This window comes from Diadema antillarum, unplaced genomic scaffold (assembly GCF_040938485.1).
Source record: "Diadema antillarum isolate AM-2024a unplaced genomic scaffold, OU_Dant_1.0 scf00000013, whole genome shotgun sequence".
Classification (NCBI taxonomy): domain Eukaryota; kingdom Metazoa; phylum Echinodermata; class Echinoidea; order Diadematoida; family Diadematidae; genus Diadema; species Diadema antillarum.
In genome coordinates this window covers 1,310,829-1,441,732 of record NW_027270902.1, presented here as the reverse complement: position 1 = coordinate 1,441,732, position 130,904 = coordinate 1,310,829, and the positions used below count along the sequence as shown (strand labels likewise).

Below are 130,904 nucleotides of genomic sequence, written 5' to 3'. Positions count from 1 at the left end.
GCAACGGAGATATAATATGTCTTGTTCACTGGTAAAAAAACAAGTGATCTGGCATTCAAAGTTCTATAGTATACCTGATTTCATCTTGAGACATACGACTGAACAAATTTGCTTTTGCGTATAGGTCATATTTTATTCTTCGTAGGCTACTTTGTAAGAATAAAGTCCTATATACTGCTTAAACAGACCTTTATATATTTTTTCATAGCTAAACCTTCTGGTGAAAGTTTCATCTGTGCTTTGTCATTTTTGTATTGTATTTTTTCATTTTTGGCATGATATTTTTTGAGAAATATGAAAATAAATTGAAATCTAATTTGAAAACTGAGTTTCTTGAAGTTAGCGTGTAACTGATAAGGAGTCAACCAATCATGGTTTTGAATCTGGTATACCAGTCTTACTGTTGATATATCATTCTGTATACTTTGATGAACGTGTAATTGAGCCATATCCCCACGCCTCCATAGACTAACCTCATATGATAGTAAACATGGTAAGTTACACAAATCTTAGGACAGGATTGGATTATGGATTAAGTAGACATATTTGCTCTTATTGTAAATTTGTCGAGAACACGGTTAGGATCCCAATATATCATATTCTTTAAGTATATGAACAAAGTATATTCGACGAAAGTTATTTGAATACCAACTTGTCTCACTGTTGGGAGTGAGTAGATAGCAGTGTGCTGTACCATAATCCAGGTAGTACCACAACAATCAAATCTCGGAGAGAATTTGTATCCTCATCACCATTCCAACTATTCTTGCAGATAAATTAACGGTATTAAAGCCACCTTTCGAAACCACAGAGACAGCTATTCTCTCCCCCTCTCGATCCTACACACACACAGTTTATCGGAGATGAACCCAAGTCATAAGATGTGCATCGAACCGGTTTATTGAGTTACTCCAAGTGTCAAAGGAGTGTGGTTATGCCTTCAAAGAGTCGCGGTACAGTACAAAAGAAAATAGTAAGTGGAATTTATATCGCTTAATAAAGCTCACTCAAGTAACTAACTTCTTTAAAGAAGTAACCACTATCTTTTCAAAGAACGATGTTAACTCTTTCTTTTTATCATCAATGAAAGCGGTGATCTCTTAGAGACATCAATGAGTATTGCTTCTACCAGGGTGTTCTTTCTCTGACTCGTTCGTGGTGGAAGAAAGGAGAAACAAATAATGACAAGAGCTGTTTACATGGCATGTGGGATGGAGGATAAATTGGACATCACTCTCTCTCTCTCTCTCTCTCTCTCTCTGTCATTTCAAGGGAATGTAGTTGTAAATAGCTAGAGACTAATATTCTACTCATGACATGTACATAAGCATTGCCATGGCATACCTAATGAGCTGAATCTTGTAAAATTTATCTTTAAACCTGTGTTCGTACACGCCGTGAATAAAACGCTCTTGGAGAAAAAAGAAGGAAACATCTCAAACAGTCTTTGCTGGTACATGAATCGAGATTTAGTCATGAATTTGTCAGTCCCAATCACGGTCTTAATGCTAAGAGAATTCGACTGTATCATACTTAAATCATTCCCATTGTAGCATGACTACATTGTAGGAGATAAACATCTTCGAATTAACTTTACAGATCATTACACAACCGAATACATTTGCTAAAAATTGTTGTTCAATGTAGCCTACGACAGCTACATCATTATACATTGCGTCTCAAAGGGTAATAGAGTGGTAAAGAAATTTAGAAAAATAACTGTGTTGGCTAATGGTGCTAAGAATAAACACAAATGGTTTTTAAAAGAAGTCACTTAAAAATTGTGTATAACATGTATTGACTGTTAATATATATGATAAAAGTATATCGGTAATATATAATTAATTGGGTGTTAAAATGTTTTAACGAGGGGCAGAACAATTTCAAAGAGTGGATTTTGATTGAACTAACAAAATCGGCTGAATTGATAGAGTAACGATCACAGCGGTTGTAGATCTTATTCAGGCTTGAGCAGTTTCTCTAGTCGTGGAAGTGTTGCGTAGCAACCGATTGATAAATTTCCCTAAATAAGTCTTATTTACGTCGATGAAGGACAATTTGTCAAACGAATGTTGCAATATAAAAGAAACTCGACGCAAAAATAATCATTTTGAATACGTATCACGTTTTCACCATTTTGGGGAAAAACAGTATTTGTTTTCAGCCTTTTTCCGTCCTTGGAATGACAGCCTACTCTATAAAAAAAAATCAATAAACTTTCAATGCAATCAGTCTTCACTTGATCCTTATTGATTTTGTCAAAGTAACTGTTATGATTCGAAGGGTTACTCAGAACTACAGTACGATGACTACAAAAGCGACTTAGAGATTTTCTGAACGATCGCTTATGGGACATGAGATATATACTCCGCTTAGTTTTAAGAGAACATTAAAAGATATCCATTTCCGTTAAAAAAAAAATGATCTAAATTCGACGATTTTGACGCAGACCTTGTAACAGTTTGATGGTCTTTTAGCGTTGACGAAAGTTTTGCTGTCGTTGTGGTATATTTGCATTTGAATGAGACACATTGTATGAATGGGATTTTGCTCGTCAGGTTTAATGGTATGGATTCCAATAATAGAGGACCAAACATGCGATTTAGTGGGTCAAAGATAAGAGACCAACTGGCCTTCGAATTTTATCACTTCATGAAAAAGCAAAGGACAATTGATTCGTCACATCATACAAAAATGTAACAGTTTGTGGTTAAAAGACTCACACGGACATCATTGATATTAAACATTTATCACCAGATCATGAAGGTAGTCGCACAAGGAAGGAAACCAGTATAAACGGGATGGGAGGGGGATGAGTACATAGGAGAGTGCGTTGTCACGGCAACCTGGAGGCAGAGGAGTTCAAGACTTAAAGTAAGATAAAATCGTTGAAACACAATCAACATTTTTTGACTAATCAATGAGCATGTGACGTTAAAATACAATTTTCAATTTGAGAATCATCAAAAAGGGGATCTTGCTGATGAGGTCTCCTCCACTCCCTCCCTCCCTCTCTCCCTTTCTATCTCTCTCTCTCTCTCTCTCGCTATGGATATATATGTATATATATTGAGTATATCCTTGTATGTGTGTGTGTGTGTGTGTGTGTGTGTGTGTGTGTGTGAAATTCAATTTAAATGAAAATACTACTCGTTGACAGCATTGTGTATGGTTGCAATAAATATATACTTGAAGTAATAGAGGAAAGATAATCATGTCATTTGGCAATGTTTGGTCCACATCAGTGCATATAAGTATAGATAAGCTTACTCAGGGTAGTTATACATCAATTGTATCAGAAAAGGGTGTCGATTGATACGGCATCATTTCCCCCCCATTTTCCATTGTTTTTTGTTGTTGTAAGGTTAATGTAAATGCTCGAGGAAGAGAAGAATAATGTTTTATCAGATATGAAAACATTTTTATCAGTACACATAGAATGACTATCTTCCAAAGGTTCTTTGAATGAAAATCTCGTCCACTGTAAATACCGTTGGGTGATTTGGGTATACGAAATAAATGAAATGAAATGAAATGAACAGAAAGAAAGATTTAAAGTAAGTCATAGACGTATCTATCAGTGGGACTTTCAGGTTTGCCTGTGTGATAATAGCCGCCCAGTAAACGATGTTAGAAATCGAAAGGAGGCGAGAGGAAGTAGAGGAAAGAGCCGGTAGAAAGGCGGTGTCCCCCGCTGGTCTAAAATGGTGCTTGAAACCAGCCGTCGGAAATTTTGGCAACATTTTTTTCCATCACAAACTAGATTAAGTCGATCATATTTTGCCCATGGCATAGCACGGCAGGGTGTCAGGGTCTTGTGTGTTTTAGCCAAGTTCTGTCCAGATTGAATCGAGTATCGAATACAAAATGAACAAAGAGCGGTCTCTGGCTATATTCCACTTAATGCAATTCTTCATATTCTGAAGGAAAGGTCGAAACAAAACAAAACAGAATTACCGAAAACATCCCACAACTTTGCATTCACAAGCTACAGACATTATGTGGACAACAAAAACTCTCGGAAGTTGTGCAGTGTATCTGGGCTAAGTTAACACAAAATATAAAACTTTTTCTAATTACTTCGCGATGTCAGCCATTAGCTGGATCGTCTGATTGCAAAACCATGCTGAACGATTTTGTGAATGTTGTGTCTGTATAAAGATTCGTTATAAAGGCAACAGATCACTTCAGCAGTAACAGGACGAAAGTCAAGAAACACGTTATATCATTTTCTTTCCATTATCAAAATCAAGAGGGCCTAAATACCCCCTTTTAAAAAATCAAATGTTGTCTATGGACAGTATATCGTGCATGTGGCGACATTGATACCTATTGTTCCCTTGTTTAAAGACGTTCCCCAATTTTCATCAATCAGACTTGCGCTGAGTAAATTGATATGCATGTAAAGTCATGTATTATTAATGCAAACAGATATGTCACACTGATTTCGTCACAAACCTGGTATACGTCAGATGCAGGACTACCACCAGAGCTGTGGCTACAGAATTCATTATTCTCCGTTCTTCCGTTTTCGTCAGGAAAATGAGCGCAAACTCCTTTATATGCCACGAAATATATCAAAATAAATGTATATTTGAAGTGACGAAGTCAGGAAAATTCATACATTTGTAAATGTTTATCCAAGTAAAGCTCCGTAATTGCGTCGACACTCAGATTTTGTAGCAGAGGAATGACAATCGAATAACCTCATGTGCATCATCTTCGTCAGACCAGGAAGGAAGGTACTCCGATAGACATTATTCGTCCGAGAAAAGTAGCGCCTTAGGGAGGTGAAGCCATTGGTGTATTCCTAAATCTTGATCTTCTCAAAGACTGATTCTCAATTTAGTGTGTTGAAAGTCACCACTAAATTACGTCCAATTGCAGATTACAGAAAGCTGTACCACTTATTCCTGAGAGCGAAGGGACAAAACAGACACTTTACAGATCTTGTCACCTGCGATAATTCCACTGAGCCTGGCTGATCCGCGGGACCTTAAAGGTTTAACGATATGGAGACGGCATTGCTGAACACACCAGGGTGGTCGCGAGAACTTGATCTTCAACTGGTCGATGGGGGCAATAAAAGGGGGTGAGATGGAAATGTGGTCAACTCTTCTTAGAAGCAGTCACTAGTCGGTAATGTTCTCAGTGTCCATGGGATAACTCTATTTCTTAATCATATTCATCACTAAGAACAATTAAAACTTTAATAACATCTCGACAGCAATACTTTGTACTTGGAAAGGACCTTGATAGTAATTATCAGGGGGACACATTATGAGAAAAGAAACAAACATAGAGAACGAAAGTTTGTCAGGCTATGCGTTTGGACCTTTCTTGCCGGTGAAAGGGTTGGTGGTATAACCGAGCTACGTCACACAACAGCTTGACCAATCAGGGAACGAACCGAACGAACTTCTTTCTTATTCATTTTTCTCGCTAATGCCTTCTCATCATGCACGAATCTTGGAGCTATTTAGGATTATACGAGCGCTCGTCAATAGTGTGTTAAGTGGGCATCGTTAATTCGCCTGGACACAAGGGGGTTTAAAGGACTCAATTTCTGGCATCCTTTCTGGCGGACCACACTGAATACTAAAGTCAATCGTTCGTGGAAAGCAGCGCCACGGGTTTCTCTTTTTTTTATCAGACATTGTAGACATTTTTTGCTTCCATTCGTTTTCTTTTTCTTTTCTTATTCGTTCCTTGGTGTTGTTGACAAGAAATAGAAGCTAGAATTTGGATACTTGGGGAAAACATAAAAATAGATTGAAATCAATCAAGGAATCTCACTACGGGGGAGGGGGGATATGGATGGGTCAAGCACTGTTCATCTTCTGATGATAATGATAATATGAATGAGTAGTATGACAAACCTAACTTCTATATCAATGCGCATAGCAAAGCGACTTCTCTTTTTTGAGCTGCCGAACTTGGAATAATAGTCCCAGCATTCAGCCTTGTCCCTGCATTTTTGTTCTGTACATGGGGAGGAAAATCCATTCCTTTACCCACGTACGCTCCTTGATTGTAATTCCACCAACCCACTCCTTCAATTTGCCGACTGGTAACTGTTTCGAGCTCGCATCCCAACGGTACTCCATCGATCACAGACCCCATGTCAACTGCCTTCGCCTTGTCCTTGTTAGTTGCCTGCCGCCGGCTCACTTTGGCAGATCGCAGCGGCACATCCCGCCAACTCCACCCGGGCCGTTTCGGGGCGGCTTGCGCCTAGCGGCAACGAAACACCCTCGTCTTTACCGAAAGCAGCACGACACCATGTCAATCTATACTTCCACTTTTTTTTTCCACAGTTACTATAAAGTTTCTCTCTTTCCATCCCTTTCTCTTTTCCTTTTTTTCTGACATATTTTGTGTCAAACTTTTCCTCTCCGTTATAACATGAAAAAAAAAAAAAAATAGATGGACCACTCTCTCTCCCTCTCTGTCCCGCATCCCCATTCCGTTCTCCATTTCTGCGGTTATTCTCATCCTGTTTCATCTGTAGGAGGGCCCAGTATAATAAATGGCTGGTGTACAATCATTCCTCAATACCAGTCACCGGTCATGCCGGTAGCATTTTCTCCCCCATCTCTCACTGCACTGCACTGGTGCATGACGAATAGGCTTTCTGATACCTGATACTTCCGCTCATCAGTCTATTATTCTCTCTTACATACATATATCTATCTTTATCTATCTATCTATCTATCTATCTATCTATCTATCTATCTATCTATCTATCTATCTATCTATCTATCTGTGGGGGCACTGTGGCATAGTGGATAAGACTCCCGACCGGAGGACCCGAGTTCGAATCCCGCCCAGTGCTTACGTCCTTGGACAAGATGTTTTTACCCACTGTGTCCCTCTCGACCCAGGTGTATAAATGGGTACCTGGGAACGCTAGGGTAATAGTAATAGCAGGGCCCTCTGGTAGAGCAGTGGCAACACTGAAGAGGCTACCCTGGGTAAATAAGACCTTATTATTATTATTATTATTAGTATATCTATCTATATATCCATCTATCTATATATCATCATTAAACACATATGAAAAGTTACGAGTATCAATGGTATACGCGATGTATGGTGTAACGGTGTAGTGGTGTACAGGTTATGTGTTTGTTTGTTTGTTTTTTTAACCATTGACGTGCATCTTGTTCTGCTCCTCAGTATTCCTCCAAAGTTTAAACTTTCACGAAAAAAGAAACCAATTTCTCTTGTGTAACGTAATTTTTAACCACACGAAGTTTCCATTCCTTGCTGATTATCTAAACGATTTAATTAGCTGCCGTAAGTCCAATCAAGGAACGGTTCTTAATCGTCAAGTAGATTGCACGTCATTAACAAATGATGATTATGATACTTTATAATTACTCGTCATCTGTAATGGCTTCGTACGGACAGTAAATGCAAGCACATGCATATGTTATTAAAAAAGTGTGGGGATAGTTTGGGAAGTATAACATGCCAAGGTAATTGGTAACATAAACGTTATTACCAAATACAGGTTAGGCCGACATCTGGCAATATGGTATCACCAGCGAAAAGTTACTAAGGTGCATACTCACACTTCTTAGTGTCATCATAAACAAATCATTATAATCATCATAAATGTAGCAAATACCTGGGATGATAAATGCACTGTTAATCCGATTGTAATCTTATACCTACTACAGAATTCGGTTATGACTGAACAAAGAGGGAAAAAAAATCAAATATAGAGGACAGAACAGAATTTTACGAAACCAAAGATTCTGTTTGAGAAGCTTTACGTTTTGTTGTATGACAACAATTCATATTTGAAATAACTAATTTCATTTCTAACGCTTTTAATGTGACTTTTTCCCAGCATTTCATCGGCTCATCACAGTTTGCCTGAAGCTAAATAGTATTCACTCTGGAGACCTTTGTCAGCTTGCCCCGCACATCCCTTCTTCCACAGCTTCGGCGTTATATGTCCAATACATCCAAGACAGAGCGACGGGTATTTACCACGACACTTAAAAGGAGCGAAGGCATTTTCCAGTTTTTGACTCGTTCTCTTCAACTTTCCCCGCGGAGAAAGAAAACCGGGACTTCCTACTTTGCGTCGAATCTCATCGCAGAGTTTTCCGCCTGATCGCTAACACATTACTCGACCGTTTACGGGGTCCACGGTCGGCGACAACCCACTTTTTGTGGCTTTGCCCCTTCCCGATCCCAATGGACTGACTACAAGTACGACCTATGTCTTGAATTGACTGGGATCACACCCCGTCATAAGTGGCCTTTGACGATAACATCGATAGAGGGTGTGATCGAGCTGACCTCACTAGCAATCTAATGCACAGACAAAAGCCTACAACTATCACATCCAAACTACCCTCACCATTAGGCCTACCACCACCATCATTATCACCACCACGCGTACACCACCTCCTCCTCGATCATGTCGATGGTCCTCGTTTGCATCGTCATCATCGTCACTGTCATCATCATCAGCATCTATTAAAATGAAGTCACCATTAAGGAAAACGAGCATTCGCAGACTACGCATATCGATCTATCGATACGTCGTCGCAATGTCTATAAAAATCTCATTCCCCCCCCCCCGAAGCACGTGCAATTCTGTTGTACTCGATATGTTTTTAAGGTGTTATGATCGTATTTTATCTATAAAATTATCACGCTAACGCGATAATTATTAGACGGAGCAGCGACGTAATGAAATCAGCCAAGTTACAACTGGTTATAGTATGAATTATCTCCTTCCATTAACATACGTAAGAAAATAGTGGTCTGAAATTGCTTTATCATCTTCTTGTGTTATGAGTTCTTATGAGTCACGTTATCAGAATGGTTTTTATCATTTGGTCTTTCGTCACTGCAACTCAAGTCGGTGTTAAACATTGTTATAAGACAGCTAATTTTTCAGTGGTCGAACGCTGTAACGAACACTCAATGAAATGAATGGTTGTAGTTATCGCAGCGATTATATGCCTTTCTTGATACAATTGAGTGATACTATATTGTCATTAAGACAAGAATTACATGCGACTACAATACACCATGAGTTGGTTTGGACTACTAGTATCAATTGACTAATATCTGCGAACTATGAGCAAACAGCTCCAGACATCTAATGCCGGGGATAAGTTACGAATGTAATACGCTATAGTCTGTGTCAAAAACATCAAAAACACCAATGATAAGTAAAATGATAGCATTGAATATAAATCCGTATCAATTACACGTTAAATTTATGTGCAGATAATGTTCATGAGACTAAAGGTGAATTCCTTTTACTCACCTGGGGGTGTTTCATAAAGCTGTTCGTAAAGTTACGAGCAACTTACAAGCGACTGTTGATCAGTTCTTGTGCTGAATTATTTAAATTCTGATAAGTATAGCACATCAGAATTGATCACCAGTCGCTCGTAAGTTGTTCGTAACTTTACGAACAGCTTTATGAAACAGGGCCCAGGGCGCACAATAATAGCGCGTCGGGACTGCTATCGATGTGTGCGCCAATATGAGCACCAGCGGTGACATGAAACATTTTCTCAATACAACCGTACAAACCATTTCTTCAGCAAACGCAAACATGTAATTTATGTCTTTTATCATTTTCATCACGACCTTTTCTACATCAAGGCATGTGAGTAGGACTACCTTTGTCAGCGACATGACAAGCTCGTTCTCACAGAGGAGACTATACAGCGCGCGAGAACAAGGGAACGGAAACAAACAAACAAACAGACAAACGCGCCCTGACAGACACATTTCCCTCACGTTTACGGCTACCGAGTGTTGAAGATCAAAAGATCGGAAGATCAAAACGCAAGAACGTGAATGTAAATCACTGGTTTTGGTCAATGTAGCAATTATGATCATTAGACATGTTAGACCTACTCTCTGTTGGCAAAGGGAAATGCCAGTCTTGTCCTGCATTGGCGAATTACTAACCATGTACAAGTGTATGTGCATACTCACAGCTGAAGTACTGCTACACAGGAAATGAAATCCCCCATCTAAAACTTTTATTTGCTTGTTTTCCTTTTTGCATAACACGAGCCAACCTAATACAAGTCTACTCTTGTAAGCCTTGACTGCACCAAGTCAGATTCACTGGGTTGAGAAGACCAAGCATTCATGACCCTCCCAATTCAAACAGCGAAATTTAAGGTAAAATATACTATACATTTGTATTTACAGTATTGGCTCATACATTACTTTACAACCATTATGTAAGTCGATCTACTCTAAAATTGCAAATGAGGCTGCCAGATGAAGATCTGTACAAATTCAGAGGAAGAAAATTGTAATCAAGAGCTAATTTTGTCAATGCAGTTGACAAAATATCTAGAAAATAATTAATAAGGAAAACATGCATTTTTACATCAGCAATTCATTACTGTCGTCAAAGTATTGAGGATATACGAAATTTTCAAGTGTGAATTGATGAGCTTCATTTTAATGTAGGCCTACCAAGAAGCATGACAGGGGAAATTCAAATGCAGGCCTAGTATTGAGTTAAATTGACACCAGCCGTTCATTATGGCGTCAGAACGTGGTATTTAAAAAGCTCTACTTTTGAGATTTTCATCGATGAAATCTCAGACTGACTGGTTATTGAATACATCAAACATGAGTAAGCCGCCCCCACCGGCCTTGCTCATCAGACGGTCGTAAACCAAACGCTCTTCCTACAGAGAAGAACTTTACTGCTCCAAGAGTGCAATGATCCTCGATGAGAAGCTATGAGTGGCTGTGCTAGCCTGCTTCTGACGTCATGAAAGTGATGAGCAAATAAAATGACGTGTTTCTACCACGTAGCGCAAACATGACGCAATAAATCAAAGGTCAGTTGATCGTTTGTTCACAGCCTCCTTGTTTCTGAGCTTGACAAGGCCACTTACGTACAATTCTTCATAAGTATCTGGCTCCTAATCTTAATTATGATTATTGGAACATGAATCTAAGACAGACGACATCCTAACCACAGGTAGAAAGAAGAACAACCCGACCCAATGTTAACGTTCACTGTTTAATCAGTTTGCTCATATACGTCATGTTCCCAGTCAATATGTACACACGAAAAACTGAAACTCAATCAGTATTGTGCACACTTTTTATAGAACAATATTGCACTGATTACTGTGGTTTGATCACAGTTGCTGTGATGTCCGAGTCTTTTCATCTTTCTGTCATACAACATGCCCTTTAAGTTCATGCCAAACAGATTGAATTTTGAGTTACAATTAATCATAAGGTCATTTATACGGCAGGAGGAAAGAGAGACGAGCACTGTGAGCCTGATTCACTTACAGGTCGTAACAGAAGGTATAAATGAATCTGGCATTCCTTGTACTGTATGTGATTCACAAGCTTCAAATATTAGAAATGTCTTACATAGTGTGCATGAACACCTGTTCTGATACAAATGAAATGAAAAATGTTCTGATACAAATGAAAATAAATAAAAATGAATGAATGAATGAAATGCACCTTGGTTTTAAGAATGGTTGGGTGAGGGTCGTGAGAGGATGGGGGCATTTCTCTCCCCCTCTTCAATAATCATAATATCTGATACCATTGGTTACCATGGCAATCTGCAGACCTCTGAAAAAAAAAAGTTATCCAAAATGACATGACACATACATTACCTCACACAGGCAGGCAAACACAGCACTTTGTCATATGAATATAGATGAAACTCAAAGTTTTCACTGATTTATTTTCTATTTATTCAAATGAAATCAATAATAGTACTGATCAAACATGGGTGTATATCAAAGGTATCTGTATCATGCATATTCTGTACAAGTTTCTATTGACTTTTCGATATGATATTCACTTGACGAAATATGTATGCAACAGGAGTAACCCATTTGCACCACTACAAAAAGGTAATGCTTATTTAGTGTAATAAAGCATGCCTTATGAGAAATCACAAACAACAGAGAACCAAAGTGATGATGTCAGTCTTTTGGTCAAGCATGGTTGGCAACCATTGTGTTTATTCAGGCTACATGAGGTTGTTTAGAACCAGTTGTCATGGCAATGAATGGCTATGATGTCACACTGTTACCCCATTCAATGATTTTAAACAGGTGTGATTAAAAACTGACAACTTTTCTTTCACAGCTGATCTATTGATGCAAATCACAAACAGGAAAACCTCCTAACAAGGTTGATATAGCGAGATACCTGACAAAATGAGGTAATTTTTCAGGTACCATTCCATTTATATTCTTTTTGTTTCCATCTCTGATATAACAAGACACTTGATATGACTAGGAAATTTCAGTGGTCCCAAACAGATTGTTATAGCAAGGTTCCCCTGTAGTTTGTACTGTCACATACTCTTGATGCGTCCGAACTGCTCTATAGTGTTTTGTTCGCAGGGTCTGTATCTATTTTTCAGTTGTGCAGTATGTTGTTCAACATTCTTTATCATAAGAGTAAAAAATGTGACATAAAGGACATAGGTTGCCTCCTGAATTAAACAGGAGACACAAGGCAAAAACAAAGGACAAGACAGACTAACATGTAAATACATCTTAGATAATAAAAGACACACTCAACAATTACAGTTACACAATCACGAACAAATTGACATTATATACAGGTATATATATATATAGATTTTTTTGGTCTGTAAGTTACATACTCTGAAGTTTAATCACTGAAAGTATATTTGCATAATTTTATATCAATATGTGTATATCCATTGAAATATATATTATAACAGCCTTCACATACAGAAGAAAAGTTAACAAGACATGAAAGTAATCACGCACTACGACCATACAGGATGTAGGTTGTTTAACATACAGCTAATAGACTGGCACTAGATATAACTCATATGTCTTGCTGCATGATTAATGTGATATAATTACTTGACTTATTCATATGCTGCATAAATATTTGATCTAACTGTTATAGAATGTGCTGCAATCACCTTCACGTAAACAATTATTGTATATCACATATGCTCACATTGCTTTGTCTGTAGTATACATCATATGAGTTGATACAGTTTAAATATTCAAACAACTTGATGCTCTCTGCTGGCAATGAGCTGATGAACCCCTTTTAGCCAAAGCCTGGATTCTTAAGTCTTTATGCACTAGACTTTAGCTTTCTGACCTTCCATGTCTCACAGGTCTAGCAAAGTAAAAACATTACCTTTCATTGCAGTATGTAAACTTAACGTGTGTATTAGAGTAACATAGATCTATCTTAGCTTGCACGAATTCACAATAATCAAACACAAGCCAACTTAAAATCTGCTTTGTGGTTTCACAACAGTAAATTTCAGTCCACAGAATTAAGGCAGTGGTAATGAACAGGTTGCATAAGTATGCGAGACAAAGGTATATCCATTCCTGATAATCACTGATGAGGCAAACTTCCTATAAAACTCATAGAGGATGATGAAAATACTTGGATTGCTGCTTTCCAACACATATATGTACTTTTGAAATAAGATATAAAAGTATACAAATCTGTCAGTATATCAATAATTGGAGACTAACCATATTTCTCTTAACAAGACTGAATTACATCTGAGGCACTGAGTGGTACTGAGTGGTGCGGGTGAAATATTCTTATTTCCTACAGGCAGACAGGCATAAAAATGTTAAACATGATTCTATAAATGCACAATTACAAAAACCGCTTCTTCAACAAGTAGTCAAGTATACAAATCAATAAAGTTTAATGATAAACATTTTTTTGGCACATCTAACGAAGACTGCTTGTTAATATGACAACTTTACGATCTGATTTATTTCTTTTCAGTGTGAAAGTATATGGTTTCACAATAACTGTGAAAATTATTTTGATTGCAATATTGAAGTCTTTGGAACATGAATATGATGAAACATTGACATTAATCTTCAAAGTGCACCTATGATACATTTGGCTTGGTATGTCTTAACTTGGTTACAGCAAAGCTTTCTTACAGTTAGAAGAGTTAAAAAAACAAGAGTTGAAGCAAAAACAAGAAAACAGGTGATTACAATAGTTCCAATGGAAGACATAACAGTTTGGAGCAGACAGATGGATCGAAGCAAAACTAAGCAGACAACATAGATCACATCCTTGGGTACAGGTATGAGGAAGCTGTGATTACAGCATGGACTTATTAAACTGCTCCTTCAGCTCTAGTCTGGCTACAACGGATAAGTGAACCTCATCAGGACCATCGGCCAGTCTGAGGGAGCGAGCCCAGGCATAGAACCCAGCCAGGGGGAAGTCATCACTCACCCCACCGCCACCATGAACCTGGATGGCACGGTCTATGACACCACAAGCCATGCGAGGCACCACAATCTTGATCATCGCAATCTGGAGCAAAGACAGCAAGGAACGCATTGCTATGAAGTAGTGTTAACTGACCTTGTGACATGATACAAGGAATATTTGTCAAAAAAAAAGGAATTAAGCTAGAATACCATAAGAATGAGAAAACTGGTAAAAAAGAGATGGATTTGGTGAAGCATCTAGAAAAGTATTCTGCATATCCACAGACTCATCAGCAACAAATTAAACAATATCAATTTTCTCTCCCACACTTGAGTGAAATAGATTTTTCTAATTCCCCCTTTATCAGCTTCACGATATCTTATTCATGTGTCAATAAAAGAGGTCCTCTTTGATGACAATAGCCTGTGCAATGCTGTGAATTCGTGCTTCTAACTCTGAGAGACTTTACTACCAGGTGCTTAGTTGTAACCTCACAAAAATTGGTCATCTAGTGCGGGACGAAATATGATTTATACTTCTCTGCTACTTTCTGCTGATCATCAGATGTGCCTCATGACAAATGAAGGCTAAAGACTCCTTAGATGGAGCTACATTGTATGTACACTTTAATAATGTAAAAGATATGACTTTTGGAAAGGAAATCTTCAGCATAAAACTGAATTAAAACTGGGAGTGTCGTCCTATTAAACAATCAAAGAGTCAAGAACTGATACCAGTTCATTAAGACATCAGATATAGATGGGGTTTCTACATCATAGGGAAGCCATGCCCTGTGTGGGCTGGGCTTGGTTCAGTGGAGACAAAGTATTCTCCTCACCTCCTTCCTGGCTCTCCGGGAGCCAAACTTGTCATGCATGTGGGCCGCCTTGAGCACCAGTAGCCTGGCCATGTCCAGCTCAATCCGACTCTCTGCTACCTGGTGCTGGATCACTTGCTGGTCACACAAACATTAAGACCAGAGTCCAGAGAGTTAACATTTGTATCCTCACTTGACAATAAATACATATTTCATGTAGAGCTATAACTATCAAGGCTTGGAACTGAATGTTATTCTTACATTTCTTGTACCATACTACAATAGGAGATTTAGGCTTCTACAAACCGTACATGACTTGCTGGCTAGCTTTTGTCTACTCCTGTGGACTTCTTCAGGCCAAGTGATTGTACCGTTTCTCTGACACTTGGCCTGAAGAAATCCACAGGAGAGGACGAAAGCTAGCCAGCAAGTCACTAAAGGTTGGTAGAAGCCTAAATCTCCTATTGTATGATCTTCCCACCCGATGAAAGTTTTCTGCATTGTACCATACTACTTCACATTTAATTGTACTTGCAGCAGTTGAATATTTACCGACACTTCAGACAATGTGTGACAGTCATATATAGTCAGATGCTAACCACTGTGGATAAAATATATAAGCTATTCATGACCAGAGTATGGTATATAAGAATGAAAGGAATTAGTTTTGCATACAGAGTGCAGTTTAGAACTTGTTTTGCATTGAGTACAGTTTAATACAGAGGTTCTCTTTTATACTGTCACAGTAAATGAAGAAGATCTTACACTCAATCTAATACAGATCAGGCATACAATCTTATTCACAGAGTGTAAGAATTAAAAAAAAAGAAAAACTCTGGCACATGCTATCACATCAAGACTTAAAATGAAATAATAAACTCCCTTAATATGTTGATAAAACTGGAATGTCATGGAATGACTTTCACAATGGTGTCTTACCATTCTGTTGAGTTTTCTGCCAAAAGCCACCCTCTGTTCAGCTCGTTGACACAGCATCTCAAGGGAACGTTCCGCCAAGCCAAGAAGCCTCATACAGTGGTGGACTCTCCCTGGACCAAGTCTACCCTGGGCGATTTCAAACCCTCTGCCTTCACCTGCATCAAGAAAAGAAAAAACTTTTCACTGACCATTCAGAGAGGCTTACATTTTTACGTCATTGCTAAGGAAAGTAAGTTCTATTATTTCGGACTGAATGATCAAAAGATGAAGAGATGACATCTAATAGGGAAGTTAAAAAGACAAAATTTTGTTCATGCTGGTGTTTGTAATACATGTACATGTAATGTCTCTTGATAAGCATATATCAATTCATACCAGGATACACCCGAATTATTGAATCACACTTCAGTAAAAGAAACAAATGGCAATGCCACATCACAAAATGTTATGACTGGAAACCACGTCCAGCCATTATATGGGGAATACACTGTACACTACCAGAGATAAAATCAAATGAAAAATTGAAGGCGATATGGATCATACCAAGAATCATGTTTGATGCAGGAACTCTCACATTTTTGAACTCCACTTCAAAGTGTCCATGAGGGGCATCTGTAACAGTGAAGAAAGGAAGGTGGTAGACTTTAACACACCTGGCAGTCTTAGTCACAGACAGATACAATGTACAACTCAATAGGATGGAAGCATTATTTTGAAGAAGTCTTAAATATTTATTACCAGAAATGGGAAACCAATGCTTGTAAACCCAAACATAACAAAATAGTAAAACACTAAATGCTTACATTTTCTGAAATATTTTTGATGAATGGCTATAGTATTTGTTGATGAGCAGAAAAGATACTTATCCAGGAAGAATGCATGGACAATGAATCAATAGTGGTATGAACTTTAACGACTAACAGAAACTAAAAAATTTGGCAGCATACAACATTCTCTGCTCTAGCTTCTTTAATTCTGCTTTCTAAGATATCCTTTGTTTGGCACATCATTCAATATTGCTCAAGACAATACATTTCAAATCGAGATTGGCATTAAAACTTGAGATCAATCTGACTTGCCATATACATGTATTTCTTACTAATCTCAGGTTCATCAGTTAAAGATATGAACTTACTATGGATGTATATTAAAAAAAAGAAAATTCTTGGGCATCCTCAGTATGAGGCAAGGTAAAGATAGTAAAAATCAGCACCTACCCACATTGCCAAAGACAGATAGAGGGCGCACTTTCCTAAAGCCTGGTGAGTCCGTTGGAACGATGATCATACTGTGTTGTTTGTGGCTGTGTGGATCAGGTCAAAGTGCAGAGTTCATTAGGACTTTTCATTTCTAATGGAATGAACAATGCTAACAAGAGCCAGATAAATGAACTTATTTATACCACCATGATGTGTATAAATGAAATATATTATCTACTTTCATTAGCCAGATACAAATGTAATTCTTAAATCATTCCAGTAGAAGCGCCAGAGAAATGCAACTATTTCCACATACAATTTCAATAATGTTATTATTCATGTTGCCTATTTGTAAACAGTTTCATAACACTTAACAAAGTGCAGGGATCCAAGAATGCAGAGTTCCGGTCATTACTGTCCTCTCAATGCAGGCAAGAAAAACAATTACAGACAAGAAGTAAAATTAACCAGCTGAGGACGAGTCCCGAGTACACTCGGGCAAGCGTCTATGGGAAATGCATGTTGTAGCAAAATCAAACCGTCCTCAATGGGTTAAAAGATAAGAGTACTTACATTGGATCGTTTTCTCCTCCAGTTCTGCCCATAACAATGGCTACTGCTAGTCTTGGGTCTCCAGCACCTAAAGGTGAAAGAGAAATGAAGAAAAAAAATACACATGAGATTATCATGTAAAGAGGAAGTGACCTTCAACTTGCAGTGATTACTTCATGACATGTGACTAGGTCATATGACTTGTATGGCTAAACATTCACTCGTACTTCAGATTTCATTATTTAATAGACATTTTGGGGGAACATGAAAGGTTTGGAAGGTGCAACTACAGCTGTAACTAATTGGAAATTAGTAACTGACATATATCACAAACATTCAAGACTACAGTGACTAATGCTGTTTCACAAATTAGTACTTAATGTTTATCCTAATACACATTTAAAATATTAAGACATTTACAAATAGAGATAGTAAACACTGTATCATTTAGCATGTCTTTTACATACTATAAATACATAAAACTCAATAGAATAGTACTCTTATTCAAGGCCAATATCATAGTGTATCAATGTTTCAAAGCAGTGGCGGATCCAGAGGGGGACGCACCAGGCGCGCACCCCCTCTTTATTTTTTATTTTTGGTTAAAACACAAGAAACAAAAAGGAAAAAAATGGGGGGGGGGGTGCGCCCCACTTTAGTTTTGAAAAGGCACCTCCCCTTTAGGGAATTAATGGATCCACCCCTGGAAAGTGCTACACTGGTTTAAGCAGCATTGGATGCATAACCATTCATTCTTGGGATAGAACCAAGGTGCGAATTACTAAAGAATGTAAACATTTCTCTCATCTTGGACACTTTTTGAAGGGCTATTGGATTATGAGGCAATGATAAGAGACTCACCGCTGCTCCACCATTTCTTGCCATTGATGATGTATTCATCCCCATCTCTTGTGAAGGTACACTGCATATTGGTAGCATCACTTGATGCTACGTCAGGCTCTACAAAGAATCATACAAGAGAGATTTGGATTGGGTTAGAAACAATGGTTATGAAATGTTCAGTGCTGCTGCTGACCAATCCACAAATATGATTTAAAAATCAAAGTCACTTCAACAATTCAGTGTAGTCTGATGTATTACTGTAAAACGAGGAATGTTCGCATGCATTTTAATTTCGTGAATTTTGCGAGTGCCAAGATTCGCGAAATTAAAATGCACACGAAAGTTCTTGTCCATACTATATGCATTGAATGCCAGTGGCAGTTCGCAAAAATTTCATGCCGCAAAGAAGGCCTTCGGCTCCAATTCGCGAAAAATTCACGCCGCGAATATATCATGTTTTACAGTAGTTGAAAGAAATATCAGCATTTTTTTTTTTTTCCAAATAGGGACCTCAAGAAAGGAAATCATAACCTACTGTATCGAAAAGAAGCTGAAGGCAAGGCATACTGATGTTAATTCAGATAATTGGGAAAATCAAAATATATCTCGGCTGACATGCAGGAGACTAAACTCTTGCAACAATGTTAGTTCTGAGATATCAAAAGCAATTTACTTTAAAACAGGCATGGAATGTTGTGTCAAAGAGGTCCTTCTAAATGCTTTGTACGCACGAGTGTGTGTGGTTGTCATTTTGCCGTTCTCAGGTGTGAGTACCAAGTACTCTGAGGTACCAGGTATACATTGACTTTACACAGACAAGCCTTATAAATGTTATCCTTCATCATCTGGAAAAAGGTCACACTTCCTGATACAAGGAAACAGACATATAAGATTGCGGGATGCTAAGACCATGAAAATCGAAACTATTTTATCATCATAAGATATTCCATCTTGCTTTAAAATCATTCAAGACCATGGGTATTCAATAATCTCCTTAAAAGATGATGTACTCCTATTTGATATGTATAAGGCCAGAACTTCTTCTCCACAATACATATATGTAAATGTGATCTCCACTGTGACATTAATGTGGTATATGTGTACCAATATCAATGATGATTAAGCTGATAAAAACACTAACCTAACAATGACACTCAATATCGTAAATATGGCAGTAAGGTAGCTCCCCTCTGAGAATCCAGGGAGGATTATAATTAATTGGATTGACTTCACTCCACCTGTCATGCAGTAACAGGACCTGATGCGGCCTTCCAGCAGTGGGCGGAGCCATTTTTCCTTCTGCTCTGGAGTCCCAAAGAGGTGGAGGACCTCCATGTTGCCAGTGTCTGAAGAAAACATGATAAGGACGCAGGAGAGTGAAAACACTGGCTTACAATCAATCAGGTATTATTACAGATCACATGCATTGTCTCTCCTTGCTGGATGATGTGTGTTAAGATGACTAAGTGGTGTTGCAAGAAAGTTGAAATCAATCGCAATTCCTGCAACTGACTACAAATTTGCAATATTTAGATATTTGCAATCGATTGCAACTTGACTTTCTTGCAACACCCCATTAGTATTCTCTGCACTTCCTACAACACCACCATCTGCACATAGTCCTACAAATATTATATCATATACTGTATACGCCATATATTTCATGAGTCTAAATTTTTGCAAATCGGGACTTCTGACGATTTCGCGAGTGGTTAAATTCGTGATTGTGAAGTCTTGTACTGCACAGCGCAGTGTACACGCATACATCACATTCACATCGGGATCAGAGTCATATTTTCGCGTGTCTTTAATTTCACGAATAGCACCTGACTAGCAAAATTCGCGAAAATAAAAACCTTGCGAAATATTCGGCGTATACAGTACTATGCTTCTTATCAGATATGAATTGTAAACTTGAAAGAGAGCACTTCAGTGCCAGAAAGCTGCAATTGATCACATACTCTGATTTGTAATGATGTGCATTCAATCATGTGAGTTGAAATCAAACCCACTTCTTGGGGATAATTAAAATTATTTTCTTTAAGAATATTAGGTGGGGATTTCATTGAACAGACTGATGGCAAAGTTGGAAACGGTAAGACAGAGACTCCAACCTAAAGCACCTTCTGATCTGGAGATTCTCCCGCCTGAGACCCCTAGCAAACAGGAGACTCCAAATTGATGTATGCGAAGCGCGAAGTTCCTAGGGTTCTAGATGCTCTCTGGTGCTATCTAAGGCTTATTTTTTCAGCATACAATAGCAATAAGTAAGAAATCCTTTCCAACGGGAGACACAGAGCCAGGGCGGGAGAAATTAAATATTAAGCGGGAGACCGGGAGATTCTGCAAAAATGGGTTTTCGGCGGGAGATCTCCCGTCGAAAACAGGAGAGTTGGAGTCTCTGGTAAGAGTGTAAATATGAAACTTGAAACTGTAATATTAAAATCAATCTTTTTTTCAAGAGCCAATGTCGGCGATGACAAGAGAACAGGGAATATATTGGATGGAATGAGGACAAGAGTAGCAAATATTCCAAACACTAATGAGGACAAAGAAGGCAGGAGTGAGCCAAGTTGGGGTACCTGGGGCTGCACAGTTGAAAGGTTCTGGGCCAATGGGGGATCGTCCCATCTCTTCAGCCATGTAGGCATATTCCAGCTGGGTTAGACCAGATTCACTTGGCAAGAACAGGTTCCACAGACCAGCCGCCTTGGCTTTGGCCTAATGTAGTGAGGTTAGGTGTGGGAAGAGATGTTAGCACTGACATTTGGTGTCTGGTATACCCCTTAACACATCATGAACAACATAATGCTGGATTAGAATGAAAACAGACTTTTCATTAATTTGAAAACTTGTCATTTCCAGCAAATAGCAGCAGAGGCTGCATGAAAATTTAGCATAAATACATTATTCTACTGAAAAAGAAGGTCAATGGAACACATGTTTTAAGGCAAAAAGGTCATTATATCAATATGTGTATCTTACATTCTGCTAGGATCAAAAGCTCAGGCCCCTTTTGACTCCATTTTACTCCATTGGCTCGCCTTTATTGGATAAGCAGTTTTCAGCAGCTTTTTTTTGCTACACTTACATTCTGATAACTTCATATCTTGGTTCAACTTACTTTCAGTTCTTCCATAATTGGTGGGATTGTCCATGGGTTCTCTGCAGTCTGCACATGCTTCATGAATATCTAGAAAGAGTTGGAAATCAATAAAACCCTAATATTAATTCATGTCAAACTATACAATCAAGCTTGCTTGAGTATACTTTTCACATGTTAAATAATCATCCATGTCAAAGGTTCATACAAATCTGACAGTGAACTGAATCAATATTCTACTGTCACAAAATCTTAAATAACATACTTTAAGGTACAAACTCTTTTGGTCCTGATAAATTACAACCTTGAACAATCAACATCATTACCAACAGTACTCACAGGCACTATGTGTGAGATAGACAAGATATATAATACATAGTGTAATGATAATGCACAATAAAATATATGGTGAGACAGTACAATACAATGAATCATCACGAATAGTGAATGAGAGCTAAAAAAAAAATGCTACTTTGTCATAAAGGAACAATCACTGTGGAATGCAAATGACATTTTGAGAAAGTCTTCCTAGCCACTTTCTTTGCTTCTTGACTACATAACAAATGGCATATTATATGCCTTCATATATTCACATAATGGATTCTCATCACAGAACTGAAACATAAATATTAAATCATGCTTCATGTTCATAGAATATTTGGAAGATTATGCAGCATGGTTAATAGGAATGTTCTATATTGATAATAATATTGGATCTTAAACCATTGAGGATGAGTCCCGAGTATACTCGGGCAAGCTTCTATGGGAAATGCATGCTGTAGCAAAATCAAGCCGTCTCCAACGGGTTAACGAGTCTCAAAGGGGCTTGATATTTTAAGTAAAAACAAACCACCTGAAAGGCTTTTATTCACAGCTAAGTCCATATTGACTGTTTGCAACTTACTGGTTCTGCAGGCAAGACCTCATTCTTCATGAAGTCTTTGACCTTCTGTAGAATCTCCTTGCCTCTCTCTGACATTGGTTCCATGGCTAAGAATGGGGGGCTATTCTCACTGAGGGAATTCACTTGTCTTGTTTCTAGTTTCCTTGACTGCATTCTAATCACAGAATCAGAATGACATAGAATTGAAATCAAGATTTGTTCCTTCCGTATCACAGTCCTGGTTGATTAGTTGGAATTGACAGAAACGACTTGCAGCACAAATATATCAGAATTACCTATTGGCTTACAATCAGTAAATATGTATTATTTTTTTCAAAAAGATAAAGGATCATTACATTCATAATGACAAAGGGATTTTTTTTAAATTTGTAGACATAGTGATCAAGCTTATTGACCAATATCTGCCTAGTAGTATTCAATATTTGATTCGGCACGCCGTACACCGGGGTACCGTTGTAACCCGGGGTACCGCGTTGTATAGCGCCATCTCATGCCCATTATTTATAATGCGTTTCCGAATTCAGATACGCCGATTCTGAATTCGGATACGGCAAAGTCGTCGCAATGAACTAGCACCATAGGTGTTTTTCGAAGTACACTTGAATGCATTAATTGATGCATAATCACAAATAAGAAAACATTTTTTGTGCATAATAATACTAAAAAATATTTTGACACATTTTTTGGTAAGCCAGGGTACAGCGCTGAAAAAAAAAAAAATTAATTCAACAAAATGGCGAATTATCATTTGGTACCCCAGGGTACCAAATATTGCATCATTTGTAAGACTGTCCTATTGAAGGCTCCTTGATGTTAGACCAGTCACTAGTTGCTGATACATTACATACTTTTTATATATATGGGCTACTATCGGGAAAATATCCACAATACCTGAGAGGAAGAAAGAGTATTTGCTTCACTGTGTAAACATAACCCACGTGCATACCCCTTTTTGTGTGTTCTATCGAATTAACATGCAACCTAAATTGCATGTATTTCTGTGAAGAAATCATACTCATAATACCGTTGTGACATAAAATTACTATACAAAACAAAAACAAAACATGAGTTTATACATATATTTGAACACCAAAATAACTGATTAATTTGTATATATATTTCTGAGAGTTTGCCTTAATCATTTGTCATTGCTGGTTCTTATGATATGCTCAATGGTCACTATCTTGAATACCGTTTGAAGTTGTACACTTTTCTCTGTGTCTGTAACCCACAGTATGGCATCGTACTAGTCTAGTTTGGAGAATTCTAGAGACTTGTGGTTTTATCAGTGATATCAAATTTATCTAGCAGGTTTTGTGTCAATAATCATACTAATCTCTGAACTGTGATTACTCTGCCTATTACACCAAGCTATCCATAGCCTTCAATTGTACATACATAACATTTACTTATCTTATGCACGATGATGTTGATTCACTATTCCTTTAAGTACAAAGAAAGAGAAGCTACAAACAGTGATTGGAATCACAGCATACATCTTGGAATGTTATGTAACAAGGAAATAAGAGTCACATTGTATTTCAACTCACCCTTTTCCTACATGCAATGCGACATCAGAAAGAAGTCTTGCTATATCCTGTAGTCCTGAGGCAGACTCTGAGCTTGCATTACCCAGCCTAGACCTGGCATAGACACCCTGTGTGCAAACAGACAGACCAAAGGTCATGTGTGCACAAAGCTCACTGAACAGTTCAAAGGTCACTTTTTATCTGACTTAGGGCACACTTCACATGTATACCAAAGTTAAGGCAAAGTCAATGTCATATCCAGCAAACAATTTACCACTATTTCAATACACTTACATGTAAGAGCCCTTTCAAATAAACACACTCATATCAATAGCTGTGAAGAGCAAGATTTTGGTTTGGTTAGGCAATTCGCTTTTAACAAGTACGTATATATAATTCCTTTTTAACTCGTTGAGGACGAGTCCCGAGTATACTCTTCTTCTTCTTCTTCTGATTAAGTCTGCCTCCTTCAATAGACTGAAGATTCTTGCAGACTGGTGCTATTTACATTATAATACTCAGGCAAGCGTCTACGGGAAATACGTGTTGCAGTAAAATCAAACCGTCCTCAATACAAGTTGTATGTATTGTGTGCTCTAAAACAGATAGGAATGAAAACCAAAGCAACGCAAAGAAGTTGCAACATAAAAACATATATTAGAAAAAAAAAATATAGAACTTGACATCATAACTATGAAGGCTCAGGAAGAACTGATTACATGAGGATAAATTTGAGAATTGGAGGATCAAAATATGTGGAAAAACTGGAATGGACTCTTTTAACACACTGTCTGTTATCAACAACCTCCTTTGACAACACTTTACCTCACATATTGACGATGCTCTGAAGTAAGAGAGAGCTAGATAGAATTCCCAGTCCCGGACAGGGAATGGTTCCCCCGTGTGACTGCAGTAGACTCTCATGTACTCATCTCTGTTGGGGATACCTGGCACAGTATTGATGTCACTACCACCAGCTAAGAAGGCAAGAGAACAATAAGAGTCTTGTTAAGTAACAAGTCCCTCTGAGAGGAATTCAACATTACTTTCAATTGCATTTTACACAGGAATATATCTATGTCATAGGTATGTATTTGAAATTGTTGTTAGCCTGAAAAAGATTGTTCTCTGGATTTGCATATCACCCATAACCTACTTGTATGCTGCACACTGGATAACTTTAGGGGGAATAAAACTCGATCCATCTATCTATCTATCTATCTATCTATCTACCTACATGTATCTATCCATCTATTTTATCTATCTTTCTATCTACCCATGTATCTTTCTATCTACTTACTTGAATCTATCTATCTTTCTATCTACCCATCTACCTATCTATCTACTTATATCTACCGACCTACCTATCTACAACTGTATCTAACTATCTAAATGTGTCTATCCGTCTGTTCAAAGCAGTTTGTAAATGAAGAAACGACGCTCCCCAGTCATCCTGGTCACCTTTCATTTGGAATCTCAAAGATTTCTGTCATTGTATCAAAAAATAAAAAGGAAAATGGTTGGAAGCAGTCAAGTTTAAAAATTAGTACAATGTGGCAATCTGAACACAGTATGAAACACAAAGAGGACAAAGTACATAGCAATGAACAGGAGAATGAAAGCTAGTTTGAGAATTCAAATTGAAGTATATGATTGCCTTAAGAAAGAGCAAGTATGTAAATATTTGTAAGATTTGGCCAAATGAATGATAATTTTGTATCATGATAACTTAACAGTATGTTGAGTATTAAAGTTGTATTGGCTGTGAAGGGGTGATACACTAAAATAATCTGAGTAAAAAGGGGAATATCATTCAGACATATCTAGAAAAGGTGTATGTGTGCACTAAATGATGAGAGATGTAATGCAAGATACAAAATATCATCGTATGATGGAGATGAGTAAGTTAAAGGAGCCGTACGGATGTTGTGTTAGATAACTTCGCAACATTGAAATAGTTACGACTACTTACAACTTGTTACAGTACACCCACTTCATTATCAGTCTGTGTTTTTCACCAACCTTTAACTTAACACAAATTTCAATATAAAGCAACATTCATATTCATTCTGTAGAACTGATAGGGATATGATGAAGTGTGATATTATCTTAGGACAACAAAGGTATTAGTATAAAGAATTGATTCTATTCCTCCAGGCAACTAGATGTACCATGTCAATTAACCCGTTGAGGACGGACTGATTTTGCTACAACACGCACTTCCCATAGACACCTGCCTGAGTATACTCAGGACTCGTCCTCAACGGGTTAATGTCACATCTCCTGCATCACTGAAAATAAGTGTTTCATATTGTCACTCACCGAGAGGATTCCCAACACCGCCCTCGTAGTCAGAAGGCCAGTAGTACGGAGAACAATTATAGGCCAGATCAGTCAGTGGGTCTCCTAGTGTGGATAGCTCCCAGTCCAATACTGCTATCACTTCAGGCTGTGTGGAAGAAGTGTGCAAATTTTTCATTTATTGGCAATAGCCTTGTTCCTCTGGATAATGTGGTGTGTACTCTTACTGGGCAGAGAATAAGTTTCACCACAGAATGTAACAGTGTGCAGTGTTCAGTAGAGTCATTACCAAGTTTTAAAAAATGTATGCAAGCATTTCAGCTCCTTGAGCAATTTGGAATTTTTTGCGAGTAACAATAATGACTTGGTATTTCTCACACATTGTGTGCTGGTCAGATCTCTTACAATGTTTCAGTAAGTCAAGCTGATAAAAAAAAAAAAAGAATAATCCAAAAGATGAAACACAAAAAGTAAGTGGCATTAGGCCTGTGTTTGACATGACACAAAAAATCCAATTGAATGTGAAGTAAAGATTACATAATCTTTCGTGTGAGCCAAGAGAAACAAAACCAAGTCGAAAAGAGTTCGTGGTATCAGCATATTTTTTCCACATATGAAACTATTTACAGTTATGACAATTTAAAGGAAAAGATCGCCATTATTATTGTCTCACTACCTTTGTTGGGTGGAAGATCATATTCTCCAACCGGTAGTCTCCATGCACAATGGTACACTTCTCCTCAGCTTTTGGAATGTTGTTTGGAAGCCATTCAAACAGCTCTGTAGCCGATGGAACTTCTGGTAAGGAGGCTATCTTGACTGCGCCTTGAAACTGCCTTGTCCAAGTGTTAACCTGGATGAGATACTCAGAGCTGATAAAAACGGGACCTGGACCCTCTTACATCCCAGACTTATTACCATGGTAACTTACACGAACAGCGATTAAACTGACTGGCTACTACAAAGGTGATGTTTGGACCTGCAACAGAGCTTCGAAAGTATCAATTCTCTGACAGTTTTTAATCTATGCATCAATGAGATGTATCAATGAGATGTCAAATCAAAAGTTCATCTGATAGGACTGATAGGAGTCCACAGGAATGCTAATTTTCAGCTCTGTCGGGTTTGACTAATGATATTGAATGACATGATCAGTGCTTTGTTTCTTATACAGGTGTCATTGCATATCATCTTTTTTCCTGCTTGGGAAGTTTCTGAGAAGTTTAAAATGTCATATTCAGCATTTTAAGAAATGTCTTTTTGCCATTTATATTGCAATAGTGAAGTAAGGTTGTGGGCAGCTCTCTCTCTCTCCATAGCAATACAAGGTTCTACATAGAACTGATCTTCTGAAAGCAGTGTAACTCTTTTGTAAAAATATTGCATATCTAATTGCTATATATCTAATTAAATATGTAGATGATGGATACAACAAAGAGGAAGAAGAAGAAGAAGACTCTAATCGTCTATGCCTCCTGGTCCAAACTTCAAGTACTGCTACATCTTATGCAAGTAGAAAAAATGAGAACATCTTTAGAAAAAACAAACAATACATTTGAAAGAGTATCATTCTTGTACACCCTGGTATAAAGGAATCATGATACATCTTGGGCTGCACAGAGAATCTAAAAAATTTCGGTCTGCAACACAGACCTGTATCTACAACAACCAGTCAGTCATTGCTTAGCAACACTGGCCTACCTGTCGCCTGCAGAAACCTCCAACCTTGCCGTAACCATGGAGACCAAGTTTGCTGTAGTCTAGGGAGTGAAGGTGTGCTAGGGTCTTGATCATTGCAAAGTAAATCTCCCTCCTCTCATTTGGACTAAGGTCCAGCAGGGCGAGGTCCCTGAAGATACGCCCCTAAGTAAGAGATGAGAAGCGGAAAGGTTCATTGAGAAATTATTATACACAGAACAGAACAGAGACACAATTCGAAACAGCAACAATCAGACTAAACAAAATGAAATGGTCTCTAAGAATATGACAAACATTAACCTGTTGAGGATAGGCTGATTTTGCTGCAACAGGTATTTCCTATAGAAACTTGCCTGAGTATACTCAGGACTCATCCTCAACGGGTTAAGAGGAAGAGAAAGAGACACTGCATACAAAATTAAGCACAAACGAAAATCAGTAAAATGAGAAAAATATCTGCATCGAGAATAGCTCATATTCCTATCAGCAAGAAATAAACAACACCTTTCATCTAAATAAATCTGTTAGACAAACAGAACACTATGGGGTCATCCTACCACAGAAGTCTGCCACAGAATGTTTATCATGAATGATCTAAGAGGGAACATGAGAAGACTATTGCATCAATCTTCCAGATAAAGCGGCTGCTGGAACTGGCCAGTTTGCAGGGAGCACACCCAAACTATGACTCACCCTGACATGTTCCATGACATAGAACTCTGTTCCAATGACTGATGGATCCTCACAGTGTGCCAAGGGCTTAGGAACAGGGAATCCTGCCCCATAGAGGGCGCTCTGTATACGATACTCTCTGCCAACCTGACATAAGATGCAAAACATAACATTTGCAAAATTCATTGTTCAGTGAAAGTTTTTGCAGTCTATCTATCTATTGTCATGGTGATGCATACATTTAATCCAACATCAAGAAGCATTTTAACTCACAACTCAAGTTTAATATAGTTTATGATATTCAGCAGACTAGAACATTACATAATGGGTACTAATAAATGACATATCACTTCTAGCATCCGTGGTTGATAAAGCTCAAAATGGAGAATGATATCCCTTTTACATTTCACATCACTCTTATATCAACATACTTTCCCAAGCAAAACTTTTTGTCTCCTAAAATGTCACATAAACTATTAAACCTTGCAAAACCCCTCAAGATAAAGAAGAGTATGGGTGTGAAGTCAATCTCAAACTCTGATATTAAGACATGACTAAAATGAGGGTCAACTATTTGTAAACTCTTCTAAAAGCAATGCAACTTATGCATATGCAGGAAGTGTACACACAAGGATCATCAGAAATGTTCTACTACTACAAATCTAGTTTGGACACTTAGTTTGTCTTCACTGAAAACAAAACATAAATTTGACAGTACTGGTACTTTGTCTTTCACTCAAAGCAAAAAGAAGTATGCAAACTTTTTTTTTTTTTTAATTTGTGATGCATTGTGAATAAATTTCTGATTGGAGAAAATAAATGGAAAATGAATTGACAGGAACTATGTGAAGAACAGATTGTACCTAACTTGTAATTGAACTTGACCTTGTATTCAACTCTAATACCTAAGGTTATTCTTCCCTTGCACTGACTTCTTAAATTGTGTTCTATCAGTTCCTTAAGGATTGCAAATTTATCTCAGGAAGTAAAGAGGAAAAAGAAGATTTTGACCATTGAAATCACTCAATGGTCCCCTTGGCTACTGTCTGCAATTTTGCCTACTAGTATTTCTTCACTTTCTTCTCAAAACTCAGTAATGGTTTAGAAACAATAGAAAATCACAACATGAATTAGAAAACGCATAAACCAAGAAAAAATATGAAAGACTGCCTGTGTACTATGTTCTATCCCCATATGAATTACACCTTCCTTGAATCTGCAGTTAACTCCAGCTCCAAAGATATGATTTTACCAGAACTTGTTTAACTGCCAACATTCATTCTCTGAAAAAATACAAATAATTTTACTGTCACTCCTGTTGCTATTGAAGACTAAGCATTTGTGACAGGCTGTGTTGCTTGTTGCAGATGACAAGAAAAGAAAATTATATAAAAATATATGTAATACATCAATATATTATCATTATTACATATGTTTTGAATGAATATTTCTATACAATGAAACTAAACAGTAGATTGTAACTCTATGACCCAATCCTCAATATTCTTACCTGATGAGCCCCTTTAAGAAGTCTTCCTGGTGGCTTCTTCCTCATCACAAGTTCTCTTCCATCTTTGTTTACATAGAAAGTTGGATTGGACTGACCTGACCTACAAAAACACAGGTCAAAAGACAACATAACCAGGCAGGTGCAAAGTAGTGTTGAGAATACAAATTTGATGTAATCTGTAGGTATCGGTACCCATACAACCTCATTCAACCATTAAAAAGAAATCAAACCTTAAAGGTAAGTAGATTCCATTAATAATCACATTGATGCTATGCTGTGAGAAGTCCTCAAACAGTTCATAGATACATTGTAGAGTGCTCCTCTCTGTACCACATGTTTATCAGTTCTATGGCATATGATACACATGAACATGATGTAATTGGTCCCACCCCTCACAACACTGAGTCTCTAAAACCTGGAATATTGTACAGTTTGAAAATTTTCATAACTTTTGCATTTTACTATTACAGTGACAACTACAGTGCAAAACTAAAGTCTTGAAAGTATCATGGTGATATCAATGTAATACACAGAATATCTTTTTGTGAACTGTATAAGTCAAGTAAATGCACTGAAATTGGTTTTAAGTTTGTGTGTCGTTGTTGCAGCCCTAAAAACTGGATTCCTGTCATTGTAGAGGTACTGTACATTGTAGGTTTTAATACATACTTGTAGATCTTTTTCAGAACAAAATTGAAAGCTCTTTAGGATGTAGCTCTGGGAAACAATATTGTATATATCTGGTTACCGGTAATTTTGTTGGACCTGGAAAAAAATCATTGTTCTCGGTATAAAAGGGGAGCATACATTGTAATTCTCCAGAGACATGGGTTACTTTTGCATTTCTTTTTTTTTTTAATTCGAGGTGTATTCAAGTAAGATTTCATACATATCTATGATATTGGGAAACTATTAGTCTTTAAACACACAAAAATTGTGTGACATATGCAAAAGGAATACATGGTCTTTAAGTGCTATGAATAGCAACATTTCTAACAATTATCCTTTCACATTATATCAAATTGATGGTCTAAAATATTAAAGGGATGGCATAGTATTGGATAAGGTGAGAATTCAGCTTTTAACTTTTTACGAGATACTTAGAAACCACTCTATGAAATGTTAAAGAGTATACAATTCTAAGAGGAATTCAGAATTTATTTTCAGATGAAAATCAGTTTTGAAATGACTAATGTCCAAACACAAAGTACCGTAGTAAAACAAAACAAATGTGATGTAAAGTGGGTCCCACCTTTTATTAGAATCGCTCAGTTTTGGATATCTCAGCCATTTCAAAACCAATTTTCATCAAATAAACTTCGAATTCCTCTTAGTCTTCTTATTATAGAATTATGTGGTCTGCCACATTTCATTCGAAAAGAAATTTCTCATTATCTCAAAAATCATCATCAAAAAACGTTGGCAACCTGAAGCATGAAAGAAGTCCCACATCAACCACAACTGCACCATCCCTTTAAATTTAATAAAAATTATCATAACAATAAATGACATGTGTACTAAATATCAAATAAAAATTAATAAGACACTGTAGGTCCCTAATAAGTTGCAACTGCATGCGTATGATAGTACCCGGTACTGATATAACCGCACCAGTGACCCCAATACGTTGTTACAGCGCCCCGCACCGGGGTTAGTACTGATACTAATATCAATAACACTAATGACGGTGATAATCATAATAATGATGACAATAACAAGACTGACAGAAGCAGGATGGTTTCCAATTTCAACAGTACAATCACGGTTTACATGGAGCTTTGGAGGCTGAGTGCACGAGCACTCCCCCCCCCCCCCCCCCCAAAAAAAAAAGAGGCAAACGACATTAGTAGGCTACTCTACACACAACACATAAAACAATTTTAACACTAAAAAGCACTTTAGTTTCGTTCAGGAGTACAACTTTACGGCGTCCAACGACCAGGAAGCACCAGAGTGAGCCCTTGGAATTGGGCTTTGATACAATACGAGTGCACGACTACCACCTAGCTTACTATTAAAGCTAGGCTGACACTTGCACGACTTTTGGCCACGATTTTGTCGTGGCAAGTCGTGCCATTTTGGGGCACGAACTGGGAGGCTCCCGCACTGTTCACGACTACTTCACGATGAGTTCACGAATGCTTGCCCATCAGTGTCCACATTGACACGAACTGGCACGACGAGTTCATGCATAGTTTGCTCATAGTTTGCACATAGTCATGCCGACTTGGGCACGCCATATAAAAAGGGGGCCTCCCCAACCCTGGTCATCGTTGTCTCTTCACTGGCGATCTCCGGGTGGAATAGCAAGCAGTGTCCAGGAAGCCCTATAAGTCCCCGCACCAACGCAAGCGCCACTGTCGCGCAGTAGTCGTGAACTGCTCGTGCCATGCGCAAACTGTTCGTGAAGTGCGTAAACTAGTCGTGAAATGCTTGTGCCATCAATACGTGAAGTACACGTGACCGTGTCAGTGGGAAGGCACGGCCACGCTGCGATGCGCACCAATTCGTGAACTACTCGTGAACTCAACGTGAGCTATTCGTGAACTATTCGTGACAGTTCGTGACAGTCGTGGCATGGCGCGCACTGGCAAGCATCCTCTAACGTTACAGTTCAAAGTACCCGTAATCTAACTTGACGAGTGTATATATATTGAAGTTGTTTATAATCAAAGAGAGTGTATACGTGTATATTAGATTTATTTCTGATCCCAATATAATCATCAAATCCTTATTTTCTTGTCATTGATTTCAAACAAATATAATTTCAAGTTCCCAATAAGAAATTCACTAAAGAGTTTAATATTTCATTTTTTGAATAATAAAAGAATAATTGATTATTTAATTAATTCCTTTTGTTTACATTTGTCTTTGTGTTGTCTCAACCGATCTCTGGTAAAGTAATTTTTGGAGGTAATACTAATACACGCAAGAATTATACATTCTGTATTAATATATTGGTAGTTAAAATCCTCCACAATTTCAAAATTCTCGTCCCGACATGGCACGCAGTCACGACGGGTTTTAATACGCACACTTCACGCCAGTTTACGACTAGTTTGCGCACTGCACTGGCACGAATGCGTGCCACAGAATCGTGCAAGTGTCAGCTCTCTTGGCTCTAGCTACAATGTAACCTGACCTGGCGCTGGCTGGTGGGTTGTGTGGCTCCACCTTGGGCTGTGCCTGTGGATGTGGGTCTCGTCAGACTCGCAGCAGCCGATTCATACTCATAGATTAAATACTACGATATTTTACAAGAATTAGTCACAACTGCCTTACCGGTACTGCAGTACTGTGAGCTTCGATGGCCCTCCAGGAAAGTTGTAGACGTTCTTCTTAAGATATTCATGGAGACTGTCTTCGTCGAAGCGATGCTGCTTCCGAACTTTGCTTGCGTCTACTGCCATGATTGCTCCTGTCTGAGAGCTGAGTACAATCGCGGTTTTCGGTGGAGGAGTATACCTCAGCGAGTATGGTTGGGGCACCACCTATCGACAGGGCACCTTCCCATCGACACCCTGCGTATCATGGCTGTTTGCGTATAGAACAAAAAAGTACGCGCGGGATTAAGTGTCATTAGCTATAAAAACAATAAAAACGAAGAAACGAAAATCAAACTCAAACAAACCAAGCTAAAAATTACACATCCGATCAGTAACGACGCATGGCTGTGAAATTCACGTGTATTACCTATGGCCTGTGAAATTCACGTGTATACCTATGCTGTGAAATTCACGTGTATACCTATGGAGGAGAGGGGGTGTCGATCGCAAGGTTCCCTTTTTAGCTGCGCGAAGAAAACGGAACGCACGCACTAAAATTGCGCTATTTTAAAACGGAGATTCATAATCAACGAGACGGTCACGACATTCAAAACTGCAGTATTTATGGCATATTTGAGGTAAGAATTAGGCGGATTTGTATTATATTTTTAGAATAAACAAGCTACAGATCCTTAGGGTGTCGATACGTGGTACCCCCAACCCTACCTACCTCTAGCGAGCGGCACCGGGGGCTCGGCCGGCGGGCTGGCGCCCACCGCTGAGCTACTACAGTGGCTATGTGATCTCAGCCCACAGTGCAGGCAGCGTTGTGTACATGGCATGCATACACCGCTAGCTGGCGCTGTGAATGGTCTCTTGATTCATCCTTTTGCGTATTGTGGATTCATCACACACGTTTTCGTCAGGCACATCACATGTAACGTTAGATCTGCTTGGGAGACCGCAATGCTCATCATAAAAGGTACGTTGATAGCCAGTTTCGTTACCTTTTACGTATTGTGATTTCAGAATTATTGCACCAGATATATATAGCGACAAAAAATTATCATACACGAGCCGATGCACCCGCGAATATCGAAATATCCATTTCATATGGTGAAGTTATGTATAGCTGTACACATAGTCCCACATGCTTGGATCTATGTTTGGGGGAACACCCGCTGCGCTGCACTGTTGTGGTCCAAAACAACCAAACACAACAATACAATAAAGGCAGTGCCTACAAGAAAACCAACATGCCATGATTAACCTTCGGTCAGAATGGAAACCTTGTTGATATAGCGATATTTAATTTACTTCACATGAAAATGGAGTTATATTATTAAGCTAAAATGTGGCATATGAGAGCTAGAGTCAGAGACGAGGAGAAGAGGAGCCCGTTAAGGGCCGTTTCATCACTGGAGACTACCAGTCGAGAGACCCAGGAAGTATGACGCAGATGCTGACCAATCTTGACCTTCACACATTAGCATCGAGGCGGAGATGCGCAAGACTATCTTCCTACTTCAAAGTGGTCGGGGGGTTGGTACCAGCCCTCCCTGTAAATAATTTTCTCAGACCTATACGACCAAAAAGACAAATCAAAGCAAAGAAATTTACTGGGTTTGAGGCAGACAACCTAGTAGAAAGGCAAGTCACAAATCATAGTAAGTGTTTTGTTGTTGAAAGTTCAAACACAGATCAGTATAACTACTCTTTTTTTTGGTAAGACAACGGTGGACTGGAATCATCTTCCAGACACCATAGCAACTTCCCAAACAGTAGCAATCTTCAAGGCTGCAGTCGGCCCGGGGACCAGTTTCTTCAGTACCAGTAATCTTCATCAGCCCTCTCTCTCTCCGGTGCACTATACCACAACGGTCCTGCACTGTACACAACCAGAACCAGAACCAGACATCTTTTTGGCTTTGTTGCCAATGTTGGGTAATCCCAAATTTATAAATTTAATTCTAACGTGTTAGCCCTTTTTCAGGGCAGTCCCTGCCTCGTCAGTGCCTGGACCCCCCCCCCCTTTTTTTTGTGTGTGTGTGTGTGTGTGTTTTTTTTTTTTGGGGGGGGGGGATGGCTGAAAATTATTATTTAACTCATTTTTAGGCTTCTAACTTCAGCACAGCCCCTAACCTAACCCCAACCATAGCTTAGTAAACCATAAAGCCACCTATATATAGTAGAAACAGATAAAAACATACTGGGCACTATTAAACTAAGTACTGCTGTGAAACATATCACTTATTTTTTTTTCTTCAATTTTAGTGGGGTACATGTGGATATGGCTGTGCTGAGGTTCAGAAGCCTAAAATAATTCAGCCCCCTAAAACCCAGGATTGCCTAAGTTTCAATGATCACTGCCTATTATCCAGTTGAGATGTATTTTGTTTGTTTGTTGTTTGTTGTTTTTCACCTCTTGCTTTGTTCCTGCCTCCTCCTATTGTTCTGCAGGCTTGTCATTATGTGTAGCAGTGAGACATCTCCACACATCCAGTCTGCTAAAGCTGGTAGCTGCTACCGCAGTGTCAAGCAGCAAGGCTAATTTGGCAAAGTTGAGGAAGAAAACTGGATTCAGCTTTGTCAACTGCAGGAAAGCCCTGGAGAAATTTGACAATGATGTTGAAAAGGTGCCATACTTTTCCACAATCAATTATCTGATTACATATGTCTGTATGTCACTTTCTTTGTTTTGATTGTGAAGATTTGTTTCTATTATATGATGTTTATTATTTAAATGAATTTGCATAGAGATTCCCTTTTTTTTTTCAGAGAGAAATTATAAAAGTGACAATGTGAACTGCAAATAAAGTGTTCATGTACCGGTACCTCCAGTTAATTACCTCTGCCAAGGAGGTTATGTTTTATGTTATTTTTTTTTTTGGTAATTTTTTTGCCAGCATTCATTTTTTTGTTTGTTTGTATATAAAATAACTCAAAAAGTTATGAACAGATTTGCCCGAAACCTTCAGGAAAAGTTGATAATGACAGGGGGAACAGATTATAGAGTTTTGGTACTGGTCTAGGAATTTGTAATCTTTTGACAAATAGTGTCATTGAACTTGGGCGTTCAAGCTGCTCATATTTGGGGTTTGCATGTATACACACTCTACAATGCATTCTCTACTTGGATGAGGCACCCTGCAGCTGGAAGCTTGTGATGTAAACAAAGGGCTTCTATATTGGGAAAATGGGCAATTTTTAGCATGCATGCATTATGAGTGGAAATCACAGATCTCTTGCGGAAGCACAACTGATCTAGATCATTGGTGGAAATGAGCTGCTCGGCAGAGGTCTGTGCTCTTAGATTTGCTTTCTTGTTCATGAATATTCTAATCATATATCTTATCACTATCTAATAACCTTAAACATGTCATGAGTATGTGTTTCCAGGACAATGGACAGGTACAGCACTTAAATATTTTTGATTTTCTTTCAGGCTGAGGTTTGGTTGAGAGAGCAGGCCCAGAAGGAAGGCTGGAGTAAGGCCACCAAGCTTCAAGGACGAGTGACAGCCCAGGGTTTGATCGGAGTCTTGTGTCAAGACAATGCAGCTGTCATGGTAGAGGTGAGCTCGGCTGCTTCATTTAGAAACTATGTGATGTTGTCTTGTCAGTGTTTCAAGTTTCAAAGCTAGTGTCATTTCTTCCCAGCTTAGATAGTAAAGACTCTATTCTTGCATATAGCAAGCAAGATGCTTTCATAATTACCAAATTACCTCAGTTATTGATTTTAACTCATGTGGCAGAGAGTTCACTAAAGAGGAATGAAACCGAAATATGTGGTTTGTTGATTAAGTGAATGCAGCAATATTAGTTAAACACATCAATGAAGATTGGGGCAAATCTGACAATCAGTTGAAAAGAGTCACCATTGCCATCACTTGATGAGAAGGCTACAACAGTTTGTGATGTCACTGAAGGACAATAATATAAAGAATATATAAGCGAATTCCACAAAATTTCATTTGTCATTAAAAGTACACATTTCCTTGACTTGCTGCTGATGAACATTATATGTAAAGGATAATATTTCCCCCCCTTGCTTTCTTAAAGAGGTAAGTCAAGTGCTGTTTGATTTTATACTAAAATAATGCCTCCGGCCACTTCGTTGGCGGAGGCATAAAAAGTGAAAATATGGTGATTTTTCTTTATATTTTCTGTAAATGGTTGTCCATGCTCGACATCACAGCCTGGAGACTCCAACTCTCCCGTTTTCGACGGGAGATCTCCCGCCGAAAACCCATTTTTGCAAAATTTCCCGTTCTCCCGTTTGAGATTTAATTTCACCCGCCCTGGCTCTGTGTCTCCCGTTGGAAAGGATTTCTTACCTATTGCTATTGTATGTTGAAAAAATAAGCCTTAGATAGCACCAGAGAGCATCTAGAACCCTAGGAACTTCGCGCTTCGCACACATCAACTTGGAGTCTCCCGTTTGCTAGGGGTTTCAGGCGGGAGAATCTCCAGATCAAAAGGTGCTTTGGGTTGGAGTCTCTGTATGTATGATGTTTGGATTTCATTCTCCTTGAAATGTTACTGTGTTATAGAATGTGAGTCACAAAGTTTAGTTGTGTTTGTGATTCTAAGTTATTCTCTAGTTTTACATTTGACTTTCTATCCTACTTCACAGGTGAACTGTGAGACTGACTTTGTCGCTCGAAATTCCAAATTCCAGCACCTTGTTAGCCATGTTGCTGCCACAACTCTAGCCAGCCAAAGAGAGAAGAGTTCCAACCAAGAAATAGTCAAAGTGAGTAAAAGTGAGCTACCCTTGTGAGGTAAAGCCATACTGTCATACACTCTAAAGGTGTTAGTGCTCATGCCAAGCACCAGTATGTAATACTGGTATTGTCAATTTAATCATGATTGAGAAGTTTTCAATTTCAAGGTGGTTCAGTGAGTTGTTTTGTTCAACCAGCATGTTTTATGAATGTAATCAATTTAAAGTTTGTTATTTTAAATTTTTGTATTCTCAAATAAATTTAATGGTCAATCTTGATTATCTGCCACTGTAACCAAGAAATAAAAGTGTTTGATGCAATGGTATAAATATTCATCTATCATTGTGTGATAATGCATTTTTGGTTCCTCTATAGATTTCTTTAGGAAGAGATGATCTGAAGACTCTTGTGGATGAAAACAACAAGACTGTGGAAGACTCAACAGCTTTGACCATCGGTCAAGTTGGTGAGAATATGTCAGTGAGGAGAGCCCTGTTTTTGTCATCTCCCCAAGATTCATTTATTGGTAAGTTATTATCTCCTTCTTTGTGTACAGTAAGTCATCATCAAATCAAGCATTTCCATGATCAGAAGGAACTCATGTAGGATCATGTTATTTTCATGCATCGCATATGTGTTTAAAAAAACTTGAATTATGTTCAATATGTAGAAAGTGGAGCTCTGCTTCTATTCTGCACAGCTCATTGCAGCTGTCCGAATGAGAGTAAGAAAAGAAACTTCAGTTTCCCATAGGTTAGCATGCAAGGTTATATGGGACCTGATGAATTCCCTTGTGGTACTGTAAGGCAGATTCTTGTATCCAACCTCACTGTCAAGGTTGTCTCCTTCAATACTTATTATTTCTTTTTTGAGCTATATTCTTAAATCATATTTTGAATTAAAAAAAAAAAAAAAAAAAATATATATATATATATATATATATATATATATATATATATTTGAAATGAAATTGGAAAAATTTTCTCTGGAATAGTGTTTATGTAAAGTGCAGTTTCAATGGAGAAGTGTCGTAAATCTGTAATGCACATTTTGACAAGCAGTGATGATGCCTAGCTAGTAATGAATTACAATTGTATTGTGTTTTTATGTGCCTGTAGGTTCCTATGTTCATTCAGCCCTCCAAAAGCCTCAACAGGAGAAGTCTAGCAAATGCACTATGGGGAAATATGGCGCCCTTGTTGTATTCACCAAGCTGGGCGACACATCAGCAAACTTTAGGCCTGAGGTGCTTGGAAGACGACTATCACAGCATGTAGTTGGAATGAATCCACTTAGGATAGGGGTGTACACCCCACCAGATCCTGAGGGTGAGTCAAAAGATTTGATGAAGAAAAGAAGTTTCTGCAATTAAGCAAAAGAAGTCTTGTCATATCATGGAACTTTGAAACAACCACATGCCAAAGAGAGGATGAACCAATCATATTGATCTCCACTGTGTGACTTGTTGATCATAGGGTCAAGTGTGGTGACTACTGCTGTTGTAAGACAGTGCTCAGTGACAAAAAAAAAAGATTTAAGAATCAGGAATAGCCCATTAATAATGAGGTCTGTTTGTAATACATATGAGAACAAAATAAGAATTGCATATTCTGGAATGCAACACTTAAAAGAGAGAGCACTGTTTCTTACAAGTTAGATGGGCAGCTAAGATTGCTTAAAAAGTGACTGGTGAATGCAGAAGTCAACGCTCTGTGATGATGCACTGTATCAACCATCCACTATATCTTCAAACATTAATCATGTGCCCTTAGTTAACCCTAACTAGGCCGGGCTATTTAGGTAGTTGATAGAGCCGGGGGGGGGGGGGCCTCCCAGGCCCCCCCTCCAGATCTCGGCCGTCGACCGCCCGATCGCGACGAAAATTGGCGCACACATTTCCTATGATGTAATCTAAATACCATGAAGTTAATTTTTCAAAAAATCATCATTTATGCTAAATTATGCTAATTTATGCATGATAATGCATAAAATCAGACTATTTGGTATAAATCACAAAAGAAAGCTCAAAACAGGCACATTTTTTGTGTAAATATTCTTTTTAGTGTCCTTAGCAAATGTAATTTAAAAAAATTGTGATATCAGAAAAAATTCTTAAGTATTTTATTGTTTTTTTGAATTTCTTATGTATTTCTTTGTTTTTTTCGACTTTATGTTTTTCATTGTTTTTTCGATGAAATTTGTCCGCGACATCGCTCCGAACAAGAAAATATGTTATTCATTGATTTTAATCAATAAAACACCAAAATAATCATGCTTTTATGAAATTTGCCAGTAAAGCACAGTTTGCATTGAAATTGTACACGAATTAACGTTTTTGAGCAATTTTTTGTCTGACATGCATGTACATATTTATGCGTAACTTCGGAACCGCGCGAATTTGGTGTCAAAAGATGCGGGAGACTCGAAAGAAAAAAGTCATGAAACGTCGCGGCGATAGCTTTTTGCGATTGCGATACATCGCGCGGAACGTCGAGGGGGGGGGGCCTCGAAGGCCCCCCCCCCCCGGCCTAGTTAGGGTTAAGTCATTCTCAGTAGAACCAATCTGTCCCTACTATGACTCTACAGCTGCAGTCTGAATAACCAAGGATGGAATGATTTTGCTGTAACACACATTTCCCACAGACACCTGCCAGAGTGTTCTTGGGACTCGTCTTCAACAGGTTAATGTGACTTTCTCCTCCTCTGTCTTTACTATCATCATAAATAGTCCAAACCAAGGAGGAGCAAACACAACCTCCATCAGAGTCCTCAGAGGAGACTACCCCACCACCACCGGCAGCGGAGACAGAGAGCGATGAGATGCTAAGCCAGGAGTACCTGTTGGATCCAAGTCTCACTGTAGGAGAGCTCTTGCAGCAAGAAAACATCCAAGTCTTGGATTTTGTGCGATATGAGTGTGGAGAATCTGCTGGTGACAGCTGATTAAAAGAACTCTAAATACCTGACATATAAAGCTAATCCTTTCCAATTGTTGGAGCCCTATAGTACATGTATCAGTATTTGAAAATAAAATATGCTAAAACAATTAAACAGATAATATGATAAGTAAGTTCAGCCTTTTTCTCCAATTCAGTTCCATAAATGGTAGTGTGATCATGAAAAATGATCAAGTGTATGCATGTGTGCCTTTGCCAATGAAATATTCATATCCAGAACTACAGTGTATTCATCTACATACCAACACTGTGCTGCACAGTCACTCCAACCCAGTTTGCTCTTTGAGAAATCAGGTGATGGTGTTCAAGATTTGTTCTGTCTGAATCTTTAAAGATTGTTTGGAAAGAGATCTTGCCCAGATGTTTCTTATTTATTCACCTTTTTTTCTCTCTGTCATAATATACCCCTTTTTTGTGAGCTTGCAAATATCTCATATTAATATATCATATAGGATATTATTTATCAAGCTTTGCCTCCATTTTGGCATTGAAGTTTAGTTTACCTTTACATAGCATTGACAGACAGAGAACTCTTGTAAACTGTTGTGAGTGGTTGGATATCAAGATGGGTCAGCTGAACTGCCTGTCAATGCGCACACTCATTCTCAAGTGCAAAATATAAAAAAAAAGAAGAGATAAAATGACAGCAAATCTGTGTATTTACTTTAATCATAGCCATTGTGCATGTCGTAAAGCTCCATTTGTGCACATGTATGTATTTTTTTGTGACAATATCTTCGAAGGATTTTCTTTTTTTTAAAAATTTATGTCAGCGTTGTAATGACCATAGTGGCGAGTGTCCCAGACACTTGGTGTTGTGTGTGAATCGCTGTTTTATTTCACAAGCCATCTACATACATATGATTGATTTTGATACTCTATTCCCTCTCGTAAAATTGGAAAAGCTTATCTAGTGTCAATGGCCTGTTCCAGTGGATGAAGTATTATCCCATCACCTTTGCCTATAATGTCATTTCTTTGATGTACAAAAAAGCAGCAAATAAAAGTGACTGTGATGAATAATTGCATCATCTTGACACAGTTTTAAAGAAACAAGTTTGCTTTTTCTTTTTGCTGCAATGATTATGTGAATATGATTATACATTGACAAAAAATAAAATATGGAGAGGGAAGAGTAACACTTGTCAAGAGTGATTTTATAATTATTGAGTGATAATTATGTTCTCAAAGAGAAAAGTAAAGTGGGCAGGCAAGTGTGTTATGCCAAAGACTACTATTGTCCCTGTAGGTTGTATACCTACTCAGCCTTTATACACTTTTTAACCTGCAGCTTACAGAGGAATACAGGTACAATTTGTAGCAGGTGCTTAATGTACCTGCTACACTCCAAAATATGCATGCCCATGTTAACAGTGAATTCCACTTATATTTCTTGCACACTATATCTGAGAAAGGCAATCTGGTTCAAACATAGAATTGCCACAGTTTGTTTATGATCTGAAGTGATTAAAATCCTGCCTGTATAGGTGATGCTGATTTAGGAGTACTGGTAAGAAAGCTCACTTTTTGTGCAGAATACTGTACAAAAAGTGTGATGATACAATGTACATGTACATTTGATTGCAAAACTTACAGCCATATGCCCTTACATGACCTCTGTATACTCATCAATTTGCAAACCATGTTTAATGCATATTCTAGAAAAATCTTGCAAAAGTGAGCCGGCTTTAACCCACTACAGTGTCTTTGCAGTTCACCCGAATCAACCATACCTAGTTGTATGAAATATTGATTTTTATGACTGGTTTGAGTCTCCTCTAAAAGTGAAATACTTTGTGACTATGTTGCCCATGAGTTTGTATCCATGAAGACCATCTGATGAGCTTCACTACCTATTTAAGTAGATGATGTCAGATTACCATGGTAACACTGTACAATGTACACTGTATAGGGAATTAATGTCTTTGCGAATGTTATACCGAAAGAGTTCAAAATATATGTGCAGAGAGAAAGTTATAAAATTTGCATTTACAGCTGTATTTTCTTCCCCCTATTCTCTTGGCACTCACAGCATTGTTTTTCTTCAAGGAGGAAGACACTGTGTGTTCATTTAATTGTAGCCTCAGTCTATTTTTCTTTCCCTATCTCATCAATTCTGAAGATTTTCTTCTACATGTACTTTCTGAATGTCATCAGTCCTGACATAAAGGACATCAAATTTTGTACAGCGCACTCCCATTATAACAAGCGCAGTTTTAACAAAATTCTGGTTTAATACAAGGAAATAAAAATCTAGGTTGCAAAATTATTGGCTCTATGTTTTTTTATTGTTTATTTGTTTGGTTATAACAAAATTTCGATATAACAAAAGAAAACTGCTGGTCCCGAGGACTTCGTTATATAATGGGGGTGCACTGTACTGTGTAAGTGCATTTTGGCTTTCTGTCAAGGGATTGACTACCCACATACATTGTACCTGTTTACCACATGTCACCCAGTCTCGAATTGTCACTCATATATCTTAATAAAGAGAACAGTTGACGCAAGCATTTGATACATCATTTTACACATTTACCTTCTAATTTATTTTGTTCAGTGGACTGCATAATTACTGATCATGTGACAAGAAATTACATGGAGGAACTTACATTGCTTTCACAAACACTTTGGACTTACAGTAGACCTCGCCTAAGTCGACATCGCATAAGTCGACAACTCGCTTAAGTCGACACAATAAAAAAGTCCCGATTTTTGCCTTTGTTATTCCTTGAAAATTTCCTCGTCTTAGTCGACATTTATAAGTCGACAACTCGCGTAAGTCGACCTGATTTTTCAGTGCCAACTGAGCGGAAATACGTGTTAATTCCCTCGTCTAAGTCGACATAATTTTTCGCTCAAAGTCTTATCGCCATTCTCTGAAAAAGAATTGTTTTCCCGCTCCGATTCGCTGCATTTCTATTCGGTTATTCGCTAGTGTACGGCGCGGGATAGCGTTCGCGCCATGCGTCCGTTGTCTTGTATCCCAGAATAGAAAGGGCATACACTCATTTACACTGGAGTATTACATGTAATACCCAAGGCAGTTCACTTTACCCCTTTTCTCCCTCTCGTTTTTCTCAAAACGCAAAAATTCTGTACACTTAACTATGACCCAGTAGGTATTCATTATCCGAACATGAAATGTTTTTGTAAATCCGAATATTCTGACGTTAATTATTCCGAAGCGGTATTAAAACCTAGGCCCTTTCTAGAAAATTTATTACAATGCAACTAATAATGCAACTAAAAAAAAATCAAATACAGGTGTATCAAATCACACGCAACTTTTGCATTTAAACGCAAGTGCGTTGCTAAAAAGACTTGCGTCTGATAATCATATGAAACTAGAAAATAATTGTACGAACCTGAAACTCAATTGCGTTTAAGCGCAACTCTAAAAATCAAATGCAAGTCCATCAAATCACACGCAACGATGTATTTAAACGCAAGAGCGTTGCAGAGAAGACTTGCGGTTTTGTACGAAAGTAGAAACTGCGTTTAAAAACATCTCTATACATCTACGGAAGTGCGTTATTGTTGAAAAGACTTGCATTACTTTTTTATTTCGTAAGCAAAATTAGAAATTAAACGCAACTCTGAAAATCCAATGCAAGTCCATCAAATCACACGGAAAGCTGAAAGACGTGCGTTTGATAATCATACGAAACTAGAAGATTGTAGGGAACTTTTTTTAACTCAATTGCGTTTAAACGCAACTCTAAAAAACAAATGCAAGTCCATCAAATCCACGTAACGCTGTATTTAAACGCAAGAGCGGTGCAGAGAAGACTTGCGGTTTTTGTACGGAACTACAAGAAACTGCGTTTAAACGCATCTCTAAACATCTACGGAGTTGTGTTATTGTTTAAAAGACTTGCATTATTTTTTTATTTCGTAAGCAAAATAAGAAATCAAATGCAAGTCCATCAAATCACACGGAACGCTGAAAAGACTTGCGTTTGATAATCATACGAAACTAGAAAATTGTAGGGAACTTTTTTAAACTCAATTGCGTTTAAACGCAACTCTAAAAATCAAATGCAAGTCCATCAAATCACACATAACCATGTATTCAAACGCAAGAGCGTTGCAGAAAAGACTTGCGGTTTTTGTACGAAACTATAAGAAATTGCGTTTAAACGCATCTCTAAACATCTGCGGAAGTGTGTTATTGTTTAAAAGACTTGCATTATTTTTCATTTCGTAAGCAAAATTAAAAATTAAACGCAAATCTGAAAATCAAATGCAAGTCCATCAAATCACACGGAACGCTGAAAAGACTTGCGTTTGATAATCATACGAAACTAGAAAATTGTATGAAATTTAAACTCATTTGCGTTTAAACGCAACTCTAAAAATCAAATGCAAGTCCGTCAAATCACAAGCAACGCTGTATTTAAAAAGCAAGAGCGTTGCAGAAAAGACTTGCAGGTTTTGTCCGAAACCAGAAACTGCGTTTACACGCATAAAAATTTACGGAAGTGCGTTATGGTAGAAAAGTCTAGCATTATTTTTTATTTCGTAACGGAACTTTCGCCGTGACCGAACTTAGTCTGCACTTGCAGGGGAAAGACATCGCAACATTCACACGTTTCAAACTGCCGAAACGCATGCTGCTTCACAAAATGTCAATGAAAAAATGACAACGAATTATTGTTAAAGTTCGTTATGCCGAATATTTAGGTTTAAATCTCAGTCCAAAGTTAATTAAATTAGTCCGACAATGGAAAGAGGTTTGTTTTTACGAAGGTTATAGTAGTCTGAAAGATGTCGTTTTCAAACAAACTTTTCTTCTTCTTTTTATTTCAGACGGGCCCGCGCCGTACAGAGCTGTAATGTTGCGAATAGGAGCGCGAGAACAATTCATTTTCAGAGTATGGCAATACAAATTTAAACAGAACAAATATGGCGACACATATTTCAACTCAGTCGGCACTGAAAACTTATCTCGACAGAATCATGCGAAACCACACGCACATCTTCGCAGCAACGCACTTGAATTTAAATCGCAAAGTTTAATGCAATTTTGGGGAATTTGCGTTTGATATTTCAAATCAAGTTTAAGACGTAAAGTGTCTAGAAACGGGCCTAGGTTTCCGATCCCGCTCTCTCAAAATCTCTCTAGAGATTTGGGAATTGTGCGTTGTCGTTACTAACCCGCGCGAGATTTATGCATGAACTAAAACATTATTGTTGCTGATGTCAGTAGGCATGTTTTGGCGGCAAAAGGAGTAAGATTTGGGTAGCGATCCGCATCGTGATCCAAATCTTACTCTGTACAGGGGAAATTAGTTTTCATTTATAAGTCGACAAAATGTCGACTTACGCGTAAGTCGACATTCGCGTAAGTCGACGTGTTTTGCTCAGTCCCGATTATGTCGACTTACGCGAGGTTGACTGTATTTCAGTCTAACATGATTTTCTTTCCTACTTGTAGTGATTTTTCATTACTTGCAACACAAGGACACAGCGAACTCCAGGAAGCTGAAAACAATGGCTACATGTTACTAAGGGTCCAATATCAAATAATCAAAATATTCTACAGTACAATGATTACAATAGAAACAGCAATTCAAATTCATCCAAAATATACAGATTTCTTCCTATTTGAACTGATAATAATGTATTAAGCTATAAAAACTTGACCATATTTTCTACAAAGTCATGAAAACATTGGTTATTCAAGGAGTTCTAGAAAACACTGCTTTTTTTTCAGATGGAAACTGCTGTACCATTACAGCAGTAGTAAGCTGCTTATTTCGGTTTCTCTACTTAACTGTTTTTTTACTCCTTTTTTTCTTACTTTTGTGTATCCAGAATACACAAAATAAAACGATAAAATCAATACAGTGGGTATTTGAAAATTGGGCTCTACCATCATCCTCATGAACTGCAAGTTTGTTCATGGCAGATCCAGGGTACTCCCTTGCTGGGTTCAGAATATGGCCATCATTTCTAATGTGCCTACTTAGTCTAATTTGACCCACACAACAGTAACATAGCGAGCACTCAGAAAATAGTTTAGAGGAAATCTACAGATGCAGCCAAGCATGTAGACAATACAGCCTATAAAGACAATGGGTAGGCCCTACAATATGTACATGTAATTCTAAACACCACTGTTACTGAATACATGCTTCATGGATAACAAAAAGCTTTAATATAATCCTTTGAATCTGACATTTGGCCTGAATGTGATAACGAAATTTAAATTTTGTAGTAATTACTGTAAAAATGTTAGCAAATCATCTCCCCGTATCTTTTTGAGTCTAATGTCTTGACTTGTAATCTGAATTAACCCATTTAATAAAGCAAGTTCTGAGTATTCTCTAACAGTTGTCTGTAGGAAATGTGTGTCATGGGAATCAGCTCATCTGCAACAGTAAATGTTGATGGGTCATACACACAATGTACACTTATACTACAGTGTAGATACATGTATAGATGTGATTTTTGCTAAAAGGCAAAAGCAGCACCCCTGGTTAGCACTTTTCTATTTACTAATAACTGATGAATTATAAGCACCTACAATGTTACCTCATCATTCACATCTTACAACATCGAGGATGACAAATTATAAATTGATTTAAAAAATAACAAATACTACAAAGGCACAAACATTCAAGTGTGCATCACATGCTAGTACTCTCCTTGCAAAACATGCCTCTTGACAAGCACAAATCATAGGAAGGCTTCTTCACATACAAACTATTTCTCTAGTCATGGAGAAATAGAAAATGTCATACAGCTCTTAGAAAATGCCTTGGAATGGACCAACAGACACCCTGTTAATGAAATTATAAGTTTAGCTTAAATCACACACAATCTATTTTTTTTTTCAAGACAATGGAGAAGAACTTATAACTTGAAGAGTGCATGAATCCTAACAAATCTATATTTCCTTGTTTTATCATTAAAATACATGTACCAGTATGTTCCATTTACCCATAGTTGGTACTGTTATTACGTTATATTTGAACGCACTATTCTCAAGATAAGAATCTTCAGTGACACATTCACCATGACAAGAATCTATGGAGACATACTCTATGGAGACATACTCTATGGAGACATACTCTATGGAGACATACTCTATGGAGACATACTCTATGTAGACATACTCTTTGTATCATCCTACCTTATGTTCATGAGCAGCTTTTTGCTAAATCTTCCAAGTGTAAGAAACAACTGTCACTTTATAATAACAGCTTCAAAACTTCAGTAAAACAAGACAACTAAGAAAAAAGCCTGCAATCTTGATATAACTTAACAATAAAGAAATACTAGTTAATTTCACTGGAAGATATAGAACATGTTTAAAACAATACAGAAGTGTACTTTAACATCACAATTTATCCATTACATGTTGTACTAGTAATGTACTGAACCATGATAATGCTGTCCATAATAAATGTAGAGAATTTCTGCTGAATACCAAACATGTGGAAGGCTTATACGGATATGTGCACGGTTATTCCACTACATGTATCAAACTTTGTTCGATTTACTTCCAAATACACTTGTACAATTTATCAACAGATCACTCCCTCTTCATAAATCATATTAATCACATCATAACCATCTTTTCAATGATGGTGGTTATTACATATATTGGTGAGACTGGAGTGTGAGAAACTTGTTTTTTAATTGTTATCTAGTTATTCTACAATTGATCATAATTTGAAGGATCTTTCATACGCAAATTTAAACATACATACAAGGTACTGCAGCAGCTTATTGGCACTGATATTTTGTCATACATGTACTATATCATACAATGCTATCGAAGAATTCAGGGAAGAAATTGCCTGTAGGAAATACAACAGTCAAGTTTTCTGTATTGCTCATTCATTGATATACCTTCATATGCTGTATTTGTGTTTGCACTGTGCAAAATAGGAAATTTCCCACAATTACCATTTATGATCAAGACCTATGTATGTCTGAATATCGCCTAAATGTACATAAACAAACTCACAATCGTAAAGACACCATTTGAAGCCACTAATATTCTCTTGTTTAAAAGCTCACCACACTCATATCTGTACCACTGGGAAACATCACACACACAAACCTAAACTGTACATCTGCAAGTACATAACTTTCATTTTACGACCCATCATGTCATCGGGTCCATGAAGAATACAGACTCGACATTCATCCTGTTTGTCTTGATAGCTATGGGTATGACACATATCTGCAACAAAGACTAAAAGCAGGTAAAATTCAAATCTGATAACGGGTGATTTGTTCAGGTCTCGTGTCTCCTTTTCCACTACATTATCATGCAAACAAGAGATACAATCAAAGTGTAATGAGACACACATCATGTACCAAATCATATAATTTTGACCACTTATATCTATATTAAAGATAGCATACTGTGTAACATAATAAACATTGAGATGACATTGTTTTCTTGTGGCATCAATTTCAAACTGTTCTGATATTCCTCTGCCATTTCAGCAAATACTTTCAGTGTACGACACGTTTCTCACAGTATTTTCAAACATTAAACATTGCCTGATGAGCTCCTCCAACCTACAGACATTACATGCATTAGGTACACGCAGCTACGTGAACAGACCAGTCACACTTTAAATACATCCCTGAATGACTTGTACAGGTTGTAAGCTTAACCAATGTATTCGCTGGTGAAGATTTCAGCCATGCATCACTGTACAAATTACTTCTTGAACATGATGAACTTTTTACCATATATCTTATTCAACTGTGTCTATACATCAAACATATTTTGACAAAACTAAATATATCACACATCTGCCACATCATTTCATAGATGCTAGCTTTGTAAAACATAATCCTTTTCTTGTTCCTCGCAGCAATCTGTGTATCATATCACAGACAAATAAGAAAAATCACTACAGATGCAAATCCTATACAAACACTTGTGTCGTAATGGTTAGTGTATTTATGATTTGCATTGCTCATATAAACTGCTTCATACACTCTTCTTTTTTTTTCTCTGAAGTACTCATAACTTATAAACACATACATTGTAGTTTAAAGAAGGTCAAATGACAAAACAAAACAAAAAAAGAAATGAGAAAGCTTGAGTTTCTGAGGCTTGCCCAAGACAGTGACAATGGATTACAAGTATCAATGGAATTTGTGTCTTACCTAGAGAGACAGATATCAACAGTAAAAGGTTCATTGGTGAGTTAAATTGGTCTCTCCATGTAATACAAATTATGTAAATACTATTCATACATACACTGAATGTTAACATAACTGTGTGAAAGTGGAGTATTTGCTTATGTTTGCCCATAGACAGAACATCTTCACATTAACATACCCATGTGCCAAATAATACAAAATGATTGAACATATGGTGCTATCTTTAAGACTTTTCTCGTTCATGTCTTGCGCAACTTTTGAGACCAAATTTGCGATGTCCATGCGTACTTTTTAACAAAGCCACGCCCGGTTTTATAACAGCGCATCACCTCAAAATGGTCATAATTTTGTGTTTTTGTGTACACTTCCTATGGAAAACCGTGCTCTGTCATGAAACTAAAGAAAACTTGATTATTTTTACGATTGATCACTTTGATTGAATGATTTTAGGCTAATTATAGTAGAAAAGTGGTCAGTGACAATATCCAATTAAAAAAAAAAAAAAAAGTTGAAAAGCAAGGAAGTACATTACGTAAGAAATTCTGAACACAATAATGGTGTACATAAGAATTGAAATGACTTTTGGAAGTTTTTATGATGTACAAGCCACCAATGTTGGGGGGTGGGTGTGCGGAATTCACCCCCCTCCGGTTTTAGCATCTAGCCAAAAAGCCGAGCCTGATGAGGGTTAGGAAAGCAATAAAATGGGAGACAATGCAGGTGCAACCTGTGCTGTTCTGGAAGTAATGTTATGAAAATGGCTGCCATGGAAAACTGTAACCTTTACATATTCACTACATCAACAACATAAATGGCTTAGATTGTAACGGATATTCTGAATGCGCTAATCTCAGGGTTAAAAATTTCAAGCCTTTCAGATGAGACATTCTGTAATTATTCTGACTGTCAAAAAGCAGTTAGTACCCCTTTTGACACAAAAACCATTACAACTTTCTATTACACTTTGTATCTAAGAAGGAAAACAACACAACAAAGATATAAGCCACTATGATCAATACAGGGAGTTCTAGGACAAAATTCACACACAGTAATGACTTTGATAAGTTACAAGTTTGTTCAGTTGCATTTGATGCCTAGTTGGGGGCAAGATTGTAACATTATACAGTCTACATTGTGATTATTACAATGCCTTTGCCACACTACAGAAACATCCATTAAAGTACAGTATAATAAATATAAAATGTGCATGTAAACCACGTTCACAAGACAGAAATCAATGCCGAATCAAGGTGCAATAGCTAGCCCCAGTCTAACTCCACGATCACATTCTTTGCACTCTACATTCAGAGGGAGCCCTGCTAGAACTGGGCCATCACTTGGTCTTGAATTTCAGGTCACGCAATTTGATGATATCAGTGCTGAGGATACCTTTGATTTGTTCATATGCGACATCCACATCATCATTCACGATGATGAAAGTTCCCTGGCTATCGGTCTCCTTGTTGACTGTCGGGGAGAAAAGTAAAGAAGAAACAAATTCAACTTTAAAATGAAATTCATCTATGACCTACAGTGGAATTTAAAACCCATTCAAACTTAATCTCCAAAAAGAAATAGTAAGATGTAAAAATTTGATCAAAATTTGACAAAAATTAGCAAAGATATGAAAATATGAAAAAGCAGATATGCAAATGAGTGAACTGATGATGACATTATCTCAAAATTTCCTTTGATCTTATACAATAAACTGACAAAAATCAAAAATTTTCTGCTATTAAAGTTCAAAAAATAATGTTTTTCCTGGTTGAATAACCAGAATACTTGGGTAGATGTACAGCATATACAACTGTATTAGGGTATGAGACTAAAACATAAGCAAGTTTGAACAATAAAGCTAGAAAATTAAAGCAAGATTTTGTGTAAAACTACATGGTAAATTGTATGGTGATGACATCCTCAACTCATTCATTTATTCGAATTGACTGCTTAAAAAGATTTTTATGAAAATGAGCAAAACTCCACAATATCATAACTTCCTTCATTTCTATCAAATTTTCACTGCTGTACTTAGAAGATTGAACTCTTGCTTTATCAGACAAACTTCTTAACTGGTTAAAAAATTCCCCCTTTATTCTGTATGAACATTTCCTGAAACCAGAATATGGTGTAATGTGAATGTAGCATGGAGCCCTTTTCTTTAAATTTGTAGCACTCACTTAAGCCCAAGTGCTGTCTCTGCTATGGCAATATCACAATATTTTTGACACAGGATAAACCTACATTGATATGAAGCTGTGTCAGACTAAAATATCTCCTTCTATTTTCTGTAAAAGCCTCTACACATGGTAGGGTACATAAATCAAGTGTTCATGTCACTTTATAAGAATGATGATGTCTCGGGACCATTATTCTCATTGATGCTCTCCTTGGCCACATTTGAAGATGATATGGTGACAGTGATCTCGACTAAGGTTACCATGTTACAGAAGAATGGTTGGAATTTGCTACTTGGCATACATCAATTCAGCATGCACTTGAAATGACTGATTCGCATAAGAGTGCTCATAAATTGCCAAATTAGAAAATATAGATAGTAATGATTTGTGTTGTTTCATGGATGGGAATTTTGTGACAGGGTATTGAGCTGTAACAGAAATACCTTCACTCATTAAAAGCATTAGTGCATCAAGTCTAGATTATTATGGACTTTATGATGTTCAGGCCCTCAAGTGTACACATCCAGAGAGGTTTAGTATGGTTTCATTTCAGAGTAAAACCTTCCACAAACTAGATCATTGTAAAACTGGAAGGGAGAACAATTACAGTCAAGCTTGCCTCAGCAGCCACCTGTCTATAGAGGCCACCTGCCATATTACGTACAGCCATCAAAAAATTTTCCCCAAGAGGAAAGCCACATTAAAGACCCAGTATACAGCATATACATCTGTTTTTAACAGCTACTTTTTTCATCTTCTCTAGGTGGCTGCTATAGACAACTTTGACTGCACATACTTGTCACTATTTAACATTCTAGATTTACAACAAGTTATGATTTCCATGTGATAACAACACTAAAATCATATCTTCAAAATGAAAATTTAATTAAATATTGGTGAAATAAAACAGAAAACTTGATACACAGGACTAAATAATAACTAAAAGGTAACTACAGAAAAATTATCAAGAAGGGAATGTTAACAGATGGAATATTTAGTCCGTAAAAAAAGGCAGCTAATGAGTGTTGTTGGAACAGGTTGAAATGTACAGCAAGAATATCTTACAGCAAAGTAAACACGACAAAAGTTAAACCCAAATAAAAAACCAGAATTAAAGGCACATAAACAAGGGGTTATGACTCTTAAGTGCTCAGTCATAGTCTGTTTGCAGAACATACAACCATTGTCTGAGTTTTGTACATATCTACAAAGTAACTGGTTCCTATAATATGGTCCAATTACAGAGCACTCCCGTTCTAAATAATGAACACGGTTATAATAAAATTCTGGTTACAACAAAGTAAAAAATGAGGACGAAAAATTATCCACTCCATGTTTATCATTGTTTATTTGTTCGGTATAACAAAATTTCGATATAACGAAAAAAAAAAAAACAACTGCCAGTCCCGAGGACTTCAGAATAATCCGAGTCCACTGTAAATGGACACAAATCTACATTTATATGAATGAAACTGACTGACAACAACTCGTGTTACATTAGTGAAAAATCAAAATGTGTTCATAACTAAAATTTCAGGAGGTTCATGGCATATTTGTTGTTTCCAAACCTCAATGCCTCAATTGATGGTTTCCATTATTCATCTGCATCTGTCTGTTACATATTAGTATTTATCACTGTAATCATTAAAAAAACTATCAAATACTCTGTCTATATGTCATTAAAATTGCAACATTCTAGGCTATCTACATTTTGTATATTGTTAATTGGTTATTTTCAACTGTGTTACTGAACCAAAGCACACTGAAAGAACAGAACTGTTTGATTGCTTAGCCTGCCTTTAGTCTGACAATTTCATCATTTAGGATTTCTGTGAGCTGTCTGTACGTCGATTGTAAGTTGTCATTTATGACAACATATGTGCTGCCCTCTAGAGGTTCTTCCTTGCTAACTGTAAATTGAAGAGAAAAATTATTACAATAATACAGTGTTGTCACAATTTGCAAAGCGATAGATATACTGTCGATAAAACTGAAGAATAAAATTTTTAAAGAAATTCTTAGTTTCTTTTTCATTACTTATCTTTCTGATTGTTTATAATATGAATCATGGATACTGTTGATAAATTGATATACAATATGCAGGGAATAATTTTCCTGGTATCGCATCGCAATTTGCTATGCATTTTTTTACCACAGCTACACAAACTATCTTTTGTGTAGCAGTTTTTTTCCATAGAAGTGCACAGATTGATCACCCGCTGAAATTGCTAATCAAATTTGAGTTGGAGAATTATTCCCTGATATGTATTTAAAGTCTGTTACATTAACAATCATTGTTGAATACTTCTTTTTTGTACTTTTTACAAAAGAATCAAACAACTCATAGTTGATCGAACACAATCTAGGAAAGTATCAGGTATGTATTGTACTGAAAAAAGATATCCATTTGTTTTTTGTTCATGCAAGGAGTCATTTGTCACATATACCAACAAGTCAATACACACACACACACACACACACACACACACACACACACACAGCAACATACAATGGCCACAAGATGACACAGTGTACACACTAATAAATAGCAAGTACACACACAACTAGATACATCCACTTGCCTATAATACAAACTGCAACTCACCATCTTATAGTGCTAGATATTACATGTACATGAGGCATGCACTTACACAATAAGAAACACTTGTAAAGACTTACTTGAAAAGAAAAATTAAACACGTTATATACAGTGTTATTAGTTTTCCAATCAATACAAAGGGTATGCAGGGTATATATCATGCACATCATATCTTTTGTCACACTGACTACCAGCACATTTGAGTGTTGTAGTTCTATATCTACTTCACATCTCACACATACCATGCCCCCTCATGACTATCATACAGCTTCAATATGACATTGTAAGGATTCAAAATTAATCACTACTCTCCCCCTTTATTTTGCTCTACCTATACCATTCCCAACTCCACCACACACAGTGAAAGTGAATATACAAAGCTGTATTTGAGCTTTTATCTGGACATCACAGCAACGTGTCTAATTTGAGATTGATTTATATTAAAGCTGTCAGATTACTTTCAAGAATACAGACACAGCTCTGAGAAACAATGGCCACATACATCATCATACTCACTGTATTCAAGTTCTTTGGTTGCCGTGGCGAGTCGTTTTTGTATGGCTTCCTCCGTATCTGTCTTCCTCCCACGTAATCTCTCTTCCTACAGACACAATGTACAGAAGAGTTGAGTTTTATCCAGTCATACACAGACAGGAAGACAATGATCAAATACAGTTATCATCAGCTGCTAACATTCATAAAAGTCTGTACGAAATGAAGGTGTATATATACTACAGCTGGGATTTGATCTCTCCCTTTAACCCAATGCCCAACGTACCCTGCAAGATCCTGTGATTAAGGCTACAAAGGTTTAGACTCTCACAGAAAGGGTGGGTCATATAGCTGTCTATGGAGCAGAAGGATAAGTAGAGTCTTAGGTTGTTTTTTTTTTTAAATAATAATAATAATAATAATAATAATAATAATAATAATAATAATAATAGTAATAACAATAATAATAATGACAATAATGACAATAATAACAATAATAATTGCATTAATAATAATAATAACTGATAATAATAATAATAATAACACATGCAGTTGATATTTTTAGAGTGCCTTTTCCACTGGATACAAAGCACTATGAGATGTCATCCCTGGTATACGGTATGTTCTAAAGACATAAGAATGTTTAATAACGTTTATTTTTACGCATCATAATTTCTAGAAACATTGATATGGATCTAGATTGTATTATTAACATAATTATGTTCAGAAGCCATATCAAAAGAAGTGCAATCTTTTATTTCCTCTTCACACATGTCTATTCTCCATTTTATACATGAAAACTCAGTCTAGAATAAAACACACCATTGGACTATTTAGTTTGGACAGCAAGATGGTGCACATTGATTTTTCTTTGTCAGTGGTTACTGTACTAATTAGAAACTATAAACAATTTTATGGATTCCGATATGTTTGCAAAATATCAAGCTAGAAAGTGCTTGATATTCAAGATATAATTCAATATAAAAATTATGAAAATTTCTGTTTTTGCCCCCATTGGCATAACACTATCAATCTCTTTTAATAGCTGCCTGTCAATTGATACCCTTTTTCATATTCTCAGCTTGGTTTAATGTACATAGAAAGATGTACAGCTGTATATTCTGAATCACTGTTCTCAAAGTCATTTTCTCTTGCAGGCTGGGTTTTAGAGTTTGACTGTTTGTTTGACTGTTTGTTGTTACACAGATGAACTGGTCATGAAAGATAGCCCTAACTGGTGATAAGCAAAAGATTTATTTAATAGAATATATGCAAAATAATACAAATGTAATGGTGGTGGTAACATACCAAGATCTTGAGGCTAGGAGGCTTGACAAAGATGTAGATTGGTTTAAGGTCTGTCTTCTTGATGCTGATCACTCCTTGAACATCAATATCGAGAATACAAATCCGCCTTGTATTCAGCACGTCCTGTACGGCCTTCTTGCTGTAAAATACATACAACACCAGATTTTGAGTTTGTTAAACAACATCTGATGGAACTGAAATAACCTCATCACCCATGTTACTGACAAGTCCAAGTCACTATCAAGTAGGTAAAATACAAAATCATTTTAACAAAATGCCAGAATGAAATTCTTGGTCTCTCATCTTAGTACAAATTATGTACATGCACGTGTATCTGTATAAATTTACACAGATTGATAACAATTTAACAGAGCATAATAATGATGAGAAGTATCCTGTAATTTTGTGCAAAGAGTAGAATATATTCTGGTCCCCAAACTTGACAACTTGATTACCAGGATCAATGACGCTAATAAAACTCATGAGAACATGCCACACAGAATTTGAACGCCAAGGACGAAATCACTCTGTTTTTTAATGTGCCATTGTATATCTCTATGAGCTTTTATAATCAAATCATGACATTATCATTGATTTTATGGCAAAAAAGAAAAAGACTTCTGACACTGATTCTTACATAACATCAAAAAAAAAAATCACACTGATATCACTGCCAATTTAAATACGTCATCGAAATGCAGTGTGCAAGTTTCTTGTTTTTATAAACTGCTTTATGTGGAAAATTACTTTAAAACAGGAAGAGATGAAATATGCCCACTATCCTGCATCTTAGCAACCAGTAAAACTGATGAAATAGGCCTATACATGTACAGTAAAAAAAAAAAAGTTTTCTAAAGCAAAATAATGAAAAAAAAAAGAACATTACATGTACGGAACAGTGAATGCATTCTAGAGCACTATGCATAATGATCAAAGGCCTGAAAGCATTGAAAGAATGGCCAAGCCATAAATTGTCCAAAAGACCTGCCAATGTAATTTATTTCACGAGCGCTTGTCAGTTTTGACTGAACATTTTTTGCCTTGACATCATACAATGTACTGGAGAGAGTGCTGTGCAGCAATTACACTGTACGTGTACATGAAACGGAAAAGGTAATTTCATACTCAGGGGTGATAACCAGCAAATGGGGCACTGTAGACGTTTTGGAATGGGCATTGCTATGGCAACCCCATCCCTCAAGGGGCAGCTCTTGGGAAATAATCAAATTAACTGCGTGATGAAAGCAGGCATGGCACTACTAGCTCAAGGTTGACTGGGCTGTGAATACAATGGGTCTGTGAACAATAACACAATACTTCATGATTACAAACACACAACCTTGGATATCATCCAGTCAGAGGTGATGTCAGACTTTCCTCTCACCTCTGCTATTCTTTCCATTTCTTGGCTAGTTCTATTTTTTCTTGAAGTCATAAGAGTATTTGCTTCTTCTACAATACACTGAATGTTACTTTACAGTCATCACAAATGGCTTGACACTATACATTCTTTGCTTCTTGCTATCTGCCACAGATGCTATAGTATCAATTAAATTATCTTATATGAGCACTTCATTACACATTTTTGTTTTGCTTTCTCTGTTCTTTGTGGACTCTTTGATTCAAGTTTAGTCTTAAAGTTGAATAATGCAAATCAGAAACTTTCATATTAATGAAACTTTCACAAATTTTGTGAGGAGCCAAGATTGGTGAAAATGCATGAAAAGTTTTTGGCTACACAATACATTGAATGCCAGTGGCAATTTGTGAAAGCATGTATTATACACAGTGTACAGTATATCACTGGTTATCACTGTTACACCATCAGGAATCTACCCTCTTTATGCAGCTGCCATTTAGCAATGTTGATCTTGTGTTCCTTTTCCAATTTATTCTGCACTTAGCACCATTCAGTTGTACTTGACTCCAGGGTAACCATAACACCAATGTTCTTGATGGAAAATGCCTTTTGTTGCCCTTTGACTCCTTTTCTTTCTTACTTAAACTGCAAATAGGATAGATGAAAACTGTTTCCCCACAACAATCTCATTTCAAATAAAAGTAATTAAAAAAAATCACAAGAAAATACTGCAGAAGAAAAGGAGTGAAAATTTGCATTTTATATCTCACAAAGCAACTTGTAAGTGATCCGTACTATAATCATTAATACTCAAAGGGTACACGTGTAGTAGGCATTTAAAAGAGCTCCAATAGTCACAAGAAAGTACTGCTTATTGCATCAATACTCCTTTGACATTCATCTTACGAAAAAAATATTGAAGCAAAGAGACAGAGAGAGAGAGAGAGAGACATCAATTTGTTTTTGACTGTACAAGATTACAATAACAATATCTACGAGCATTATGACCCTACTCATTACCATGGCAGAAATAGTCAATACTGTTCACCAGAATCTAAAAAGGTGATAATTTGGTTCGAATGAAATGTACGTATGTATAATTATACCGATAACTACAAAGTGCAAGCAATTGAAGCAACATTATAGCCATGTAAATCAAATGCTAATTTTGAGCTATATGAAGTCAAATCAGCATTGGTCTTCAGTGTTCAGAGCAACATCAAGTTAAACCTCTGCATCTAGTACTATAAATTTATAATATATGCTAACACATACTATAGATGAAACAGAGTATTTAATAATCTTTCTGTTCCATATGATGTACTGTAGCTGCTATCCATGACACACTATACTGTGGGTACAAACTGTACACATTAATAGTCTAAAGCCCTGGTTTGCTTCATGTCACCCTGTAGTACTGGCCCATCATGAAGTTGGTGAGAGTTTGGGTATATATATTATTTTATAATACACAGCAACAATCTAAATTAAATGATTCTGCACTATATATAATGTAAATAGAGGTCAACACCCTTTTTACATTCACTGGATGAATGATAGATTTAAAGATCCAGTCATCTGTTGAGGCAGGTGAAGACAATTCACAGCGAGTCATAATAATCTCAACCTACTGTGCATTTTTTTTTTTAGTAGCATTACATAACTTGGATCCAGGTAGTTTTGTCACAATTTAGTCATACCAGCTGTATAATTGAGTTACTATCCACTTGCATGAGTACACAAACCTAAGTGGCAGAAGTAGTAAAATTTGAGTGCTCTGTATGAAGTACTGTAGTTTAGGTACATGATTTTGAATTAAAAAAAATCATCCTCTAATGATAGGTTGAAAGAGCCTCACATGATTATAGGCATTTTCAGTTTAAGTCAGAATGCTGGCATGCTGGACTCTCTGTGGCATACTGTTTGTACACTTGATGTCACTTTTTATAATGACATTTTCCAAATAGTACATCATATTTGTGAAATGATGTCCCAAAGATATTGTCACAATATAAAACAATTCTCACATTGTGTGCTGCTTCTTACCATCACTCTTTGAAATGTAACAATTTCTAACAAAACAATTGTGACATCACAGAGCAAATCTGACATAGCACACTGCTGTTTACCATCACTCTGTGAAATGTACATGTAACAATTTTAACAAAACAATCACGACATCATAAAGCAATTCTGACAGCCATCAAGTGCTGCTTTGTATGGTCAGTGTAGGAACCCTCACAACAGCACATCCATCACACAACTTCTCACCTCACATACTAAATTTCCCCTTCTTTTGTTTAAAAGTTTTGATCAAAATATAAAACAAAATACTCTGCAGCTGTCTAATTTTGAGTTTCTGGTTAAAACCGTGTAGGCCATGGTGCCTCCTAAAGCACTATTGTGGAGTCAACTCTGTCCTTGGTTTGAACAAAAAACTCTCAAGGCACAGTATATTTGTATATACTTTATAAATGCATGCATGTTTGAGTACGGTATGTGTGGTACTGCTTCAGCTGCATAAATAGAAATGTTTTATGGCTTCAGAAATATACTCTGGACAGTATGCTTCATGGTTAGTTGTAAGGGATTACTCAAATATTTGTACTATTACACTTCAACACATCCACAATGGCCATGTCATAGGCCTACCTGTTAAACAAGGTAGCCAAATAAAACTAGAACACCTTCCCACACATCACAGATACTGTAAAGTCAAGATACTCTTAAAAGCACATTCCAAATAAATGAAATTAATTACTCACTGTAAAAAAAAAAAAAAAAAAAGATTATTCATAACACACTTTCACAGGTTATCATCACACACAATGACCAAATTAAACAGTCAACATTGCTGTCTACAATGAGATATACTGTAAATAAAAAAACACTCTGGGTAGATCCATACAAATTGATGACTAAGGAATATATGTCATGAGAGAAGAGCTTGACCTAGTTGTCCAAGAAATCATAGATCATACATGAGAAGTTTATGATTGCTCCCAGAGAAACTGACTCTATGACTGGTGAGTTACCTTATCCACAGACAATAGGAATGTGTTAAATAGCCTTAAAGGTCTTGTTTAGTTTGGAGAACAGTGATTTAATTTTTTTTCAAGATATGACATTTAATGCATATGTTTAGGTCTGTTGTACCACAAAACATCCTATCATATAAAAACTTTCAAGATAAAGCCTAAAATATATGGAGATATCTGTATTTTCTCAATAAACCGTAACTGTAGATGGTTTAGTCTGGAAACATTTCTAAGTACTATAACTATTGTTCACATATATTTAACATCGATTTTACCGATTCAAATTTTTACAGTCTTTTTTTTCTCTATCCCTAACTCACATTTTAGAACTATTTCAAAGCACTAATGCTGGGTGTTTGTTTTATCTGCAAATGGTAAATTAAGCCCTTAATGCACCCCAGACACACTGATCCTGAAGCTACTCTGAAGGTTTTGATGGGCTTAACAACAGTATAGTGACTTTGTATTATTTATTGACATACTCAAACTGGAATCAAGACTACAATATGCCCTGAGAATAGTGCTGTCTGTCACACTGTAAACATAGAGAACGATTGGAAATGGTATGGAGACATGTAGATTCCTATACAATACTCCATCTTTACTATCATTGTATACTTTAATCTGTACATTGTTACAAAGTACATGTAATTATCAATCTTTTGTTTCTCCTGATGGTTTGATTTTTTTTTTCCTCTTTGGTCTTACGTTATTCAGGAATTGGGGGTAATGAAAACCTACATTAACAAGCTTAAAATTACATTGAGATGGGAACATTTTAAGTACATAAGTCATTATCATTCAGAAATCAAGTAATGAAAACAATACTAAGTATTCTACGACCAATACTTACCTTGTTCCATACAAATTGCCAGAAAATTGTGCACTCTCTAGGAATTCTCCATTAGCTATAGCTGCCTCCATATCCTCACGAGTTGTAAAGTGATAATCTAAAGAAGAAGAAGAAGAAGAAGAAAAGAAATCACCAGATTAATTTCACAGACAGTTCTCAGGTTTTCAAAATTCTACTACTCTTCTGGTAAATATTTGACATTTTTCCCAAGGATCAATTAGCTTTAATTCAAACGTATTGTTTACCACTAGGAGCAGTGATTTAAAAAATTTGATGAATCAATGTGCAGGTCAGTTGTATCACAAAACATCCTACCAATCGGTACCATATAAAAACTTTGCAATCAAGCCTAAAATGTGAGGATATATTACTATATTTCTCAATAAACCATAACAGTAGATGGTTTATTCTAGAAACAATTTTGTAATAACTAATGTTCACAGTTTGTCTAACAAAACTTAACATTCATTATACTGCTAAATATTTTTACACTGGTTGCTAATATCCCTAAGCACTAAAGCTGGGTTTTTGCTTCAAAATCTGCAAATTGTATTTAATGACTTTAACATTATTTCAAAGTTTTGCTTCAGGGCAACTGGAAGATGATGGTGACTCTTCTACCAAAATGAGATATATTTAAGGTGAATATCAATTTCCATTTGCTTTTAAATAATTAGTTATTTCCTTGCAACATGGACAGATGGCATTCACATACTAAATGCAATTAAATCTGAAGTAGAATTTGAAAAAGACAGAAGAGGTGATAAAAGAAGGCAAGGGCCTTGAATATGGGATCAAGATTTCAGATCAATGCACAGAGGAGAGAGACCGCCATATGGGTAACAACAACAACAACAACAAGACGACTAGATCATGGTATATAAAGTTCTATTCAGAACTTTGTTAGACCTAACTGGAAAATTAGCCATCAAATGGTATTAATCAGGTGCCATTCCTGAACAGATACGTTGTATTTTGATAGCAACATTAGATTCACCCAGGCTGTTCCTTCTGTCACATTTTGATTAAACATTTTTGGGATCTCAATTCAATAAAAACACACACACAAACACACAAACCTCAGTATCACATTGTAAAAGAACAAACTGTCAATTGGAATGAACAATAACAGAAATGGTCAATCTAAAGAGATTATAATATGACAATCTCTCTAAAGTGGTGATGATAGCATTTTACTTACGGACTCCATCTTCCTCCCCAGGCCTTGGCTTCCTTGTTGTATCTGACAACATAAAATAAAATTTGTCATGTATTTTCTTAGGGATGGTACACTATAGCTGGCATTAATATTATCATTTCAAGACATTTGATAGTATACAAAGCTAAACTATGGTACTCTTGATGAACTCTTCTGTATAAGTGGTTTCTTTCGCGGTGGTTTTATTTTCGCGCTTTGAGGTTGAACCGCGAATTTAACATCACGCGAAAATGTTTTGAACTCGTGGCTTGTTACAACGCTATCATTACCGACCGCGAATTTAAACACACGCGAAAAAGTCGGCACCGATGGAAACCGCGAAAGTTTCTGTACGCGAAAGAAACCACTTTTACAGTACTTTGTACTGTACAAACAATGACTGTTTGGTAGTCGATAATATGCACTATGAATCTCATTTATTCATCTTTTTTTTCTTTTTTCTATTTTTACTTCTTGCAGAAGCTCTTAGATATGGTATTGAGCAGTTTCTGAAATAATGTTAAGTGGAATTTCATTGACACATTGCTCACTGGTCAATAAAGGAAAGTAGAAGACATTTAGGCAATAAAATCAATTAATGCCAAATATTAGATATATTGATTTGATAAGAAAACCAGCACTGATATAAATATGATGCAACCTGTCAAAGTCTTTCTGAGGTGCTTTTTGTATTAAACCAATTTGTAACCTTCATCTCTCACCTCATGGCAAGATTTAGGAAGACAGTGGGGAAACAACCAAGAAGCTTCATCTACATGAACCTCTCTTTTTTTCAGATTGGGTCTAGATTTGTTCTTTTCATGCCGGAAGTGTGGATTTTACTGTAAAGAGAATTACTTACGGCTGACGGAAAATCCAAACATGTCCTTGTGTTCAGCCATGAGTTTTTGGATCAAAGTGCTCTTCCCTGACCCTGATGGACCACAGAATACACAAGGTCTTGGAATGTATTCAGCCATGATGGTTAGACCTGCAAAATGAGATACACGTGATGTGACACTACCTCAAGATTACTTTACCATGCAAAATCTGTTTCTTGTTGGATATCATACAGTCATGTGATTTTTTGAATGGGGTAGATGGAGGGTGGTTCCTACCAGGATGTAACATTCTACAGTTCAATGTATACAATGTAATATCCAAGGTTGTCTTTACACTCTCAGTAGACAGCCTACGACATACCCCCTCTCTAATACAAGGGGCTGCCAACTCTCACGCAATCAATAGTTGATGTAAGACTCACCAAATTCACCCCATTGTAGGTGTCTGAATACTCCGATAAACAAATTCTCATGCCGAACCGCCCCCCCCCCCCCCAAAAAAAAAAAATGTCTCTGAACAAAATCTGTGTTACTCTGAATGTTTAATATACCCAAGGGGTAAGTTTGAATATCCAGGTACAGCAGGCAGGTGCACCCACTCTGTGCAAGTGTGTACCTGGTATATTTATCATGCACCAGCTAAACTGCAACACCTTTTGCAGGGGCAGATCCAGGAATTCCATAAAGAGGGGGCGCCTTTACAAAAAGAAAGGGGGGAGCACGTGCCCCCCTCATATTTTCTTTTTATTTCTTTTGTTTTAACAAAAAATAAGGGGGGGGGGGGGGGGGCGCCCGGTGCGTGCACCCCCACCTGGGTCCGCCACTACTTTAAAGGGTGTGTACAGTTCAGGTCGAGGTGAGGATTTAGCATTTAACGTTTTGCAAGATATTCAGAAACCACTCTATGAGATGTCAAAGAGCATGCAATTCTAAGGGGTAGCAAAAGTTTATTTGATGAAAATCGGTTTTGAAATGGCCGAGATATCCAAAAACAACGTGAAACAAAGAGATCCTAATAAAGTTGTGGCATGTCGCCTAGCACTTTTTGGGATATCTCAGCCATTTGAAAACCAATTTTCATCAAATTAATGTTGGATCCTTTTTGAAATTCCATGCTCTTTCATATTTCATAAGAGGTTTCTCATTATCTCACTTAGGAATGTTCCAAACAAGAATCCCCATCTCAACCAGTACTGTACAGTCCCTTTAAAACATAAAAGTGAAACTGTACAGTACATTTCTAACTTGTAACCAAACCTCCCTTCTGCAGAACGGGGTATACATATCCAGCCCCCCCCCCCCCCCCGACCCCACCCCGATCCGACCCCACCACGGCACAGTTGCCTTTGTTTCCTTGACCTTGTGCTAGTGTCTCCTCCACACTCATGCTCAGTAGAACTTTATAGAAGCAAGGTTGGCAGTCTTGTTGTACACAGTGTATTAAATGTACATCACCATTTTCTAGGCTAAGCAACCGACTGGCTAGCCCGACCAGACGCTGTTACGCTATGTCGCGACGTACCATGTACAGCGACTGGGCTGTGTATAGTTACCGACTGGCTAAATTTATATGAGTCAAATAGCATGGCAAACCACCTCTTTCAACTGTTTACTAGCATGCAGCTACATGTAGTTAACTAAACATTCAGTCTGAGGTTAATATGATAAACGTTAAACTGCAATACAAAAGAGCTTCATCAATTAGGGTCTCCAGTATTCGTAGTAAAAAAATAGATCTAGAATCTAGGCCTACTCTAAGTTACTAATACTATTGTGAAATGGCAAGGCAAGAATCATGCTGCCCGTGTCAAAGAAGATTGATATAATAATTTCAATCGATGATAAGATAATGGCTAAGTGAAAAAAAAAAATGGAACGATGTCAAAAATCACATGGCAATTAGATTTCACTGAATCAACTGATGTTAGCTAGCTGTCCCCCTCGCTAATAGTAATAATGTAATCACACTAATCGCTGGTGGCCTTGGTTACTGCACACTGCCTCCCACCGAGAGATAACGGAACTTCACCGTGTGTTGCGCCTGCCGGCTCGGGTGAAGAAACGCTAAAAACCTGCACGCAGTGTACGTGGCACCACAGTAACAGCACAGCTCGCCGTTGACTGTACTGCTATTATAGTTATCACGTAAATTACAGAATATTTCAGTTAGGGCCTTGAAGAGCAGTTGCACAAAACCGCAAATACACACCTCTTCTGAACATCTACGTAAAGTGGAGTAAACCAGATCAAAAGGAGCGCCCAGTCGAACAAAGTAAGTTGGTGGCAATTTTGATGATATTGTGACTGTGAGTAGACGTGTCTCTCGCATGCACATGGACAAGGCTATGATCGCTCGCTCGCACTGCTGCTGCTGCGGTGCTGCATATAAAATACATTTATGCAGCATCGATAGCACAGCATGCATGCAATGCAGTTGTTAGCATGAGCAGTGTTTATATGAGGCAAATACCGGTACCTCGACTGAAGAGACGCGCATAATGGCAAGCCAAAGGTCCCATAATAGAAACACTCGGTTATCAGTGTTGATTATGCGTGTATGTCAAATTGATTATAACTATGTTATAAACAATATGAATTAATGTATCTTATACCTGAAAAAATAATTGTATAAAAATATTGAAGGTTACACAGTTGTAAATATGAATATGTGTGTTTTATGTTTGAATGTGCAAAAAAAAAGTAATAGTTATGTAGGCCTACACATCTAAACAAAAAATTATATCACATCACAGTCATAATCATTCTATTCCTGAATCAAATTACAGAAAAATCATAACATTAGAACGATGATAATAATCCGAATTTCAAAACAATATCAATATACAAGTTTTACTATAATACTACATGTAAATCAGATAGAGTTCATTGACTATATAATAAGTTTTCCTGTGAACTTTGTCAAACTTGACAAAATTATTCAAAACCAGCATCATTATCAAAAATACACCGCAGTTGCTATGTTACTATACTTATCAAAACATATGCATTAGCCTTCAAACCTTTAACCTTATAAAACTTCCCCATATTCAAAATAACATTCTTAGGTTACGTATCTAACGGGTAATATGATACAAATTTACTAATATTAACTCAAAGCTTATACGGAAACAAATGAAAATACAATCTGAGCACTGTCCCTCCATTCAGCAGGGATAGATTATAACTCACGAGTCAAAGGAACCTTCTTGTTCAACATCATGGAGATCTCAGCCTGTCCCCTGACCTCAACGCTAAATTCAGAGGACGAGGCCCATCATAGATTTAACTTTGTCACTTAATTCTGCTCTTACAGAAATTTTTAAAATGTAATTGTACCCCTCTTCTCTCTCTAGCTACTTTTTTAAGCAAAGAGAAGTCTACCTTTTGACAGGCGGTAAACCACACCACCCAGTCATAATAATACAGAGATACTCTGTTTATGACAGGTTTATAAAACAAATGCACGGTGGAGCGGTTAACATGAAAAGAGTTAAATTTGCGAAGAGTATACAATCTCTTCTGACCTATATGTCTTTTGTTAAACATGTTTGAAACATATAAGTTATAGTACACTCCTATAGGCCTATTACACGCTTTGTATTATGTACTTTTACACGTACCTTTTTATTACAGATGTGTAAGAGGTGATATCCTGGCGGGAATTATAATTTTCTCCAAGATAATTTTCTCAATTATCATTCTCATTATCATTTTTCCAATTGTACAGAGCTGAGGGTAAAATTAATATTTCTCGTATCTAGGGAAAAATTATGACTCCCAAAAGACCGCTGCTCCCTGGGCACGGGCGTCGATCAGTCTTCATGCATAATGATGGTCGGGGGGAGAGGTGAGGATCTGGTGCACTGGTGCACACTTTTGGTGAAATATTTGGATTTTTCCATCAAATAAGTAAGAAACAGAAATATTCATTGATTGTGAATGGCTAAATCTCGGTATCTCACATCTTGTTGCGGGCCGTACCGAATTAGTCTAATAAATTATGGAGGTGGGGGTGGGGAGTGTGTATGGGAGACGGCTGCTTATATAGCCACGCGACAAGGCCATGGCAGAGCTTTTACATTTTTAGAATCGAATACAACGATATGATGCATATGTTTTATCATATTTATAGGTTTCTGTTTTTTAACATTGTCAATCCCCCAAGTGTATACTGGATGGGGTCACGCAAGTGGAGTATATGTGGTAGTGGCATCCTCGGGTCCCACACGAGGGAAATTGTCTACTTTCAAAACTGAAATTCAGTGATCTTAATTTAGCACATTTTTGGTTAAATGTTAGGAAATTTTCTATCTAAAAAACAAGTAAGAAAAATGTATTCAAGAAAATAGGAATTGCAAAATCGCGGCATCAGTTATCTCTACTTCTTGTTCCGCGCAGGCGTCATCAATGTGTACTAAGTCTACGGAGGAGAACTGGATGGGGGTGGGAGGAGTTACCCCCTTCCTACACGACGGAGCTTTTGCAATTTTGAATTCAATAAAACGGACTGACGCATACATTTTGTGCATATTCAGAAAATAGTCTATCCCCAATGTGTACTCTGATGGAGTCCGAACAAGGAGAGGATGTGTTGAAGGGAGTAGGTATTCGCACCCCTCCCCCATTCGAGGGGGCTGTTGCATTTTTAGAATTATTATAATGATTATCATAATGTGTGGGAGAACTGTTGTATTATGGAGGGGAACCAAAAGGGGGAGGATTAACAATTTGGAAGGGGATAAACCCCTCCCACCATGAAAGGCTAGGAACTTTGCCTTGTATCTTGGGATACTTTGGAAAATAGTTACTCCAAAATAAGGAAGGAACAGAATGAGGTGTGGTCTGACTGTCTCCAGTGTTTATTGCAGACTCACCGTCTCCAATCATGTAATAATACTTGTGAGCAACATTGTCAATGGGTGGAAATGTTGGAATGCATGCTGAGACATAAAATATGCTGAAGCTCATGCGTAATGACATGACACGGAACAGGCCAATAGCACGAGACAGCATGCGGTTACATAGTATGACTTGTTACATTATCTAGACACAACATGATTTGAATATGCCGTGTATCTAATCTGTAGACACAACAAATTTTGCATTTTTGGAATTGAAATGACAGATCTGGTTGGCAGCACGCACATTTTTGACTAAAATCTTTCGGAAAGCTGTCGATCTCAAAAGTGTACCAAATCTATGGAAGGGAACAGGCGGAGGAGGGAGAGGGAGATTTTTTATTTTATCTTATTTTATTTTATTGTTTGAATTGAGATTCAACGATCTGGTGCACGTCACATTGGCTGAAATATCTGAACAAAAAGGAAATGTTCCATAACTCGATGATTACGGTCGGATGGGGGCAAAATGATGCCCCCATTATCCCTAAGCCTATTTATACCCCCGTCCCCTCCCCCCCCCCCCGATATAGGACGCCCCTGTCCTAGGGTCCTCCTCCTACCGTGGAGAACACCAAAAATATAGATGAAATAAAATATCATACCTGTACTGACAGTGCCAACATTATCTAAGATGGAACTCTGATCTATCCAGCACGTCAGCAGTTTGTAAGCCCGAGGCTGGGGTAGAAGATCACCGAAAAGAACAGCGCCCTCTTTCAGGTCTAGTCTCGACAGGCGGAAAATAAAATGTAATGAGGGTAAAGAATTCCCCATAGAGACGTGTGTTAAAATTCAAATTTCAAAAAACAAATTCTGTAAAATAGCTGGGAGAAATGAGGTGTTTCATCTTCACTAACCCTGAATAAGTGAGATATATCCTTTCATCCATCAGATTTCCAGGGTGGGTTGTTCTGCTCTAATTCTGTCCAAGGGTCCGCAAAGCCAGACTACGAGTTCTTGTCACTCAAAAAATCACCTATTTTCCGTACACGTACCCAATGAATATAGTCCCCTCAAATTCCATCAGAGAAGCTTTCATCTTCCAACCAAAATGCAGTTTGTAGAGGAATTCATACTCAATGTCTACAGCTATTCTGTTTTTGCCAAACTACATAATTGATTTTCAATTAATTTTTTTCTTCATTTATTTTGGTATCTTTGGTACGAATTTGTGAAGGGGTCTGGGACAGTCCGTTTTATTTATAGGTGTGAGCCCTTAAGAGAGTGACGGCAGAGCACCGGCAGTGTTTATTTTTGTTATGAATAGAAGGGAGTATTGACTCTTGACAAGACCGGGGAGCACTGATACGCACCTAGCCCCCCCCCCCCCCCACTAAACACGAACTAGACATATCCCTTCATTGTCTGAATAAGTATACTAACTTCACATCATCAGCACTGCTCCCACTCTCTGGACTCATTACCCCTTTCAATTAGAAGCATCTTCCTTTGATTCTTTCAAGAAGGCACTGAAAACTTACCTGTTCAAGTATTGATGATTGTATAATACTAGTAGTAGATGTTATGTTATGCTGTGTTTGATTGTATGTTATGTCAAGCGCACAGAGAATTTACGATAATTATTATGCGCTTTATAAAAATGTGTATAATAATAATAACAATAAAAATAATAATAATAATAATGAATAATTGTCGTTGTTATTATTGTTATTATCATTATTGTTGTTATTATTCTTATCATTATCATCATCATTATCATTATCGTTATTGTTGTTGTTCTTTGTACTCTTATTAGCACAGCCGTTACGAAGGCTCGATCAGTTGGAAAGATCACTTCCTTTGCTTATTATTCTTTTCAAGTTCATGGTAAGGTTCATTATAGGAAGATCTGATGTAAACAATACTCACTCACTTTTCACACAAATTAACTATAGAGCTAGGGTTTGTAGGTTACGCAGCCATGTAATACTACAAATCAAGTTACCTAAATCAATTTACCTGTTCAGTAATATTCCTTTCCCAAAGTGGGACAAAGATTCTGCAGTTCTGGCATTCTAGAGTGCGTGAACAGGTGACAGTAAACAGTATATGCTACACGTGAAACTATCATAAGGGAAGGTCCGAAGACTGAGGATACAGTTTTTGTGCATTCTAACCAATGCCTCCCAATACAACGGAAAATCTCTCCATCTACTCCCCCCTCTTTCATCCGTAGGAGCATGCATGAAAAACAGACATAATCTTTGACCCTTGGAACGCAACTTCTGCGAAATGTAGATATTATTCTACGCGTCTGCTGGAAAACACATAATTTTCTCAAGAGTGCTTGAACTTTGACCCCTCGGCCTGACGTTAATGCTGTCTCTTTTACATAATTTCAGGACGACAGATCAGATGGAATACATTCCCATAACGACAAACAGTTTAGACTACACAGATGAAGGTTCTATTCTCTTTCCGGACGCAGGGTCAAGGCATGTATACGTCACAGTTTGTTGTGGTTTAATGGAACTTTACTGTGTGACATTGCTCTGAAATCATTTTATTATACATGTACATACACTCTGGGGATACGTCTTATGGTGTATCCACGTGCCGTCAACTTTACTAAACACGTCATTTTCAACAATAGTGATATTGCAAATGACTTCTAATATTGAACACATCCCGTTTGCTAAACCTCCCTGCTAAACCCTATAACATATACTTATATACAATCCAAACTGACTTCGCCCGCTCAGATTTCCAGATAAACCTCAACGTGGCACTGAGGTCAATGTAAACACATCGCACGTGATATGATCTCATGTTTCACCTCATGGTTAAAGTATGATTTCACCTGATGTTGAAGCTGAAATCTTACACAGAGAATGGTAAAAGCTTTAGGTATGAAAATTGGCTAATCATGATAATTATGATACAATCAAGGTTATACAGCACTTTAAAAATTCATCGTTTTTCATATAACTCAATGAAATTGAATTAGTTCTATAGGCCTAATGCAAATGATTCCGTTACCACGACAAAAAAAAGATTAATCTTCTGTTGGTTTGTAAATAGAAATATTATGATCTAAATGACATTTCTTCTTGTTCACAATTAGTAACGGCAATTTCTTTAGCCTTCATTATTGCAAGGCTGACACCACAATACTCTGATGTAACGGATATTTTGTTTCTTTTTTTTTCATTCTTACAAAGGGAAATCTAATGACTATTTGTGTTTGCGTGAATGTGAAAACATATGAACACTTCATCAAAATCAATACACTGCAATTTCAATTAATATCATGATTCCGTCAATGTATGTGAAAAATAATTCACATATTTTAATTTTCTTATTGAATGTCCAAAATGTGAAAAAGACTTCTACCTTAATGACTCGGGTTTCCACTAGCTTCTTGTTTATCATATATCATGTATCATGAACTTTGACTTGAATTCATTGTTCACGTTATATCAAAACAGTCATAAGCTTAGAAAGTTTGAGGAATCTCTGTCTTGTGTTATTAAGACCGAAGTCTGAAAGAGGAAGTCATAAAAAGCAAATTCGCCCACGCAGGAAGATCGATTTTCTGACTAAATGGGTAGCTATCAAAGAGATTTGAATTTCTTTGGTATATTGTGTAAGTGGGCATTCTCTGTTGATGTGTTGCAAACATTAATTTGATATTCATTTTGTTTGTTCACAATGAATTTCATACATCCAGACACTTTCTAAGGATGTACGTGTTTTATCAAAAAAAAACAGCAAAGGCCAAATTGTGGAGTTGTCCACCTTCATGGACATGTGGGTTGAGTAAATACTGCATTATTTAGTAGAACACATCAGTAAGAGTTTGAGGAAAATCGGACAGTCCATTCAAAAGTTATGAATTTTTGAAGTTTCTGCTCAGTCACGGCTGGATGAGAAGACTACTAAAGCTTGTGATGTCACATGACTGTGTACAACGATATGATAGAAAGTATAAAGAAAATTCAACATTTTTTTTACTTTTCTCGCAATAATAAAAGAAAACTTGACTTGCCTATTCCAAAAGGGCAGGGGGAATAATTATTTCCTTAAACATACGTCAGTGACAAGTCGAGGAAATGTGGCACTTTTTTCAAAAACTAAATTCTCTTTATATTTTCCCTATATCGTTCTACGCATGTGACCCTCAAACACTGTAGTAGTCTTCTCATCTACCAGTGACTGCTCACAAACTTCAAAAATTCCTAACTTTTGAATTGATTGTCGGATTTTCCCCAAACTTTCACTGATGTGTTCTACTAATATTGCTGCATTTACTCAATCCAAAGTGAACTTATCCCTTAAGGGGTCTGCATGTTGAGATGTAAAAAAACACTGCTCAGCTAACTCTTTGTCTGAGCAAGCGATTAGAGAAATTAAGAATCTTAAGCGGCGATCGTGAAAATCTTGATGGAAATTATGTAAACTACAGTGAGCCACATATAGTTTGAAACTCTCTACTTGGCCTGTGTCCCTGCTATCTACAGTCCAGGTTTAGATGTTTTCTCTGTTGTTTTACTCCAGTCAGTCAGATAGTCCACTTTCTAGATCCAAAAAAACAACAACAACAAATGTTGCTGAAAAGAAATAGAAGAAAAACATGAATTGTGTGAAAACGAAATAAAAAAACCCCAACGAAAACAAGCTTAAACACCGAATGACAACATGGCTTTATATTAAAAAAAAAAAAGATTAGGAAGATATTTATCATTGCGTATAATGAGAAGTGTGTTTTGGCTATACCCTCAATTTCCGATTGTTTTTGCCAGTTGTTTGATGGAGGTTGTCATTAGTAGCACGCCAGAGAGCGGCGGTGAGTGGTATTCTGTCTCCGCTTCCTCCCGACTTCCTGCCAACCAATCCTAGTTGAGAGCACAGAGCTAAGTACCAAAGCCTGCCGTCGAATCGCTTGATTAGCACAGACGGCTAGGCATAGGCAGACATGTAGAGGCAGCCAGGGACGTGAGCGAATGGGTGGTGGCGAAAAGTTACAGTGACGGATATACAATTTCAGCCGGTGAGTTACATTCTATTCTTGTCTGAAAACTTTTGAGTGACATTTTGAGTAAAGGAATTGCTCTGACTTTGCTCATCTATACAAAGAAATATCGATGTGATCTGTACTCTGTCTTGCTCATCACAGACAGTGTATAGCCTGTAGGCCCCTTTATAAGATGATATTTCTTTACCGTGCAGACTGTTGGCTGGAAAGTTTCATGCAATCATTGAAATGAAATACTTTAGTCTTCAACTTTTATTCAAAACAGCATACTACACTGTAGGCACACAGAATACACCTTGTGTCTGTGTTTAAAGAGGTAAAAAAAAAAAATAATGGCACGAAAAACTTAATGCACTTATTCACACCACAAGACAGTAAAACAATGATCTATACCTAAGTTTCATTTAACTTTATGTGGAAGATGTACGGCCGTTTGAGTTAGATAATATATTTGTATGTTGTGTATGGATTTGCGTATGTTTGCTGTTGCTGTACGCATCACGTGATAATTATTTCCAGTTGTCTAATCGTCCATAGGGCTGTAGGGTGCATAGTAAATGACTCACTGATCGTGCATGGTTCGTAGGACAAAGGTCTACTTCGTTCCGTGTTCTTTCTTGTTTCTGAATTTTTTCCTCAGGGCATAACACTGATTTGAGACCTTTCGGGTTAGATGCTGGCCCTGAACCTGTCACCATCAATCTAACCAATAAATCAAGTCATGAAGATCGCTTTTTTTTCTTTCAACCGGTGTGCAGAATGTCGTTTACCGTGAAGAGCACAATCATTTGTTATCATGATAGCCATTAATACGAAATTCTGAGAATCAATATATTTTATTCTGAAGCGTTTTCTTTAAATTATTTTCTTTAACTTTCGCAGGCGATTTGTGAAAAATCTTCCATTCATCATTGTGTGAAGAGGGGCTTTGAATCTGCACAAATCATTACATCGTGTTAGAATATATGTGCAGAGACTATACCTATGCACTTGTTTTACAACTTTCAGTCTGTTTCAGTCATCCGACTGCATGAATGATATGGAAATTACCTGCAGCAGATCGATGAGATATAATAACATCTCCTTTGAAATTGCTCATTTTCTGTCATAGAGCATTTATCATCTGAAAACACCTAACTCGATTGCTTTTATTAGGAAGTCCCAAAAGGGAAAAGGAAACAACACAGGAAATGTATGTTACATCAAAGGGGGGTGAGGAAAGTGAAATGGGGTAATAAGATTGACATAGAGATGTAGATAAACATACAGGTAAGACCAAGAGGAAGGTACTAATGTAAACGAGACACAGAAGAAGATAAAGAGAGGAGAGCAGAACTACAGTACAAAACAACGAACACAGTGTCCTCAGATAGTTCGTTTTTAACGGCTCGGTCGAGAATCTTGTCTACATCTAAATAAGAAGTGTATTCAGGTGTGTGTTTCTTCAATTTGTCTCCCTCTATACAAATCAAATTTGTTAAGAACGCAACTGCTGATCTGTAAATTAACAAACACGACACGTTTGAGTCCCACTGGTTCCTTTTTCCGACATGTTTGTTAATTTACAGGTCAGCAGTCGCGATCTTAACAAATTTAATTTGTAGAGGGAGATAAATTGAAGAAACTCACACCTGAACCTTCACCCCTCTGAATAATATCTTTCTTTCAAGAAGTGGATTGCTTGAGTGCAGTAAATTAGTCTGACAGTCCTCACTCTCTTATATCTTTTCTCCTTAACAGCAACGAGCCTTACGATTGTTTGCCTTTCTTTGACTAGGATACTGATCATCACGTTACCGTTCGAGAACGTCGTCTGATTGCTGATCGTGTCTGAGACGATGACGAGCCAAGCAAAGTTTTTTGTCACGTTCGTCGTCCTTGTCATCCAGCAGGCGACTTCACAAGCCATCGTTCCAAGTGAGCACAGCTGCCTTATTTCTTCTAGAGTGTCATGAATTCCCTCAAAGCTTTTTGCGAGAGTACTTGAGACTCAGACAAAGTATTTTCCGACTCAGGCTATTACTAGACTATTTCGTCTATAGATTTTCCTGTTCCCATCAAATGTGTAATAGAACTGTAGATCCTTGAAAGAAAAAAAAAAAAACACAAACAATTACATACCCACCTCAAGAAGCTACATGATTATATGTCAACATTCTCTTTCGAACCTATATAATGACAAAATGGTTATATATGAGAGCATGTCTTACATCTAGCTTTATTTGCTTTACTCTGAGCAAGAAAAGTGTAGATTCAAAACGGGTGTAGACGCTAACTGTTACTATAATTACATATTTCTTTATGTGTTGTTTTTTTTTAACATTGAACGAAGGAAGATGGAGGTTCAAATTACCCATCAGACGTACTAGTGGAAAACACACGTGTTTGGCTTATACTAGTACTCTTTTATCCTTTGTAAAGTATAGCTTTGTGTGCGGATGAAACCTTAAGATAAAAAAACACACATGTGTTTATCCAGGGATAGTGAATGTTATGTCATTGATAGAGCAACATAATATGCCAAGAAAGGACTGAATGGTTGTGGGTATGTTGTAAATGATATTTTCAGAATGGAAGTGTCACCGAATGCTATATCATAATCTTTCACGTATGGATTTCAGAACAGCTTCTTTTCAATAAAGAATTTTAGTTTAGTAGTAATGATTCAATTGCTTACGATGATAACCACAAGATTAGAGATATAAAATCTACGGTTATCGATGTGCAGTCATTTTTAAACGTACTTGTATATGACGTTTGCTTGTTTTTTGCAAATCAGACACACTGACCAATTTCTACTTTGGGAAGTCAGCAGTGTCACTAAACTTTATTTTATTATGCAATAAAGGGGACACGAGTCGTCTTCTGTATAAAAGACACCAAAGATAAGATTGCTTTTAAAGATGAACAAAGTGACTTGTCCCTCCTCCATGATATTATTGTGTTGATGCAATAAAAACCATGCTTTAGTGACCACTTGTCTGTAAAGACCACACCTCTCCTTCAAGACCGCTATTAATCTGTTTCCGTTCAAGGTATTTTACATTTTAATGAAACTCTCTATTTAAAGATTACCCCTCATTATGACTGCTTTTGCTGTATTTACAATGTGGTCTTTATGCATGTTTCACTGTAGAACTATATGCTCATGAAAGCATGCGGTAACACTTAAAAAAAAATTGCGCTAATCTCCTAAAATCAGTTACGCAATGTACCACATACTCCCATATAATTGTAACCTTCCTATAGAGTGAATAGTGATTGCTCGTCGTGTGCTACAATGTTCAAACATAGAATTCAGTACGAAGGTTTTTTTTTTTCCGATTCGCATGTCGCTCGCCAACATGAACAGACGTGAAAGTGTAAATATTTCGACCGCAATATTGAAGAATTATTGCATGTACAGGTGTATTATGCCATTGTTCTCTGCAACGTGACATAATGCAGAAATATTGTTTCTCCCTGCATTGACCGTTTACATGGTTCAGTCTATTTTATAAGAGTAGGTGTACATGCTTCTCTGATACATCACCATCTTTAGGTATACCTACTTACATGCTTAGTTATGTAAAGAGAAAGAATTACAACATTTTGTACCAATGTTAGATCGAATTCTCTCGGGATATATTTCAGTCATCCCGGAAACCAATCGCTTTTTTTTTATCTGTTTGCTTGTCTGTATATATAGCGTTCTGAAACACTGCATCACCAAGTACAGTCACATCGCGAAATAGTCAATTACTTGTGATGCACTCGAGGATAAAACGTTAATTTATGCATATATGAGTTAGGTGTCGTTGATCTTTTTCTACAGACTTTCTGACTATCGCATTGTTATATATGTCTGTGTGCGTGTGCGTGCGTGTGTGTGGATGGGGAAGAAAGAGGGGTTGGGCAGGTGTATAAAGGTATGAGAGAGGTAAGGAAATCTCGGCGGTGATTAACTGATTAACCTCTGTGATGTCCTCACCCCTCTCATATCCTTATACCCCACCCCCGCTCTCCTCCTCATCCCATTCCCTGAACCCTGGCCTTCCCCTCACCCATTCCATTTTTTACCCCCTTTATTTCCTCACCATCCTATGATCCCGTCATCCCTTATTGTCCCCAATCCTACCCTTGACCCCCATTCCCTAAACTTGCCAACCCTTTGACCCCCATCTCCTCATCACTCCCCATCCCCTCAACTCGTCCCCATCCCTTGACCCCCATCCCCTCAATTCGTCCCCATCCCTTGACCCCCATCCCCTCAATTCGTCCCCATCCCTTGACCGCCTATCCCCTCAACTCGTCCCCACCCCTTGACCCCCATCCCGTCAACTCGTCCCCATCCCTTGACCCCTATCCCCTCAACCCTTCCCATCCCTTGACCCCATCTCCTCAACCCTTCCCATCCCCTGACCCCCATCTCCTCAACCCTTCCCATCCCTTGACCCCTATCCCCTAAACCCTTCCCATCCCTTGACCCCCATCTCCTCAACCCTTCCCATCCCCTGACCCCCATCTCCTCAACCCTTCCCATCCCTTGACCCCTATCCCCTAAACCCTTCCCATCCCTTGACCCCTATCCCCTATAAGCCCTTCCCATCCCTTGACCCCTATCCCCTCAACCCTTCCCATCCCTTGACCCCTATCCCCTAAACCCTCCCCATCCCGTCCCCCTATCCCCTCAACCCTTCCCACCCCTTGACCCCCATCCCATAAACCCTCCCCATCCCTTGACCCCCATCCCCACAACCCTCTCCATCCCTTCACCCCTATCACCCAACCCTCTCCCATCCATTGACCGCCTATCCCCTCAACCCTCCCCATCCCCTGACCCCCATCGCCTCCACTCGTCCCCATCCCTTGATCCCTATCAAATTAACTATCCCCCTCCCTTGACCCCTACATCCCCTCAACCCTTCCCCATCTCTTGACCCGTATCCACCCTTCCCATCCCCATGGTTGAGGTGAAGATTCATGTTTTGAACATTCCTAAGTGAGATAATGAGAAACCTCTAATGAAATATGAAAGAGCATGTAATTTTAAGAAGGATTCAACGTTTATTTGATGAAAATTGGTTTTCAAATGGCTGAGATATCCAAGAAAGTGATAATGATAAAAGGCGACTGGCCACACCTTTTATTAGGATCTCTCTGTTTCACCTTGTTTTTGGGTATTTCAGCCATTTCGAAACGGATTTTCATCAGATACACTTTTGATACCCCTTAGAATTGCATGCTCTTTGACATCTCATAGAGTGGTTTCTGAATATCTGGCAAAACGTTAAAAGCTAAATCCTCACCTCAACCAGAACTGTACACACCCTTTAAGGAACACTTGAATTTGCCTTGGAATACCAGAGTAAATCCCCCACCTTCACATCACTGACTGTTGTTATGTGTGATTTATGTGATCGTAAGTGACTGATGATACATTTCAGCCATGTTTTATTCTGTTGACCTCTCAATAGCTATCTTTACACCGGATCGTAACGTCACGGCCTCAGGAGGAGATGACGTCTTACTTGAGTGTCGCCAGACCGCTGGGGCAGCGATGGTCAGCTGGAGAAAAGACGGTGTAGTGGTTGAAGCCTCCGACACGTACCGGTACGCAACGGAAATAATCGATGTTTATCAAGCTCATCACATTCCCCGAAAAAGTAAACCGTCGAATTCCTTAGTCCCCCCCCCCCCCCCTATTCATTTGTTTTGTGTCAGAAGGATCTAGATCTTAGACGTTGAAAATATGACATGATAATTTTCGTTAAATTGTTGTTTTCGATCAATCCACATTAGTAAAACATGTATAATGCGAATTGTGACAGCAGGTAGGCTTGTAAACCGCATTTCAAATATCAGTATTTTTAGAAAATGCGCCTATAACGCACATCTCAACTGATAATATATCATTGTTATTTCTGTTTTATTGCCTTTTTCTCAGGGATGGCCGGGTTTACATGGCCAAAAGCGAAGGGATGTTGATTTTGAACACGGAATTGTGGGACCGCGGGTTGTACACCTGTACCATCGTCCATAGCAACGTCATCGTCATTCATCGCCTTTGGCTTGATATAGCTCCACCTATTGACTCAGATGTGCACAGCAACAGCGCTTGTAACTAAATATTTTCAATACATTTCAAAGAATGTTTAACGAAATTCTATAAGCTGATTAGCAAAAGAGGAGATACGTTTGATATTACAGTGACAGTAAACTACGACAGAGACAAGTGATTTTTCTAATTGCTTTTTTAACTGGGCAACTGGAATGAAAAACACATCATGGACAATTTTAGATCAGAGAGTCACTTTGAACAATTTTGCCGTGTTTTCCAAAGGGCGTAAGAAAACAAAGATGTTTTCAACTTTTGACAGTACATTATAAGTCATATAATGATTGATGGGGTGTTTAATTCGAATAATTGAAATGCTGGACTTGAGATTTTGTTCTTTTGTTAGATCAATTCGCCAAACAGTAAATACCAGAAACCCATGTCACTGTAAACAGTAGCTATACGTTGACAACATTACACGCATATTACTTTAAACAGTTCAGTGTGGGTACCCCCGTGTACGTGGAAAAGTCGTTGGGGGTAAGGTGTCTAATGAGGGCCAGTCACCGTGGACAGCTTTGTTGTGGAACACCGTTCATAACGAAGCCTTCTGCGGAGCAGTACTCCTGAATCGACGTTGGGTCGTCACCGCAGCACACTGCTTCTCGTTGTCAGGGCTCTCCAAGGACGATTTTGAGGTATGAGGCATCGAGTTCTACTTGTAGGTCTATTCTCATACATAAGAATCTGATGTCTGCTTGCTTTGATTCGATACAATTATTATCTCTGAGCATCCCTTAGAATATATTTGTTTTTAGCAATGTGCGATTTGGAGATAGATAAGGGTTCATTCGACAGCTTCAAATGAGAGGTGACCTCATTTACACATCGATTTTCATGACCTTTGATGATTATCTTGTCTTTCCGTCGTGAAGATTCGACTAGGAGAACACGACACGCAAACTATTGATGGGTACGAGCGAACGTTTCGCGCCGAACAGATCATCAAACACCCGAATTACAACGAACAGACGTACGATTCGGATATCGCTCTAATTAAACTTCAGCAGCCGGTCACCTACACTGACCACATTATTCCATGTAAGTATGTGGGAAGTCGAGATGAAATTCAAACTAAATCAAACAAACAACTGGGTTTATCCAGGACAGGCTTTCGGAAGAAATTAAGAAGAATATATGATGCATTGTATTCGATGAATCTTCCCAGATATAGATCCATCGAAGACGCTGGGACTTTTGATGAGGATAGAGTGAAAAACGGCAGGGCTGCATGCGATAGGCTTAAATCAATGAAGGTATATAAATTATCAAAACTACACTTTTAATCACAGTTACAGAAATAAATAGTACCCTTAATCAGATTTACAGACCGGAGTTGATGGAGAGGGTTTTTGAGAATGCAGTACCACTGCGACACATCCACGAGTCACTTGATATATTTTCCGTGTCTTCTCATAACATTAAATTCGGACCTTTTTTTTTGTTTCTCCCACGCAGACGTGCTCTATCAATATACAATGCGTTTCTTGTAGTCATACTGCGTAGGCCTATATAGAGGTAAGTGTATAGCTTCATAATATGTGGCACTGTTACATTGCTAGTGATTCGTTCTCATACACAGCTACTGGATATATTGGGATGTAACTTGTGAATTTGACGTGTAAATGATGCGTTTTCCAGTGTGTTTGCCGAGTGAGCTGCGAGCTGAAGAACTCCTCCAATCGGGTCTGCGAGGGTTCGTCACCGGCTGGGGGCACACTGCCGAGGACCGTCAGGGGGAAGATTACTCTCGCTTTTTACGAAAGGTACTCACCGCAACCTAATCTCTTATTCGTGTGAATTATATACTCCATCGTGTCTGTATTTCATTGCAGGCATATCTATCACAGAAGACTAAGGCGTGTTGATTGGTTATTGTGTAATTCAGGAAAATAATGAATGCATATGAAATACACTGAAGTATATCATTCAACAAGTATAATTCTCTTGAAGGACTTCGTTGTTGGGAAATGTCGTCACTACAGTGTAAATATAGTGAGCCAATCAAACACGAATCAAGTCGACAGTTAATACCTTCCTGATGATAAGCTAAATCCTGTAAGCTGATTTGCCTTTCTACTACATCAGAAATTGTCCTTTCTCTAAGGATCTTGCATCATTGATTTGCCACTAACCTGGTCCAATCTCTCGTCATAGGTCCGGCTGGCTTTCGTCAGCCAACAGGAGTGCGGTAATCGCCACAGTGACATCATCACCAACAACATGTTTTGTGCAGACGGTGGCAACAAACCTGACAGCAGAGATGCCTGCCATGGCGACAGTGGCGGCCCCTTCGTTACCAAGGTAACCACAAATGGACACGTATTACCTCGTCCAAGATAATCTTCATCCTTGAGGCATGTTTTCTTGTAGAACGTTTAGATGTCACAAACACCATGATTTGTATGCAAATTATATTAATAGTTATCTTATTAGTTGCTTATACTGCAGCTTTCTTCTTTCGATAGATAGAAATAAAGTATGGTTTGAATTGAATGCTTAAATAGAATCAGTTTAGTCTTAACTGATCATTAAATACAGTAAACAAGATGTAAAACGTCTTAATCAGACACTCACTATGAATATCACTATATTCTGCGTATTAATACTTCTTTGATCCCCCTTCGTAACGGTTCCAATTCTCCGCTGCAGTATTGCCTCAGGCTATCGTATCCATTTAATACACCGATCTGTTCCATGCCTCCGTATCCGTACGTGGCATACGCACCAAAACTTCTGATTTCATACATCAATCTATTTTCATCTCCAATATTCATTTTTGTTGTTTGTTCATTCAGGACAAAAAGAGGTGGTACCTGCTAGGGATCGTGAGTTGGGGTATCGGATGCGCCAGGCCGGAGTACCCTGGGGTCTACACGAGAGTCCATCGCTTTAGGCAGTGGATAATGGACCTTATACAGCAAGACATGATCACCTGTGAAGGTGAGTGAGGAACATTGCTTCTTGCAAGCCACTCTACCTTCTCTTTACTCCAAGAATTCTGCACTTATAAGAGATAGAGAAAGAGGATTTAGCTTGAGCGACGACAAAATCGTATAGTGTAATAGGAATCTGGAGAGACCAGCAACGTTCTATATTGTATTGCTTTTACATTTTCCTTGAATATCATTATTACTAACTGTAGTCTTACTGTCGAGATCCCAGAGGTAAAACCTATATATTATAGGTAATGTAACCGAATGTGTGTACATACTGGATATCAGGGAATAGTGCTTTATATTGTTTATACGTGTAATACTGGATCGATATAAAGTACAATTAACAGATTTCCACACATTCTCTGTTTTTCTAACATGATGAAAAAGCATCGATTTAATCCTTCAAGTGGCAGAGGGAATAACATTACCTTTAACATGAAGCATAACCAAGTCGAGAGAATAAGTGTACGTACTTATAAGTATATAAAAAAAAAGATATTTTGTTGAATTATCAGTTCATTTTCTTTTTATCATACCATTACTTCTTTGATATCACGATTTATTGTAGCCTTCTTATCAAGCGATGACTGGATATGGATCCATCCACACTGTAAAAAAAAAGTTTTGAACGGATTGTCGCATTTCCTTCAACTTTTGATGATTTATACTTCCCTGTGTCAGAGTCGTCGTTTGAGATGGGCGAAGATCTGCGTGCCTCTACCAAAGAGGCCAACAATCTCCGGTTACTGAACCAGGAACAAAGTCGGCAAATCGAACACCTGCAGGCGGAGCTTATCAGAAAGAACCAGGAAATTTTTGAGCTTCGAGGTGAGTCACATTTTGGTCCGAGCATTCTCAAGAAAGTAAACAGTTGGGCACCCTCTCAGTTGTAATAAGGCGCCAGCAGGGGGCAGCAGGTGTGGTATTATTGATATTATCCATCAGCCTTATAAATGTAGGCAATACATGTACCATATCGTGCTTTTTATTTTCAATAAAAGTACATTAAATGATAGTCTAGAAACGGGGAAATTTAAACGTCCTCATTTATAGTTGCCAAGCCAAGGACTATTTGGTAGAAACAAGCAGCTGTCTCCCCTCCCTCTCTCTTTGCTTTCTGTCTGTCTGTCTCTCTTCATCTCTTCAGCTGTCTACCATTTCATCTATCCACCAGTCAGTCTGGCTAATTCTATGATTTTGGCATATTTAACTTTAGCGATACCATCATTTTACTCTGCTAACCATCGCAATCTTTACAGAGCGAGAGCTAAACACTAACTGCGAAAATCCGTCGTCAACGACCAGCGCGTCAACAGTCACCTCTGCTCCACAATCTACCACGTCACCTCCGACCACGGAAGCGAGACCGGTGACCACGATGGCCCCCATCCCGGAAGTGTCTGTGCCTTGTCGTCATAACATGTGTTGGCACGTCAGTGTACGGGCTTCGTGTCACGGCGGACTGTGCGTCTGTAACTCGCCTGATCACTCCCGTATCACCTGCCTTCGTGAGTTCTGCATGTTCCTCAATGGTTATGATACTGATTTGAAAAGAATCTTTACGCCAGGCTAGAGCAAAGTAAAATTCTCTCTGAAAGATTCCTTTTCAAACTGCATTTGATAATAATGCCTTACCTAGGGAAGTACCTAAAGGGCCTATCTCACTGGAGGAGACTTTGCCGCGACTAATCAGTCGACGCGTGAGTCTTGCGACTCTAAAGAAAAAAAAAAGAAAAAAAAAGAAAAAAAAAGGTGACTCCTGAGCGACGTCTAAGCGAATCCAAACAAGTTGACAACTTGTTCGACGTCTCCGAGACATTTTCTCAGTCGCGGAGACGTCTCCGCGAAATCTTTTAATATTCCGGTAGGTCACCAACAGGTCTCCGCAAGGTCGCGGAGACGTTTCGGAGACGTCGCAGACAAAATCAGTCCCCAAGAATTGGTTGTTACTATATGGAGACGTTGCGGAGGCGTGTGGAGACGTCTCCGAGACCAGCTGGCGATTGGAAAATGCCTCTGAAAAATATCAAACATTTTCAATTCTGTCGCGACTCCCCGTAGACCAGGCTAGTCTCCATGAGACGTCGCCGCGACCAGTGAGATTCGAGTCGTCACCATGTCGCCATCTAGTCTCCAAACCGATGAGATATCCACTTTACGCAACCTTTACGTATCTCCCACTTTTAGAAGTTTGGAACGTGTATTGAATACACATTTGAATTTGAGATCTCATATCGTTTAAATAAAGACGCCGTCATAATCTTAAACGAATCCGAAAATTCCTAGGTTTATCATGTTTATACCAATCACATGCATCTGTCTTGATTTCTTTATTCATCTTTCTGCGTGTTCATCTGTTATCATCAAATGATGGAAAAAAGAATGAATTATCCAATGAAAAATGACTACTAATGAACACACACACAAAAATTCAATGTTTTAATTACTTTTCCGTACCCATAGCTTCAGTAGGAGCTTGCCATATCTACCAGAACAACTCGTACGCTCTAGCTCGCGCATCATTTCGTGGAGAGTCCCGCATTGGTACGACGTTTGCGTGTAAAGGAGACCGCACCTCAAACATTCACATCATCAGTGTGCACGAGGGTCCTCATCGCTCTAGGCCGCCAGCGCCCGGAGACGTGCGGGTTCAAATCACTGGAGGCGACCAGGGGCCACTCACTCTCCTGTTTTCTTCCTACGAACCGGTCCGCTGGCTTGTCAACGTCAATCAGGGAATCGTTGTCGAGAGGGTTATCCTTGTAGGTGACATGAATTTCTTGAGAAAACAAAAGCTCAACAACAAATTATGCACGACATGACAAGATGAAGGATGAAAATCGGTCTGTCATTACCGTTTCACAACAACCATAAAGACGTTCGACCACAAGAAATATGTAGGACATTAACTGGAATATCTGTTACGTATAAGTTTTATTCCTGTTTTTGCCTGAAATAGAAATCGTTACTCAAAATGCGTTCATTTATTTTACCGAAATATTCTTGAAATCCTACTGATTCTTAAATGACAACAAAAATGCAACCATGCATGTTTGATTTTAATCCGTATTCACTAGAAAGTTTTGATATGTAAGAATACTATTCGCGACACAAGAACACTCGGCGCAGTTAGTAATCGGGTGATGGATCATTTCTCTACGATATTGTTGCCTATAGCAACGGCGCATATTCTAGTCAATTAGGCCGATTGGAAGAAACTCGTATCTTTCTCACGATGGGAGCAAAATCAGGAAACTCTGGTATACAGGAACTACAATAGCGGTATGCAGATCAAAATGGCTTTACTTTCTTAGTTTGGCCTTACATGACAGAAGTATGGAGGTTTTCTTTCATGCTGTTACAACTCTCCTTGAGTAAGATCGTGTGCGCTCTATTATGAACACCAGAGTGAAAAAGAAGAACCTACTCACATGCTGCTAAGGACAGGGTAGAGAGACTAATACTGAGCGGAAGGCAGTCCATAGCACTGACGCGATGTTTGAACTAATCCCGGACTAGATCCTTCTTTTTCACTTGGTGTTCATGATGATACAACTCGAGCATAGGGCTTTACTCACGGAGAGGAACAGCAAAATTGAAAACCTCTGTAACTACACTCTCTCCGCAAAAAAAAAAAAAAAAAGAAAAAAAGAAAAAAGAGAATGCCTTTCATTCTAATGACAAAAGATTATCTAAACAAAACAAATATTCACATGTCCCTTTCTTCACCCGTATCCTCCAAAGACGGCTTACTACCTGGCCCTCAGCAGCGTTGAACTTTCGACCTGGCCTTCTCATCCGAACACGACAGTAGTCAAAGTCAGCCGTGTCCCATTTGGCTACGGATTGGACAGTAGCGGGACACATACGGCCGACTTCCTGAAGTATGTCCGTAACACATATGGTGAGGTAGGGTCGTTTACTGGCACCCTTCGAGCAGACGAGTGGGTGCTGACTGTGCCTGGAGCTCCCCCGGTCCAACACTCCTTAGGAGGCTTAAGTTTGCCGCTGCCTATGGCCAGAGGTACGATTTCCTTTCCATCATTCATTTCATCATTATACTCCAGAGAAACACCGATTACACTTTTATTATCACCTACAACTATCATCAGGTGGGCGCGTTTTGTCTCCTTTAACATTTAGCTTTTCTACTGCTGCGTCCTAATGTTTCATGACATGTCATGATAAATAAAAATGGCTTCTCTAGGCAAAAATACACTTCGCAAAAGATATACCACTCATTGTCCATTCAGTCCCTGTACCGATCTCAACTACTTTCTGGATTGACCTGAAAGCAGTCTTTCAGTGTGCTGGAAAACCCATACAATACTTATATTTTTGTCATATGAAAATAAATTGACAATAACCTCTCATAGTCGTGCGTTAGTCAGTGAAAACATTTCATATTACGACATCACGAAGAGATGATGGACCCACCCCCCCCCCCCCCTAAAAAAGAGAAGAAATAATGAAAAACAATTAATGATAATAAAAACAGTTTTGACTATAAACCATGTGAATTTATAAGATGGCAACATGCGAGCCGCAAGTTTTATCAGTCATGGTATGACAGATATGAAGATGTAATAAAGTTTCCGTTGTATCCTGTACGTCAACCTTTTCGTCGCCGTTTTTCTCGCTTCTCACAGTGCAGTCGCCGCTGTCGTACGCCCACTGGACACGTTACTCGTTCCGCTATGACAGTTCATGGTGTGCATGTGATGGTGGAGACCAATACGTGAGGATGCTGGGCGGGGGAAACCAGCCTGGCTTCGGAGTCAAATTCGTTGGAGTGGTTCTCTGCCAGACTCCAAATCGCTACAAGATCTTTCTATCCAGCGATTTAACTGATATTTTCTTGTGAGTAACTTATTTTACGGTCAAGAAAAAACAAAACAAAACAAAACAAAACAAAACAAAACAAAACTTCTCAAGGTGGTCAAAATGTCAGAGAATGAGGATGTAGGAAATTGGGAAACAATATTTTCGAGTCATGCAATCACTGTTCAAAATTTTGGATGCACGAGACTTTGTGTTTAATAACCATACAAAATGTCTGCTGATATAATGCGAAACAGGGACATAGGGTGTCGGAATGGAGGATACTAGAGTTCACAGTAACTAACGGAAATCTCACGTGCAAGTCTTGTAGTTATCGATTCCTGCCGATGACATTATCGACTTACTTTTCCTGTTGAAATCTAGGAGGGTGCATGCAGTAGATAGATTAATGAGTACATTTTTGACCAGAGGTAAACGCTTCAGCGTGTTCACTTAAACCCCGGTCACACAGCGCTTTACGGCTTAATCACGGCCAAAACACATCAAAAAGTGGTCTCCCGTGAAGCAGACGATGTTGTTCGCGTTGATGTCGAGTTTAAGACGAGCTACGTTATAGACGTGGCAGGACGCGGGGTAAAATCTTAACGGCGTCGGACGTGGTAAAAAGTTTTGAACAGCTTAAAATTTTATTCCGCGGACAATCACGGGCGGCACACGTAGTAAAGACGTGCAACACACGTGAAACACACGTGATAATCCGTGTTCCGGCAGTGATTAAAACTCGGGGAGACGCGGGAAAGACGCGAAAGTTTAGCGGTCTGTCACGGGCAGAGCATGGTCATCTGACGCGTGTTATGCGTTGGTATCACGGGAAATAGCGTGTGTTTAGCGGCTTATCACTGACAAATGGATTTTTCCGTGTAAACACACACGTGGCTGGACGTGGTTAGCCGTGCTTAATTAGGCAGTGCTTCAGCAGTGGAACAGCCGCCAACGGCCATATCCCGTACAAAGCACTGCCAAACCAAAATTAACCAAAAAATTACTACTTACGACCACGTCAACCAGATTTTCATAACTTTTTGTACGTGATTTGGACGTGGAATGCTGTGTGACCGGGGCTTTAAATGAAACGAGGAACATCGCTTATTGGTAGGTTAACCTATACTAGTAGTATGAACATTCCTTTCATATCATTCAATCCATATTCATACAATGTACAATAATTTGCGTGGAGTATAATGTTCCTCTTCATATTCAATCGATTCATGTAGGAACATCGGCGACTCCCATGGGCGTGGTCACGATCATTGTGAGTTCGTTGGTGCTCAAGCAGAGAATGAGAGTTTCACGCTGACCGCTAATGACTTCTTCTATGTCCCTACAGCCACTGGTAAGTATTGTTTTCAACACTTTGGACAGAAGATAATTTCTTAGGCCAACGCTTTCCGATCAGACTATTAAACGGGTATGTTGCGTCTTCATCGGTTGTTGTACAGCATGGTCCAGGTGCGGGAAACTCCAACGTTTGAATCACGACGATGTAGTGGTTCTTGGGGAGTGTATTGTAATTGGTAATTGTCCTCTAAAACTTGGAGCTGCACTAGATCGATGATTGGAAGAAAGTTTGCGTGTTGCCAGTAAATCATCGGAATTGGCATTTTACGTCACTGTGGTTGTCGTTCTCATTTGATGTCGACATGACCTAGTCTCAAATTAGTCTTTATTCATTAAAGGTCCATAGATTTCCTCGAAATTGTCTTGATAATTCTGTGTGGTTAGCAATTATTCCATAGATTCCCCTGGAATGACAAATCAATTACCGGGGTAACTACAAACTGTGTATCTTCCAATCTGTAATCACGACCACTATAAATACATGTATATACATGTATAAATCACCTACTTTTCACTGATTTATTGCTTTCATTTCACTTGTTCTCCCCCCCCCCCCCCGAATAATCACTTTAATATGAACTTTCTTTTGAAATCATTCATAATTGCACAAATCGATTTCCTTTAAAAAAATACACATTTCAGCAATGATGGTATTAACATGATAAATATAGAGGATATACCCTTCACAAAGTTAATGAAAAGAATAAATCACATGCTGTAGAATGAACTTTGAATATTACAGCTTTGTTCTTTCTGCTCTGGAATGAATGGTGAATGTTTCCGACTGCTGAACAGAGTACAATGTATAATTCAAGTCTTTCCAGTAATTCAAACCATTTCTTCTCGTTTTCTTCAGGCTATTATCGAGATACTTGGGGGAGCGATGTTACAGTTGGGACTATAGGGGGTGGCATCAGACATTGGACGGGCAGGACAATGGTTGGATGGTACGACTGTGGAGTACCAATACCTTGAACCTCAATCAACCAGCCAGAGTCTTGGGTGACTCATGAATGAACAGCTTGAGAGATGCTTAAAGATCTTGTATGTCTGGCTCACAGTAATCAGGTTTTCAAGATGATTGGAATTGAACTGACGTGACAGGCAACAATTTTGAATTGTTATGCTGCTGGGTTTGTTTGCTTTGATTGACTAACATCATTTTTAACTCAAGAAGCCCAGGAAACTGCCCATACATTGTAATTGGTAGGCTGAAATGTAAAACAAAGCATTGTAATTTAATTATTGCATCTACATGTATAGCATACAAGGAAACCTACTACAACGTGTAGCTGTTTAACCTTTTCTGTGCCAATGAGACAAATGTGCACCAATTTCACACACATTCTTATGGACTGTTAATTCATGTGGCACACAAAGATTTAGAGCTTTTTTTAAATCTCTGAACTTATGGCAGCAGTTCCAGACTAACATGTTTTTGTACATTTATTAGTCCAGAAATGCCATTGGTTAAACCTGAAAGAAGACAAAAAAACACCAACACTGTCAGTTTGTGAAGAGTACTGAATGTGTAAATCAAAGTTGAGCAGGATGATCACACTTACTTGTTTTTTAAACCCAGTTATCTGGTGCTGATCTTCACTTTAGATGATCATTTTTAGGTACAGTTCGACCTCGATTATCCGGCCTCCTTTTATCCGGAAATCTCTATTATCCGGATGCGTTCACGCAGTGAAGGACTTTTTTTTCACACAAAACTTGAGAAAAAACAGTGACTTTAAACTCAATTGAAATTTCTACAAAACTCACCCGATTTACCTACAATATTCCCGACAGAACTAACATAAAGATATACTTTATTTTTGTGAAGAAAGGACTACATTGCGCAGGCTAGCATGGATTACACCACCGTTGCGGGGTACGCTACCTGCCTAGCTGCCAGTGCACTGGGACGGCAGCTTGGACGGCAGCTATATATATTATCCTTGTGTCTCCCATATCCGGCCAATTCGCATATCCGGATGAGCGCCGGTCCCGACATGGCCGGATAATCGAGGTCGAACTGTAGTTGGAAGAGGTTTCAGATGTCGTGTTACTCAGACACATGGAACACTTGATATCAAACCTTGTGACAAGTCTATCAATTCTGTCTTTGAAAATGCTCTATACCAGCTAATCTGCCTTACAGTTTTTGTCATAACATGTGTATATTTTTTTGTTTTCATTAACTGTGATATAAAGTATGTTGAAGCATAAATATCAGTAAATGAGAAAATATGTTTTAAAAAATGTGTCAAAATATCATGAATCAACATTAAACTGAATATTGTACCAGTTTGTAGCCAACATTGTTCTCCATTTCTGTGCTGTCTCTTATGCTACATTTACATTGTGTTCCAGGTGGCCACTGCAGCCGTATGTGCCTGAAATGTGGCATGCTGTGGGGTTTTGGTCATTTTTTCCCTCTGTATTTAAGTTTTGTTAGGTACTGCTAAGATTTCTCATGGTCTGTCACTGTATATTGTAAAGCTCAAAGGCGTGTCATATATTGTGCACAGCTCAGTCTGCAGTCTACCACAATGCCATTATCTTCCCTCCAGACCTGTCCTTTTCTCATGAGATCCTTCACGTTTCTCATGTTCTGATCAAGATCTGACTCATTTTTCTCATTCTGTCAAGGCTTTCTACACAGATAAGACATGGACACCAGGCACCTTTGGAGCAGATTTGTGCCCATGGTATAAAAAGAAAGCTTCCCAAGCAATAGCAATCTTTTTATCCTGAGACTTGATGAGATGAGATTATGAATGCCCAAGATGAATAAGATTTGTTGTTTAACTGTTTGCTGGTTGCATACATGTGTACATCCAGTTTTTATGAGGGGCCTTCCTTCATACATTGTAGCTGCTTTAGTGACATCGCTTGGCCTTCTTTCTTCAGAGACTGGTCTTTGCTCTTCGTATTGTTCATGAAGATGCAGCAGTTTGTTGTCTAATGCTCACACTTGACTGAAGTTCCTCTGCTGTGCCTGGCTTTAGTACTTCCTTAAACAGAGCATGCTGTGCAGGGGCGGATCCAGGAATTCCGTAAAGAGGGGGCGCGTTTACAAAATTAAAGGGGGGGGGGGGGCGCACGCACCCCTCCCCCATTTTTTTCTTTTTATTTCTTTTGTTTCAACAAAAAATAAAGGGGGGGGGGGCATGCGCCGGTTGCGGTCCTCCCTGGATCCGCCACTGCTGTGTCAGACCATATACATGTGAAGTAGAACACAATGTGCCGTACGTTGCGTACATGATGAAACGGCTACCATACACCCTCACTTGCTGTGAAAACCATGATGAATGGTTGCAGCATTCTTTCCCAGTAACCTGGTCAACACTCTCCCTGCGACCTAGTTAACTCTTTCCCTGTGACCTGATCAGCACTCTTTCTCTGTGACCTCTGGTCAACACTTTTCCCCTATAACCTGGTCAACATTCTTTCCCAGTAACCTGGTCAACACTCTCCCTACGACCTAGTCAACTCTTTCCCTGTGACCCGGTCAACACTCTTTCCATGTAACCTGGTCAGCACACTTTCCCCATGACACGGTAAATACACTCTTCTTGTGATGTGGTCAACAAACTTTGGGTAGACTAACTCAGCTCAGGATATGAACCAACTCTGAATGGAAAAGAAAAAAGTGCCTAGGAGAGTAAATTTGTGTGTGTGAGTGTGTGTGAGTGTGTGTTTAAAACACTTTCAAAGTAGAAGTAAATGTGATGAAATTAAATGTTATGAATTGCACGAATTCTCATAATGGCATACAAAACATAATATGCAATGATTCACCCATTTTTTTTTTTTAGTACACATTACAATATACTTCACCAATTATCTTTAGTTGAGAAGCAGGGAGTTTTTGGAACATTCTGATTTAAAAAGAAGATAATTCACATAATTGGGCCACTGACACTACAAATGCACTCTCTGATTAATCATGCCTGAAACCTGCACCAAATTCATTACTTATTGATGTGGTAAGAGGCTGATATCTCCACTAGCAAACTAATACAACAATCCCCCCCCCCCAAAAAAAAAAAAATAAATAAATAAATAAATAAAATAAACAAATAAAAGAGTAATATATGTGTAAAAAATACACTGTGTAAGTATCAGACAAAACAAGTAGATCTGATCAAAACATCAAGAAACTGCTGAAGAAGTACCAGCAATTTTCTTTTAATAGGGAAAGCTTTTAAAAAATGCATCAAGAGAATGTACAACTGTATGTACAAATATTGAAGATAACAAGGTACAGAGTGAAAGGAACAACACAACACATGGTAAAACCAACTTTTATGAACAAGCTTTATATGAGCCAACTGTAGACAGGACAGTCCACAGAAAGTTCATAAGCCAAATATCCAGATTTTTAAATGACTTCTGGTGTATTGATGATCTTCTTCATAATAATTCCCTACATGAAGTCATTCTTCTTTAAAGCCAAATTAGTCAAATAGAAGAAAATCGTGTTCATAGTTTACTTTGCTACTTAGTTGAAATGATATTGAAGAAAGCAACTTTTATCTAATCTTTATCTTTGTATTTACTATGAAAGCAGAGAACAACTCTGTTCTGGCTGGATGAATCACCAGACAGAAATAACTGTGTATGTAAATGGAATGCTATGAGAGCATTGAAGATAACATGCCAGAATGACAAGGAAAGCCAACATTTCAAATGAATGGCACAAATAAGTCAATACCAGGCCTACTAATGGTGAATGAAAACTTGTACTACAGCTGTAATTCCACAGTGAATAGAAAGGCTTTGATTAATTTTAAATTTACCATGCACAATTTCAGTGAAAAGCAGTTACAAACATGTCTCAAATATTTTTCAATTATATCACTTTTCTGTGTTCCTTCATCTTTGTTTGAACTTTCTTCAAAACAACACAAATCACAACACTAATAAACACTGGCAAAAATTTGATTGTCAGGATCTAGATCAAATATATAGAAATATCAGGTTTGAATGATAGCAATATATGATATCAAAACACATTATGATCCAATCTACTTCAGCCACTTCGTCTTCTAAGTCATCACTTGATCTCATATCAATTTTTAACTCATAATATGGTGTGGTCAAAGTAAAGAAAAACTCCTGGGTGCCAAATTTTAGCAAAGCTGGAATGGTTTGCACAACAAACTTAGGGACCCATGTTAGTGTGTTACAAAGATTGTTGACATGATCAGTTTGTTTATGATTACAATGTAGATTGTGTAGAAAGTGAAAACTTTGCCAAACACCAGCTTGGCAAAGGAACCTTCATCTACAAAGAATAATAAATGTGACTTTAATAGGTAAGTTGACATGTAGGTGAGCCTGTAGTATGAGAATACCTGCCTGTAAAGGTTGCTATGCTGTTTACTCTGGGCACTATATAAACACATAACTATCAGCATGTTAACACCATCTTCAGTTTCACAAAGTCAGTTTGAATGCATTGTGAGAAATGGGGATTGTAACAGAAAACAAAAGTTGGCCAAAGCATGTAGTTTGGGATATAGCATGCCAATCACAAATAGGGGCAATCCCTCCAGCACTATAGCAGCTGGTCTTCACAAGAGGATACCAAAGTGGCGATGAAGAACAGTGGTGAGCCTACAGCTGAAGTGAGCCTACAGCTGAGTTTAGCCTATGTCTGAAGTTAGCTTACAGCTGAGGCAGGTCTACAGCTAAGGTTTGCCTACTGGTAAGGTGAGGATGCGATGAGGTTACAGCTACAATAAGGTAAGGTTTGCATTAACACAACTCATGTATGTATAACTCCATGTATTTTTGTATTTAACAGCCTAGTGGATAGTTGAAATCTGTCAATTTGTTGCCAAGTAGAAAACTCCTCTTATAACGCACCCTGGAACTGATTTTCAAAGCTACATGTTTTCAGTCAATCCAGGGAGATATCACATAATCTCTAAAGTGAACCATTATAGTTCACAGATAAGAAGAAAACACAAAACTTGCTTCAACTAGGGCAACAGCAACAAACAGATAAACAAGCTAGCAAGCCTCCTCAACCAACACAATAATCATCATTGGTTTGACCTAGGCTACTCACATCACCCTTCCAACAGCCCTACTGTTGATTAAAAGGTATAAGAAACACTTCAATGTCAACAGGAACATGATGAAATAAGCAAAATAAATAAGAACTGATGAAATGTTGGTGTCATTCTGTAGTTGAGACATATGGCTTAGCACCTCATTCACATCTGTAGCATATTCTGGAGCTGCAATCAATGCAAAAAATGTACAACTCTTCCTTCTTTTGTGGTACTGGAAAAGTCATATGGGATGCTCTACGACAACTGTAGGAAGGAGGCAAAATGGTTACCATGGTGACAGCATGCATCACTTGACTGTTGGTGTCTCTGTTCTCAGGGTACTGATGACATCTTGGTTGACAAGGAAGATAAATCGCAGACCTGCAATCTGTAAAACAATGAATAAAACAATACAAACTAAGCCGTTACCACCACTGTCTGCAGAATACACACAAACTGAAAAGAAACTGCTACTAAAGTTGGTAATTGCAGGTAGAGATGACAACACAGGATTCTTCATTACTTTTTTCATTGCTTCACATGTAAATCATCCTACAGATACTGCCATCATTGTGGGATGCAAATTGTTAAAATGTTGATATTTAGAGCTCCCTGAATAGCACTTTTGACCAAGAAGACGCATCTTTGCTTTCAGTATAGAATGCACATAAACATCTCACTTGGCCCTAAGTCTACCTGCTGTGATGGTCTTGACATTGTCACCAAATATACAACGTATTCACATAACTATCCCCTAGACAATCACTCCCTGGATAAATATCCCCAGGAATAACTCACAAGGACAAGTACCTCCTTCCCCTCCCCCCTCCCCCCTCCTCCCCCCTCCTCCCCTCCCCCCTCCCCCCTCCCCCCTCCCCCATCCAACTTGTTGTTTTGTTAGAAATATAAACATACAATTGTCAGTTGTCTAAGGGGTACACTGGTAGGTACCTCCATCCCATAAATGAAATGTGTCTACTGGCTAATTACAGCACTTATCCTACCTCCACCACTGAGTTATTAGCCAGCTTCCACTTTTGTCCCTTGAGTACTGGCTTGCCGTCAATGTGCACTGCCCTCTTGCCCTCATTAGCCAGGTAGAATTCTCCATTGTTCCTAAGTTTGATGACACCTTGCTTTCTAGACACCTTCCATGCTGGTCCTTCCAGTGAGAGATCTACGTCGATGGTGTTATCCTGACTTGCTCTACCTATGGTAATCTGGCAAAGCAAATCACAGACACACAATGGCTTACCATTCACCTTATCTGTACAGCTTATAACAGCGTGAAAAGTACTATCACGCATGGGTTTTTATGTTTCTAAAGAATTCGTTTCATCATAGGCACTCATTGGACAAGGAAAACAAAATTGAACCTCATTAAAACCATATCTTAGCGACACATCAACAGAGAGAGAGAGAGAGAGAGAGAGAGAGAGTTGGCAGGAGAAAAGAAATATTGCTGCATCCCATAAAAGATGGTTTAATTGATCCTGAATAGCATCAACATCTTGTCACCTATAGAATTCCCCGGAAATCTACTCCAATAAGACTTTGTAAGAAACTCATATTCTACATTTTGAGTTATGAATAAACACAAAATAACTTAGAATGGCAACGCACCTCCTTGGATCTCATGAGGTATCTGACCAGACGTCCACGAAGCACAGCCAGAGTTTGGCTATCAAACTCCTGAGAAGTCATCCCTGAGGAACGATAAAAAAAAGTCAACCAGTTAATATTGTCACTCCTACTCTCCTTCCCATCTTTCATCAGAAGAGTTTAACTCTGAACAATGTCACAGAAATCAACAGATTCGCTTTTTTTCAGCTTATATGATAACTAGATGATCAATATGAAGAAGTGGAAATATTAGTGGCCAAAAATATGTACATGTATCTTTCTCATGCCAATATCTAACTGTACAAGGGACATTTTTTTTTTAACTTGCAAAAAAGGAGAAAAAGAATCATATTAAGTTTTAGCTTGTATTTGTATGTATACATGACCAACACTTCACTCAAATATCATCAAGTAAACGATATTGGATTCATTTTCATAGAATTTAACTCCACAATAAGGACAGAATTGGTAAGAGAGATTATAATATTGGAAAGCAACGGAAATCTTGATAGTCATCACTTTTTCAATTTAAAACAGAACTTGTCAAATCTTAGACCTCTACAACTATTGGTCTAGCAATGCAGAATAAATATGCCATACAAATTTTCTTCATTTTCCTTGTGTGTGCAAAGCATTTCACAGAGCCACTAAGATCATTCAGTTCCATGGTAGTCTACCTAATACTTGCAGTAAGAATGTTCAAGAAACATATATCCACCAAGACCCACCTCCCTAAATGCCATAAAAGTGAGAAGTTCACCTTTAGAACTCTTGTCATTACTCATAGAGATAGAGATACCCATAGCTAGAATGTCAGACACGATACAGTCCAACCCTACAGCTAATCCCTCCTTTCACATCTTGTTATCTTACCTGTCACATTCTCCACTAAGACTTGCCACTTAGGAATCTCATTCTCCAGGTGACGAATTTGTCTCTTTTGTCGTCGGTCAAATGCAGCAAGCTCTGAGCAGAGAAATAGTAAAAATAAGAATTTATTGTATTTGTTGTTTGGTATTGCAGTATGATTGCGTCATGTGTCCGCTATTAAATGAAAAAAAAAATGTTTGTACGCAATCCAGTGGGCCGCTACATCCCTTTTAAGTATACAATCATAAAACCTTGTATAAACATTTTCTGGACAACACAGAGGACTCCCATTATCACGAACATGGTTATAACAAAATTCTCATTACATTGAAATAAAAATTCAGGTACCAAAATTATCATCTCTGTATCTTTATACACTACACTGTTCAGTTATAATGAAATTTCGATATAAAAGAAAACTGCCAGTCTCAAGGAATTTGTTATAACAGGAGTACACTTAGTTGGCTGCACTGATAATTTCTTTCTTCAATGATCTCATTCAGTTGAAAGTAATATGTTAGAACCTATCCCATCAACAGCTGAAGGTTTGTACATACTGGCAACCAATCACTTCATATGTAAACTGGCATGAATACTGCCATTTTATATGAATGACCTACCTTGTAGCTATGCGCACTTGTATGGTAGTTTGTACACCCACTGCACACAGTAACATGTTGAATTAATTCATTTAATCCAGTGCATCAGCACATACTTTGGCACCAGAGTTCTACAGCAAATCCCCTGCATTCCATCACTAACACATATAACGGATCTCATTATCTAGTGGAGTATCTGCGTATAACCAAGGATACTGTTATAATATATACATCACCTGAACTACATACTCTGTGACTTCCATTTACCAGAGGATGGGTATTATAACTCTCCAAAGGAATATGTTACTTGGGACACACTAATGGTCAGCACGGACTATTGGACTGTGGTCAAGGTCAAGATGTGACTTACCCCAAAGTATTAGAGACGTGCAGACTTTACTGTCATACCAGGCTGAAATACGCAACAAACAGGTTGCCCTATATTTACTTTGACTTTCAAGAAAGCAGAAACACATCACAAGAAATACAAAATGAAAGAAGTGTGTATTCTAAAGTGCGGTCCAAGATATCAAATACTGTCAATGCTTGTCCGTACAAATTTGGATGAAAAACAAAACAAAAAACATGAGTACCATATGGCTAGTACTTGCCTAAGGCCTGATACTTACCATGCTCTAAGATTTCATCTCTTGGATCCCTGTAGGAAGACAATAACAGATCATTACTATGCACATGTCTTCAAAGAAACACATCTCTTTTTCACCTTTCCCAAGAAGACCTGTTTTTTTTTTTTTAGGCTATACATAGAATATGACCAAAGAATGTTCCCACTCCTACAAGGTTTGAGCATGCTGGCTAAAATACCACAAAATTAGAGCATTTTGTGAGCCTGAAGAAGTGCTAAATAAGTCTCATGAGAAAATCTAACAATAGTGCGTTGTGTGACATGTGTCTGATGATGTGGTGACCAGTCCAGCAATGCTTCTGGAGGCTGTATCAGCTCTTGTCCCACTCACTGTTTATGGAGTACAGTGTACTAAACTTGATCTGCTTGATTCTTGCTTGCCTCCACAAGGATTTAGTTACGGTGTAGACCTGGGGGGCATTTCATGAAGAAACTTGTCGGATAAAATGTCCGACAAGTCAATTATATCCGACAAGTTTTTAGAAATTCTTTAGTCTAATTGGCTGATTTCTCTGAACTTGTCGGACATAATTGACTTGTCCGATATTTTATCCGACAAGTTCCTTCATGAAATGCCCCCCAGATTATTGAAAAGTTTATGATTTGAGTTGTAATTTCATAAAGGCTATAAATGGAACTTATCAAGAGTACAGTAAGGTTTCAGAAAAGAGGTCCAGAATCAAGGCTAATAGAGACACGGCTGACAAGAATACTTACTGAAGCTGGGAGTCATCCATCATATCCTCTGCATCAGAGAAATTGAGAACATGGTCCCCTCTTGGCATGGGTTGCACTGGAAGTGAGAGATAAACATATCACACCAGTGTCAAAATCACATGGAATCCTAGTCAAATGCATCAAATAACCACAAGGAGGATAACACCATGTAGCAAGTCCATTACGTCAAGGCAGTACACACTACTATGCACACATGGTGTACAAATTGCAGCTGTAGTAGCATCCTCTATGACAGTCTCATTTACTGCTTTCAAGTATTATTAATCTTTTTTGTGCCCATTTCATATGAACATACACACAGGGAAGAACATCACACCATTAACCCCTTTGAGGGGGGAGTATGATGCTCATATATTCTCAACATCATCACAATTGAAAATATGAAAACTTGCCTTTGACTAACATTGAGCAATGTACAAGTTTGATGACAGATTGAAGAAAACTGACACCATCCTCAAACCATCTTGCAGTACAGCAAATGTTGAATGATACACTGTATGCTGGGCAACTATTTCAGTAGATTAGCAGTTTACGTGAATGTGTGTCTTCATAGGAAGTTTACATCAGAGAAATGAATGTTTCCTGAATTTGACGGAAGTCTGAATGTGAAGGGTAAATGAGGCTTTTTAAGCTGAGCAATGTGCTTCCCTCATGCAACACCTGTCACTGAGCTTGTGATGTGTGAGCTACACGTACCTGTTTGATCTGGTAGGAGATGGTACTGTTTCATGATGGTCCAATGAGTCTGAAGGCCCTTTGGTGTCCGCATGGGGTTAAAGGTGGAAGCATTCTTGTTGAGCAGTTCTTGGAAGGTGTCTACAGTAGGTTGGCTTGTCTATGAAGAGGGAACAGAAAACAAAGTGGGAAACCAGCAAGTTTAGCTTGTCAACGACTTCTAGGAGCCAAGGTGATTTAACTCACATAAACTCAACTCAAAATATGGCATGCAGAGGTGGCTTGACTTCATTACAAACATGGAATCTAAACTGCAGTGATGAAGAGTATGATATACACTGTATCACTGATTTGGAGAAACAAACCCTACCGTCTGCTGGACATCTTACTTAAGAATAATTCCATTAAAACTAGGAGAGGTAAAAACTCACCGATGTTACAGAACCAAGAATCTTTTCCTCGTCTTCTGAGTAGAGAGCTTGTGACATGATGGCAATCTTGATGTCTGGATGTAGAAGCCTCATTGCAGTCTGAGATGCTCTGGAAGGATATCATGATCAAGTAGTACAGCACAGTTAAAGGTACAGTTTATCTTTGGGAGCAGTGATTCTAAAATTTTAGAGTTATCACATTTGATGCATACAAACTGTGTGTGTAGGTCAGTTTTATCACAAAACATCCTATCAAATAAAAATCTTGCAAATAAAACCAAAAATGTAGGGAGATATCACTGTTTTTCTCATTAAACCACAACTGTAGACGGTTTTGTTCAGAAACAATTTTATTATAACTATTGTTCACATTTTGTATATTTAACAATACTTCACGTTGATTCTCCTGATTAAAATTTTTACAATGGTTATTTTAATGCCTCACATTTTAGAACTATTTTGAAGAACTAAAGCTGGGTTTTTGTTTCATCTGCAAATGGTAAATAATGCCTTTAACCGTCACTGTGAGGCATTGACGTTGAATCACTACACATTTGGATTTCTTTACAAAGGATTTGAAGCTTTAATAGTAGTTCTCTTAAACTCAATTAACCCTCTACATTCCTGCCTATCATTTTCTCAAGTGTCACAGGATTAATGCTAGTATGTGTGCAAGGCTCAGAATATCCATATACGAGGGATATCATGTATGTGTTAAAAGTTCAATTTGTTTGTTTCATAGCCATTTATACAAATGAACAAAGTAATCGCTCTATGTTACTTGGTAATCAAAGGAATATGAAAATGATGTCTTTGGTAGCTTTGGGACAAAAAGATTACTTTTTTGGCATACTCTACACAAGTGTATATGTAAGCAGACCAAAATAAACAATCATAAGATATACTGCTCCATGAAAATGACTTGGCAAAAGGGAATACATTATATCAATTTCAATTTGAAAAAAGAAAGAAAGAATTTCTGTAGTAAGCAACTCATATCTCTGTAAACTATTCATCTTTTAGTAAATCATACAATGTACGTCTTTACATTGTATGTTAAAATGTAATCTTCAAGCAATTTAAGTTTAATGTTACTGCAAGATACAATGTAGTAGAAGCGGATGTGGGCATGTGATGATTTAGGGTCAGTAAGTTTGTAAAAGTTGTAACAAATAGCTATGTTACTTTAAAGAGATACACATGTTTCGGTCATACCGGTCTGCACGATGTTTGTTTTAAATGCACTGCCTTTGTTACACTGCTCTGTCACAGCGTTCTAGAGGTTTTGAGCCCAGCTGTGAACCTATGGACTTACAGCACAATCTTCTGAATGCCCCTTGTTTTTAAAACCAATGAAATAGTGAGCAAAGATTAACTTGTGTACCTTAAAAAGGACATCATCACTTTATCCATGTTATCTCTTGTGTTGTCCCTGACTTGTATTCTGTTTGAATGGTGCATAATATTCATGCTGGCCTGATTTCATAGCAAGATTCAAACAAGGACATCAAATTGAGAATCACACTTACTTTGATGCTATCGGGTCATACAACAAGGCATACCATCTCTCTTCAATTTCCTTCATGGAAAATCGGTGAGAAAACTTCACACCCTGGAAGACTTGCTCAAGGTCGTTGGTCTAACGTGGGAAAGATAGCAACAGATTTTTGTGTAGTTGCTTGGAGTGACCTGTTTTATAGACAAGTGTCTACTGCAGGAAATAGACACACATTTTCAATGTTAGGTGAGGCAGTACAAAAAAACACCTTGTCCAGGGCCCTGTTTCATAAAACTGTTCGTAAAATTATGCATGACTTTACAAATGACTGGAATATGAAACGCCAGAGATTTACATGTACATTGGGGCAAAAATAAACTTTCAACTGTTAAAATGTGTGTTACCATGTAAGAATAATCATTATCACCTGCAAATTTCAGCTTTAGCTATTGAAATTAACAATGATTAAGAAACCCACTTGGCTTGCCATATTCAAGTTGTTTGTAAAGTCAGGCGTAACTCTACAAACAGCTTTATGAAACAGGACCCTGGCTATAGAAAATATTTATCTTAGACTAGTTAGAATTACTATAAACATATTTGAAATAGAGTCTCTACAGAATTGAATATTTGTATTACCATTTCTTCTTATTTTCTGTTTAAAGCTTACTAGAATGAGAATTATCACACAACTTTCAAAAGGAGTTTTGCAATAAATTTGGCAATCTAGTTATGGAATACTGCATCTTCATAATACGTATTGTGACAACAGTGATCTAAGTTAAAAACAATTCCATATTCAAATCAATTTAATACCTAATGACAAAACCAGTACAATCAAACAGTTTTCCAGTATTTTCCACACTTTAATTTCTCCACTGAACATCGCATGAGACAAACCTGATGTACAGCTGTGATGAGTGCTAAGTCATCCTCTGCAGTCCACCGACTGGTCTCTCTTGCCAAGGGAACAAGGGACTTGGATTTCTTGGATCGACTAGACTTGGAGGAGCTGGACTTGGAGGGCTGAGACAAAAAGATGTGATTCCATTTTTTAGTTAAAAATGCTAATAATAAGGAAATATGGCATTGTTTAAATGTAATCAACAATGAATTCACTGAAAAAACCCGAGAGTAGAAGACACACCCATATTGTGTAACCCATATTGTGTAACATTTGCTTTGAGCAACAACTTCTTTTCATGACCTGGTTAAGAACTTCAAAAGTGTTAACTTACAAATATTTAGGTACATCACTAGTTTGAAAACAAAATGATTAAAAAAAAAAGGAAGACAAGTGTTTCTTTATAAATTTCATAGAAGCTCTCTTACAGTACACACAAAATCACGTGAGGTATTTGAATCTTTTAACAGGTATTCAATATGAAATCACTGTTGTCACTAAACACATCAATATTTCAAATATGAGATAAACAAACATAGTGTACAATCTATTCCATAGAGTAACTAGTGACTTTTACCAATGACCAACACTAGGAGTTACTGTCGATGTCATCTAGCATTTGAGACAAAGCATATCACATACTGTTTGTTTGGTGACAGTAAATATTGGTTTATACCAAAATTTTATATTGTTTACTCTTTGTAGGCACGCTTACATGGTTATAGGACCTTCCATCAAATGCTAAATTGGCAAAGCATAAGATTAAATTTCCCGTCATATGACATGTTTGAAAATTTAGCAGAGATAAGAATTGATAAACTAGACAACAGACTTTCTACTCACAAGAGCTTTTCCCTTCTTCTTCTCTGGAGCAGGTCGTGGTGTCTCCACTTTTTGTTGTTTGGGTGGGGGTGGTGCTGGTGGTGTGGGGGCGGGTGGTGGTGGTGATGGTGGAGGAGGTTCAGCCTTTGGTTTGGTCTTGACAACTTCTGGTTTCTTTGGTGGTGGTGGTGGTGGTGGGGGTGGTATTACAGGTTTTGGTGGTTCAGGGATTTTCTTTTCCTCTATCTTCACCACTGCTTTCTCGATAATCTGTGGCACAGGTGGTGGTGGGGGTGATGGTTGAGCTGGTGGTGGTGGTGGTGGTGGTGGAGGTGGTGGGGAGTGGTGGTATTGCTGCTGTGATGGGGGCATGGATGGAGAGAGAGTCATTCCAGAGGGGGGCAGTTTTCCACGAGAAGATTTGACAAGGCTGCTCTCTACAAGCTCATCATCAAACTTTTTTCTCTTGATAGAACGTGATGAGCTGCGGCGTTTCACCAAAGCGTCCTGACTACTTTGTGGTGTCAAAGGACTCCCACAGGACATGGCTCGTCCTCCTACTGTCAGGCTTGTTGTAGTACCAGAAGACTTTGGAGTGGACACACGATTGGATGCCTGCCTGGTCTTCATAGTTGCATTGCTACTACCGACCGATGCAGCATTGCTGGATGTAGCAGCTGCTGCAGCTGCAGAGCTAGTTCTTGTCTTCATGGTTGGCGTGGACACAGATGGCTCACGAGCAGCATGGCGTGTGATGATAGCTGGAGATACACCAGTCTTTGGCATTGCAGAAGACTGCTGGGAGCCAGTCTGTGATGCTTCAGGTTGCACTTTGATGTCTGGTGTGGAGCTCTCATTCTTAATTGTAGCTGATCAATGAGAGATAAAAAGTGACAAACATTCAAATATCAGGTGCTGATTATCACAGACAGTCAACAATCATGATATGAAATGTTACAAGGGTCTCATAGCAAAACAAATATCAAATCTAATATGGGTATACTCAAAACCATGAATGGTGCCTTATCTTTTTATTCACTAAAACATTAGTCAGGTCTACTCATAGGGTGTACAGTGCAGTAATATATCTGCCCTGTAATTGTATTATATCCATAATCATGAGTAGCAAAATGTAGACGCATTCACTCCCAAAGAACATTTTTCTTACAACAGTAAAAACTTTATTTCCCTCAACCCTTGACTAAAGTACTCAGCATGCACACTGACATATTCTCATGAATTTATTCTAACAGGTATGATACAGCTGTACATACATATTGTACCAACATTTTATATTTCAAATATATCTTTAGCCATATACAATTAGCATGCCTTATAAATATAAGAGTGGGTTTTTAAAATCTTTTTTATTATTATTATTTTTTTAACACAAAATTTACACATACAACATATTCACAATCCCTACCTACACCTTCAGTGAGTTTGTCAAAGAAATTCAATGTAACATTAGAAAGCTGATTTATTTCTGGTTAGATTGAATAACACGGGTAGTTGGTAATGAAAGATTAATTCATATGTATACACTGCACTGTACTTACACCGTGTATAACAGAAATTCTGTGATGACAACAAATCTGTAGCAAGCATCACATACAGTGTACAAGTTGCCTGATCATGGCATGTTAGACTAGTACCATATTCACAAATATATCATATCATTTGACTGGGAATAATTTTCCTGGTATCGCATCGCAATTTGCCATGCATTTTTATACTACTACTATACAAACTAACTTTTGTGTAGCAGTTTTCTTCCATAGAAGTGTACAGAATACCATTTAAAATATTATTCATCAGCTGAAATTGTTTATCAAATTTGAGTTGGAAAATTATTCCCTGTTTGAAAAAAACTCATCAAAAGATGAAATATTCCTTACAAGCAAAACATATAAAATGCACAAATTCTGAAAACTGATTTTGAAAAACAAAAATGAAATGAAGCGGACTATTTGGATTCATGAACACAACCACAAATGAAATTAAAGAAAAAAATGCAAATCTAGCCTTACGGAAGTTGAATGTACAGTGTACATACTATGCATGTGTTGACATCGGGTTTGACATTAATCGAGTGACTACATTTGTGACTTTGCACAACATAATACAAACTAGAATTATCACTGAAGGTGATTAATACCCCCGCCCCTAGTGTTGCTTTATAGTATGTGATGTCATGAGGGCAATGACGTTAATACCATGTTTGTGCACTTGTCGAATTGGAAACAGAATAATTTCAGTTTACTGTACAATTACAGAGTTGACACTGAGTATAAAACTTACAGCAAATGGAAACATGCTTTCCCCCAGCATCACTACACTTAAAACCATCATACATACAAAATTTGACCTTCATAGCTTGGATGGTTTATTTTGATACAAAAATGAGTGGTTACCATGGCAACACATTTTCCGTAAACTAACACATTTCGAATTGGTGTCTTGCAAAACTACACTTCTAGATCATGATACATACTAAATTTGACTTTAATTGCTTGAATGATGGAAAAGTTATTAGATCTGCAAGGTTTTGGTAAAATTGTAGTTACCATGGCAACGGTTTGTGTGACAAACACAAAAATTATGTGTTCCACCGAAATCTATACCTCAGGGCCATAATGCCTACCAAATTTGGTTTCAATTGCTTGAAAACTGTGGAAGAAGTTCACTCCACAGGATTTTAAAAAAAAATGCAGTTACCATAGTAACGCATTGTCCGATACAAATACAAAGGACTTTTTGAAAAACTACACTTAAAGAGCATCATACACACCAAATTTCACCTTCATAGATTAAATGGTTAAATTTGGCAACACATTTTCCGTAAACTAACACATTTCGAATTGGTGTCTTGCAAAACTACACTTCTAGATCATGATACATACTAAATTTGACTTTAATTGCTTGAATGATGTGGAAGTTATTCAATCCACAAGGTTTTGGCAAAATCATGGTTACCATGGCAATGCTTTGTCCGACAAACACAAAAATTATGTGTTCCACATCTATGCCTCAAGACCATAATGTCTACCAAATTTGATTTCAATTGCTTCAAAACTGTGGAAGTTGTCCACTCCACAAGATTTCGAAGAAAACATGCGGTTACCACGGCAACGCTTTGTCAAGTACAAACACAAAGAGTGTCTTGCATAACTACACCTATAGATCATCATAGATACCAATTTTGAAATTGATTGCTTAAATACTATGGAAGTTATTCAATCCACAAGGTTTTGGTAAAATTATGGTTACCACGGCTATGCATTGTCCGACAAACACAAAAAACATGTCTTGCACATCTATACCTCAATATCATCATTTACCCTACAATTTGTAGGTTTCATTTAAATTGCTTCAAAACTGTAGGAGGAGTTCGTGACGCAAGATTTTGCAACAGACCAACCGACCGCCCGACCGCCCACCCGCCCGACCAACATCACGGTGATTCCTATATGTACCCCCTTCACACTATGTGTGGCGGGGGATATAAAAATACCTTTTTCAGGTTATTACAGGGGTAATATTTGTACAATGGAAGCACAAAGTCTTAAAACACTGAATGTGTGAACAAGATTGTAGTAACCCGTTTGATACTGAATTCTGAAATTCCCATCATAGACTTAATACACAGGCCACCAGGCTCCCGTGTGGAACGGGTTGAAATTGCCTGAATCTGGACTGCTTTTACCTGAATGATTGCAGCAGAGGAATAATGCAGACTCAAGTTGCAAAATAAAGAACTCACACTGCAACTGGTGCAGGTACAATGTACATGGTAATTTCATTCAAATGGAGATGTGAATTTAAAAATGCCTGCTCTGCACCATGTACCACCCTGAACATTTTGTCGACAAAATGTTGTCATTTCATTGACGAAATAACTGATTTCATAACGAAATAGGCCATGCGACACTTGGCGCTCCATACAAATTGTCCATGGTTAAACCAGGGTTTCAATTGTATCACCTTTGTGAATTCGGGCATGTAAGTTTATAAACATGAAGATTAAATTTCCGCGTATGGAAAAGTAATTTTCTATCTGATAGTTGGACTGCTAGAAAGAATGGAGCTTTTGGAAAAAGGAGCAAAAATCAACCTTAAATTCTGTGACCATCAAGCACACAGTCAAAAGCAGCTATACTTGCCAGTTGCCACCCTAACTTTAATCTGATCCATTGACTGTACACAGTCAAAAGCAGCTATACTTGCCAGTTGCCACCCTTTTCAATAAATCTTATACATAACTTTAATCTGACCCATTAACTGTACCGTGAACAATTTGAAAGGGTAATAACAGTGAGGGGAAACATCTTCCTGATGAATACTGCACAGTGTACTTTGTTTCTTACACATAGTACAGTGTACTCCCGTTATGGATAACGAACACGGTTATAACGAAATTCCGGTTACAACGAAGTAAAATTTAGGGCCACAACATTGTCAACTCTATGTATGTTTACTGTTTATTCATTCGGTTATAACGAAATTTGGATATAACGAAAGAAAATAGCCGGTCCCGAGCACTTCGTTATAACGGGAGTCAACTGTATGTGCATTGATTAAGCAGATCTGTATGGCAGGCAACAGACAAGGCAGTAACAAAAAAGAAAGCAAAAGTACTGACATTCAGATTCTCCTTGAAAAAAAAAAATTGCATGAAAGATTGTGTAGATTAAGAAATTATCAACACATGTATGCATGCAAATAAGAAAAAATAATGAAGAAATGCAAAAAGAAAAGAAGAAGAGGTTATAAAAACAACTTCAAATGTATACTGCCTATGAATTGGCATGATTGATACTGCAATACACATTAACAATTGAAGATGTTACTTAAAATATATGTTAATTTTAAAGAGAACAGAGTAAAACATAAATCTGTTAATAATGTTTCAAAAATAAAACTGAATTTTCAACAAGTCACATGAAAATGGAATGGAACCAATTCTAACTTTGAAGTTAGTAGAAGGGGGAAAAATGTGAAAGTATTCCCTGGTGTCAGTAATGCACTGGGTTTACACCTTACAATATAAGTAAGGTATATTCTTGACAAGTTCATTTTTTGAGTAGGGCCAAGCTGGTTGTGTTCTGATATAAAAAATATTTTCAGACTTTAAACTCAAGTTTCATGCAGATACACAATAAGCTACAAAATTTATATGCAGGCTTGACATTAGTGGTGGCCCTGGGCCACAACAAACTGATACTGGGCCACAAAAAAGAAAAAAAGAAAAAAAAGAAGTAGGCTTTTTGTGGCCAATCAGGCAACTAAGTTTCAAAATGGATTGTCATGTGCTTTTATTTTGTGACATGTTATCTTTTTCCTCCACCAACATTTCAGATACTGGTATAGAGATTATAGTGGTCTTAACATGCCATCAGAGATTTATGGTTAGTGTAGTCATTTGTTTTAAATATATGGTTTGGTACACTGAAGCTACATACATTGTACGGTACTAGGCAAGCCTTGAAATACATAGTACCTACAAAACATTGTCAATGAAGATGAAATATTGTTTCCAGAGGAGATATGTTAGGACATAGACCTGTCAATTTCATTACTGCTGATATCAAATCCCAATTACTGATTTTTGGAAGTGTCTTAGGTTTTTCCTTTCTACTATATTACCTTTACGTAAAACCTGGGAGAGATCTCTTTAATGTAGTGAATCATATCATCAGTCATCATGTGGCCACTATGATGAAACAGTGCCACAAAACTGCCCTCGAGAATACCAACACCATAAATCACCAAGCAAAGACAGAGGCTCACCTTAACAAAACAAAAAAAAAGGCTTCTCAACATGAAATATCAAACATTATAGGAACACCAACAAAATTTGTCAAAGTAGACAACAGGAAAAACTCCCTTTCTTAGGACCCCTACGTGAAAGCTGCGTTCCTCCGACAACCAAGGGAACAGATTCTCTGACTGGAGTGACCTTTAACTTCAAGTGCCTTTGACCAGCTATGGGCACACTCTGAGAAGGTGGGGTCTTACGCGGAGTCAGCCGCTGACCCCTTCTAAGACCTCGTTTGGAAGACTTGCCTCTTAGAGCAGTCTTTGTCTCCAAGGAGACCAAGTAGATTCTCTTTGGAGGTTTTATCCTGCGGGTAGAGACTGGAGAAAATGGTGCTGACAATCACTCTATATTTGGGCTTTTTCACAAAAAGGTTGCTAAAACCAGGGGCAGATCCAGGAATTATTCAGTACTGTGATTTGCACCTTTTAATGCAAAATTAAAGAGGGGCGCTCGCACCCTCCCCCTTTGTTCCTTTTATTTCTTTTGTATTTAATAAAAATAAAGAGGGGGCGGGCACCCGATGCGCCCCCCTCTGGATCCGCCACTGCTAAAACACACAATAATAAACCAAGATTATACAAGAATACTGGTTGAATATCTTTCTCCTAAAGAGCAATGGCTGTACATGGTAGTATCATGAGAGCCAGATTTCTTTGAAAACTTGTATGAGTTCTAATTTTCATATAGAGTTTCTAAACAGTTTACTGTGTCCTGTTATATTTTAACACAGGAAAGCAAAGTACATATTGTGAATGTATACATTATGGTGTGGTGTTTACAATAACTTCCTTGCAGTTATTACAATTCACTTTGACATGCATACAGCTGTATCATTGCTTTTGTAGACAATGATTCTCTTTTAATATCGTTCTCTCTATACAACACTGTTTATACTTTCCTTGCTCTCGTAGGTGTGCAAATCATAGTACTCTGCCTAACAATGGTCAGGAATAACACTAATGCTTACCTCGTCTGGTGACCATGGTGGATGTGAGAGTAGACGATGTTGTTGAAATGGATTCCATCTTTTCTGATGATGTTGAAGGCGTTATAACTGAAGACTGGTCTGAAGTTGGCTTAGTTGTCATTGGTCCTGTGGTGGCTGTTGTTGATACTTTGTTTACACTGGTTTCACCAGAATCTCCAGCAGAAGGGGACATAGACTGACGAGAGCTTGCTGTAGTAGCAACTGAGTCGTCTGAAGCAGAGGATGACAGTTGTGTCTTTTCTACTCCTTCTCACATCTTGTTGGTAACATTCCTAGATTTTCTCTTGTCTTCATCAAACCTCCAATCTAACATCAGGAAAATTTGGAACATAAGAAAGAAAAATCTATAAAAAGTAATGTCATTTGAAACTGCTATGAATTCGCACAAACTAAAGATCTCAGCTACACCAGTAGGACCCCATTTACAGTGAAAATGAGGTCAGGCCAACTTTGAATCCTCAAAATACCAAAAACTGCACTACCAAAAACTGCCACACATTTAAGATAGCTCTGGAGGTAGTCTCGGTCCAGGCTTGGCCCGGCCTTTCCTCATTGTAAATGCAAGCTGGGCCAAATGCAGTACCAAAGTGCGACCCTGGAACTGCAGTGATCATGACATCACCAGGCTAAAGCTAAATCCATGGCTATGCCCAATGTATACAAACGATAGCCCTACTCATTGCACTTGAGTCTGTTTGTATCATTTGGCTTGTTTGGTTTTGGCTTAAGATATTAATTTGCTAAATTCCACTTCTCCATTCCATAACATATGTGTCTATTGATGTGAACGGTGTGATTCAGGACTTGATTATTACATCAGTCTCATAGTAATGGTTAATAATCAAATTCATGATTAGACCTTGCTTGCATCACCATTGTCATGGATCAAAGAGTTAGGGTCATTCGAAGGTGAAGGGTACAAACCAACTTTTTTCCCCAGTTCTAGCTTTTAATGTACATATCCTTACAAAACGCTGAGCATACTGTATGAGCATCATCAACTGCTGGAGAGGGATTTCCAGAGGAGGCTCAACTTTTCAAGGTGGTTCCTGGGCAGGATTGAGGGTGATGCCAATTTGCTGTGAAACCTTGTTGTTGGCAACAAAGCCGCATTTACATGTAGCATGGACAGGAAAGTGAACATCCAATATGTTGCGGAGTATGCAGCTGCAGGACATCCACCAGAGTTCATTTACAATGTAAACATGAGTGTTTACTGTCTGAAGAGGGAGTGCCAAATAGAGGCCTCTCTTTCATATTCCCTCCACTAAGCTGCTCCAAACAAGGTTGTTAGGAGCAGCCACAGTACACGGCCTATGGGACACTGCCAGTGGTGCATGTCGAACCACTTTTCTAGTCTTTTTGGCACAGACTTCTTTCCGATCAACAAGGGTTTATGCCTGCAAACTCTTCCTCCTCCTCTTCCTCCTTCTTCTTCCTGATCCTGTTCATGTACATTCAGTACAGTCCATCTTTGGTGCATTGTCGTACTGTTGGCAGGCATCGCACGTGTGTGGATGTGTTTACGTTGTAATTTTTGTATTTACAATGTATGTTAAAATGACTAAATTTCCTAGGCGTGCGGCTAAAAACACCCTACTCCCATCTCAGACCTAGTGGATTTGAATATGCTGCACTACTTGCCCTAATTGTATAAATTAAACTGAGCTAAACGGTACTAAAGCTACTGTGCATTTAGTGGTACATATGCTACAATTCAGTTCGGGAAACCCACTCACAAGGGGGGCCCCTCCTTGTAAGTAACCCGTCCCCCTTATAAGTAACCCCGTCCCCCTTATAAGTAACCCCCGGGGCACCCCTTATAAGGAGTCTCCACGCTTTTTTGCAATGCAACGCGAAAATGAAAGGACTGCGGCAATTCGCTTGATTATGTCCATAAAGCTTCACAAGTTTCCTAGTTACTCACGAAATTTGAGCAAAATCGGTTTGAGGCATCATATCTAAAATCATGGATTTAAATGCGATGTCAAACGACCCATGCGAATGCTGAAATGCGAGCGATTACTGGCGTGAGTGTCGCCAGGCGCGGCGGCGCGGCAATGCTTGAGTGCAGACGTGGCGACTGAGTACAGTACTCAGTCGCCACGTCTGCACTCAAGCATTGCCGCGCCGCCGCGCCTGGCGACACTCACGCCAGTAATCGCTCGCATTTCAGCATTCGCATGGGTCGTTTGACATCGCATTTAAATCCATGATTTTAGATATGATGCCTCAAACCGATTTTGCTCAAATTTCTTGAGTAACTAGGAAACTTGTGAAGCTTTATGGACATAATCAAGCGAATTGCCGCAGTCCTTTCATTTTCGCGTTGCATTGCAAAAAAGCGTGGAGACTCCTTATAAGGGGTGCCCCGGGGGTTACTTATAAGGGGGACGGGGTTACTTATAAGGGGGACGGGTTACTTATAAGGAGGGGCCCCCCTTGTGAGTGGGTTTCCCGAACTGAATTGAACTTTAGTTGTAAGTTGAAGGTAGGGTCTATCTTGGCTTGGGGCAGATCATTCCACAGTCTGGTTGTGTCTGAGAAGAATGTCATTTGATACAGTGTACAATTGTAGCCAACAGTTTGTGCATATGGAATAAAGTCAAAAAGAGCTTGTGAGAAATGTCCACGGATCCATGTTGTATTACACGAAGGATGCCGGGTGTACAGTCAGTGTACGTTTTGTTACCCCGGACTATCGAACAACCACATCATCTTCTCTGTCTCACGAGTCAGCTTACTTGGGCTCCTTGTAGTTGTACACAGTTACTGTAAAATGAGGAATTTTCGTGTGCATTTTAATTTCGCGAATTTCGCAAGCGCCAAAATTTGCGAAATTAAAATGCACGCAAAAGTTTTTGTCTACACTACATGCATTGAACGCCAGTGGCAATTCACGAAAATTTCATGCCACGAAAAAGGCTGTCGGCTCCAATTCGCAAACATTTCACACCGCGAATTTATCATGTTTTACAGTACACGTAGTTTGACTGTATTCGTACAAATTTACTGTGGGTGCGCCCCGACTAGTCAACACTCACCACTCACAGAGTGCTGTCTCAGTACGTACGATCGATCAATGAAAGAGGAACACAATTTTTCGCCCCTCTTTAAGTTAAGTATTTTACCAGCAAAAGGCTTACTCTTATACATTATACGTTATACAAATCCCCGACGACCAGATACAGACCGATCTTTCGGTCAATGCATGGCATGGGCATGGCATCAGCAGCATGCAGAAGAGCAGAGCCAGAGGTAACACATTATAACAATACATTAAATTAAATGCATGGGATTACAATAAACTAAGCAAACTCTTCTTGACCTATATTCTATAGGTTCTATACATTCTCAGCGACATGGTCTTATTCCAATTCATTTCAAATGTACGGGCACATAAGAGAGGTCTCAAAATTAGTTAAACACGGAGTTAATTGAACATCAAATAAAGGAAAACCCACCTCATGAGACGTACCCTTTCTCGGTTCTTGTACTTTCGCGTGTGTGTATCGTACTGTAGTGCATGTGTAAATGTATGTGCACGCACACCGCGGTAATCGAGCGGGCGCGCGCTGTGCGTGATCGCACGACCAAAGAGGTTCGGTTCTTGTAGATAAGAACCTCTTTGCGCACGACCATGCGCACAACCCTACCATTGCCGTCGCGCGTCGACTTGTACTTGCATGCTGTGATGGAGAACTGAGTGCAGTGTATGTGGCTAGCTTACAACCTCATTGAAAAATACAGAAAGTCAGTAGAATTTTGTTTTCTTTGTTATAGTTTACCATTGGAATCTGTGGATACTGACTCATATCATAACTTTAACTGTACAAAAACACAAATACTTAAAAAAACAAAATAAAAAAACAAAAACAAAAACAAAGACAAAAACAAAAAACAAAACTAAACTAGAGAGGGGCCGTCAAAGGCGGCAGACCCACGCCTAAGTACAAAGTCGGGGTAAACATAATGTGCATTCGGTCATCTACCAGAATTCGGCCACTTAATTGCCAGTGTGCTTTATCACCAGCCAGTGAGTTCTACCAAAGATCGTACACTGAAGTGTACGATCTTTGGTTCTACAGTCACATCACACGCAAATCACATAATTACACATACGGTATTAACACTCATTCACGTACAGGAAAGTCCTTAAGTCTCCTCCAAAAATCCATTGAAAATCCCAAATTCCACCGTCAAAAGTGCAGAATCGGAACTTTTCCAAGCGCGGGCGAATTAAGTCCAGTTTTAAGAGTATTGTCTACGCGACGGGTCGCGGAAAAAGCGCTAAAAATCGAGAAATACGCCGTTTTCTTGCGGGATATTTTGATTATAGCAAGCCGTGAGTGTGATGGTATCAAAGGTCGTATGAGTGTACGATCTTTGATGGTATCCACAAAAGCAAAAAAGAAAAACAAAATTTACGTACCCCCTAGGCAATTACCCCTACGATTAGTGTCTACGGGAATTATTCAATGCAAGGGTTGAATGCAAATGTCTACTGCACCAGTATTCGGCCACCAACGAGCGCCGCAACGTCCCCGGTGCAATTTTGCACCAACAGTGTAGAGCGCGATGCATTTTCAGCGGCCTTGCACACGCATTGACATTGAGCACGCATATCGTGCAGTGTGACTGCGACCGAGCAAAATGCTCCTCCAACGAAAAAAACAATCAATGTTAATTTGAAAAATCATCAAATATCAAAGGTCGTATGAGTGTACGATCTTTGATGGTATCCACAAAAGCAAAAAAGAAAAACAAAATTTACGTACCCCCTAGGCAATTACCCCTATGATTAGTGTCTACGGGAATTATTCAATGCAAGGGTTGAATGCAAATGTCTACTGCACCAGTATTCGGCCACCAACGAGCGCCGCAACGTCCCCGGTGCAATTTTGCACCAACAGTGTAGAGCGCGATGCATTTTCAGCGGCCTTGCACACGCATTGACATTGAGCACGCATATCGTGCAGTGTGACTGCGACCGAGCAAAATGCTCCTCCAACGGAAAAAACAATCAATGTTAATTTGAAAAATCATCAAAATACGGGCCAGTTTGTGATGACGGAGAACGAACTTTCATAAATCTAGAAGGACATAGTCCCTCAAATAGGCCTAAACGTAAATTTCGGAATTCTTACGAACATTTGAGCAGCGAAGTCGGATCGTTGGGGAGTTTATGTCTTCGTATGGTAGCGGAAAATCGCAAAGTGAGAAACGGGAAATTTTCGGAATGGTCACTATACCATGGGGTCAAAACTTCAAGGTCACACAGAATTTGCAAGGGTCAACCGATTATCACCAAAATCTAATCGATTCTTTCCTGTCATTATCCAAACATTCCCTGAACATTTCGTGCAAATCCGTTTACCCGTTCTCTTGTTATCTTGTACACAAACAAACAAACAAACAAACAAACAAACAAAAAAACAAAAAAACAAACAAACAAACAAACAAACAAACAAACAAACAAACAAACATACGGAACCCTTTACATAACCCCCTGCCGATTACATCGGCGTGGGTAATAAATGTATAAAAGGCGCCAGATGAGACTGTCAACCATATTTAATTAACATATTTCCAACAGCTTTTTCGGCCGGGCGTTGTGGCGTGCGCCTGTAATCCAGCTACTCGGAGGCCGGGGTTGGTGGATTGCTTGAGAGCGGGAGTTCTGTTCGTCGTTCCGCTATGGCGATCGGGCGTCCACGCTAAGCTCGGCATCGATATGGTCATCTGATCGGAGGATCGGACGACCAGGTCGTCTAAGGAGGGACGAACCGGCCCAGGGCGGAAACGCAGCAAGCAAAAGTCCCCGTGTGGAGCAGTAGCGGGATAGCGCTCGTGAATAGGTAGCGGCGTGCAGCCCGTTCGACACAGCGAGACCCAATCCTTTTGCGTTTTTTTCTAGTGTCCTATCATTCATGTTTTCCTTTTTTCTTTTTCTTTTTCTTTATTTATTATATTTTATTTTATTTTTTTTTTTTGGGGGGGGGGGGTGATCCATAATTGCATGCCATTTTTATATATCATTTACCATCACATACAGCTGGAATGAGAACAACGACAAAAGTTACACAGTATGCAGTATACAGTAGGCCTAGGGCCCATCAAAAGGTCTTCATGAAAATTATTCTGAAGTTGCTATCAATCAAATAATGAGAGGAACCCTTGTTGCTTTGCTTAATAGTTTCATAATGTTTCCTAAAGCCACTTAAATCTTTAGATTCGAAATTCATGGCCCCGGAAATAAAGAATAGAAAGAAAGAAAGAAAATAGAGAGGAAACACAGAAATCCATTTTGCATCTAGACCCTATAATAGGCCTATTTTGATGTGTAGGCCAACGTTGGGACCTACAACTTCATTCAAAATCTGTTTACTCTAATTTTTCCGTATTTCGTGTTGAATTTAAGTGCCGCTAAACTTCAACAATCCTTCATAGATATACCACATCCTGTTACCATATAAACCGTGAAGCACCATGAAGCTATGTGAAGTCCGTACTATACAAGCAGATTCATCGTGCACCATAGGTCTACATGGAATAGCTCCATGCTACAACCGTAACTTAATGCTATACTTCCCCCCCCCCTCCCCCTTGTATACCCCCAAAAAACAACAACAAAATCAAAGCAGTTTATCTACACAATCTGCATGTAGAGTGCAAATTCAGATTTTATTCAACCTTAAATATCCTTGAACTTGTTTTAGTTTTAGTTTGAGTTCATTTTATTTATACACGGAAATAAAAACCTGCTTTCAGCTGGACAGCTGTTTTTCAGCAAGGCCGTGTTTTACGTCGAATAACAAAGCATACATACATACGACGAAAATGCAAACATACTAGTATACAATGATATACAATAAATGACAAGTACTGAACAAGTTACAAAACAAAAATACAGATATTAGAAAACACAAAGAGAAAATCGATATACTTCTATGGACACATTAAGGGATTTCCGCTAACTTCATGATCTCTTTCGAGAAACTTTTGATGTCACCAATTATTGTTCTTATAAATAAACCGGAAGATTATTTATATTTCATTTCATTTTGATATTCATCATCACTTAAAGAAAAGAATAGAAAAAGTGCAAAAACATTCCTCATAACATCGAAATATGATATAACATATAAAATAAATCATGATGCCAAGATGCATTTATAATTATGTTTAATGTTGGCAATGGAACGCATATTACGCATTCCCCTCAATACAAAACCATATTAAGACGTTACAGAGAAATGTTACCGTAAAACCCTTGGATATATATAGGCCTACAATTTACAAAGCCCAACATTGATAAATGGGGCCCAGGTCTCCTAATTCTTACAGCAAAAGGGGAAGGGGTAGGTTTAGGAGTCGAGTTGACTTTGAAACGGACTTAGAGTGAAAGGAAACTGCCGATGAAAAGCAACAAATCTTCGCACACAACTCAAAATTCGGAGGGAGAAGAATAGGCCCTGGACCCTATATTGATCATAATAGGCCCTACGTGCCATGGCATCAGAATTGGGTCCGGCGATTATTTTATAAATCAAAGCAACAAAGTTAAAAGATTTGGATGACTGAAAATTGTAAGGCTGATAATGGGTCTCTGAAGACGTAGTAACAATCAGTCATATAGATTCAAATGACGGGTATACGGACAGAGTTATATTATCCCCCCCCCCCCGGACAATACCCCCTGCCAAATACTGATTATAATCACAAAAGTGATAAGGTTAGAGGAAAGATTATATGTAGGGTTAAGGTTAGGTTTAGGGTTAGAGTTTGTGTTAGATAGGATTAGGTTCAAGATTAGGATCAGTGTTAGGGTCAGGGAAAGGGTCTGGGGTAATAGTCCAGACAGCCAGATGGTAATATTGTTGTGTAATGATACACAAAGTTATGACTACCTCTTCCCATACCAGTTCACCTCCACCAGGCAATGACCCCTACCAATGCTCTCCTCATCCAGTGAGTCATCGACCTTCATCATCCCTTGAGTACTTCTAGCCCCATCTAATTTACGAACAGGCTAAGCCAAACCTAAACATCCTGCCGTTCCCCCATTGATTACTTAGAATTGCTGTTCATTCCAAATTCAAGAATACTACCTCCTTAATAAAACTAGTCCCGCCTTTGTTCCTATATATAACGACCAAAGTTTTGCCCAATCAAAACCCCTCTTTAACATGAAGACTCCATCCCCCATTCACCCATTCATAGTGTGTCACAACAGTGTAACCAATAACCAACAGTGTAATCCTTGTGACTGAATGTATGAAGTGAATTACAAGTTGTATAACATGCAGAGAACGAGACTAGGATTCTGACGCTCTAAGAGAGAAGATCGCTCTGAAACGCCTCTCAAATAAAGTGCACATGGAAACTTAACTGAACTGTGTCGCCACTCATTTCTACTGTGTGTACCTCTCAAAATTATCAACCGATCCCAAGTAGCTAAACACCGCTACACAACAATACATTTTCATCGGATACTAACACAGTAATCTCGGGGGGGGGGGGGGGGGTGTACTGATCCACAACCCCCTCCCCCAAACGACCAAACAAAAACATTCCGCGGTTTTGTGTTTTGGTACAGAGTTTATAGCCATGTTGATTTTCTCTTTCAATCAAATGACAACAATTGAGGATCCGTGTAGCTATATCCCATATTGAATTTCCCTTTCTCTCCTGCCATTTATACCCCTCAAACCTTGACACCAGTCCCATCCATTTCCCTACCGTACATTTTCAGTCTCCCTCTTTCATGAAGTATTTATGTTGGTGTGTGTATGTGTGTGTGTGTGATTGTGTGTGTGTGTCTGTAGTTATACATAATTTTTTATTATACATCTTTTCTGTTCTTATTCTTATTTCATTTTTATGCAAAACAAAGTCAGGAATACATCGCGTCTCTTCTTCTGCATTACTTTTGTAGTTTGCTTTATCTTATTTTTTTAGTAATCACTGCTGGTGAAGATCTAGTCGCTAAATTATAGGGATGAAAGACTAACGTAAATGTATTAAGAAACACCCATATAAAAATTTGTAGGTGCATGTGCATTGACTTTAATCATGTATTTAACCAGGCTGCATGCATGTAGACTGGAAGAACGCTCAAAATATCACAGCTTGGCTTTTCATAACATCTCTTGAGAAAAGTATGACAGTTTGCTCTTCGAGTTATGCTGGAAACGGTCGGGTTAATAGTTCGTACCACGCAATTGAGGTTGGTGAATATTTCATGTCTTCTCACACGACTCAGGGACTCGTGTCCCGTAGGGAGTGCGGGCGCTGTCATCAACGCCTGCATCTTTCATAATGCGGGGAAAATGGAAGATTGATTCTTCTCGAGGGAGTCTAGGGAAGGACTGAGCGCACTCTCAATAACATGCTAATAGCGACTTAGCCACATCAACACTTCCATATACAAGATTATGATGTGTTCATAGAGATGTGAAAGTGGTAGACCCGATGAGATTGTCAGCGAACGTCACGGCAGTCACAATACCAAGGCACTTGTACACACGTTGATATTTTACCCTTTAAATCATTTATATTGCATCTCGAAAACAAAATACCAGGTCAACTTTGCGGCAGTCGTATACTTAATATAGCCATTTCTAGAAGTTGTTATGAGCAAAAGGAGAAAATTGTCAAATTACACCTGCTGAATTTCTGTGTCTTCATGCTCCATTTACACTTAGTATTTACTCTTACATTATGATAATGACAAATACAACCAGAGAGGCTGAATTCTTTTCACCTTTTAGATATAACGTGTAGCAAGATATAACTCCTGATAGATCAAATAAACTGAACGATGATACAACTCCGCCCGTTCACAAAGTATCATCTATATAGCATGGCTCGACACTAACTTTTTTTGTTTGGTGGCCCGATGGGGCCACCAAAATCCTAAATTTCAAATATTTGGTGGCCCGAGAGAAAGATTTGGTGTCCCGAAAAAAAAACACAATAAAAACATTAAAAGTCCCTTTTTTATGAGTCAAATATTTAAGTTTCAAGATAGTAAGAATTAGAAGTTGGACATATCTACTCATAAATAGACTTCAACAAACTTGCAACACTCACTCTCAGGCACTCATTCAGTCCTTTTCATCCATCTTTTAAACAAATTTAACTGCTAATTTCCGGCGCACAAAGTTACGAATTTATTGACATATTTTTCAATAAAATTTGGTGGCCCGAGGCGGGCCACCAAATTTGCCCTTTTTTCAAATTTGGTGGCCCGACTTTCATTTTTGGTGGCCCCGGGCCACCGGGCCACCGTTAGTGTCGAGCCCTGTATATAGCTTCTCGGTCGATCGCACTCACCATGATAATGCATGTCATCCTGCATGGGCCTAATGATGCTATGTAATGTGCAACTCCAAACATCATCTCACATGCCCCAGCTATGTGTAGGCTGATGAGAGAGGTAGGTATTACCTTAGTCAGATCTTATGCCAATCGACTTCTCCTTGGGGAGATGGCAAACTTTGAGAAGAAGATCTAGCGTGAGGATTCAATAAGAATATTTTACACTTCCTAATATTTGCTTTGTCCTTGAATTTTGTTGTATCTTTACCTTAAATTGCGATTAAAAGTGTTGTATTACATATACAGATTCAAACATCTTTGGAGTGTCGACGATAGACTCATCAATACCTATACCGATATGATTGTGACATGATAGACCGATAACTGAAAGTTGGACTATGACGAGAAGACTCACTAAAATCTTAGATGGATGTTACACAACCATGCTCAGGATGGCTCTAAACACAACCAATACATGATGAGGATCACTAACTCAGAACTGTATGGGACCCTACCAAAAGTTAGCTCCAAAGTAGCTCAGAGGAGGCTAAGGCTCGCTGGACATGCCCAAAGACACCCTGAGCTAACACTACACTCAGTCTTACTATGGGAACCACTACATGGGAGAGCAAGACGCGGGCGGCCTCGACGCACATAATATGTAGACACACTTAGAAATGACACTGGTCTGCATGACACAAAGGACATTGCCAGTGTAATGGAGAACAGAGAGCGCTGGAGGGACATCATCCATGGATCTCGGGAATACTACCCGACTTAAGTCGAGTAAGTCATAGACCGATAAGCACGAACATGAGTTTAACGAACGTGTATTGATTATTTGTGATACTGGTGGCCCTCTACAGTATAAAAATGTTTGATTACATAACAAAGAAAACTGTCTCAGTAGAAATCCAGTCACCTAAAGGGGTTTTTGTGAAATTGTACTTTGTGAATATTAAGAACTGAAGATTCGCTGTTATTTTACTTGGAACAATGGAAGTATACAGAGGAAGCAATGTGCTCTATTTCCATCTCGATCATTATTATTATATTTTTACTCTCGGATTGTGCGCAATGATCGAATGTGTGTGTACATAATCCATATCCATATACATCGGCCCAATATTATAATAATGTCCAACAATATTCATCATATCGTTTAGTTTGCAAAGATAAAATGTTGTGGTCAGTGCATTTGGATTTCTTTTTGGTATATAGTATACTCCCTCCAAGCCATGCTTTTTTTTTTTAATTCATTGAACATTGTTGAATGGCAGTTATTCATTTTGCAAGCCGTATTATAATGATGATTATATCCCACTATCTATAACCACTACTTCGAGGGTATGCATTTGCTTAAGCCCATAATAATGTCTCTCTCTCTCTCTCTTCTTTTTTTTTTTTTTTTTTTGGTTTCATGAACTTAGTAGTACCTACAGATCTGTCTTATTATCTATAGCATAACTGTCCTCAGGTCAATAGCGCTATCGAGCTCATGTCGTTTTTAAGTACGCTGATGTAAGTGGTCCGACTTCTCCCTCTTCTTGCAGGGTGTAAGAGGGGATAAGCGAATATAGTTCAGCTTGCCGCACAGTGGTCAAGCTTTCCAACCCTCCTGTCACACTATACCTTGACAAACACTTTTGGCAAATCACCATAAATAAGTTGAATTTCGTATGTAATCAATCCAGGACCCATTGTGAGCTATCCTCAGCTTGCATGACAGTTCATCTCATTCAGTGCCTTCTCCTGTAAGGTTGTCGTGTCCATTTATCTGCTCCAGAGGTATACAGCAGTATATACAGACATGACAGAGTCAAAAGTTGTAATTAAAAGTCGCCGTTTTATGTCATCTTTATGCTGGGACATCCACATTCTCCACATTGTACAAGGCATTCCATGCGAGGCTACGTCTGATCCTGATGTCCTGCGCCGTCGAGGCAATCTAGGAGCCTATCATACTTGAAGTCATTTTTCACCTTAAGAACTGCACCATGATTTGGCTCAGTGAGTAGTGCGTCTGCCTCCAGATCTAAAAGGACCCGGGTTCGATTCCCGAGTCTAACTGAGCAAAGTTGTGTGTATACCCTCTAAGAAGAGGAAAAAAAAACCCACTCTAACCCTCGCATTTGACATACAATGGAGGGCCTGTGTGTGAGAATTAGGTCACAACTCATGCAATAAGTAAAAGATCCCGCGTTTCATTCATTCATCGCAAAGAGCAGGGTAAAGTGGCCCCGCCTCACATCGCAACTGAACCCCATGGAAGACCAGCTATAGTGCAGCTGAATATGGGCTATCCAGCCATCTTATTCTCAGATGGAAAATGAAACAAACAAACAAACAAACAAACACACACACACACACACACAAACAAACAAACAAACAAACACAGAGATAGAAGTATTGTTAGATTATGAGCAGGAGCGTTATTAGGTTTTAAAGTATACATAGGCCTATATGCATATTACTTATTTTGCATCTTCAATGAATAAACAGCGTTCATTAGGTCCCTACTAGAATAACAATAACCACAATCATAAAATGATTCTTTTTTTATAAAGCTGATTAGGAGGTGATGTCACGACCTTGAAATTCCTTCATGGCCTCCAACCAAATCCTCGCTTTAAACGTATTTTTGCCTTTCTGAAAAGAAATTATGTTAAAGAAATGATAAAGTTGATTCATTCAAATAAAATCAGTTGTAATGCAATAACCTATAACGAAGATAGGGAGCGGGTTATTCAGGAGAAATGGCATGCGAAGAAGTTTTCGGGATGGACGATATATGCTTCCATCAGCTGAGCAATATTCCACTCTTGGAAGGATTTTTTTTTGACTTGCACCATTTTCGATTTTTCGACATAGTCAAGCCGTATTAACGCATGTGTGTATCAAACGTTGTTTAGGAGTGTTTGTGTTTAATAAACTTAATCCTATGTTGCTGCTGTACATTACATTATAGTGAAAGAATTAAAGAATCCTGAAAATTGTCCATGTTATTGTCCCCTGATTATACATTTCATCTTGGGTCTTTTTGATGAGGCATATCGGCTTGGAAATTAAATGACATGGACAGCTGAATGTTATCAAGTGTGTGTGTGTGTGTGTGTGTGTGTGTGCGTATGTTTGCTGGAGGCGCCCGTGTTTGGTTGGGTCAAGGGCCAACCCCCCCCCACCCCCTCACCCCCCTTATCATGGAAGAGGTGGAACCCTCGAAAGTCCTGAGATCTCTTCTGTTTCTTTTTTGTTTTGTAAACAAAATTGTTCCCGTGTGTTTTTCTTTTGAGAGCACCAGCCCACCCCCTTAATTCTGCAGAGATACACACTGGCATATATAAACGCAATATTTTTGTGTACAAGGTATCACTATCTCTAATAGCTTCCTCACTCCAATTCATGCATTCGTTCACTATATCTCTCAGAGGGGTTTTTTTTCTTGCCTTGATTGCTAGTTTTGTTCCATAACTATACGAGAGTCATAGAGAGAACATGTATGCAGTTATGCAGTTATTACAATGTATTTCGAACGAAAATCCTGTAAACAAGCAATCTGTCCATAGAAAATGAATGCTATATGTATCAATTTTATTTCAGTAACCCTATCTTCATGAGGCAAAGATTTACTGGGGAACTAGTAATCATTTTTCCCCAAAACAGCGTTGGTGTGTCTGCTTGTCAGCAAACTTATCTTCAGTTTCGTTTGTCATATAAAAATACGAACAGAGTTTCTGCGCTCGCGGCAGCTAAAAGCGTGCGCAGATAGTATCGCACAGACAGTGCGTGCCCCCGAAGAGATTGAATCTCTTTGGTGCACCCAATGAGCATGGACAAGTCCTTTGGTTTGCGCCACAGCCAACACGAAGCACTCAATCAACACCATCGTCAGCTACCAAACAAGAATAAGGATTTCACGCAGCGCACACTGGGTAATATCACTTGGCTGAAAAGATATTAAAAAGAAACACCACGGATTGTTCCTTTGGCAACATGGCGATTCGCTTCTATTATCTTCGCTTACTATACTCATCTCGCTGGAGAATGTTCTTGCTCGTTTTACTTGGTGCCGTATCTCTAGTTTCCTGGCATCTATTTCGTGAGTATAATCTCATCTAATTAACGCTATCTTTCCTTCGTTTATTAAGACAATTTTGCCGTATACGAAAACGAAAAGGTTAACACGAAACAGCACAATGTAGAGTCAATGTAGAGTAAAATGCAAATATTTCGTCACGCAAACATTTTGCGATGATAAGGTGAATTTTCTTCACTTTAGAGACTCGGCGGAGTTGCAGTAATGTTTTTGTACATTATTTTCAAATACATTGTACCTCGTTCAAAGAAGAACGTCGCCCCTCCGAATCTTTTGACCCCTGAAACCTTAAAAGTGTCTTTTTAATTTAATTTTTAATTCATGATAAAACAATCTTATCTTAGATTCCTACTAAGACTTGCTTGATCAACTTTTTTTCTTTTTTTCCCTCAAACCTTCGAGGATCGTTGTCTCTGTTGTATATTCCTACCTATTTTCGTACTTCTTTGTCACACTAGTCTTGTTAAAAAAAAAAAAAAAGACACCACATGATTTTGTTTACAGTTCGTTTTCAGAAGGTTTGTAATTCCAAAAATGAAATTAGATTCGTTACTCTTAAGGTTCGTTAATCCGAAAATGAAATATGGTTCCTTATTCCAAAGATTCGTTACTCCAAAAATGAAAAAAAAAACAAACAAACAAACAAAGATTCGCCATTCGGACAGCTCGTTAATCCGAAAACGAAATAGGATTCCTGATTCCGATGGCTCGTTAGTAAACATCTTCTTTTTTTCTTTTTCTTTTTTCATTTCCCGGCTAAGGTATACCTTCCCAATACTGAACCTTATTTCATTGTGGGATTAACGAACTTTCGGAATTACAAATCTTATTTCGTTTTCCTGTCCAAACCTACTGAATAACGCCACAAAATGCTCGGATCAACGAGACCTGTTTCATATTAGGATTAACGAACATCTAGGCACACAATATTCGTATGTTTCGGAATAAAGAACTTTCGAAATAACATCGTCCATGTTTAGAAAAGATCACTATAAGAAGGACCCAGCTCTGACCCGTCTTACCTCGTCCTTTGTTGAACGAAGCGATTAGTGTGCTCTCTCTTTACAATTGGGAAAGACATAACAAAGACATCCTTCAATACCAAATCACATAAAAGTGACCGTTGGCGAACTGCCTCACCGTTCTCCAACTCCATGACTGCTTACTGTAAGTATGCAATTCGTACTGCCTATTATGATTGTTTTCATAGTATAGGCTTAAACTGTAGTATATGATCATAATTATCGCTTCAAAGAAATTCATTTCATTCTTCACGTACTGACACTATGTTATCTACTGTCTTGACAGTAAACAGCGTTTGGTTGGAAATGACAAATATTTCAGTGTATGTCATGACGTGGATGGGGGTAGTATTAGTGGAGATGAGGATCGGGCGTTTAACGTTTTGCGAGATACCAAGAAACCACTTATGAAATGATACAGAGCATACCATTGTAAGGGGAAATCGAAGTTTATTAGATGAAAATCTTTTTTTTCTTTTTGTGGTGGCTGAGACATCAATAAACAAAGTAAAACAAAGCGATGGTAACAAAAGGTGGGTCCCACCTTATATTAGGATTGCTCCGTTTTGGGTATAAATCTCGGCCATTTCAAGACAAATCTTTATCAAACAAAATGTTGAATCCCTCTTAGAATTAGGGCCTACATGCTCTTTCATATTTTTAAAAGGTTTCTCATTATCTCACCAAAAATGTTAGGAACCTGAAGTTAGGTCTCAATCAAAACTATACCATCCCTTAAAATGTAAAATATTCAGTCAAGCTTTTGGAACAAACTACTTTCCTCTAACGGTACTAAAGAGATAGAAGATACAGTATATCTACCGTACATGTGATAAGTTTTGATTTGAATTGATTTGATTTATTCTCTGTATGACATCATTTACCTTTTTTAGCAATAATTATGTAATCAAACATAATATAAACAAATAACTGATACTCATTATAGCTAGTTTCTACAATTTTAACAATTTTCATTATACACACACACACACACATTGTGATATAATTACAGTGCATGTGTTATGAATTACCATACACTTACCGTCGCCAATAATAAGTTATACGCTTATCAAAGCTAAAGTTAAAGAAATTAAAGCTATAAGTTAAAGAAGTTAAGTTCCTTTGTTGGCTGATATGTAATTTTCTATTAATGATCTTTAGAACATGATTGTGTTTGAATTAGGAACAAGTTAAGATTCCACCCGATAAGAGTGGTGTTTATATGATATTACTAATATCGTCAGAGAGATTAATTTTGCTTTTCATATCATACTCTCAACACTCACGCTCATGTACTCGCAGTAAGTATTATACTGCATGCACACAGGACCTACATAACCTCTACTTTTTGCATGGAGAAGAAGAAATGCCAACTATCTTTCTTATGGAGTTGGCAAATAAAGGGAAACGCCCATACTTATAATAATTTAGTCAGGAGGAAGGCTTACCGGGTACAGCTATATTCATTATTGTCGACATTGTTGTTGTTGTTGGTTTTTTTATGGTCATCAACCAGGCCTAACTACATCACATCAGAATTTCGTCTAATGCAATTTTGATGGGATATGTCATCGTCCATTATTTCGCCCCTATAAAAAAAATTGGAATCTGATAAATTCTGCTATCATTCCCGAACTCTCCAACGTATGCATGTGACAGATCTTTACATTTTATAAGGTCCAAGGCACTAGCTGTTGCTTGCTTGTTTTTTGTTTTATCATAATAATTATTCAGGATAAATTCAGATGATAATCCTCAAATCCTTACATTAATTGCAGGTTAGCCAGTGCACTCGGTCCAACGGGCTTGTCGCATTTAAGGAATTACAAACCCTATTCATTTTCCAGACTTTTTTGTCAATATCGGCGAAGAAAACACCCTAGCGGACGTTCCAATCGGCGAACAGAGCTCGCTCATAGATTGACCTTTGTAAACGTCATATATATATACCAAATGCCACTACATCTTATACATACATGTCTATACGGTAAAGAGAGGAGATTCAGGTTTTAAAAATGAATCCTCGCTGTGTCTGCACGCATTAGTAGATTTGTGCTGCCTCCTTTTCGACTGACTCTTCTCAGTAATTATTACATCTCATGAATGAAGCGATTCAAGTAAACACTTCTTTGAATGCTGCACAAAATCAATGTGAATATTGTCACACCTTTTGGATGTCGAAATTGTCCTTTAAGGTGTATACTTCAAGCAGTCCGTCATAGGCCCTACTTGTCGCCATAAGTCACGAACATTGCCTCATAACTTGAGTCAAATCACTCTGCGCCAGTAGAGATCCATTGTCTTCTCATTGACATTGGACAATGAAACATACGCTTGTAGTTCTTGAAGTTCATTTGAATGCCATAAGGACAGACAAGGTCCACTTATTTGTCATCTTGCAGGTTTAATTACGCGTTGGGGGGGGGGGGGGGGGGTGGGGTGGGGCAAGGGGATAACCTCCTTGGGCTGCCAAGTGAAAATGTGATGTGCATAGAAAAACGACATAATGTGTCCACATCCACACAATGTTCTTAGCATTCTGTTTAAAACTTAACCAAACGTTGTCAAAGTTGGCATAATTATGTGAAGACCTTTTCTGCTTGTCAGCCGATTTGGTGAGAGAATTGTTAGTGGGTCACCCCCACCCCCAACACACACACCTGAGCAAAAAGCTAGACCCGCCTCTGGTCGGCATCCTTTGTCATCATTATCATTCAATCTAAAGCTGACGAGGGGCAAAGAAACAAATATCAATAATCACTACATACGCCACAATACGGGAGTGTTCACAGGAGAAAGTTTCATGGGAGAATTAATGCAATCACAGCGCAACATTTTGATTTGATTTGATTTATTGTTCCTGCATTATCATTGCACGTGCAGATACATACACATACACTGTCATGTATGTATACATTGTTGGTGCCATATATACATATAAATGAATTATTAACAAAGTAAGTTTCTTCATTGCCTTTACATACAGCAATACAGTTTCTTCATTGTCTTTACAATGTACAACAAAACATATCAGCGATGCAGTGAAATACAGAAGGGCTACAGCTTAAGCGTTCTTGATTTGCATGCAGCCCTCGTACATAATACATAACATAAAAGGAAAAATAGGAGGGAGGGATGACTTGCATATAGAGATAGGATAGAAGAAAGGAGAAAGGAAAGGAGAGGTCTGTCTGCTTTCGCTAAAGGTTTACACAAAGTTATATCATTCTCTCGATATGTCACAAAAGGGGGTCAACGAGTTATAAAGAGATTAATAAAATGTATGCCAACTCTATAAATGAATGATATTCTAGAGAACGTTTTCAGATCTTGAGGTCCTCCCATATTATCTGCCTAATCTATACCTAGGTCATATCTACATGTTAACTCAAAACCTCATATTCCTCAATATGAAAGAGAAATGAAATGAAAATAGGAGAACCAGTGACAGCCAACCAATCTATGATTTCTTCTACCATGTAATGAATATACCAATTTGCTTATTTTGTATGCAGATTTGTTTGTCTCAGACTAAGGTGCATTAAAATTGTGACTGGGCTGACAATTACAATCTTTTGCAAGACACTTTTTACATGATTTATATTGTATATACTCTGTGCATGTCGACGACAAAAGATGCAAAATAACGACCTTAATTGGGAAGTCTTTTTTTAATCATTTCAATCTGATGACAACGAAATGTTGAACACAATACTTCGGTCCATCTTAGTTGGCTTTGCGCATGCAATTATGTTTTGTCCAAACACAATATAAAGACATTATTCTTTGTTCTGTAGCCCCCTACAACACAGCACCATCTTATTAATGCTTGTGTGTAATACTTTGAGGATTAGGTGGATGGAAAACGAATAATGAATTTCACTTTTCTTATGCCAAAAACACCCCGATTTAGTTTTGCGTTTTGATGTTCGATCTGCAGATTCCTACAATCATGAGGTGGTGAGGATTGGATTACGTGATGAAATGAACGGACGGACTAAAGGGGAGAGATCGTCAAAAGAGGTATCAGTCTCTTCTATACCAGTTTAAGGATTGCCTCATCCTATGTTCAATTGCAAGATATTTGAACTATTATAGTTTCATGCACATACGAAGGTCACTTTTTGATTCAAGATGGCTGACACTACTTGATTTATATTTTGCGATGCAAGTCACGTCTGTGTAAATATTTTTTTTTCGCTTGTTCTTTGGTCTGTTGGTGTTGGCCTATCCGCAGTTGAGATATTTTGAACGCATAACAAAGAAATAACAGTTACAATCAAAGCCATAAGAACACATATGCATCGTAATGTGCGCCAAGTTACTACTAATGGTTAATTTGTGTCATACAACGGTTTTGTAGAAATGTTACATAATTGACAAAACCAAACTCAGATTAAAATAAAAGAATAATAGATATTCACTTATACTTTTCTGA

General features: G+C 38.2%; 5 protein-coding genes across 5 annotated transcripts; 2 read left to right on the top strand and 3 right to left on the bottom strand.

Annotated features, from left to right (window-relative positions):
• Positions 1 to 14,124: 14,124 nt before the first annotated feature.
• On the bottom strand, positions 14,125 to 33,720 carry LOC139721195 (acyl-CoA dehydrogenase family member 11-like). Its single transcript, XM_071632526.1, has 19 exons — positions 33,591 to 33,720; positions 30,309 to 30,408; positions 28,820 to 28,945; positions 28,130 to 28,291; positions 27,105 to 27,281; positions 26,450 to 26,576; positions 24,953 to 25,104; positions 24,149 to 24,255; positions 22,599 to 22,752; positions 21,716 to 21,784; positions 21,174 to 21,312; positions 19,830 to 19,937; positions 18,610 to 18,708; positions 17,770 to 17,836; positions 17,215 to 17,300; positions 16,541 to 16,609; positions 15,998 to 16,152; positions 15,080 to 15,196; positions 14,125 to 14,343 (listed from the first exon to the last, which is right to left on the bottom strand). The coding sequence occupies exons 1-19, from the start codon at positions 33,716 to 33,718 to the stop codon at positions 14,125 to 14,127; spliced, it is 2,361 nt and encodes a 786-aa protein (XP_071488627.1). The 5' UTR covers positions 33,719 to 33,720.
• Positions 33,721 to 34,926: 1,206 nt separating this feature from the next.
• LOC139721396 (elongation factor Ts, mitochondrial-like) lies at positions 34,927 to 41,303 on the top strand. Its single transcript, XM_071632714.1, has 8 exons — positions 34,927 to 35,022; positions 35,305 to 35,407; positions 36,035 to 36,210; positions 37,020 to 37,148; positions 38,210 to 38,329; positions 38,676 to 38,826; positions 39,419 to 39,628; positions 41,029 to 41,303. Exons 1-8 carry the CDS (start codon positions 34,927 to 34,929, stop codon positions 41,241 to 41,243), a joined length of 1,200 nt encoding a protein of 399 aa, XP_071488815.1. The 3' UTR covers positions 41,244 to 41,303.
• Positions 41,304 to 51,604: 10,301 nt separating this feature from the next.
• On the bottom strand, positions 51,605 to 66,563 carry LOC139721187 (guanylate kinase-like). Its single transcript, XM_071632517.1, has 7 exons — positions 66,472 to 66,563; positions 64,283 to 64,411; positions 63,424 to 63,465; positions 62,223 to 62,319; positions 56,972 to 57,110; positions 55,688 to 55,772; positions 51,605 to 51,862 (listed from the first exon to the last, which is right to left on the bottom strand). Exons 1-7 carry the CDS (start codon positions 66,482 to 66,484, stop codon positions 51,729 to 51,731), a joined length of 639 nt encoding a protein of 212 aa, XP_071488618.1. The 5' UTR covers positions 66,485 to 66,563; the 3' UTR covers positions 51,605 to 51,728.
• Positions 66,564 to 75,925: 9,362 nt separating this feature from the next.
• LOC139721177 (uncharacterized) lies at positions 75,926 to 90,616 on the top strand. Its single transcript, XM_071632506.1, has 15 exons — positions 75,926 to 76,055; positions 79,595 to 79,730; positions 80,065 to 80,237; positions 80,674 to 80,873; positions 81,111 to 81,276; positions 81,877 to 82,001; positions 82,393 to 82,539; positions 83,034 to 83,178; positions 83,856 to 84,002; positions 84,434 to 84,682; positions 85,638 to 85,936; positions 86,919 to 87,198; positions 87,824 to 88,034; positions 89,231 to 89,349; positions 90,211 to 90,616. Exons 1-15 carry the CDS (start codon positions 75,977 to 75,979, stop codon positions 90,327 to 90,329), a joined length of 2,595 nt encoding a protein of 864 aa, XP_071488607.1. The 5' UTR covers positions 75,926 to 75,976; the 3' UTR covers positions 90,330 to 90,616.
• A 4,924-nt stretch (positions 90,617 to 95,540) lies between these two features.
• LOC139721389 (uncharacterized) lies at positions 95,541 to 120,345 on the bottom strand. The gene is made up of 15 exons (XM_071632703.1): positions 120,282 to 120,345; positions 116,620 to 116,796; positions 111,280 to 111,331; positions 110,121 to 110,341; positions 104,238 to 105,085; positions 103,391 to 103,516; positions 102,522 to 102,631; positions 100,993 to 101,101; positions 100,583 to 100,721; positions 99,866 to 99,941; positions 99,132 to 99,160; positions 97,907 to 97,999; positions 97,034 to 97,116; positions 96,415 to 96,630; positions 95,541 to 95,798 (listed from the first exon to the last, which is right to left on the bottom strand). Exons 1-15 carry the CDS (start codon positions 120,343 to 120,345, stop codon positions 95,718 to 95,720), a joined length of 2,424 nt encoding a protein of 807 aa, XP_071488804.1. The 3' UTR covers positions 95,541 to 95,717.
• Between the last annotated feature and the right edge of the window lie 10,559 nt (positions 120,346 to 130,904).

Coding starts and splice junctions, on each gene's coding strand:
- LOC139721177 (XM_071632506.1), top strand. CDS start 75,977: ATGACGAGCCAAGCAAAGTTTTTTGTCACGTTCGTCGTCCTTGTCATC. Junction 80,874..81,110: donor TCTCCAAGGACGATTTTGAG/GTATGAGGCATC, acceptor TCCGTCGTGAAG/ATTCGACTAGGAGAACACGA. Junction 83,179..83,855: donor AGACATGATCACCTGTGAAG/GTGAGTGAGGAA, acceptor TCCCTGTGTCAG/AGTCGTCGTTTGAGATGGGC.
- LOC139721396 (XM_071632714.1), top strand. CDS start 34,927: ATGTGGCATATGAGAGCTAGAGTCAGAGACGAGGAGAAGAGGAGCCCG. Junction 35,023..35,304: donor CCAGTCGAGAGACCCAGGAA/GTATGACGCAGA, acceptor TTTTTTGGTAAG/ACAACGGTGGACTGGAATCA. Junction 35,408..36,034: donor GACCAGTTTCTTCAGTACCA/GTAATCTTCATC, acceptor ATTGTTCTGCAG/GCTTGTCATTATGTGTAGCA.
- LOC139721187 (XM_071632517.1), bottom strand. Junction 62,320..63,423: donor TGGGGAGGAAGATGGAGTCC/GTAAGTAAAATG, acceptor CTTCTTCTTTAG/ATTATCACTTTACAACTCGT. Junction 51,863..55,687: donor AACCAAAGAACTTGAATACA/GTGAGTATGATG, acceptor TCTCCCCGACAG/TCAACAAGGAGACCGATAGC.
- LOC139721389 (XM_071632703.1), bottom strand. CDS start 120,345: ATGAAAGATGCAGGCGTTGATGACAGCGCCCGCACTCCCTACGGGACA. Junction 101,102..102,521: donor TATGACCCGATAGCATCAAA/GTAAGTGTGATT, acceptor ATATCCTTCCAG/AGCATCTCAGACTGCAATGA. Junction 95,799..96,414: donor CTAATAACTCAGTGGTGGAG/GTAGGATAAGTG, acceptor ATTGTTTTACAG/ATTGCAGGTCTGCGATTTAT.
- LOC139721195 (XM_071632526.1), bottom strand. CDS start 33,718: ATGGCAGTAGACGCAAGCAAAGTTCGGAAGCAGCATCGCTTCGACGAA. Junction 26,577..27,104: donor TGATCTTCCACCCAACAAAG/GTAGTGAGACAA, acceptor TCTTCCACACAG/CCTGAAGTGATAGCAGTATT. Junction 17,837..18,609: donor CAAGAAATGGTGGAGCAGCG/GTGAGTCTCTTA, acceptor TTTCACCTTTAG/GTGCTGGAGACCCAAGACTA.